At 44.6% G+C, this 127,770-nt stretch overlaps 1 protein-coding gene across 1 annotated transcript; it reads right to left on the reverse strand.

Moving 5' to 3' along the window:
• Positions 1–8,400: 8,400 nt before the first annotated feature.
• On the reverse strand, positions 8,401–87,623 carry LOC8031140 (BTB/POZ domain-containing protein 6). Its single transcript, XM_002404399.5, has 5 exons — positions 87,481–87,623; positions 67,697–67,846; positions 22,304–22,536; positions 17,965–18,108; positions 8,401–12,779 (listed from the first exon to the last, which is right to left on the reverse strand). The coding sequence occupies exons 3-5, from the start codon at positions 22,510–22,512 to the stop codon at positions 12,011–12,013; spliced, it is 1,122 nt and encodes a 373-aa protein (XP_002404443.3). The 5' UTR covers positions 22,513–22,536; positions 67,697–67,846; positions 87,481–87,623; the 3' UTR covers positions 8,401–12,010.
• Positions 87,624–127,770: the final 40,147 nt, after the last annotated feature.

Raw genomic sequence — 127,770 nt, forward strand, 5'->3', positions numbered from 1 at the left:
GCGTGTTGGTTTGCTTAGCTTGCACCGGCGTCGGGAGAACGCGGACTTACTATTTTTGCTTAAAACGCTGCATGGACTCATCAATTCTCCGAGCCTGTTATCTGAACTGTGCCTTAGGGTCCCACGTGTGCCTACTCGTCTTCTGTCATCTTTTTATGTTTCTAGAATGTTTAGTCCGGTAAACCCAATTGTGAGAATGGCTCAGCGTTTGAATCATTACTCTGAAAAACTTGATATTTTCAACCCTTGCTACAGGACGTTTGTCCTTTCTATTAAAAACTTGCCCGTGCAGGATGAGCATTGCTGAATTGCTTTGTTATGTCTGAATGTCGTCATCTCCATGTCGTGTTTTCTGGTGGTGCAGTTGTTGTCCTTCGGTCTTGTGTTCCGTCTCTACTGTTACTGCCTCGTTTTTATTTCATTGTACTAATTACTCGTGCACTGCCTAGTATTATGCTAAAAATGTATCTTATTTTCTGCGGAGATGTGTATAGTGTGTTTTTTTGTTTTTTGTTTTTTTTTTATCCACCAGTGTACCAGCACCAAGACCTCAGGGTTGTTCCTGGGCACTGTATAATAAAGATTGATTGATTGATTGATTGATTATTATTATTATTATTATTATCTCCAGCGATGGGAGGAGATGTTCCAAAACCAGGACCAGTGTCAGCCAATAGCAAGCGTAGTATCCTTACGCCTCCGACCGGTGCAACCGCGAAATATCTCGAATTCGCCCGGCTCATCGTTCATAGAGCCCGGATTACGATTCAACAAAGCGAGCGAGCGCTCGACTGCTGACACACGTCACTCCCACAGAAGAGAAGCCAAAAAAAAAAAAAAAAACATGGTGCGTTGTTTTTAGGCAATTTTTGTAGCAATATGTTCCCTTAGCGAGAAAAAAAAAACATTTTTTGACTACTTTTACATGCTTTTGTCACCTACAAAAGCATACACATTTTGTAATAACAGTGTGTCTAGACCCACTCCAGTTGCTTCTGGAGTTCCACAAGGTAGTGTGCTAGGACCGCTTTTATTTTTAATATTTATAGATGACATACGCTGTGGAATATCAGTTCCAATTAAGCTGTTTGCGGTTGATTGTATTTTGTACAATAAAATAGAAACCGAACAAGATCAACTAAAACTGCAAAATGAACTCCTCAAAATCAAACAATGGTGCGACGAGTGGCAAATGAAGTTAAACCCTCGAAAATCAGTCGTTATGTCTATAACAAGAAAAAAGCAGATCCTAATTTATGATTACTTTATAGATGACACCAACCAACCTCGTGTAGACGAAAATAGGTACTTAGGAGTGACCTTTACAAGCGACTTAAGATGGAATACACACATGGAAAAAGTGTCCAGAAAAGCTAACCATCACTATGGTAGCTCAGAAGAAATCTTGCAAGCGCTTCGCCAGAAATAAAAACATTGGCTTACAAAACACTGGTGAGACCTATCCTTGAATACGCAAAAGTAGTGTGGGATCCATGTACAGTAGCTAACTCGTCCAAACTTGATAAAGTCCAGCGGCTTGCTTCCAGGTTTATCTTTAATAAATATAATCGTAACCATTCCCCCACCGAAATTTGTCGACTTGCTGAACTTCCCTCTCTTGAATTAAGAACAAAGTGCAACCTGAAATTCATTTTTTTATTATTCATGGTTTAGTTAAGATAGACAAAAATAATTGCATGGACGTACGCGTCAGTGAATGTACGAGACATCGACATAGCATGCACATCAGGGAACCATCTGTCAAAAATGATTGTTTTAAATTTAGTTTCTTTCCTAGGGCAATAAAGGAATGGAACCAACTCCCGAATTCTCTCATCACTACGACAAATTTCTGTGATTTTGTTAAAAATCTAAAGAGTATAGTGTTTGATAACGTGCCGTGACTTTGTGTTTCGAATGTATCTTTCGCTTTTTTATCCTCCAGGTGAATCACTTTTTTGAAGTGTCAGTGCATGATCGTTCTTTTACATGTTGTATGTATTACCACTCCTGTAAAAAGGCCTTGTAAAGGGCCGACAGTATCAATAAATAATAACAGTGTTTTTAATCTCAACGAAATGTCGCGTTTTCATTGGTCTCATGTCGTCTCATGTCTCATGCCAGAACTATGATCATCCCATTGCGGGAGATGACCTCCGCATGTTCGATCTCTGATTGTATTTTAATAGGGAAATCCGCCGCGCATCGCTATGATTCTTTTTTTGTTTAATTTCTAGGATTTTTAGAGCCCGCAGAGTGAGTTATCACCATATTTAGACGATCTCAGAAACCACCTCGGAGCACCTTTACAAGGAAGCTGAAGAGGTTTTTAAAAAAAAACGAATTAGAGGTTCACTTTATATTATTTATATCCCGTGGAATATCACATTCATATTCCTTGAAGATGTAACTAAACGCGAGAAAACATGAAAACCTTCCGACCAGCCGTTACGTCATAAAATGATGTTTCGTCCGCCAAGCGCGTGTCGCTCGTGTGGGCAGCGCCTGCAATTGTAAGCTTGCCAGGTACAGACGTTTGCAAGCATGGCGTCCCGACTGGTGCCTCATGCGTGGAAGCACGTGCAGCATGCACGTGAAGATAGTTTGACAGGCCATATCTATAGGGAGTTTTCACTGGCGGCCATATCCGTGTGCGCTGCTGCTGAGCGCGTGCTGCCGGCGAGCTTCCGCAGTTCTTTTGAAGCGTGCATTTAGCACCATCAAGGTTGCCAGTCTTAGCAGGCTATTAATATGAGCTCGTTCTGAGGATGCGCTCTAAACATCGCCCTCAAATATGGCGTTCAGTGAATACCTCCTATACTTGCAAAGCCTGGCAGTTCGATTGCGGAGCCATAGGGAGTCCGGTCGCAGATTTGGAGCGCGAAGATCTGGTAGCATAGAGCGTTTCTCCAGGAACCTAGACGTCAGCGCACAGCTTTTGCAGCGGCGAGCACCCAAAACATGGTTTTTGAAACCCGACGAGGAAAGAAGCGGTAGCGCGAGGAACGCGAGGAGCACGAGCAGAGATTCCATCGCTCGGGAGAAGTGTGTTTCGGCGTCTCGTCGAGATGGCGAGACGCCCGCTACGGCGAGACGCCGCTACGCACGCTATCCGCGCTATGCACGTCAATGAGCGTCAATGAGCGTCAGTGAGCGTCAAAGCTATGCACGCTATGCGCGTGCATAGCTTTGATAGGCGCTGAAGATGCGCGAGGCCAAGATGTCGAAAACTCCTTTTGTGACATAACGACCCGGGAAGGAGGGGGTTCAGCGGAAATTTTAAAATTATTTCCTGCATCCTCCGGCCGTGTAGCAAACTGAAAAATAATCTCGATATTCGTGATTCTGGAGACCAAATGAATACGATTTAAGTGTTTCTACTCAAATACAGAACCGCCTCAGTTTCCCTTTAAGTATTCCTGTCGCCTGCCTGTTGGCACAAATGACGGTGCACGTTACAAAAAAAGTTGGCATGGGTAAAATGAATTTAAGGGAATTTACGAGCCACAACACAACCGGAATAAAACAAGAAAGTTGAAGCCTCTTGCATCCTGAAAACAAAACATGAAACGAACAAAAAATAGACAGAGAAAAGAATAGAAGTAGTGTCATGGATTTCTGATGCCATGTTTTGAGGTTAGTTACTCGTGTAATTATATTTTCATTTCATGTTTTATATATATTCAAACAATAATTACAAATTTTTATAACCAAACTCAACTTGAACTGTAAATATTTTAATTTATTAAAATAGAAACAAGCACACAAATGAATCGGCAGGACATAACAAATAATTCGGCAGCAACAGCCAGATTATTTTGTTCGGGTCAAAAATGCGTTTCGTTCATCTCATAAGCTTAAAATAATCATTCCTGCTTATTGCTTTAGGTTTCCCCAAAAACTTTTTTTTATATTTATTTAAGGACATTGTTTTTAATCAAACTATAGTCATTGGGATTTGAATAGTAACTGAATATGTTCCGACTCGAAGCTGTCTATATTTTTACAAATTTTAATTTGCGTGTCAGAATTATTCTTTCCGAAATCACATACCTTAAAAATGTCTTGAGTCCAGATGTGCCGCTGCCAGCGTAATTTAGAAGCACGCGAGGTGCCGAGAAAACTCCGACGTTCCCGATGAACGCGAAACCGCCATAGTTCTCGCGCTTCTGTCGCTCTGCTTTTCACCGCGTTGCTTGAAGTTGAGGCGTCTTTTGGAAGAAGACATCCAAGGCGTTGATCGCCCTTCTCTGAAGGAAAAATTAAAAAAACCGAAAGGTGGTGGCTGAGTTTTTAATGACGTGCGCAGCTGGAAATGAAACACCCGCGAAACAAAGTGTCATTTAAAGTAATCTTGCGCTGTCTCGGTAAATCTTGGTTTTTCTTCTTTTTTTTTCATTTTTCTTCGTGGTTTTGTTAACTAACTAAACACGTGAACGCAAGTGTGCTTTGAGAATGTGTCCCTCTTGATGGAATCACCGAGCGTAATTCTGGACTCGTATTCTTCTTCGGTCGTCTGGTGCTGAATATATTATTACCCGCAGAAACAAAGACCTCTTGGAGTGTCGTAAATTAGCGCAAAAATGTGAGCTCGTTGGGCTCGCGGGGGTCTAGTGTGTGAGGTGAATTAGATTATTCAATGAGTCAAGCTGTATCGCCGCTTTGCTTTCGAAATGTTTGTTTGCAGCCTCTTCAGTTCTTGAAGCAAGGCAGATTTGCGATGCAGTATAGATTAGAAGAAGAAGCGTTTATAACTTTTTTTCACCATGCAGCAGCAGAATTGTCTATTTTATGACGCTAATATCTCTATTTTATTATTAAATTAGTTCCATGGCATTTTTTGTTGACATCTTTCTTTCTTTTTTGGTGCGACCCTTGAGTCACCTGGTTGGGTACGAAAATAGTCCTAAACATCGACGTACCTGCCGAGTTTACAGCTCAAGAGATTCTGACACGTGGGCAGAGAGGGTGATCCCTGACAACGGCCTCTTTGTTTTCATCCCTTGTAAGAACTATAGAATGTCCAAGTTTAATCGCGCCAGTTGTTTGCTGCGGACTGGAATCTCCGCGACCGTAGGGTCTGTATACAAATGGCTGTAGGTTGCGGCATCCGGCCAGTCTCATTCGCGACTGTTCGATCCGGCTGCCATGCTGACTTTGACATCCCACTACATCTAGCTGCTAATGTACAAGGTGTATAGCAGAAAATCGAACCGTGATTATCTCATTTTAAAAATAATTGACACATCATCCAATGCTCAACCTACATCCAAATGTAGTGCCAGCGGTCCCCGCCTGATGCCACAGTTCGAGAAATTAACGTTATCTAAGTCGCAAGTTATGAGCGATTTACGGAAATTTGCAATATGGAAATTTTGACCAACGGAGCCCGCGATTACATGGAGATGAATGAAGAGCGCTACCGGGAGCGAGTCCTATTTTCTCATGGAAAATTTTCGGAAATCCCTTGTAGCGTTTGAATTAGATGATGGTAAGTTTTCAAACCTTGGCACTTAGTTCGAACCTCTAGTACTACATCTGTTTGCGTGTGTGTGCATGTTTGTGTGTGTGGGGGTGGGGGGGGAGAGAGGAAGGGCGGAGATTGATAGACTGGCAATGTGTGGTTTATTCTAGCGGTGAGAAAAACACGGTTCTCTTTTCCCCCAAACTTTGTGTATCTTGTTTTAAGATCAAAATCGTCTCATTAAGCGTTCATTATTTTTTTCTTCGGATATTTACCGCCTCGTCGTTTTTCCGACAGTATTAGCGGAAACCAGAAAGGTGTCCGAGGTGGGTTAGCACTTTTCCGAGGTAGTCATTCTGGTGAACTTCAGAAAAACAAGTGCATCCCACAAAAAAAAAAAAAGAAAAAAAAACTACATCATTAAAAAACTTCACGAATCTGTATTTGTTAGGAGCTTCTCGTAGTCACCTTAAATATGCAACTATACAGTTCATCGCAACTTATGGCTGCTTATTTCTCAATTGTGCATTTTCTCGAGCGATCGGTGTTTTGTTTATGGACAAATCACGCGCCTCAACGTTCGCGCGGAGCACGTGATAGCCAATCATCGCTAGTGATCGCTAGTGACAGAAGCAGAGCCTTTTATACAGAAAGGCTTCGGTAAACTTTTGAGGATGTCGACAGTCCAGCAACCATTGCTGAATATGTCTACCAACCGGAGAAATGGTGGGTTCTTTCCGCCATTTCGTTTTCGACGCATAACATATACCATGCTCTTTCTGAAGAGCATGGAATGAACCCATCAACATTCAAGTCAGAAATAACGACCGCATCCGAAGATGCTATATGCACATACCGCACTTTTCCGGAGAATGATTATGTCAATCTCGTTGTTCGATAGATTTAGTTTTAAATTTAGATCCAATGATTGGCTGGTGCTTTCTGAGAAAGAAGAACACACAATTAGTGCGTCGATTACGCGAAATTATACAGTACCGTGAGCATAGAAAGACTGAAGGAAACATTTTATTAAGGAGTACCTTTCAATAAAAAATCAGGACTAGAAAAAATATATGTTGCCCTGTCAAGTGGGTCTGCAGTTTTCGCAATAAACGCGAGCGTAATTCATGGGGTGACGTAGCTAAGATAAGCATTATCTTTTTTATTAATTTTTACATTTGAAATATTTGTTTGACGGCTGCGCTTCACAGAGAAGGAGCGTAAGGATACTTGAAAGCAAACTGCGATATTTCAGTGCTGCTATATAACGAACAGAGCTGAAAATTTTTAGAAATCAATCCTGAGCTATTTTAGGTGGTGTTTATGAGTGACTAATCCAAAAATATGTTTTTATTAATTCTTAACGCAATGAGGGTAAACTGCAGTGATAACGCCAGTATTGGCCGATTGTCATCTCAAGAGGCAGACTTATACCATAATTCATTGTGGCGATTCTACATGAAGTCATATAGGCTCGTTCAGGCAACCTCCAGGTAAAGTAGCTTTTTTTTAATTTTGTCAAGAAAATATATGCAGTTGACAATTGTATGTGTATAACTATAGGCTATGATAGACATAGCTGGCCCTTTTATTCGTAGTTCGACTATGAAATCAAGAACGACCGTGTAATGTTTCCCCACCCATCATTGATCTTCTGTCCCTCGGAATCTGGACCCATAAAACGTTTCACGGCAATTTACGTAAATGACAAGAGTATGAATAGAATAACATTTCTAAAAAAAAAAAAAGAAAACTACTATCTTTTTTTTTATCTCAATCTTTTCTTAAACTTTTGTTTTACGTTTTGATTGTGCGAGTAGATACGATATAAAATATCAGCTCTTTGCGCACTCGACGCATTTTACGTATATACGTAAAACTAGGACTGTACCCCTATGGATGTTCATAATATAACAGCATAAATTAAAACTGATGTATTGTATAGAATCTTTACAGCAATTTTCACTCCCTTATTCGGTCGTCAAAGCGGATTTTTATGACTTTATGATGCAAATCACAGATACTCAATAATGCCTTCCTGTTTACTCAAAATCTCCACTCATGACTAATCCCTCTACATCCACGAATTACGCAGAGTCCCTCCGTCGAAGCATAACTATGTAGCTAAACTTACCTGGTGTGTAGCAAGCGACTCTCCGAACGTCCCCCGACGTCGATCTCGTAGTGCTGAGAAGACAACTCCCCTTTACTTCTTTGACATTTCAGCTATTCTTATTCTTCAAGCTGAATCTCCGTAATCCAATAAAAAGTTATAATAACAAGTTTTTATTCAATGCTCATCTACTTTCTCCGAACAAAAAATTACATTCCGACGAGCTAACTTCATGATGTAAATTTTAAGTTTAGCCTAAAACCTCTAAGTTTGTGTAAGCGTTTCCAAAGCATAAAATATAGCCAATATAATTACCTACCCCTTTACACACAAAGTCGTCATTATATATGCTTTAAATTTGTTTTAGATCAGGTATCGTAAATACCAAAGCCATATGCGTCATTAACATCCTACACTCACTAGATATCCTATAGCGAAATTGGCAACATCAAATAACACAAAAGCATGTATGCACGAAATAAACCTAATATGTTATTAAAATATTCAGCAAGACCTTGGAAGGGATCGTATTGGCTCAATCTCATCCCACACTTTTTTTTCTCAAGGAATAATCTTTTTCTTTTTCTTATTTTTTCTTTCTTCTCAGGAAAGTTGAGTCAATTTTATTTCTTGAAATCTGACGTTATAGTAAAATAGTACGTGCCGTAGGCACAAAATATATCTTACATAAAAAATATATACGACAATAAAATCTTCCCGAGTTTTACCAAAATAAGCAGTCACCGTAAAAACGTTCACTTCCTTTATCAACGTGTTTACATGAGAGTAAGTAGATGACGTTGGTAAAATGCTTTAAAACAAACATTTGTACAAACATTTACTATATCTTAAAAATTCTCACAGACCTATACATCCAGCAATAAATATACAAGAGAAATGCGCGAGCAATATATTTGCGAGCATTTTGAAGCAAAATGCGAGACTAGACAAACAAATGTTTCTGAAATGCCACACACTCCCAAAAAAAAAATGAAATGAACTAAACAATTCAATCAAGTTTTGGCAGCATTCTACATGAAGTTTCCAGGACCTCTCGGTGACTTTTTCACCCATCGACGCTGTACACACAAACATAACAAAAACACAACAAAACAACAGCGCATAAATTGACTTGGATGCCGCTACGAGTACAATACACCATTGGCTAATTAGGGAGTTCTAGGGAACCGTTGTTGCACATCCGATACAACACGATAGACCCTCCGGTATGAACTGCGCATGCGCTAGCGGAGATGATCCGCGCATGCGCAGTTCGTACCGGAGGGCGCATCGTATCGTATCGGACGTGCAGAAACGGTTCCCTAAAACTCCCTATTAAGTGACTAGACAAGGTAAGGACGTTGGAACACCAAACATCACCGCATGTATGAAAACACCCTTAATTTAAGCAGTATGCCCCATTGTTTCATGCTCATTACATTTTAGAGATTCACGCGCAACCTAAGCTAAGATGTATTATTCTATGGCCACCAGCGTAATTGTTGAATTATCGCTTCATGCAAACATAACAGTTGCAAAATCGCACTTTAAGAATATATAATATTGAACATCGTGTGGTTTACTGTAAAGCCTGAGGAAACAGGAGATTTTAGTCGAGGCATATTAGTTATCCCGATAATCACAAATGCTTTAAAAACAGAGATGTTGTTTCTTCTTTTTTTTCAAACAGTCTAAAGTTGTTTTTCTAAAGAATTTACTTGCACCATTGTTAACGCCATCGCAATCACAATCTTGTGGACAAGGATAGTGAAAGGGGCCTCGCATCTCAGTCAGGTATTTTCTAAGAACAAAACAGTAACGAAACAACATCGAAAGACAAGGACTGAGCAGAAATCAAGATCAGCATTGCACAGCAATTCTCTAGAGATCATAGAGTTCCCGAGAAAATGCTATATTATTTCTGTCGACCTAACCAATCAGCCGCACGTTGGCTGAAATGATCACAACATATATTGAAGACAACTAACGAATGGCTATTGCAAATACCAGAACATTCGTTCATCGCCCAAAGTAGGTATTGTCTCACGTTCTTATATTTATGGAAGTAGACCGCCTGGCATTAAAAAGCTCTTTACTATCAAAATGTTATATTCTATATCAAAGCATAAAATAAGAGACACGCCGAGTTGCCTCCACTTTTGTTTTGTAGTATATATCTGCCTCATTTAAGCTTTATATCAGTTGGTAAGTTTCTTTTAGCTTCCAGCTGTTCATCCCTCAAAGTTGTTTTTTTTTTATGTTGTTTTTCTTGTACTTTTGTAAAAATTCAAAGCATTTATGGAGTGAATACAGACAATTAAAAAAAAACAATATGATTCAGGCTTGGCTACGCCCCTGTAATGTGAGGGTTTAATTTTGAGTCTTGTTTCAATGGGTTAAAAACGTGATACCAAACAAAATACGTTGGCTACGTGACAATAGAAAATTATAATCGACGCTGGAAATCAATATTTCTTCCGGAAACATGATTTTTCACTAAATCCAGAGATAGAGATACGTCGAGCAGCACGTGATATGCCAATTGTGGATGCAATTAATTGAAACGTATGAGCAGTGGACGTCATTCGCAATTCAATCGAACTAATATTTTTATAAGGCAGTTTCGTTCGATTAGTTCATACCAGGTAATAAGTAGGACACATGTAGTCCTGAGAGAAACAAATTTATCAAGATTACGATCCCGCATGAGAAGGTACAGCGCGTCCCCTTTCCTTCCCCCTCCCCCCCCCCCCCTTAAGAATTTACAGCGTCTTTTTACAGTAAAAGTAAACAACGCGCTGCTGAACGCTCATTCTACGCCCAAACGCAGAACCAGCGGTCCGAACCATATGCCAAAGTTTCTGAACTAACCGTTACACCATTCCAAAGTTATATCTGCTTTCCTCAAAATTTCACTGAGAAAGTGAAGCCCGTATTCGCCAGTTGTCCGTAACTGGCGTCATTCAGCTCCGTGTATTCCAGGCTCCGTCGGCCATCATTTTTCCATTGCAAATATGGGAACATCTCTTATAGCGTTTGAATTAGATAGTGGTTAGTTCGGAAACTTTGGTATTTCGTGTTCGCACCGCTAGGGCTACATTTGGGCGGAGAATCAGCGTTCGGCGATGTGTAGTTTATTTTTTGAGGGAAAACAAACTCTAAAATGTTTTAGGAAATCCTTGTAGATTTGTTACGACTAACCGAGCTCAGCAAGAAAAGAACGCTCGCAAAATTTTCAATTTTTTTTTTCATACATAAGATCATAAAGTTACGCCTAATTTCTACTGCGAAATACCAAAACAAACAAATGATAAACAAGCGCCACTGTACCTTCTATTGTGCGCACTCTGTTTTAAGGTACCAATGCGACTGTACTAATATACCCAAAAACGCCGGCATTCAGATTGCTTGAGTGGCAAGCAAAATAAATAAAGTCTCGGAAGCATTTTTCTGGAGTGTTGGATTATATAAACATTTTCAAGATCACACAAAGCTTTTGTGGTCATCACTGCGATACGTACGAACTTAAGGCTGGCTCACACACTTGCGTGAGTTCGACCGAGTGCGACGGCAACGACTTGCGGCGTTAAACTTTTTACTGATTGCTATGGCAACGGGGCGGTTGTAAGCGGCTTAAAACTCCCACGGGGTACGTTTTTTGTTCGGGATGTTCGGTTTAAATTTTTTTCCACAAAAAAAAATGAGAGCATGCGCTGCTCGCGGCATTAAATCCCAGGATGTGCACTGATACATGGGCATTATCGCAAAACAGCTTCTAAAACTAACCAATAGGTAACCGAATTGGCGCGCACTAGAAATAACCATGAGCAGCGGTCTTTATCACTGAGGACCGGGATGTCATCTAACATAACACAAATCATCCTACCCCCAGATCTAATTGCCTTCCAACTGAACTTACGAGCGAGCACCGCACACATTAAATATTCAAAACGAGTCATGTTTACAAGTTCAAACAGTGCTGCGGGTCGACACCAACTTCGTCCTTATCCCACGTGTCCTCCCATCCCAACGACATCACTGCATGCTGAGTTCGCAACTGATCGATGACTTACATCAAGCTGACCCATGTTTTTGCCTCTCATAATGCCGGCATTGCTTTATACAGGGAAGTGTATGACAAGTGCCCCTCGTTATTTGATCAATTACGGCACTATTCAATCAATAATAAGCACCATAAGCAATCGTCGATTGAAGTTGGGTAGACGATGTAGCGTTCATAAACCCGTAAATGCCTCCCCGTATCGTAGAACTATTTTTGCCGACACGCACAAAGGTTCAATGGAGGTCTCGATAAGGACCAAATACGTAATAGGCACGGTCACTCCTTCCGTGATGGCCTCATAGAGCTAACACGTTCGCGCTCACTGTTCATGGTCACCCAAGGCAGGCGTGAGTGTCTATTACAACGGTCATCAGTCAAGGAAGGCGATGACTGCCCATGCCACCGTTCCAAAGCCTTTCTTGAATCTCTGACAGACAGTCTTGCGCTGCCGTGGAGCTGCCACCTTAAGATGGTTTCCAGGTTTCGAGATTCCCTGCACGGGGCCCTTGAGGGCTGCAAGACGGCGCTCGGAGAGACCAAGGTTGTATCGTAGGTGTTGCGGCAGCTGCTCAGCCTTGAGTCGCTTGTTCATGTAGTCCAAGACTAACTTTAGGTCCCGCGTTTCCAGAAGACTTTGAGCCACCGGATCTCGAAGGAATTCCTCGTTTAACTGAAAGAATCTAACGTGGATAGCGTCGTCTCCGAGCAGAGCCCGCCTGTGCTCGGGTGTGGGATCGAGCCTCTGCTTGAGACATGCCTGGGTTGCCCAGCGGACCAGGGCGTTGGCCACCGAGATTTCGGATTTCACTCGTAGAGAACTCCTAGCCACCAGGTCGGTCACGAGGGGTTGAGGTAGGTCACAGAATTGGTCGCTAGATAGCAACCATTCGGCGTTGAGGTCTATCAGGTCTTTACAACGGTCCTTGACTTCATTTAGAAGGTTCTCCTGCGGCTCCACCTTGCCAGTGATGAGCGACAATTGAGTCAAGACCTCGAGAACGTTATCCGCGTCAACGTGTGTAAGTAAGTAGTTCAAGCACCAGGTAAAAAGTTCGGGCACCATGTACTCGTCGGCAGCGTGCACAAGGGCCAATGTTGATGCCACGCAGTCCAGGTACACCTCTTGTGAATACAAAAACCTGCGCAGACAACACAAACAGCTCTTAGAAACAAATAGCTTTCGAGATATGTGCATGGAAAATTTAACATTGTTGATATTTTTAGAATATGTCTCCTAGTTGTTCACCCGATAAATATGCGGGTTTTATTCCTTGCAACAAATTTTTAAATACGAAAAAGACAACAAAATTATCCGCAGAATTGAATTCCTCTAAGAGAGAGAGAGATATAGAGAGAAAGGGGGGGGGGGGGCATAAAGTAGAGTCAATATTAAAAATGTATAAACTAACTAATATTAAAAGATGCGCATTCAAGAATGAACACATCTATTGCATTCGTTCTGCCAGGAACAGCTTTCCCCCAAACGAGATCATTTTTATTTTACCTTTTTAGCTGCCTAATGTTCTACCCAGTAAACGTCCAAGATCACATCAGATAATATAAGCAAGCGAATGCCCCTTCTTACGACTTGTATATTTTAAACGGGACCCCGAATCCCAAAATTTTGTCTGCCCTTCCGTCCGGGTATTTAACGCTAAATTTAACGGGGAACGTGACGTCACGCGACCTAAACACCGATTCAGTTCCCCACTATATTTATCGGGAAAAAGGATTCCACGTGACCTGACATTATGAGATGTATACATCGATTTAGTTTTCCCGCTAAATTTAGCCGGAAAATTCACATCACATGACCGGACACGTTTCCTTACTAAATTTTGCTGGAAAATTGATGTCACGTTACTTCCTCACGAGAACTATCCACCAACTCAGTTTCTGGGCTAAATTTGCAGGGGAAATTTATGTCACGTGACCCGGCTTCAAGTGACCTGTACACCAATTCAGTTTCCCCGCTAAATTTGGCGGGGAAATGGATGTCCCCTGACCTGATGTCACGTGACCTATATGCCATCTTTGTTTGTTTGTTGGTTTGTTTGTTTCGCTAAATTTACCGGGACATTTGACGTCACAGAACATATCGTCGCGTGACCTATACTTTTATATGTACATACCGTATACAGACTGTTTTTACGTATTCTTTCAGATTTGTTTAAAAAAAGCCGTAAAGCTACACTTATGCGGTTTGTGCATGTGAGTTATACGGCCAAGAAGACATAGTATACGGAGATAGTCGCAACTATTAGTCGGCTAATTAAGTAAAATTTGTTAGCTAACTTTTTAATTAGTGCAAATAGACATATAGTTCCAATTAGAAACTTGCTGAGCATCATCGAAAACCACTAAATCAACTCTTTTTAGAAGGATATAATGCCGGGGCAGCATTTTCCGGCGTTCAGTAAAAACGCTCCATTTGGACGCGTTTCTAGATTTCGGCTCCATATCGGAGCGCATCTACGCGCCCGCAGTCCTGCTTCCCAGTGGCTGCGACGCGCAACACACATCCGCCCTACTTACTCCATTCTACGAGGGAGGCGAGGGGGTGGCTTCGCGCCGCGACCACCGGGGAGCAGGACCGCGGGCACGAAGATGCGCTCCGATAAGAAACCGAAATCTAGAAACGTGTCCAAATGGAGCGTTTTTACTGAAAGCCGTAAAACGCTGTCCCGGCATCATAACCTTTTAAAAATAGTTAATTTAGTGGTTTTCGGTGATGCTCAGCAAGTTTCTAATTGGAACTATATGTCTACTTGCATTAATTAAAAAACTAATTCACAGATTTTACTTAATTAGCCGACTAATAGTTGCGACTATCTCTCTAGACTATGAGCTCTTGGCCGTATAACTCACCTGCGCAAACCGCATAAGTGTAGCTTTCACGGCAGTTTTTAAACAAATCTGAAAGAATAAGTAAAAGCACCCTGTATACTGATGCCACGTGGCCTATACTAAACTATAGTGTATATTGTCTTCTAAAGAAATTAAAGCGATCGCTCCTTAAACACTGCATTTCATACGTTATAAAACTTTGGAGGTAAAGTTCGTTCTTAATTTTCATGCGTTATAGGCCTTTTCACCCAACCTCGCATAGGCGCTGCCATCTTAGAATCAGGTGATACGGCCGCCATTAGGTTGATTGAACTCGTCGCTCCGCTCTCCCCTCCGCGCCTTGCCGAAGGCGTTGAATGCATGTTTCGGTCGTGTTTCACCGCGTTTTCTTTCCTTAATCCGGAAAGTGTCATTCGGCACTCATTTTAAATACCTAATTGCATTACATTATTACGTTCCCAACTTCTGCAGTTACTTTAGTAGCATGTTTTGACTATTTTCACCGCCTGCCTACCGGATACCTGCAATGGCAATATATGATGCAGGCTGAATTAACGTTAGCACTGACGCACATTGAGTATATAGATTACTTTAAGATAGCCTCGAGGGTTAAAGATCAATTACTTATGACAACTCAAGTTTGTTTACTAATATCCGCGGAACATTTGCATTTACGCGAAGAAAGGTGGCAAAAACAATTAGCGCAAGGAGCCACTTTGTGTATATCCTTAAAGCATCGTTCATTATATTTATACCAAATCGAAAACAGTCTTTTTTAATTGTATGGGGGATCTCGTAGAGGAAATAGGCAGCGAACGTTTAACGTGCACTTTATATTATGCTAGGGTTCATGGTACATCAGCATCAGGCGGTTTGTTTGCTCACATTACACGTACATCTCTTTGGCGTTCTTAATCGTTTTTCGCGATATAAACGTTCGCTTCACGAATTAAAAAAAAATACTGCAAACGATTTAATTTTCGCGAATTTCGCCAATCGCCGACAATTCGCGAAAAATAGGTCCCGCGAACAATTCCCGTAAAACGTAAGCAGATACTGAGATTCCATCACGTTGCGAAAATGAGAACCCGCGAATTATTCAAAAACTTCTGCTTTGACCTAAATCGCGAGATATTGAGCCCGCGAAACATAATGCGTTTACAGTACACCATAATCAGTCCCTGTTCCCAGTGTTTAAAGTGCTTTAATGATTTGATTAAGATAAGCAGTTCAATAGAACTCATTTATATAAATGCAAATGTCGCGATTTTCAGCATGAGAAACTGTCAGAAGACAGCTGGAGAGTAGTTTGGGGTTAGCAATATATGACGCCGAGAAAAAGCCGTCTACATGAATATCACTCGAGCGCGGCGCTGTCGATGGTCAATAGAGATTTAATTTCAGTGCCTGGCGGCGCCAAAATATACATCATCTTTTGTGGGGACCCTCTCCCTGGCTCCTCCGCGCTCCGTGACCTTGCTGGTCCCCGCCGCCGTACCGGCCGTACTATCGGGCGCTCCTTCGTTCCCCGTGACCTTCCCGTTTACCGTCGCCGTCCTGTCGCGGAACGTCCGAGCTCTCCGGGAGGGACGGGGCAAGCGCCCCCTCACCCAGCGCTGACGTCGGAGGATCGGCTCGCAGCAAGGTTCCCGATTGGACGGTCGGCGGGACAAGGACTTGGGAAGGTCTCAAAAGGGGAACGGAGACAAAGGAAGAGGGTTTGGGCTGCCGACTTCACAAGGGACCGGTCATGGAGGCGAGCTCGGACGGCGCTGGACGCTGGCGCAGGGAGTGCGGGCACTACGTCGAGTGGCGGACTCGACAAACGGACCGGACAGCGACCCTGGACGACGACGTCCCCATGACGCGGTGTGGATGACCACCGCTGGGACTCGGAGCAGCTGCTGTGGCAGCGGACTCTCCCCCGGCCTCGCTGATGACCGTCCCCCGATCCCGAAACCCCCCAAGGCAATGAGTGAGTGAATAAACCCTTTTGCCGAGAGCGAAGTATTGCAGTGTCATATTCATCCGGAGACAGGGTCTGAGGGAACCGGAGTTAGAAGATGCCCGCACTTTTCAAACAAGCAATGATATATCTACACAGGTCCATGAAATTGCGCCTGATGTTCGATTTCAGTCATATATTGGCGGTTTCTTTTTTTTTTTTTGTTATTGATTTTATAAGGCAAATTTTACTGAAGCCAGATGTCTGGCTTAATTTGACGTGTCTGTCACTTGTGTAACACCTTGAGTAAACCAACATTCTGAAATACGGTTAATGAGTACTTTAGCAGGGCCGATAATGAAAGAATTGACCAACTCGGCCTAGGTCGGAGTATTAAAATAATCATTGAGTACTTAGTTTCTTTAAAGAAGTCAGGCCTATATATGAAATACCACTTCTTTTTTATAGATTATTTATGTCATAATGGCAGATTTTTCGGTTTGCGAAATTCAAAAGAAGTTGTTGTCCGCTAAAACCAAGCAGGGAGCAGTAAACTTGCGAGTTCATATGTCCTTCGCGATGCAGCATACGGTTAATCATGTTGGGGATCTGCTTCTTCCCTATGTGAGAATGCATTTGTCTCATCATTAGTTTATTTTTCTGCAATCTAGTTCCATCGGGTACGACCGTATACGACGCTAATTCTCCCCGTGCGTCAGTTCAGTCGTTTCGTCGCCGAATCTAGCTGAAATTAACTTAACAATGTACGCAATAAGATTCATCAAAGGTGCTTGTAAAAATACCCGTAGTTGATGCTCGAATTCCTTCTCAAAGTAGCTCAGTAGCACTGTTTCGTTGGTTGTAGGCTACAAGGGACACATTTGTTTTACAAAATTAAGCGAAAACGACATTAAACAACAAACACAGTCACGTGCGCTCTGAAACCGAAACCAACCAAATTGAAGTAACTTAATGGCGGCGAGTGCATCAGCGCCCCTTATCCGCAGGTCAGGCAGCTACTGAGATGAAAAGGTCTAGAGTATGGAGCAGATCGTATCAAATATTTCCTCTTTCCAATAAGCGGCTAGCACGTGCGTTTTTCATTTCCACCAAGGCGGTCTTGTCTTAGTGACATGTTGGAAGTGAAATCAGCGTCTCTGGCAAATGTTTCTGCGCCTACTCACCCGTAAAACGCCCAGACAGCGAATCACTGTGATCTAGGGAGCAAGCTCGAGAACAAAGTCGGAAAAACGTTTTCATTTGAAAATAAGACCGGATATGTAACATTAAGCCTAGTGTTTCAGGTGCTCATGTGATGCCCAATGTCGCGACGCCAACTTCACTTTTATCTTGAAAAAAAAAAAAGAAATACAAACTTAATTCACGGACCTCCCTCCTCATATCGAAGTGATTGATGTGCTTGATGTTTTACGAAGAGGTAGACGCACGGGTATTTTTGAAGCGAGAGCGAGTTTGAAGAATGTCAGCACAAGTGTGTAACACAAAGTATTCTTCCGAACAAGCAAACTCACGCAAGTAACTTAACAAAGACGTCCGGCTGCATCTTGGGAAGCCGCAACTCCGCTACCGCACAGCCGTCCCCGACTCGCTGGGCGTGACGAAGGAGGTTATCGAGCACCGGGCTCTTGCGTAGCTCCTTCTCGTGGGCCGGAAACCTGCGTCAAGTAACAAGCAGCAATTCGCAAGTTCGCCAAAAGACACCTTTATTTAGAAAACAAGCCAGGCTCAGCGTGCTTGCTTAAACTGACTAGAAACGTTGTTTTTTTTTGTGTTTTTTTTAAGCAGTCAAAATGTCCCAATTGCCGAATGGATTTAGCAGAGAAAAACTTAGAAAATAGTGTTTTCGTTAGCCTGTTAGGAAGTGTTAAGGTTTGACGTGGTAAGCACTCGAATTCATTCCCAACAATCATGGACATGGTCCACTTGCGCCATCTATCTTCAGGCGCAAATACCCTGCAAAAGTTTCGATGGAAAAAATCGTTTTCTCGTCCTAAAATAAGCACAATTTTCAAAGCGCCTTCTGACATGGATTCTTGATAGGCGTTGACATCGCCTACACACAAAAAGAGAGCCTAAGAAAGACTGGAAGGTTGTTCCAACTGCGATTGAAATTCTGCTTAGATGGCATGGGAAATCTCAAGAGAGAAACGAAGTTTGGGGTACTAAATTAATCTACGCATACCCCTAAAACAAGTATGCGTTGGTTAAGGAGGCCGGGAGTAAGGAAGTATGAGCGACTTCTTTAGAGACGATAATTCACGGTAATACCAATCAGAAAAGTTCCTAAACTCCTCTCCCGTCAAAAAAAAAACTTCACCTCGCTTCAGGTAGACTACAATTTCGTCCTACACTTAACATTTCTTTCCATTTTATTCAATTTAATTATGTTTTATTGCAGCATAAACAGCAACTTGCACCTTGGCAAGCATAAATACACTGACAGCATATTTATGCATGCTAAGCTTTTTATTTGTACATGACATATGAGAGCCCAACTACCCAGAAGACAATTTGCGGCACGAAATTCGTTTTTCTTTCCACGCGAAAACTGCCGATCGAGAACTGGCAGGTTTGAGTCACGCTCACTCTCTTCTTTGTGGTCACGTGCCGTTTTCTATGGTTTATACACAACCGTTCAAGATAATCACAACCGTGGGTTATCGAAGGAACGCACTTAATACTAAAAATGAACAAAAAATATGATACCCATTTTTTGTGGCTTCTAAAAAATTGCAAATACGTCAACCGAAAAAAAAAAAAAAGGTTGCACAGCCACGTGATTTTTGGTAACATTCTCCTCCTCTATATTTCTTCTTCCTCCACAGTAGAGTTTCTGTTTCGATTTCGAGCAGTTGCGTATTTTGTCTTTAATAAAAGTATACGTGACACTATAGCAAAATATTGATTGGGTAGTCTCCGCGTATTATATCAAATCGCGAGGCAAAAAATTAAAAAAAAACTTTGGAGGGGGTGGGGGGAGTGTGCCAGTGTCCCTTTAAGAAAAGGATTTCCGGGAAGAACTTTTATCTTATGATGCGGCTAAACAGAAGTTATTTTGTTGCGCATAACAGAACACAAAAGAATGCTGATGGCGTCTTTGTCAAAAATAGTTTTAAAGGCGACTACTGGAATCAGATCCAGGCGAGCAGGGCGAATGATCTCAGAGGAATTTTATTTCTTCATTTCTTTTGTGATCCTAAAATCATGTTCGTCGCCGTCGCTGGATTGGCTATAAAGGACGACAACTACAACACAAAGGGTGTTTCATGGCAGGCCGCCTCGGTGGCTCCGGGGCAAAGCGTCGGCTTGCTGATCCCGGCCGAGGTGCCCGCAATATGACGAGGGCATACTGCGGAAGGCGCCGTGTAACCGAGCTCTCAGTTACACGTCAAAAGATCCCCAGATGGTCGAAATTAATCCTCAGTCCTCCGCTGGGGCGTGCCAGATGCCCTTCGTTTGGTAGGCGTGTAAAACCCCCAAATTTGACTTTTTGTTTCGTGGCGAAAGATTCATACCAGAGTTGTTTCATCGCTACTTTCATTGTCTGTACAAAATAGCAAGCCAGCAAGCCGTGACTAACCCCTTAGGTTAACCTTCTCATCATTGTTTTCCATTTCTTTCTTACTTCATACTCGCACTATAGTTACCGAGTAGGGTCACACACTTGCGACTGGCTCAATAGATGTGCAGCACAAATAGAAACAAGAACCGATTTCGTCTGACCAATTTTGATAACTTGACAGGCAGCAATACCTGGATTACATATCAGTGGCACGTGCACTTCGAAAGTAGGGCCTTTTGATAACACTGTAGGCGATGCTAGTTTTTATTTTGTTATTACCAAGTTGTTCCAGAAGAAAGAAGCGCGATACACATAGGAAGCTGCTAGAGACAGTAGGCATATGCGTGAAGATTGAGTCTTTCCATGTCTGTGTCTTCTGTAATAATGCTAGGAGGGACTCGCGAAGTACACTGATTTGAAGTGAACGCCTTAATTCTTCAGCCAATTTCCTTCTTATTTCGGTACCAGTACTGGGCAATTCAGTTCGTTCAGAAATTACCAGCAAGGCCAATGTAAAACGAAACACTCAGAAACCCGCATCTGGTCAAGAAGGAATGAGACGAGTATTGTATTCTATTTAATTTTGATATTTTATAGCTTCGAGAGTCCCTTGCAACACATGAAAAAGACTATTTGCGAAAAAAGCATTCGTGCAAAGTTTAAACTTAGATTTGTTGTGTTTTAAGATATTAGTCTAAATATATTAATGTAAAACAATTATAAATATTTAGTTGTTATGTACAACAATATATTTGCCTTAGTTGAACAGCAAAGGTCCTGAATGTTCCGTAAATATCATATTTATATAGAATATATGGAATTTATTTTGTGTATTTGAACATCACAAGCCCTTTATGGGGGAATACATTAAAATATTTCAAATGCACCAAGGTGCTTTAAACACTTAAAAAATATAACCATATATAGTTAATTTTCACAAAACTGAAAGATAGTCCTACGGATGCACCGTACCCACAGTTCCTGTGTGCCAACGTTCATTCTTTAACTTTTGCAGCGTCAGCTGTCAGCCTCAAGCTCTCCGCAGATCGTTGTCGTATCCACAGAATACTTCGCTCTCTCCACGCCCCAAAATGTGGATTACCGGTCACATATGTAATGTAGCGTTTTTTTACTCAAACGCCTCTTCGTGCATTTTAGAAAACTATTATGCTTAAAGTGCGCCTTTTTTTTTTAGCATGGCTTTCAATGAGTAGCATGCCCACTCTATTTGTGACTCTCATTTTACCAAAGTTGTGATATGAATTTGCCATCGCAATCAATTATTTATGTAATTAAAAAAAATCATGGTCTACTATTCAACTTTCTCACATCCCAACAAGTTCTAGCCTTCACGACATGATGAAGGACAGACCATTTGACCAAAATGTAAATCGATTCGATGAAACGACTTTGGGTGAAGTGTGTGGCAAGCGGGCGTTAAGGTAGTGTAAAACATCAACCAGAAATGCCAAGTCGCCCACCCGGTTAGAATTAGAATGTTTCTGCCAAGCCGTCTTTTTATGGTGAAAACTGCGATCCTGCGATCTCTTTAAAAAAGATTTAAAAAAAAACAGCAAAACTCTCGCTGTGTTTATGTAGTACTGGACATCACCGGTAGTAAGCCTCTGTGTGCGACAAAACTGTTGAACACTTTTAATGCAGCAAGTGAATAACGGATAACGTACTTACGTTACTTATTTCGAGTAACGTGTAGCCGTAGTCACGTCACCCCTTACTTCTTTTTCCCAAAAACTTCCAAAGGAATCACACTTCAATTTTTCTTTGTGTTTCTAGGTGCCAAGTTATGAATTTTTGCACCCGTCCCGCATTTCGCTCGCAAGTATTCTGGTGGAACCGTAATAAATAGGAAAGGGTAATTACGCTAAGTTTCTGCATGGCCATAACGTTTCTTGACATTATGTCGATGCATCCTGAAAATGTTTTATTTTGACGTCACGTAGGTCTGAAACGCGTTCTTTTTATTTGCAAGTAACAAGTAACGTATTTCGTTACGTTTTTCGCCTATAACGCCTTCAAAAATGAATATGTGTATGTGGGGCGGGGGATCGTTATTGATAGCGTGCCGGGGGCCGCATATTATTGCCTTGTGGGGTGGCTCCAGCCCGCCCTCCGTGGATTCCGATAGTAGCAAACGCACAAAGACTATAATTACCGTGACAATGCACTGTTCACGCTCCTTAATTGTCTCCATTGGGTTATGGCGTCGACTGCGCCCGGACTTGGTGTGAAACATAGTCTATGCTCAACTCCTCGAACGAAGGACAGACCTGCGCTCCTCCGGGCCGACGAGGACCACGACGTCCCTGCGGTCGTCACAGAGGCTGATGTCCGGCGCCGACGGCAGTGCGCCCAGAGGCGGCAGCGAACAGCCCAAGCTGGTCTGCGTGTGTGGAGACCTCGGATGGGGCAGCGTGCTGATGGCTCTGCTAGAGGAGCCTCGGAAGCTCCGACGGCAGCACCGGCACCTGTCGCCCATAGCGCGTCGGCCACACGCTCCACACTGCACGAAAGAGTGTCCCATGATCAGTCTTTCTTGTCTTTAGAACATGATTTGGGCGCAGGTTACATCAACATTTCGCCATTTTTAAACAAAAAATATGAAAATATTAGCCACCTAGGTACAGGCTTGTAAGTGCAGCCATCTCTCCAAGATGTGGCACTCACTCAAAGCGACGTTGTTAGGCCCAGTACGCTTAGTACAAAAAACCGACGTGTTCTGTTTGGGAGACAATGTCGGAAACACCCAGTGTTGGGAAGTACTTGAGGTACGTTGTATTTAAAGTACTACTTTAAGTAGGTTTAGAAAGATTGTACTTTATTTGAAGTACATTCTCTAAGTATGTGCTTGTACTTTACTTAAAAGGAAGCTGAAAATAAAACGCGTTAGAGGTGAATTCTGGCGTGTTTTTATCCCGTGAATCTGAATATCACGTTCCCTTTCCCCGAAGATGTAACTAAACGCGAGAAAACACAAAAACCTCCCGCCAGTCGTGACCTATTACTAGGATTTTTGGGCTGCCAAGCGCGTGTCGCTCGTGTGGGCAGAGCGTGCAATTGCAAGCTTACCAGGTATATTTCCCCACACTGACACCAGTCGTGACGTCCTTTCTGACTTTCTGGAAAATAACAAGGGTGCGCGTGCATAGCTTTGATAGGCGCTGTAGATGAGCGAGAGCGGAGACTCCGAAATCGCCTAATATGACGTCACACCGCGGGGAGGAGGAGCTTCGGCCATGCATTGAAAATTATTTTCTGCCACCGCGTGCACCAAAGCGAAAACTAATCTCAGTATGTGTGATCCCGGAGGTCGAATGAAGGCGACTGAAGTGTTTTTCCCCAAATACAAAAATCCGCTTCAGTTTCCCTTTAAAATATATTTTCTGTTACTTTCTAAGGAAAGTACACCTTTAAACTTCAAAGTACAATTCCCGAATTACGTCAAACCTTTTTTCCATAGCGGGGTACAAGGCGGCTCCCTATAAAAAAACATGGTAGACGAAAGGCATAAAAAAAGCACAATTTCGGCAAGCCGGATTGTCTTGTGGTTTTCAATATCCACTGCACAATCTTATTTTATTTATGTTGGGGTGCAGATTTATGTCTTTTCATCAACTGGGTATACGCTGCTAGGTGCCCTCAGGAGCGAGCTTCCACAGAAGTCGTATCTATCGTCGCTCTCAGAAGGTAATAATAACTAGTGTAAAGCGCTGACAAAGGCACGTGGACGAGCGCGTTGCTTTGGGGAGTGAGTTTTTGCGCTCGGTGAAATTACGCTCGTTCAAGGACCACGCGCTCGCGCCCTTGGTTGCCCCAGCACTAGAGTATACAACACTTGAGGCCGAATATATGAGTTCACCAACATTTAAGAAAAAAATGTCTATCGTCTTTCGAGACGTCACCTTGTCATATCTCTGAATGAAGTAATGGCGACTAAAAGACCGACACCAATAAGTTGCTTAAAACTTATAAGTTGGCTGTGTTCTATAGTTCGTTTCAGCGAGAGTAAAACAACTACTCTGTGGCCACTTGACTTCATCCAAAGTTCGTCGCCATTTACACTGCATAGGATAATAAAAGAGAACCATGAAAGATTATGTTAAAAGGTGTTTATACTTTGCTTTGCAAGTGCATTGTATCTTTAGTAGATTACTGCAAGTACATTGCGTCCGGTGTATACTTACTACTTTACTGGAAGTACGTGACCTTTCATTTACTTTTTAGCTTAGTTCAATTACTCTTTAAATACACTTTACGCAACACTGGAAACACCTAATTGGGTGTTCATACCCACGTGTAGTGCGATCACGTCACAGCGCTAGAATACTGAAGAAGCAAACGAAATAATATTTGAGTGAAGTGTGCGAATCGGGGCGTGTTTACCACAGCGCTTGCACGGTCGCGTGCAGATATAGAGCTGTTTCTGTTGCATGTGTCGAGAGTTCATTCTATTTCCGTATACCTCGAAGGTAAGGTGAAGACACATGGCGAAGAGAACAGACACAGAGGGTTGTGTTTCTGGGAGAAGCACAAACGCGAAGATGTGCAATGAAGCCTATGGAAACACGCACAGTTACCAAGGGGGCGGTAAGCTAGTCGGCGTATTTAGAGATCTGGCCCGGCAATACTTTCCACCACGTAACGCTACTGCAACTAAACAAAAAGATTGAATGAAGCTATGATGATGACACAGGTTATCAGGGGAAAAGTGCGAATATCGATAAACCCGAAGCTGCTACTCACAGTGAGGAACCTCACAGAACCTAAAAGGGCACCGCAGCCTCCCAGGAAATGCCGAGGGATCAATGCTGTGCCGCCTATTGATACTATGCCCCTTTTTCTGGGGGCTTACATAGCTTTCGAATTTTAGCTCTTACTATTGGACAGGCACGTAGCCAGGGGAGGGGGGGGGGCATGGGGCCCGGGCCCCCCCCCCCTCCCCCCCCCCGAAATCTTTCATTTTGCTGGGACCTCCTCTCCCTGCTCCTCTCATACAGCATTTTGTCATGGGCGGGCTCCCCCGAAACAAAATCCTGGCTACGTGCTTGCAATGAGAACCGTATGGGCTCTCAAGATAGCGGCACTAGCTTTGTCAGGAGTATTTCTTGCGGCGCAACCTAGTGAGAGTGCCTAAATCGCCCCAGAGGTCTTAATCAGATTCGTTAATGTATTCCAGTACAAACCAAGTTCTGTTCTTACGAAATTCACAACTGCTTTCCCGAAGAGAACTCCAAAAACAAACCGCTGCTCTCCAAAACAATGTATGCGCTTTAAAAAAAGAAAACCAATGAAACCTCTACTGGGCACTTTCTATACCTAGAAAATAACGAATCCCGGAGAACATCTTAGTATAGAGCTATGAGATCTGCGCTTCTTATTTTCTGATTCGTTCTTTAGCTCTTTTGTAGATGAATTACGCAACCTCCTTGGCTTCCTGGCGATAATAACGTGCTCGAAACTCTCCGCGAACTCAAGTGACTAATAAATGACGTTAATTCAATTAATGCAAAGGTGCAAGCGAGCTTGACAAGAATGACGATAATGAGCCTTGGAGAAGGGGAACAAGGGGGACAAAGGACAAACAAACATCTCCAAGCATAGCTATATGTGACTAGTGCGCGATTGAAAAAAATCCGTCTTGTCCTGGTGTGAACCTAGGGACCTCTACATTTCTAGTGGAGCGCACCAGCACCAGCCACCTAGCTGTGTTCGGAGATTTCTGTGTGTCCTTTGTCCCTCTTGTTCCCCTTTTCCGGCGACTAACAGATACATTATGTTGTCTGAAAATTACGAGCTATCAGGGGTTTATGACGGCGGCTTATGGACTATCAGAGGTCTTTGACTGTAAGTGGAAAATTATGACGAGGTTTTTATTGTTGCTCACATGAACCATTCAAAATGTCTCATTTTGGATTCAACATGATGTAAAACATAGTATGTAAAAAACATTTTCAAATATAATCAAAAGTTATTTACTGCGCCCATTAGACCGCCAGGAAACTCTTATAGAAGGTAACAGATTACCTGACCCTACTAATATTCTTAAAGTGTGCATAAAGTGGCTCCACTGCTCTTGCGTCACTGGGCAAGTGACCATGTGTTGCAACAATTAGAAGTTTATCCCATTTCATAGAATATTTAGTCGAGGGTTATGGAAGTGGAAGCCTCATTCTAGCATACTGAAGAAATGACGTAGACAATTTGACAAAACTTAAGGCGCATTTCTCTAGCAACGGAGTAGTGTTTTCATGTGTTTCTCATTTCATCGATACGAGGCTTTGTTGTTGTGCAGTTTTGAGGGTTCAATCTCATTCATGTCTTCCAAGTACCATAAGATATGCAAGAAAACATACCGCGGGCGTTGAAACGCCAGCTTGATTTGATAAAACTTTATGCAATGGCAGATAAACGCCAGGGTGTTTTGCGAATACTTCCAAAACTCTCTACAAATAGAGTGATTAAAAAAAGACGGAAACCCTTTTTGGTAACAAACTGTCAGCCACCGGCGGGCGTCAGGAATAGCGAAAAGCACTCTAATCAGCAAAACAATTATGTAAAATTTCAAAATGAAATTTTAATGAGTAAAAATTAATATAACGTTATAATTAGAAAGTTACAAACATGGATGGTAAGAAAAGTCATCGCAAGTTTTCCGCCTGATGCGCGAGTGATAACTTTAGCACCCCCCCCCACACACACACACACATGCACCACGCTTAATACGCACTTTAAGTCTCCCTAAAATTAATTGGCTTAGGGGTTTTTGATGACGCCTGGAATCTTTCTAATTAGAACCATATGTTCATATTCACTCATTAAAAAGTTTATTCATAAAATATAGGTAATTATTTCGCTAATTAGTATCTTATGCAATGCCTAATGTCCGCTGTGGCTAGAAGTTTGTTTCGAAACGAAAATTTCTTTCTCTCCCATTATTTGTATGGATTTTTCGAAAGTATACGCAGAAACACCCACTGATGTGTGGTTATCGTGAACTTAGCTGACCGCATTTAAAACATTCAAAAGCTTGCAGTAATCATCAATTTGACGAAGGTTAAAACACTATTGCCTGTCTGACGCCAGTTTCATGAAGAGACGAGACCAAACATTTGGTGCGCCAAGGGACCAAGCCTGTGCAGATATAAAGTATTCTGATTTTCATTCATTACTTTTTAACACCTATTGGTTACGCTGAAATGTACAAATCTGTGATAAACAAAAATAGTTTAGGATATAAGTCCTTAGCTTCACGCTTTGAAAAGGATGAAAGAAACTTAATTCGTGCTTTTATCATACCCACAGGTCTTTTTGTAGATAACAGCTGCTGACTTCATGCGTTCTTCACATTTCGGTGAGCGCACAAAGTTTAGAGTGGGTGATATGCTGTTATATTGTTCAGCAGAAGCGCCGGACGGCGAAATCGAAAGTTTCGTAGCCCACGAGGATAACTTCAACCACGTGAAAAGGGTTTCTTCTAAGTATTCTGATAATTCGCACCACGAGTGTTCTGGGGGAAGTAGATGTGCGGACTACATTTTTGACCCGCAGTGTACACACTGCGGGTTGAGAGGGTCCCTCGACCATATAATCTGGGAATGCTCAAATTCTCCTGGGAGGGCGCTAAATATCGCTTCTAAAAAATCCTGGGAGACCCTGCTGCGCAGTTCAGACCCTGAGCTCCAGCTCCGCCTCGTCCGACTGGCTGAAGAAGCCGCCGGGACAAAAGACCTCCTGGCCAGCATCTAAAGCGGTGCCTCCTGCCTCCCCGGCCTGGTGCCAAGGGGGGAGGGAGAATGCCAATTCTGTCGGACAATAAATGTTCTTTCCTCCTCCTCCTCCTGTAGAACACGCAAGGTGCAACCACGGATAGCTTTCTTTTATGATAACGCAAAAAAGGGGGCCATAAGCTTCGAAAGTGTTTGATAATGATAACGCTCAACAAAATATTCTGACGCACAGATACGGTGTGTGCTTGGCCAATGAGAATCTCAAGCACCACCTTCGGTGTTTCAGAGCAGACCGATTTTTTTTTTTTTTTTAATCAGAAGAGTTGTAAGTTTTGTCCTTACCTAGATCTACTCTGATGCACCTTTGGCTGGCCCTCACAGTTTCGTGATGGGAAGTAAATGAAATTAATTTTTCCCCCGTGCGTATAATTCGCCAAATTGTGCTTCTATATACGCACTTTACTCACCAGTCACAAGTTCTTGTGACTGTGTTTTCATTTTCAGGTCATGTCCTTCGAACTGGTGGGAGCACGAAATCTCCTGTGAGACAAATCACCAAAAAAAAAAAAACAGCACAATTTTTTTTTTTTTTTTACAGCGGAGTTGTTAAGCGTTAGTTTTCCCAGGCTCGTGTCCCCTGCAAAAAAATGTAGACACAAAACTCTAGTTTTCGCCGTCGCTCATAAGTGGCGGTAGCTGTCCATAGTGTTGTGTTTGCCGGTTGCCCGCTTGCCGCCGTCGCTCATAGATTCCGCAGCCTTTCTAGCCTTTCCCCTCTGGCTCACCGACTTGCGGCCGGCCATTACTTCATTTCCACCATAGTACAGCTTCGCAAGTCTTCCTTCTTCACCAAAGTGGAAAGGCTAAAAGTTTTTTTTTTGCTTGTTTGTTTATTTGTAATTTTTTATAAGGACTTTTTTATTAACCGTTCTAGTAAAAGCTTCTGGCCAAGGTCATTTTCACCATTCGTACTTTTGTCCCACGCTTCGCTCGTTTTTCTCAAGCAAAGTACACGCGCGTGCTGCGCTGGAGATTTGCACACATTTGGATACTGCATTCACACACATATCAGTGATTCGCTCTCTACATTCAGCAGGGAGAGGTTGAAGCTCGTGTATTCTTTGTGCTTGGTCTGCGAAACGACAATTGCCAATCATGAAACCAAAACAACGTCGATATCACGCGATATGCGAGCTCATTCCGTTTTAAATGAGCCGACGTCATTTTATAGCCTTCTCTTTTTCTTTCCTCCAAAAAGTGACGCTCCAAGGGGACCAGACTGCAACGGCACAGATCTTAACAACAAAAACAAGGAAACCAAAAATTGTCATTGCGTGTCCAACTTTGACCTTCTCTCCTCTCGTACCTCGTCCTCACCCCTTTTCCTCCGCTATAGCAGTTGCCGGGAGACTTCCATAACGGACACGGCAAATTGAGTGGCGCTAGTCACGAAACACAATTAGAGTCGATGCCACCGGCTTTCCTACAACGACATTTAGTAGCGAGGCCCGCAGCCGTTGCCTAGATTGAGCGAACATCCGGAGCGGCTGTCCGTGGCTAGAGCACGGTCCCTTACAAAGTTCTTAAAGCCAAAAACAAAAGAATAACGGACAAAAAATAAGCATGATCAGACAAACAGAAGAATAAGCAGGCTTCATAAACGAGAGTCGGTCGCCATTGACCGCATGTTTTCTTAACGGAGCTGAATATCGGCGAGATTAAGGGGGTGGTGCAACTATATTCGCTTGGAATTTTTTCCACTTTACGCGAGTTTACTGGAACAAGTGGGACCCAAGTATACTCGCACGCAACGCCACTGACCAAGAAACTCCTTTGTTGCGGTGTGATTTCAAGAAAAAAAGGGAGCTTTTTTTTCTTTTTTTTTTTTTTATTTCTCCTTCGCAAAACTTGGTGACATATCTGGGGTGTCGCAGTACCCCCCAGTGGCAATATTTGAATGCGGCTGATAGGTTCGACCCGAGCATTGCGTGAGCCCTCGATTTAGGCTCGTGACAACCGATAGCTCGACAAGCATTCTTGTAGTGGCCCGTGTCCGATCGCTGCAATGACGACCATAGCCGAACCATAAGAATGTCTGGAACCGATTGCTTGTCCTGTGCTTTGCCCCCCCCCCCCCCCCCCGGGGGCGTGGTTATGATCAACAATGGCGGCATATAACCGGCTCAAGATCACGTGGCCGCTTATTCTGGCTGCGAGTTGAGGGATGGAATGCTGCTCGTTTTTCTTTAATTTTTTTTTACACTTCTTTTTTGTATTGTGAAAAACGAACCCGTGTTTTATAGGGCACTTCCGTCAGGGATTCGTTCTAAGCGGTATTTGCGCAAAGTAAAAAAATAGTTGCATCGCCCCTTTAAAAACACACTATGGCGTATTGTGGACACCGTGAATACACACGTACACGCATACGTGTGTATTTATATTAAAAAAAAAGAATAATTATTCATAAATGTACATCCTTAAAACAAATAAAACCCAGTTGACATTATACTGATTATTTTGCCGGGTTGTCGCTCTTCTTCTTCGATATATGATAAAATTAGTAAATAGTACACCGTTGGCTACTCAAAGTCACTGAGAGCTTATTAAGAATGCACGGAAGGCGTGATAAGTTCCGGAAATATTGCTCTGGCTTCACAGTCAACGAGACTTGAGCATTAATTAGCAGATGGGAAGGCCGAAAAAACGAATCACGAACCGGAAAGTGCGCGCATAATCACGTACGTCCTGCATTTCTGGAGCCGTCGGTGACCATGTATAAAAGGCGCATCTTCATTCTTAAAACGTCTTTGCGCCCACTTTCCCGAAGAGCACTCAAATAGACTGAGACGCGGGAACTCGGCAATTGACGAGGCCGCATTTTTTTTTTCATTCTTAAATATGAAGCACGGTATGTGACAGTCAACATGACATAAGCAGGTAAAACGTCATGCAGGATGTCACAACATGAAGCTTCTTTTTTTTTTTTTACTCTTAATCCTTTTTTTTTCTTTTTTTTTATTGGCTTGGTTTAATTCGTGTAGACCGCAGGGGTTGGTTCTACTGAGTGCTCTTCGAGAAAGTGGACGCGCAGGAATTTTCCACAAAGTACCAGTTAAATGACGAAACTCATCGTTCGGAGTACGACAATCGAACTCCCAGATTTCCGAATGCTGTATATGTGCCATTCTAACCGACGCTCGCTTTGTTTGGTACACGTTTATAAATCAAGTCTAGCAACACATTTCTACTGCGGTTGAACTCGAGCGGAGGACTCTGATGCACTTTGAGCAACGTTCGAGTCTACGTCCGCGCGAACATTTTTTTTAAGACAAATAGAATGCAGTTAATTCGCCTCTTATTTTACTCGCCTCATATTTATAACCATATTCGGTCAAGTATTGCTAATCAAAATATGTCCCGCCACACAAACGCCTGCGTGTATTTTATCCCACAGCGTCTTCAAAACACCAGTCATGTTCTTCCTATTTACGAAGTATATTCAGTTACACCCGAGGTTCATTGCGCTCCAAGGGTCGTTCAGTCTTAGTAATTGAAGGGGTGGATGGTTTTTTGTCACTGTTAGTGGATGACCACTAGAACTCGACATTTTCGACCACCCCACCGTTTAAGGTGAATGCTGGATGGAATTCACTTCAGCTCAGGATGCTGGTCACGCCAGGTCACGAAGCAGTATTCGCGCGTACACTTATGAAAATGTATAGACTCGTCACATACTATATATAGGCCATAACTTATAAGACGATAACTGGGAAACAGACAGTTTCAAGAACTCGATTTATACTTTAGTATAAATTGAGGACTTTAAACGCTCGGTTTCAAGTCAGAGGCTTTATACTGGTTCCTTGCCTGGAGAACGTATGTATTCTTACAGACTTTTCACTTGCTTATCTGTCAGATGGTGGTGTTCAGAGAAGTTGCTGTACATAGTCACTGCTAGTTGTCCATATTTTCATTCTAAATTAGGTCGCTATATTGACACGGTTCAACTTCGACTGCCACCTTTGGTTCACAGAGACCCCCCAAAAAATAGTTTGTTCATTCCAGGAGCGCCTCAGTAGCACACAGTAGAAAGGCTACCTATGCAAGCCCCTCATACGTCCACTTGGAGACCGAATGGTCCCCACATTGTCTGCTACGTGTAATAGAAACATTATTACTTACGGACACACATTAAGAACCCCTAAACGATGAATATGTGTCTTGCCTGACGCATCCGCCATACAAAATAATCATAGGAGTGCATGAGTATAGGGCCACCAAGAGCCCGTAGTTTTGCCGAAAACCGAAGCTTTGTGGAACCTCTGGCGCACAGCTGCTTCTGGTCACCCCACATGCGATGCAGTGGCGATCAATGACCCCGTCAAAGGCACCGGCTGCGAGAATTCCCTGCTGTTGCCAAAAGCTCAAGTCTCAACTAGGGCTTGGAGTTTTGGGTGTTTACTGAAACCCTACACTTGTCAAGTGCAGGTTTTGTAGTTCAAAAGAAGTTTTATAACAAGTAAGCATTTTAGGCCTGAGTGTGAAGACGGCAGGAAATAGGTTTGCTTTTGATTGAGGCTTGGCGGCGTAGGCTCACACTCTATAGATAAGAAATTTGGCCAGATCAGTACGAGTGATTGCATGGGGTCTTTCACCAAAATCACGTAGTAGTTATTACAAGAGTGCGCGCTGTTCCGGTGCTCACCAAGGGACGGCGGTAGAACCCGGATCCCTGGGTTCTGCATCGTAAGCTTTACTCCACGTACTCCGCGCTGCGGTGCGCTCTTATATTCTGTCAGCGGAAATTGTGCAATTTTTTTTTCTTTAAATTTGTTTATTTACAATCTAAAACATAATATAAGTATGAACTTAGATGAAGTATATAAATATTCTGAGATGGCATAAGTAAACCAATCATACAGTAACCGGCACAAAAAAGAATAAGTGACAATTCTAGATCGCCAACGTATTCGAAAACACTGATTAAGCTTTATATTACATGTGTAGTGCAATGATACAAAATATAAATGAAGTTAGGAGCGTATAAATACAACGGAAGAACTTCCAGAGTGCAAAACATACGGATTACTTTGCGACCCTTCTCAAAAACGCTTCTCAGTTAACTTTCTTTAGCTTGATTCTAAAGTGCCGACCTGCAGTTCAGACTCCAAACCCTCCCCGGTATTATTGTCATCTAGTTTGGGGAACAGCCACCCGCAACAATTTTAAAAAAAAACTCCTATTGCAAGAAAAAAAATATATATATATATATAGAGAGAGAGATATGGGGCCTCACTGAGAATTTTTCTTACGACACTAGCACTCAGGTTCTGTTTATAAAAAAATAATATACTTACTGTTTACAACCTGTACAAGTGTAGACTCACGATCAGTTTCAAGTTAGAAAATAATGGAAAGGAGAAAAGCTAAGTAAACCCGGCGGAGCTAAAAGAGCATGCAACTTCCTACCCAATTCGGTCGGTAGAATATTGGACTGAGCCGCTGTGTCACAACTATTCAATTCAATCACTCAACTACAGACTTACTACTATATTGAATACCCTAATATAAAATAACATTGATATTGTTTCTATTGCTATTCAGGAATTATGAACTGAGCTAATGTGGGACGAAAATGAATCAGTTTTTGATACCTGTTTTATATTTTGCTTTGTTATGTCGGTTTTCTGAGTGTTCTACGCTGTTACTTTGTTTTGACTTTTGTATATGCCACTACAAGAGAGCAAAGGGCTCTGTCAAGCTATTCTTTAGCTATTTTTTCTTGTTCTCTCCATTTATGTATCAAAATGGAAAATAAAGTTCCTTAATAATAATGATGTTGATACTAGACGGTGCGAAATTTGTAAGAAAGTTCATTGTGGAACTACAATAGATAAAACGTAGTGAAGGGTATACAGAAAGAATTTATGGCGGCAAGTCTGGCATTAGAATATGTCCTTAGTGTAGGAGGCCTGGGTGTAGTGAAAACTAGAGGTTTAACAACGCGGTGTATGTAAGTATGCCATAGGAGCCCACAGGAGCACCCCTTATCGAAACCGTTAAAGAAAGATGGGCTCAACTTCGTTCAAAACAAGAAAGTATAATAGCAAGATAAAACTTGAGGAACGCTCGTGAAAAATAAACGAATAAATCTGAGGGAGCAAATATTTACCCTCCTAAACATGAGCAACGTGGACATAAGATGGCGCAAAGAAACCCCAAGAATCGCGTCAAGGTACTTGAGAAATGCAGGAAAGGCCGTACAAAACAAAATGAGTAAAAGGTACCCTAAATAATATTTAAAAAACTGAATTTAGTTGACGAGAATAGAGGACAAAAAGCGTTTGAATTACAAACGACAATAAATACAAAAATTGAAACGAAGAGATTGGTTGATAAGTCACAATAAGGGTGCGCTATGCCTAGAACATGGATGCCGTAAACGAGGTCGTACAGAGTCAAATACCAGGAGTTCGACCAAACGTGCATTATATGGGGGGAGAAAAAAAAAAGTACCTGACCACGTGTTTATGGAATGTAAAGGTCCAGGCAAGCCAATTCCATCGCAAAAAGAGGGAATCTTTTTTTTTTTTTATCGCAGCACTACTGGGACTAACATTCGAGATTATATTTGGCTAGGGAGCTCAAGCCAGCGCCCGATTCAAAAAGAACAGCCGCCGGACATTCATTCATACGTCTCTTCATACTTCATTCATCAATCCATCCTGCAGGACTACGACACGTTCACCGGATTCTTAGTATAGTCGAACGTAGACCACTGTACTTATACTTCTGTAACAAACTTTCTTTCTAAACTTATGAATAGTGTCTCTTCGTTCCCTACCAATGATAGCTTAAGAACCACAGCGTTCATATCGGCTAATGTCGTAATTATATTGACTGCGGACCAATATCAAGCTCAAGACGTCACGATCAGCCTTTCTTAAGCTGTTAGTAACTAGAACAAGGGAAACACAGAAAAACCCAATTATCCGTAGCCTAACATTCCACAACAGGATGACTCTCTGTGCGGCAGTTCTCATGTGCAACCTGTCCGTTTATTTCTTCTACCTCTCACAAACACTTTCCGGGTGTCTACTTTCAAACAGAGGGGAGCGTCATGAGAGCGTAACCTTCCGTAAAATCTTGCGAAAATTGTGAAAACAATGTATACGCTCATTAGGCTTCGTTTTCTAGTTTCCGTTTTTTTTTTCGTTTTTTTTAATCACGGTGATTTTTTTTTTCTTGTACGGTAAACGAGCGACCTTTCTTTTGTAAGCGACCAGTCATGCGCTCTTCACAATGTTCCCTAATTTATACATTAAATGAACTTTGGGATATTACAAGATATCACGTAACAAAGAAAAAGGCTCAAAACAAACGCTTGCCGTCGGCTTTATCAAAGAATTTCGCTCTATTGATAGGAAGGTGTGTTATCCAAGGTCACAACGCGCGCTTCTGGGTACGGGCGACAGGTTATATATTGAGCGGGCCGTCGCACCAAGTTTTACGAGCTTCTGGAACAAAAAAAAACACTCTTCCCATCGAGGCGACCCGTTCGCATCTTGTCGCGAAGAAATGTTTCGAAACACCAAATTCAACAAACAAAAATCGCTCGCTGAGCCCTAATTCAGCTATGCTCTTTCACGCCCTGTGGGCGTCAGCTGTTTCGCGAACTATGTCGCCAATCTTCTGGAAACCATATTTTCGACCAGTCACCGGTTATAAAAATGATTTTGTATTACTATTATTACTATCGCTGTTATCAACGAATAGACTGGATATTTTACATGCTAGTCAGCACTAAATGTACAAAAAAATAAGACGACCTGCTCTAAGATATTCTAAAGAATTCTGTGCTCCAACATAATATTTTTTTTGTTGTATTTCTACTTTTCATTGCTATTTTTTGTGCACAATAAAACTTAAAAATCAAACTTTTTTTTTCGGGCACAAAAAGAAAACGTTTTACAGAAACTTGTCTTTATAATTAAACGTAAATGTACTAGAGGGTATATGCATGTTTCTACACACGTAATTTCTACTATTTAACAGTAGATTTAAGATCATTATTATATTCAGGCTATCTTCCTCGTGAAAAATTGTACTTTCTTTAAATAAAGAAAGTAAAACCTTTGTTAGTTATTTTGGTTCTCTTGAGTCATCTTACTTCATCCACACATAACAGGTTGCTGACTCGTAAAATCAACAATTTCACTCGCAATATTAATCACCTCGAGCGCTTATTTCCGCTCCGCTTGATTGCAAACCGCCGGCACGCCATCTTCATATTCTAGTCACCGGTCCTAAATGTTTACTGACGCAATGTCGCGCATCTGCCGGACTTTTTACCCTTCGGATGTAAGATAGTATGACCGCTGACTTACTCATCAGATATTATACGAATATAAAAATAACTAAACGCACGGCTGGGTTTCTTTTCGTCCTTGCGAAAATGGCGATTGGATTTGCTTGACTAATGGTCACTCGAATGGCACAAAATTCATCTTTAACATCTCTCGTCAGAACGTTGAAAAGAAGAGTCAGAAAGCAGGCCGACAAAAACGCGTAGTCAAGAACTACTCAAAAAAGCGAGTCTAGCCTAGTGATGTGTGACGCAAGGCAAAGGATATAAAATTTAAAGACGAATTATTGGACATCGAATTCTCCGAATTGAAAAATTTTATGAGGCGGACTTGATAGTCAAGTTACCTCTTTTTCTTTTCTTTCTGTTTTTCTTTTCTTTTTCTCCGCGGATGTGTCTGTGTTTATATATCAAGTGTTTTTCCATTCGACTTATTACGCCTAGAAAAATGCACGATATATGTGTCTATTGTTTAGTTTGCCAGCTCCACGCCCACGCCTTTCTCTAGCGTGCAGTTCTAATATGTTCTACTCTAGCCCGAGGAGTAGACTCACATGTCCCTCCGTGCAATCTTCCCAGATTTCGTCTGCAGCCCCTTTGTTACCGGGCAACACGTTTAGGCACGCGTAGGTTTTCCTAACAAGTGTAAACAGCATGGGCGGTGTTTACACTTGTTAGGAAAGGTTTGTTAACTACACAAAAATATACCCTAATACGTAATATCATTATGCAGATTTCCTGAGCTCATTTTCGTGCTTATTTGGATGAGAAGAGTTCTAAAGTCGACATTTTACGTTGTTTGCGCTGACATTTTATGAAAAATATATTCCTTATACAGCGAGGCATAATATAATTATGCCTTGGTACTTATGTAGTGTTTATGCATCATTCCCAAGGCATCACCTGTATATGAGCACAAAAAGATAAACAAATTAATTCGTTATTTATAAATTATAAACATATTGAAACCCTCGAGCCTCCCTTATGCTGTACTTGGAATTCGCTTCTTTTTTCAAAAACGCGAAATGGGATGCGATTTCTTCTTAGTTCTTAATCCTCCTTATTACTAGTGATTAAAGATGGCGGTAAATTCCACAGTAAGAGGGCATTCTGAATCGGCGCTTTGTGTAACGCTTTATTACAGTAATATTTCCCGTGTATTTTTTTTTTTTTTTTCGCTTTGGAAATGCTTTTGGCTTGTTTTTAACGCAGCTTAGTCTTTACGTTGGCAAAATTAAACATATGGTAGTGTCGTCTAAACCAAAATGAGGTGACCCCACTTCAGGAAACGGAAACCCGAGCACGTTGCTCAGTGCTTCTGTATGGGCTGCTTCCTAAGTAAATCGTACACCTCACAGGCCATAAACACCGTCTTTCGTTGCTCTGATAAAAGCAAGACAGGTAACATATAATGTATTGTTTTAATAGCTAAACCATGTTACTGGAGACATGCCTTGCTCTTCTCTTCAATTAGTATTTTATGTACGCCAAAAAAATCCACTTTTTTTTCCTTCACCTCAAAACAGAGAAAATGCACGGGATTGGACTTTTGTTTAAAAAAGATCTATCCGCGTTGGGGTTTCAAATATTTTCTAACCATTGGCCTTCATTTCTCAATAACTTCCCCAACAAGTACTCTACTGAAAAAAAAAAAAATTAAAAATAAACACGGGGCTATTTTATGTACGCATTCGCTCAGCAGTATTTATAAACAAAGCCATGCGTCTACCTTGCGCAAATCGTACTGATAAACGCGAAACGTTCCGCGAATAAGCAAATCGTTGAGCCTTAAACATGCCGTCAGCAATAAATGCGTACAATTTTCTGCTCAGTGTTTCACGACACATAGCATTTTGTGCGCAAAGTTATCGCTGCCTGGCCACTTGCAGGATTTCCTTAATCAGTACCATGGCACTCCGAATGCTCTAGAGCAGCAGCGCCTATAGCTTCATCGAGCGCAGCGATTATTAACGGAATAATAACGGGGTCTAATTGCAGCTTACGACTGAGCGACAAATATTTCAGGACATACAGATCCCCAGACAACCAAAAAAAAAAATCAGTCTCGAATTGTAACTCAACGCATCGCATAACATCTCAGGCATATCATATGCAAGAAACTGACGGAACTAGAACATTTATTAAAGTTCTGCCTCAAAATAAAACAAAAAAAAAACTTCGCAGTTCTGATTCTGCCCGAACTCTGGGTCACCGTGGATCGGCATAACAGCTTTGCGCTCATATAAGATATAGTCAACAATCACCCGTGCATCCATGATTTCAATCATTTCGAGCACTAGTTCGTCGCTTAACGTAAATGACACGTTGCTGCGCATGCAGTATTTTGGCCTCCTGTGCTCAGAGGCGCCACCAGGCCGCGCGTGGTTCTCTTACGGACGTCCTTGCTTACGGGCAGAAGAGACGCTCCGGTCATCCTGGTGCGAAGCATCCGGCCGCGCAGCCTCCGGGACGCCGGAACGGCGATCCAAGAAGCCGGCCCGACGGCCACGAGGGCCGGAGGGCACGCAGTCCACGCGGCCGCCATGTGCCCCATCGGAGCTCCGGCGATCACCCTCGGCGAGAGGGGGGAGAACAACGTTCAACCAGACTCCGTCCCCACGGTTCGGCACCCCGCACGACGCGACGCTCACGGTGGATCGGTAATCGCGAGGTCCCTCGCGAAGCCTGCCACAGCTGGCGGCTGCGTATCGCCGTCTGCCCGGGGCCACAGAACCGTTGGCACACCTTGCGGCGAGGAGGAGCACTCACCGTGTGGTGCAGGGCGAGGGCTCAGTTCCCCGCTGGTCTTCGTTGCGCGCTTCGTCGCCAGCCCTCTCCCTCGCACCAGCGCAGCTTTTCGTCGTGTTTTGAATCTCCGGAGGGCTCTTTGTAACAAACGGGAAAAGGAGACCGCGGGGGGTCCACGAGACAGGCGACGAGTCTACGGCTCCGTACCACGGGAGACCGTGTTAACGGGAAGCATGATGACGAACCCTCTCCGTCGTTTCAGCATCGGTGATGAGCAAGGAGCACGCGCGTCTTTGCCCGATATACCCCAGACTTGGGAGATAGTTGCGCGCTTTGCCGGCAACTTACGACTCCAAACAAATGGCATGTGCTCGTGATAAGAGGGGGGCTCGTCTGCCACCACACCTCCATGGAGGATAAGACCTCGTGCTTGGTCGATAGCCAAGAGCTCCCGGCGTCTTCCTACTTGAATGAGATATGTTTTCGTTGGCACAAATCGTCTTTATTTGCAAGCGCAAACGTACGTGCTATATTTATCTTTTTTCTTTTTTTTTTCCTACTTCCAAGCGCATGACTTTTTACAAGCGCCGTTAAGCTCTAGAATGCAATCTACTAATGGTATCAAAACTAGGATACATCACGTTGAACTCAAAATAAGTTCAAAGAACAGTTTATAGTTGCTCGCTAATAAGATATTTCAGGAATTTCCAAGTTTTGATTCACCGCCTCTAAATAGAATCGTAACCCGTTAGCAATCAAAGCGTCTCAGAAAAACCTTCATGCATACTGTCCCCCAGTGCCCTCAAAACGACAATCACCAAACTCACTTTTATCAGTTAAGACTTTGAGAAGGACGAATGAAACCGAACTCCAACAGATGAGCAGCCTCGATGAAAAAAAAAAAAAACATCAAAAGAAGCAATTCTCCTCGCCAATGAGACCGCGTCACCATAGTGCTCATCGCGCAATAGCGCTTGCCTAGCGTCCAGGCAAAACGTTCGTGAATCGCCGTCGCTGTCGCCGTCGGCGTCACCGCGCGGTGCATTATGGCCCATTTCCCATGATGCAACGCGCGGGGAGGAGGGTAAGGAGAACGAGGGAAGGGAGGAGGACGGGGAGGAGGAGGGGGGAAGAGGGGAGGAGGAGGGGAGCAGGAGAAGGGAAGAGGAGGAGGGATGAGGAGGAGGAGAGAAGGAGGGACGAGGAGAGGAGGGAAGGAGCTTGAAGGATGAGGGGTGGAGGAGGAGGTGAAGGAGGAAGAGGGGGAGGAAAAGACGGGAGGAGGGAAGGAGGAGTAACAGGGAGGATGAGGAAGTGAGGAGGAGGGGTATACCCTCCCCTCAGTACCCTTCCCTTCTCCTCCTCAGGAGCTGCGCTCTAATTCGGCGTGACAGGGAGTTGTAAACTTCTTTAATTTTTTACACGCGTACAAATCTTGTTTCCTTTTGTCCTTTGGAGCTATGTTCAATATAAAATTTCTACGATTCGGCAACACAAAGATTCCCAGCTTGTGGCCAAGGCATAAAGCGGGGTAAGTTGATCGTCGGAGAGTTCCGCTGGTTTCGACAATACGAGACACCGCAAACGCGACGCAGATTGTGAGATCACGCAGCCATGTCGAGTGTCTTTCCAGATATCAGTGGTTTCTTGTTTAACGATAATACATTCCTGGAGAACGGGAACAAGGGGGAGAAAAGGGGGGAGGGGGGGCAAATCTCCAGATACAACTAGGTGACTGGTGCGCGCTGAAAAAATTCGCCTGGTTCTCGTCAGAGTTCGAACCGGAACCGAACCGAACCATTATTTTAGGCAAACCGGAACTTAACCGAAACGAAATCTTCGCCGGCATCTTCAAACTGAACCAGAACTGAACCGGAAAAATATCACGGTAACCGGTTCAAAACGGTTCAACTTTTTTGTGTGTGTAATATCACGAACTTAATATTGAGAATAAAATTAATTGGCGGCTGTGTTTCGACGTATATTCATCAAATGGTCATTTGCAGAATTGCAATGTATTAGAAATTTTTTGTTTTCGGGGCGGGAGCTTCTGCATTGGCACTATGGTTAATCATGCGTCGTCACGTGTCACGTAGTCACGTGACGTCGCGGTGTCAATGCATGTTGTCTAGTAATGTGACGTAACATGGCCCCGTGACGTCACATGATCATTATTTTTACTTTTATTTAGAAATACTGCAGATTCATATTTTCGATCAAGCAGGACTGAACATTCAGTTTCCACAGTCAAAAGTACCACATAATATACACTGCGACACAAGAATAAAATAAAGGGGAACAGGTGAAGAAATCTATAAAATATGTTCATAAAAAAAAGGAAAAAAAGTTGCTATTATAACAAACAGATGTCACACACAGCGCAAAAAAAAAAAGAAGGGGAGGTGGAGGACATAAGCCAAACACAAAACAGAAGTTACACAACAAAAAAGACGTTCAATTGATTCCAGACATCAAGTCGGTTCAAACTGAGAACGTCACTAGATGTAGCAGCGTTGTTGAGACCGTGACGTCACAAGAGAGCGCGACTTCGCACCATGAGTCACGTAACACCGTGACGTACTCGGCTGTCATGAGCCCGAGTCGAACGCTCGGGTTCATGACAATCAGCCTCTGCAAACATTCTGGTAATGGCTCGTGTTCAATTAAAGATTAGATTAACCGACCTCTAACAATGTCTGAAGCTCAACCCATACTTGCAAACCCAAGCGCACGACCATGATGAACACTGACGGTATATACTTAGCGTCAAATCACAATGCCACTTCTTCTAATTGCGAGTTAAGGCGGGGGGGGGGGGGGGGGAGCTGTTTATTTCCTTTATTTTTCCTGCGTCTGCCATTGAGCGGACAGAAATACTAAAGGGTGTTTACGCAAGTTGTCAACGTCAAAAGATTAGAATCTAGTTCTTATAAGTATTAACTGAAAGTACAAACATTGTTGCACAACCTATTTACGTGTACTACACCACTGAGGCACCCAAACATGCTTTCGTTGTTACTGAACCGCCCCAGAAAGTCCCCCCGAGTACAGAAGCATTAGAAGGAATAAATGTGACTTATTAATCCGATGTTGCATTAAACTACAAGTGTGTACGAGAGCCAAACCTAAAAAGAAAGATACCGGTTCCGTCAGAAGGAGAGCCGAACGTTGGGAATTGCTCTAATGTCCCACAGGAGTGTTGTTCTCACGTTCTTCTACAAGCTTCCGCCACTTCCGTATTTTGTCTAAACTTCACCGTTATTGGGTGCATACCAAGAGCACTGAGGTATTACTGTTAACAGGTGACAAAAATATAATTGTAGAATTAACACCCCCAAACGGGGGAGGGTCAGGAGTCCCCCGGGAATAAAAAATATTCAATAAAAAAATCTACGGGAAAAAAAGGAGGGGTAGCTTTAAAAACATACCGTGTTGTAAAGGTTGATCGGCCCCGGCTCTACAACGCAGACCAGAGAGTGTGGCTCTGGAAACTACTTTGTTTGCGAACATATACTTGCCAGAAAGCGCGTTTATGTGGTGGCAGGCACTCGCCCCGTTCTTCACGACGCTGCACCAAACAATAACCATCTGTGTATTTCAAATATATGGTTTCCACTGACCTTACATTAACTGCTATTGTATCGGCCTTGCTGCAGCGCGTGCACTTTCTGCAGTGTGCATTTTGAACAACCAGAGTTAATTTTGTCAGCAAAAACCAATCCGAATGACCAACAGCTTATACTAGTGCAATGACATCAGTGGCAAACAATGTTAAACAGTTCAATTTCCTGGTGAAATGCGATGTTCGCAACACTAGCAAAAGTATCTGTCCAAATTATAAAGTTGTGCAGCATACATATATAGCAGTCTCGCGTTCGTATGCGGCTGTCAAATAAAATGTTAGTGCATGGCTGATGCAGCAAATAGTTGTTAAGTGAGGGCCCAAAGCAAGTGCACGTAAATCCGAATATAACTTTAGCTTTCCAAGACAGTATTTCGCGAAATTTCGAGCTCATGCAAGTCGATGCCCAAGCCCAAATGTGATTTGTATTTGAAAGATTTTGTATGCCTTTCCCTCTATTTATGTGTAATTAGGAATATTATTACATGTCTATGTATTTACTTTTGCAGCAAGGCGTTGTGTGTGGGATTATTTATCAGAAAGTTATTTATTATCGTTTTCTTTCTGTATATTTTGTGTGCTCGCATTCAGGCCTATCATGTGAGCACAAAATACTTTCTGTGAAACACCGCGACCCGGTGTTTCACACTGTCAAATAACGAACAAGAATGCACGTTTCCGCAGATCGCCTCAACAGTTGGCGTATTTTCCAGTATCGTTCTGCCGTGTCGGTCTCAAGCGTTATGTGAATTTCTTAAAATCAAATTTATTGATGACAATAAAAATATATTTAATTACTGAAAAGATTTGACAACATAAATGAAGGGCCGATCACTTTAAATACACGTATATATCATAAGCCAATGCTCCTTTCAATTATCTGCCAAAGGCTCTACAAATATTTACCGTCGCTTTTACCATCGATGGGCATGTGCATCAGTGATTTGAGGGTTAGGACACGACAAAAATAAAGTGAGATAACTACACCACTAGGACCCACTGTATGTTCCTATATTTTCTCTTAATTTGTTTTGCAGTTGGCGCGGTAGCTTCGTAGATAAATGGATTTATATGCGCGACCCTCGGATCCACCGTATTCAGGAAGGCCGTCATGTTTGGTGGGTCGGTGAAGTACCTCGCCAAACGCGCGGCGACCCCTTGCACGCGCTCCCAGGCAAGGCTTTCTGACGTCTCACGCCTCAGCTTCCTGGTTTTCCGAGTTTCAAGCACGCGGTGTCCAGTTATATGACGTGTACAGCATCGCTCGCTTTGTAGGAGTCTTCGACGCTGATCGCAGCAGCAATGAGAGTAGCAGTTATCAGGAGATGTTGGAAGTTGGTCGTTTTGACTTCGAGCCGCTGGCAACCAGCTCTGCGACGACGAGATCGTCGTCACGAACAAACTCGCCGTTGTCCGCGACGACCTCGCACGTGCATGAAGGTTGTGGGGTCTTGTCAGCCCCCCTCTCGTCGACAACCGGACGCCGGCGCCTGAGGACTCGTTTTCGGATGCCGCCTTGGCGAGGGCGGCGCCTTTGAAGCTTGGTGCCCGAGAACCTCCTGCCTCGGGACCCATCTGGAAGACGTTGGCGGCGTTGGCGGTGGACATCCAGGACCCCCCTCCCGGACAGCGTCGGCGCCCGAGGCCCTGCTCGTGCCGCGGCAGAGCCAGACGGGGAGCTCCAGCGAGAGACCGCCCACGATGGGGAACAAGAGGCCCCCGCTGGTCTGGTGCGCGGCGACGGCGGGAACGGGGGAAGCTGGGACGACGGTCGACGGGAGATTTGGAGGGAGACTCTTGCGCGGGAAACGGGCCACGACGGACGTTCGCGCTGGTGGCGACCGCGCCGCCGGCTCGGCGACGGCCCAGTGACATGGTCCGGACTTAGACCCCGGATTTGACCCTCGACGGCGACGTCCACGGGATGCGGTGTGGACTAGCACCGCACGGACGATCGGCATGCAGCATACAGTGGCGGCGCACCTCTTCCAGGCCTCCTCGATCACTCCTCCCGATCCCGAAACCCCCAGCAGAATGTGAGTGGAATAAACCCCTTCTGCCGAGAGCTATGCGTTTGCTGTGTCACGTTCATCCGGGGACAGGGGCCCGGGGAATCGGACGAGAACCCTACATAATTGGCGCCCAACGTGGGGCCTGATTTACATTCAGGCTAGAGTTCCGATTCCTGGCCTGTTTCCGGTTGGATGGGGGCATTGCTTCCGCACTCCTATTGGGGGCGATCCTCGTTGTAGCAACGCCGCACGAGATCCGACATGATCGTTTGCTTGATGAGGAAGCGCGGACCCAGACGTTGTCTTTCCTGACAATCCTTTGTCCCAATCAACCAGGAGTTTATCCCCTGTGGCGAGGAGCGCCTTAATCTACTGTTTAGCTGTGCCGTCGGATGCTGGCAGGTCTATCCTTCAGCTTCTTGATGCCGCGCAAGTGTTCAATGTGCGTGGATATTCCCGCCTTCTTTGAGGCCTCTGTGTCGGGTGTTCTGTCGCCCCAACTACGCCTCCGGCCGTCTACGTCCGATGGGTGAGATGTCAGCTCATTTATTAGGCGATTAGACGCGCGCGGCCGCCTTTGTTCGGGTGTCGTTGCAGTGCTTTGGATTGACTGTTTTCGACTGCACGCGTCAGAGAGGGTTCGCTGTGGGAGTATCTCAATACTACTTGCATTGCGGACGGCGGTTGCACGGACTGCATCGAGAAATTATTCCCGAACTGCATTTTGTCCGAGGGGAGCCTAGCGCTCGAGTTTTACTGCACGCTCGCTCTCAGCTGACCTTGTTTTGTGCTGTCGGCGCGGTTTTGAGTACCGTGCGTCCACAGCGTTTGGGTACAATATGTGCTCTTGTGGCTCCGACCGCACTGATGCAGTACCTTGCGGCCAGAGGTGATACCTTGGGACTAATCCCCCCAAGTGTTGCCAGATACGCGATGCCTGGTGTGAAGGCATCGGAATTCCGAGAGCCACCGAGTTTCCGTGCCCACCTCATAAGTGGCTGTGTGTAATGCTCCGTGGGGCCCAGGTTGACGCGATTGTCACGTTCCGTTTGTCCCTGTCTGTAGAGTCGTGAGGGTGATCCCGCTTAATTGCATGCAGTTTTTGCCGGACCCTCAGACCGCCATATCGGAGTTTGCGCTTCGGGCGGAGATTACTCTCGAGTTGTTGTCCCCATGCCCGGAGTGGGGACGGTAAAGTGCGTGCCCTGCGTTGCCGCTGGGCATGGTACCGGTTCTCCGCCGTGTTTGGAACGCGTTGGGACGCGAGGGCGTGCGGAGGGATAACGTGTTAGAGTAAAAGAGGGAAAGACGGTTAGGTGGGGAAAGAGCCGTTCTCGTGTAGTGAAGAGCCTCACGAAGGAGGTGACGGTCTTGCGATAATGAGACGAGTTGTTGATAGTTTATCCTGTACAGCTGCGCGGGAGGCCCGGAAAAACGTACGGTTCACGTCGGCGGGTGCCCGGGAAGCCTAGAAATTATGGCAGCGGCATGGCCGTCGGCGGCTTATAACTGTTGTGCGTTAGGTCAGCCCGTCGCTGTACAAACTGCAGCTTTTGCACGAACGACCAGCGGGTGTTGGAAGCCAGCGGTAAATGCGGTAAACACTTCGACGCTGGGGAAACAGTTTATGCGAAGCAAACATAGTTTATTAACTCGTCCATTTCCAAGATCGGCCGGTTAGATTATATGGCACTTCGGTGTCGCGCCTGTAGCGCGGAAGAGAAGATGCGCGTGTGGGGCGCTTACATTGTTCGAACCCGGTCAGTCTTTCCAGTCGCAAGAAGACTTTTGGGTTATGCGGTGTTTCGACTTGGTCTGGGGCGGGCTTTGTGCCTACCATGCTACGTTCATCCAAGGACTCGTTGCTTGGATTGAAAATAGAAGAGTTGCGAGACGCGTAAATGAGGCACCTCCATTGCTCGATCCTGGCAGACCTTGACAATCGCAAGAAGACTTTTCAGTCATGCGGTGTTGTGGCTTGGCTGGGAAGAACTTGAATGTGCATCAGTGCGTTGATCAAAACTCTCGAGCTTGTGCAGGGCCAGGACTCCATAGTGGTCACTCCACTACACTTCGGTGTGTACCCCCGTTGCACGCTCATCGCTCTTGTTTGGAGATTATCCCCGAACAGTGACGCGGCAACCTCTGGTACACGGCCAGACGTTGCGGACAGAGCCTTGTAAGAAGGACGTCCAATAGACTTGCTGGACGCACCATCCGGCATATCAAAATGTTGTCCCCTTGTGTTGGCCTCAATGGCCAGTACCGCTGGGCACGGGCCTCTCGGGGTGGTGGCTATCCAACCCGATAACGGCATGCCGCGTAGCGTAGTAGTAGCGTGCTTGTGGCTTAGAAGTCGCGAACGATGTCTACGTGAATATGCGTAATGTTAATTGGTGCTGTCAGCGGCAGGTTTTGTTTGTATGGTTATTGTGTATCGCACCTCGCGAATGGTGCAGGACTTGAAGCTGCTTGTGACGTGCAGACGGTTATATTTTGTGTTGATGTTTTGTGTTTTCATCACAAGTGATTTAGCTGTGTGGAAGGTGAATTCTGTTGTCGGAGAAGCGATTCTCTAGCGCTCCCGTAGATTATGTAACATTTTAGTAGAAAGCGATTGGGTTGCCTTGTATAAGAACAGTGGTTGTTTAATGACTATATATTTCGACAATAGTTTGGTGTTGTTGCATGCTTCCTGAGTTCATGGTACGTTTCATTTTTGGGTACATCTTTTGAACATGCGGCGTGGCAACCTTGATGAGTGTATGCTTAATAGTTTTAGAACGAAGAGCTTCGTTTGTATCTTGTGGCATGCACACTGAGCTGAAGATTTGGCTTCGTCACGCCGTACGATATTCAGTGCCGCGATTCGTTGGCGTTTGTTTTTCTGTCTCGAACGCTGGGGTGGAAGGGACTTTCAATTTTGGTGTATTGTGTGCGACTTAGTGCCCGTGCGCGCTGTGAGCGGTGGTGCTCTGGGCCCGCTTCTGGACTGTGCACTGCCTGGTCGAGCTTCCCGGCGAATGAGCTGTCCCCGCGGGCTTGCCTCGTTTGACACCCAGGCCGCGATCATCAAGGGTGATCGCCATTATCGGCGACACTCAGCTGAGCTCCCGTGCGGTATTTGGGTCATCTCCGCAACCTCCACTTCTGACCTTCATGACCCCCGGGCCTTGGTTTGAGGGGGGGGTGGTGTGGGGTCTTGTCAGCCCCCCTCTCGTCGACAACCGGACGCCGGCGCCTGAGGACTCGTTTTCGGATGCCGCCTTGGCGAGGGCGGCGCCTTTGAAGCTTGGTGCCCGAGAACCTCCTGCCTCGGGACCCATCTGGAAGACGTTGGCGGCGTTGGCGGTGGACATCCAGGACCCCCCTCCCGGACAGCGTCGGCGCCCGAGGCCCTGCTCGTGCCGCGGCAGAGCCAGACGGGGAGCTCCAGCGAGAGACCGCCCACGATGGGGAACAAGAGGCCCCCGCTGGTCTGGTGCGCGGCGACGGCGGGAACGGGGGAAGCTGGGACGACGGTCGACGGGAGATTTGGAGGGAGACTCTTGCGCGGGAAACGGGCCACGACGGACGTTCGCGCTGGTGGCGACCGCGCCGCCGGCTCGGCGACGGCCCAGTGACATGGTCCGGACTTAGACCCCGGATTTGACCCTCGACGGCGACGTCCACGGGATGCGGTGTGGACTAGCACCGCACGGACGATCGGCATGCAGCATACAGTGGCGGCGCACCTCTTCCAGGCCTCCTCGATCACTCCTCCCGATCCCGAAACCCCCAGCAGAATGTGAGTGGAATAAACCCCTTCTGCCGAGAGCTATGCGTTTGCTGTGTCACGTTCATCCGGGGACAGGGGCCCGGGGAATCGGACGAGAACCCTACAAGGTATGAAGGTCAAAGGGAAATGGGGTGAGAGCAAGAGTGGCGTTGGAGTAGCCTAGTAGCATGAGAGGTGTGATCGTACCGTGACGAGGCGAGGTTAGGCGAGCAGGGGGGCGCCTAGAATGAGAGAGCGTTCAAGTACAATCATGTTCATGTGGTTTATGCGTACCGCCTGGTCGCCAGATGAAAATGATTGGATATGTCGAATTCGAACGCTGAGCCCTCCCTATGCCAATGCGGGGTACAACTTCGTCTGCTCCTTTTGCAGGGGTGGTGGTGATGTCACAACTCCGAGCTCTGATGGGCTCTGATTCAAAGATAGTGAGTAGACCTCGAGGCAGCTTGCTTTGAGGTCTACCCACTATCCTTCAATCAGAGCCAATCAGAGCTCGGAGTTCCGACGTTACCATAACCCCTGCGAAAGAAGCAGTCGAACCTGTGCTCCCCATATGTTTTAAGCGTGTATATAGCGCCCATTTTATGTAAATAAAAAAGCCAAGTCGACAAAAAAAGAAGGCTCTGTTAGTAGAGCGCTCCACTAGAAATAATGAAGTCCCTGGTTCGATACGGGGACCAGGTGGATTTTTTCAGCGCGCACCAGTCACCTAGCTGTGTTTGGAGATTTGTTTTTGTCCTTTGCCCCCGTTGCTCTTTTTGTCCAGGGATGTATTCTCGTTGTTCTTGTCCTGCTCGCTTGCATTTTGCATTAATTGTATTATAATTGTTCCTTGCTTGTCTCTTTTGTGTTTGTGTGTGCGTGTGCGTGTGTCTGTGTGTGTGCATGTGTGTGCGTGTGCGTGTGTGTGTGTGTGTGTGTGCGTTTTCGCCTCCGGAACTAACGGAATGGCAGAAGTTAACGGAAATGTCCCCACCGAAAAGGACCATACTGTTTTGAAACACCTTTCAGCGCAACCTAGTGACCCGTTCTTAGTGCGCACTGCATGCGATATAGCTGTCCCTCTAAGCTCGTTCCGTTATCGTCGTATATTGTACTCGAGACATTTTCCATGAATCAGTTTTCGGAGGCTGGAAGAGTCACAATGTTTTTAACCAAGCTCAGGCGCGATGTTGGGATCAAATTAATTTTATATCAGAAGAAACGTGGTTCCGGGGAACTTTTAACATAAAAAGGGGTGTAAGCCGCAAATAGGCATTTTGGATTTCTGGTTTTCAAGTGATCACCTATTGAAGTGGCCGAGTCGGAAACAAAAGGTTCACCGCTGTCCGAGCTCACATGTTTGACGGAGTTTTTATGCACCGCTTTTCTTCTTTTTTTTTTTTAACTTCAGCAACGTGACTTTAGGACACTTTCAAACTGAGCTTCGTTATATGTGTATACATAAGTTTTGTAAGTCTAATTTCGCCTGAATTATTTTCAGAAATGTTGAAGCTGTACCCTTCAGAATACATGAAAACTTTCGATGAGTTAATATAGATTTATTAATAACCTTGATAACACTAGAAGTTTCGGGATTATCTCGTTTTATTGATTATAAATTCATTATTTCGTAAAAAAAAAGTCGTTACATAATTTTTGAGTAAACAAATATTATCATCAAAAACTTAAAATCAATTATATAAAAATATAATTGACATTTTTGTGTGTGTTCAGCTAGGTACTGACGTGGTTCATTATAAAAATTTAAACAACATAATTCATTTTATGATCTCTATTAACGCCTCTCTTTCTTTGTCTCTCATGTCAGTGCAATAGGAGACTTGCATAATTTTTTTCTTTCGAAATGATTACCTTCCACATCAAATTTTTATGGAATGCCTACGACTCGCTTGTTCGTGCAGAACTAATATTGATTACTAAGGAATGAGATCCAGATCACATATACTACTGACCAGTAAGGTACTAGCTTCCATAAGCGCGCATCTGGGCTCTATCGAGACTATAGAAATAGGATACTAGAGTTTTCTTTTTATGATTAATGTTACTGATATTATACTGCAGGAATACATAACTTAACATTTTAAAAACTCACATTAAAACTGGTTTTATAACATTCCCAATATTTCTGTATATTCGAAGTACTCCTTTTTTAATTACAAGAAGTGCTCCATATATTTGACATAAAATACAGAACATATCTTGATTATAACAAGCTCATTCTAAACTTTTCCCAGAGATCAAAATTAAACAAGAAATTCTGAGTATATCCCGTGACCAAGGTTTGCCAAATGTGGTCGATAAAGTATAGTTTGACATTTTCTTTAACAATAACACGTCTATAAACAGTGTATACACAATTATATATATATATAATGTTATGCCCTCCTGAAATAAGACCGCAGTATATTGCCGTTTGATGAAAACATGTTTTGTAGGCATTCTAAACCAAAATTATGTAAACTGCAAGTTCTTTTTTTTCGGGTTAAAGTAATATTTCAAATCTCAAGTATATGCCCAACCCGGCAGCGAAACTTTATTTCCGATATTTTATTTTTTTTTTCTTATTTTTTAACATTTTTGTATTGATAGGGAAATAATTTTATATTCATGACTTACCCGGTAAACATACCAGAGCTTGTATAAATTATATAGGTAGTATATATGTCGTCTATAAGTTCTTATATTATTCATGTCCTCATATTTTATTATACACATTCATACAACTTTTTTACTGCTTTAGTTTTGGGTATTCTCAGATTAAAAGATATTGCCAGTTCAACTGATGTTTAGTTTTGGGCTCTTGAGTATTAAAGTAGCCAGACGGAAATCGACTGTCCTCCGACAAATCGGTGGTCCCTGTTTGAACGCTTTCTTTTTCCCAACCCTTTAAACTATTACAATATGGCATTGTGAGAGAAATCTTAGAGTAGGATTTATTAGGCTGACAGTATTTTAATATGTTTTCTAGATTGCAAGATTTTTTAAGATATATCAAACTCTCAAAATTATCAGTTCGTTTTTCTTTTCTCTCTCTCTCTCCCTCTTTCTTTTTTTCTTTCTCTCTTTGTTTTCAACTTCTTGTTTCGGCTATACAGAACCACAAGGTTCTGTATTGTGTCCATTATTGCTTCTCATAAAAATCAATAATCTGCCATGTTTCATTCCTTATTCCATTAGTTTATTCGAGAATGATTGTTTTCTTTACCGGAACTTCAGAGGGTAAAAGCGCTAAAAAACAACGGACAAGTGAAAGAGACCAACACCACAGAGCGTTACTTGCAACTGAAGTTTACTCATGGTGTTGGTATCTTTCACTTGTCCGTTGTTTTTTAGCGCTTTTACCCTCTGAACTATGAATCACCAACTAGCCCCAGTGCATGCAATTTTACCGGGAGGTTACTAATGTAGATGGTTAAGCGTGTTGGTTTCTAATTTACGATAACGAAAGAGGGACATTGAGGAAGGACAGACAAGGCTACTAACACTTGGGATATTCTGAATTTACAAGACGATGTTAACTCCGCTTCTAAATGTTGTGATTTGTGAGGGTAGGGGGGGAATTAAGACGACCAAGTGCAAAGCCATGAGAGTATCGCGTATATTTAATGCTCCTCCCTCTTATTTTCTTCAAAACATCCCCTTACTTTCCGTGCCTTAATTGAAACACTTGGGCGTTCATATAGCTGCAGACATTGTTGGTTATGTGATTAACAACGCTAACCGCATGCTGAGTTATCTGAAACGGAATTTCTTCCTTGTTCCTTCATATCTGAAACTAACTCTGTATAAAACACTTGTACGCTCTAAATTACAATACGCTTCTTCTATCAGGGATTCGGTTATTGTAAACTGATCTATGCTCTAAAATCAGCACAAAATCGCTCCACTCGTTTTATGCTTAACTACTATCGTCGAATTACCAGAGTAACCTTCATGAAAGCCACCCTGTCATTGCCTAACCTTGCTTTACGTCAAAAAAAGCTCACTTGTGTCTCTTTTATAAGATATACTATACTAATCTATTACTTGACAACTAAGTGCTGAGTCATCTGTTATTTCATCACGCATAAATCATATATATATATATAAGGCAGGCATTCCAAAATGCAACACTAATGCATTGCAAGAGTCGTCCATGATGAAAACTTCTGTGGACTGGAACCACCTTCCACCACCAATAGCCACAATTGCTATTGATCATCTATTTAAAACTACCGTCAATAATCTATACTGTTTCCCCCTGATTATCAAGGTGTACTAACACCCACTTTCCTTTGTAATGTCGATGGCCCTGATGGTTGTTTAAATAAATAAATAAACTATCCGGCAAAGTTTCACAAGGACTCCCTTGTCACATATCCTAAATGTTATAATCATGATACCGCTGGAAATTTTAAGATCAGCTTTTAAAATTGATCATAAATTAAATATTTAACGTGAAACCATACAGGATGTTACATGCATTTAAAAAGCCAATATTTTAAAGATATAGCAGATTTTAGATTGATTTACTTAAAAACGTTATTTTATTTCTATCTTTCTTATCCCTCTCTGTCCAACTCTGCGTTTTAGTGGTCTATCGTGGAATATTAACAGAAAATATACTTCTTGTGTATGGTTTCTTTTCAAGCATGAATCCTGTCAAATGTGCGCTTCTGTGTGCGCCATTGCATAGGTACCCTGCTGATCAGTATGGTGTCCTGGGTACATTTAATTACTTAATATTGTAACGAATGACAGACGATGAGTCAGGAGAAAACGGAATGAACTAAAGGTTTAATGGGGCGAACTTGTGCCATAAACGAAAAAACAATAGACGTCGAAAAAGCAGCGGCAAGCGTCCACGGCGGCAGCAGCAAGCGATGGTGCGTGGGCGTGAGAGCTGGCTTCCGGGAGAAAGAATCAGCGAATGAATCGGCAATATGGCGTAAGGCTCTTTATCTATTATGCTCGTCATCTCGAATATTCGACCTAGAATGTTCGGGAAAGAGCAAAGGCGCAACTGACTAGACATCATTATGGACTCCTTGGCTGTGTTCCAAAATTTACTCGATCCGACTCTGGAGTAAATGTTTCGTACCCCGTGGCGTTTCAAAACTTACTCGTGGTTACTCGATGGCGTCAGAACTCGCGTTCCAGAAGCGGGTTGTTTACTCCGGAGTAATTACTCACGCTACCTCCTCGATCGGCGGGTAACGTCCGATCAAATCGAGTAAATACGTCAAGCGATCTGTTCGTCGTCTGCTTTCTGCGGCGACGGCCCTCAAAGCTCGCTTGCTCCTTGGCTTTGGTGGCGGACGTTCGAAATGGCAAAAGAATGAGGTGTGGCTATTGCGATTTGCTGTTTTCAACGCAGGCATTGATTGCATCACCTACTTGACCGTGCACCTTCCCCGGGAACGTATACCTGTTGTTATTATTAGAGTGCGAGCGTAAACAGGAGCTTCTCCGCATCTTCGTCCTCGTCTGTGAGTTCCTTATTCTCACGTCAAAGGCTGAAAATGTTCGAACGCAGTAAATGATGAGGTAGTATTTTTGTTTCCCCCAGAGTGTGTGTAATGAGAGGATAACGTTTGTAAAGCAGTGAAGGCTTCGAAGCTTTCATGTACATGATCAGTCAATAACTCCTCACCATCTCCCTCCCCAAACAATTACCTATAGCAGTTTGGAAGGTTTCTTTGTGATTTCGTAATCACATTCACGTCAAAGCGAAAGTAAGTTAAATATAACTGTTGACAAAGCCCACTGCGCTGTTCCGCTGCACCGTGTGCAAGCAATTTCTGGAAAACGTACTCGGTGAAAATTACGATGCGTGGGACATAAGCGTTTAGGGCATCTGTACTAGATTTATAGCGATCGCGCTGATTATAATAATAACAAATTTTTTATGTCTCACTGAAAGGAGTAAACAATTTTGACCGAAATATACAGCCCAGAAGGAAGGTGAGCAAAGGGAGCTGGTGGAGCCACCTCAGAAAACACCACGCCGCCATTATTATTATCGTCTCCTGAGTGTTTTCCCCATGATCAAAAGAGATCGTCTGCCATTTTCTGCCATCACTGCTGTGTTTCAGTTTTGCCGTAGCCCAAGACGAAGCCAATCCGTGTAGTATCCAGGTGATTATCCCGGCCGTTTCAAAATCGAGTCGCGGATCGTTTACTCGCGATGTCACGTGGTATTACTTGCTGACGTAGGAGACAGGTTACTCGAGTAAGATTTTGAACATAGCCCTTACCTTTTATGCTCGGAGTAAAAGTATACACGAATCTTCTAGATGAACGGAGAAGCTCCCTCCTCCATCATGCCCGCGGCAGTATTAGTACCGGCCAAATAAGCGAAACATCAGGTATTGCATAAAATACTAGGAGTGGTTTTATGTAACGCCTTCCTAGTGCAATGTCACACAAGTATATGCCAGCGAGGCTGACCACAACCTGAATAGGAGGATCAAGTTCGCCTGCGTGATGAGTGATGACCACTAGTGACTCGTTACGGCTTCTGATCATGGCTGGGCTAGAATGAAGATTTCTTACTGCCTTCGCATGTAGGCTTGTTTCTTACTGCCGCTGCGGCTCGATGGGATTGCCGTCACTGTTCCTTCAATTCGCTCCTTCTCGCGTGAGTTGAAACGTGGTGGCGCCAGTGTGCAAACAGCCCCCAACCACTTCCGGTTCTGGACTCGACTGCGAGTTTCGCAGTATTTTCGAAATCAAATATACACGCTGTCTTGTGGAAATGGCCACTTATAGCAGTGTCGGACTTTATTCACACTTACGATAAAGGAATGATGAGTAAAAAATTAGCAAATATACGTAAACCGGAAGTGTGCGAGGGATACCCAATATATGGCGCCATTGAGTTTGTTGCCAAACAAAAGGGGCGAATACCCTCTAGGGCAGAGGTCTCCAAACCCCGGCTCGCAGGCTAGATCCGACCCGCGCAAGTCTTCCGACCGCTTCACGGCAGGCCGCGGTCCTTCGAATGAAAAAAGCCGTCTAGCTGGGCTAGTCGGAGGTGCAAACTTGTTTGGCAGGAACAGCGGTAAAAGACGTAGGTCCAGGGCGAGGAATTACACAGAAAGGGCGCCCAGTTCGTGGCCTCTTTTCAGCAGACTCGTTGCTACCGACGCAAAAAGCGCGCATAAAGAAACGGCGCCGCGACGTTCTCCAAATGTGCAAACGCAGATGCCAGAAGGAAAAGAACAAACAGCAACGTAACGCGGGTTTTCTCGCCGTACTTTTAATTGAACACTGTGGTCACATTCTTAGAATCACAACCTCACCAGCATCACCCTTCTTATCCCACAGCTTAATGTCTTTGTAACTATATCTGTTAAAATTCCCTTGCGATCTCACGTGCATTGTACTTAGTATCCACTGTAACAAGGTTAACATATTCTCAGCATTCGTTGTTTTTTTTTTCATTTTCATTACTCGTGTTCACTACTCAAATATGCCAAAGTTCCCAAGCACTTCAATTTATGCCTGGTGACCTTTCTTGGTCACAATTGGCGTGCAATGCGATAATTAGCTAGATATTAAATTTCAAATTGAAGTGTATGTATACATCTGCCTTTGGTTTTTTGAATACTTAGTCTAACATCCGTTTCTGTGTTTAAATGCTCACCTAGATTGATTCACTTAGTCTTTCCTCTTTTATAAATACTATTTTTTTCCCGGCCCTCGAGGTTGTAACAAATCCCTAATCTGGCCCCTTGGCCAATATGTTTGGGGAGCCGTGCTCTAAAGCTGTCGGTTCTGAACCCCAAATGTGTCGGGGACCTCTTTTAAATCGATCGAAATGATGGGGCAGCCGGGTAAGGGGGCGGTATTGTACGATGGCAACGACAAAGAAGTAAATGAAGCAAACTAAATGCCTGCCAACCAAATTTGCAGCCCTGGAGCAGAGAATAACCAACCCTACTCACACAGTGCGCATGGCTTCATGTATTTAGGCTTGTTGGGCAGCCAGAATCAATAAAAAAAACGTTTTAGTGCTCGGCTCGATTGATGGTTTAAAGCTTCTGGGACTGCAAGAAGGCTTCCAGGAACCCCAAAGGGTTCGCAGACCCCTATTTAGAACCACTGCTCTGAGGAGGCACTCCAACTGCTTTTCCGTTTCTATCTTAGCTCCGCGATTGAGTTAAAACAACGTCAAACTAGTTTGCATCGGTTATAAGCCCGCTTGCCCGAAGACGCTTTTTGCGGAATACCACTCGCTCTTCGTGTTCTCAATGGACAAACATCTATAGACAACAGTTTATTCATAGTAAACAAGCCAACAGTTCAAAGGAGCACACTACAGTTAGCTCAGATAAGTACATTTACTCACATTTGCAATCACAGTGTTCGAAACGACTAGCTAGGGCAGCTCAAGCAGTTCCGCAATGGCTAGCGTGGTTCCAACAATGATAGACTACGAATCGTACGTGCTATTGGCAAAAACTGCCATTCGTTGCTTGTTGTTTTTTTCTGTTTTGCTTTTTGCGTGCTTCACTGATTATTATTACAAATGTTCGAAAATATCGTCTTTCGAATACTACTTAGTTCTGAAACATTCAAGTATATTACCCTATTATTTGCCACTTAGCTGCGCGTGTTTTGAGTGAGAAGAATCTTTACGGGAAAATTCTGTCCGGTGTCACGATTAGTGGTACTAATCTTCAATTCGGACATTCGTATTCTATTTAAAAAAAACAGCCCTCGCTATACTTTGTTTCAACTAACAATGGACCGCAAAGCACGCTGCGAGCCCCCCCCCCCCCCCCCCCCCCCCCCATCCCAGCCAATCCACCATTGTTAACGTATCACGCGTCGTGGCGCCCTGCGCCGTTCCGAAGGTCACGTGACACCCACCACCGCATGAGATTGTCTTAAAAAGGTTGCAGCGTTTTCTGCGGTCCAGGGTGAAATAGGCTATATAGCAAGAGGCGCACCCCCCCCCCCCCCTCCCAATCCTGCACCAGATACACACACATTTTCTGACAAGGATGGGGGTCTTCAGAAGCGCCTTCGTCACCTCGAACATACTTCTAAAGGCGACAATTAGTGTTCTCGCCCCGACGACACAAAAACACCACCACCCTCACCGCCGTTCCGCACGACTTCATACGGCGCCCCAAAACAAAAACACCAATTCTTCACACTTCCACGATTTGTTTTCGACAGCGAGGCGTCAAAAATAAATAGTAATAAATACGACGCTTTCGTCGCGCCACCCGATTGCACCACCGCACGTCTGAACGGAAAAAAAAAGGGCCACTCAAACAACCAAGTTCTAAAACAAAGAAACACTTTCCCACTTCGAAAACCTCGTCCGGTGGCTTGCGTCTTTGACGGGGCAACACAGCCCTCCCGAGATGAAGCATATACACCCGATGTTTTCCAGACGTGCGCTCTAGTCTGTAGTGTTTCTCTTGTTGTTTTCTTTTCCGCGGCACCCCGCAGATCGCGTGGCAGCTTTGGTGGCTCTATCTCCCTATCCGAGCCAAGGTTCGAGAGAGCGAATCCCCTCCCTACCCACCCGCCACCAGCCTGACTCACGCCGTGCTACACGTAATCTGTGACGCGCCGCCGCTCCAGGTGGCACGCTTTCACCCCTTAGCCTTTTTAGCCCCGTGGCGGTAAAGCGGAAACTCATTCGTTGCGGGACCCAACCAAACACTGGCATTGCAACATGTGACGTCACTCGGGACGTCATGTTTCATTTGCCCAACGAGGATTGGCCGTAGCCAATACCACCTAGAAGACAAGGCCTGCGCGTGACGTCATCATTAGTGGACCCTCGACCCGAGGGACGAACAGACCGAAGCTCGGAGAAAGACGCCGCAAGACCCCACACGCTTCCGCCTTGGCGTCGCCACGTGCGCTCGTTATGATACGCTGCACGACGCGTTGGTAGCGATCCTAACGCAACCTGTGCGGCAAAGGATGATGTCGGGGTGTTGCCCTAGTCAGCGGGGTAGTTTCCGCTCCGCTGTTGCTCGGGGAGAGAACGTATGGTTTTATATATAATGTAGTCCATGGTTCTTGGGCTCATGGACTCAAAACGCCAAATGCATGCGCCTCACTGATGGATGAGAGATATTTACTTTAGTGTTTTCTCCTGCCATTGTTGAGTCGCCATAGCCACGTCATAGAATGTCCTTCCCGACGCCATTGTGGGTTTCAACGACCTTCGGTAAAATATTTTTAACATCAGCGACGGCACCTTGCTTCGGAGCGTTTATCGCCTTACTAACATCGATCAGTACACAAGCACATTATTACCATGAGCAAGAAACTTATAGGAGCTCAAGACCGTATGAAACAACATCGAGATGTCAGTCCATGTGCAGCGCGAAAAGCATAACGCAGTAATTGTAAAACTGATTTTGCAAAAAAAAAAAACAGTTGGTATTGATGGGATCTTAGTTCCAAAAAAATTTGGAGAAGGTCAAAGTTCAAGAAAAAGAATTAAACGAACTAAGCAAGAAATCCGTCGAGCTTGAAAGGATAGTTTTCAAGAAAGATCTGAAAATTTAGGAGCTCAAAACCTTTTTAGATGCGTCTGAGCAGTACTCCAGAAGAAAGAACATTGAAATTCACGAAGTTTAGAAAACATAGATAACAAAAGCCTGTTGAAAGCAATCCAGATTCTTTCTGCTAAACTCCAACTACCCACCCCATGACCTGGCGGCATCGACATAGTACACAGATTGAGTTCAAAGGAGGAGAAAACATCGACCATCATTGTTCTGTCTAAGGACAGAGCAGTAAAAGACTTCTGGATCTTTAAAAAAAGGGCGTTAAAAATTAACAGATATTCCTCAATTAAAACTGTAATGAGTTGCTTCGACAACTAATGTGGAAAACTTAACAATGACCAAAAATAAATGGCACAGGAATTTTTGTGGGATGGTAACAGAAAATTTCTAGTCCGCGAAAGAGAGGGCTCTGCTATGTTCCACAAGCAGGCACACGAGCTCGACTCAGAGACGCGTCCGCTGAACGGTATCCTGTGACATCCTCTCGCCGAGTGCAAGTGAGGGGCATGTGGCACCTGGCCACCAATTGCTTAGGACCGGGCGTCGGGCTCGTCTCGCTTCACGGCGACGACTCCGCAACCCCCCCCCCCCCCCCCCCCCTCTTCCCACGCATATGAGATCGAGATTGTTTATCATGCATTCGCGGGAAGTGTTTTTCTACCTGCTTTGATTATTGCATGCGGGAATTCTTTAGTGCGGATTTGAAAGCGGAAGGAGGCAGAGTCTGCAGCAGCATCCTTTTAACCATGATCCAACAACAAGCGAGTCTATATATTTCACTACTTTATTCCTTTGTTACCTCGTTTAATTGGCAGTTGCTATTTTATTATAATAAATTAGTTTTTTATCTCCAGGAACGTCTGAGCAGCTTAGTGGTCAGTCAGCGAGGACACAGCTGCGAGTAAAATTACTGGACGTCCGGGGCTCCCCAACGAGCGACGCCCAGCGGCGACACATCGATCGTCAAGAAACATCGGAAGAACATTTACTATCTTTTAATCCGACTCGTTATTGACGTCGCAGCCAAAATAAAGACAGCCAGCCGCCACATTGCTACTAGCAGACCGCGCTGCACTGTACTGTTAGGTTCTGCCCATTGTTTAAAAGATCCAGATGTAGATGTGTATTACGTGATATTTCACACCTTGTATGGAAGGGAGCCCATAAACACACATTAAAAAATAATAGAAGTGTCAGGGGTGTGAGACCGATAAAGGAAGCGTGCGTTTCATTGTTGACTGACTCGAAGTGTGCAAGCAACGTCCAGTGCACTATTTGAGCTCAACGATGATTTCTGAGGATATAAACAGCCTTGCTCACAACCATGCAAGGAACTTGACGAGTTGACCTAGCAGATTACAAATCTTTATTGCAACCCCGATAGGACGGACCTTCGCAATGAGCGGGTAAGCTACGACTGCGTCTGTTGTGACCGAATAGACGGAAACGACCGCTCTGCGCCCCGTGCACGCGCTGCTGCAACCACTGCAACAGATGCAGCGCTTCTCCGCCGCCATCAGCTGTTCCCGCGGTGCCTCTTAACAGAAGGGAACGCGCTGTCATCCAATGGCGTAACAGAAAATGGACAGTTTTCTATAGCCTAAAGCTCTATTCACTTACATTTTTCCAGAAGAGCCACGCGGGGCTGAGTAAATGAAAAGTGAAAAAATATATAGTACGCGTCTTGGACGATCACGACTTTAACACACCTCACCAATAGTACAAAATTCGCCACACGCTTTTTCTGTGAATACAGAAAACGATGTAATTTTAGCAGTGTTATAGCAACGTATAGACATGATTTCGTGACCCCTAGACGTTGCAAGCATTCAGGAATGCTAACACTAATCACTTTTCTTCGGGTGATGACAACGCGTGAAAATTCGCGCCCCCCCATACACACCTTTTAATACGGTACGCACCTGTAGTACCTTGAATCTGAATACACGTGTGGGGTGCGGAAAAAAAAACCGGGCGATGTTCGAGGATAAAAATACTAAAACAGCACCATTGTAATCGAGGTAAACAAGCACGACGGCACGATCGTTTCTGCTGTCTTAAGGATGCCGCCACGACAGGCCGCCTCGGTGGCTACGAGGCAAAGCGCCGGCCCACGGATCCCCAGCTGGCAGGCTCGAATCTCGGCCGAGGTGTCCGCAATTTAACGAAGGCTTATTCCGGAGGAGGCGCCGCTTCACCGAGCTTTCGGTTGCACATCAAAAGATTCACAGGTGGTCGAAATTAATCCTTAGTCCTCCGCTCGGACGTGCCAGATGCCCGTCGTTGGTTTGGCCCGTAAAACCCCCAAATTTGACTTTTCTCTGCCACAACATCGCCGCACGAGTAGATGGATCTTCTCTTCTATGACATTCTGGTTTGTCTTCGCGACACAAGACGAGAATTCTCAGTCAAAGATAGCGCTCTACGCAAAACGATGAACTTCCACCACACCGACCACGCCGACAATCACCACCGGCACCATGTTATTCAGCAGATAGCAGAAACCACAACCTTGTGTGTGTTTGTGTGTGCGTGTGTGTGTGAGAAAGGAAATAGAGGCAATCATGGGTGTGGGCTCATAGGCCCGTCCCATCTGTTCCCGCCCCACCACGACCGGCAAGCAACGCGCGGACAATCTGCCCTAGTCCATGATTAGTATGTCGTTGTGGTCGCTCCGCTCGCGAGTGTGTGAACCGGTTGCATTCGTTCGCAGTCGTAGCGGTCGCTCTGACCGCGAGTGTGTGAACGGGCTTTTACGTTGCCCGCTTACGTGAGAGCGAAAAAAATGAAAGCCGTTTACAACTCCCTGTAACGCCGAATTGGAGCGCAGCTCTTGAGGAGGAGTAGGGAAGGGTACTGAGGGGAGGATATACCCCTCTTCCCACATCCTCCCTCGTGATCCTGCCTGCTACTCCTCCCCCCTCCTGCCCTCATCATCTTCCTCCTTCACCCCCTCCTTCTCCTTCACCTCCTCCTCATCCTTCAACCTCCCCAACCCTCAACCTCCTCATCCTTCAACCCCCGAGCCTGGGGGGGTCACGTGACATGGGGGGGTTACGTGACCTTACGGTTACGCCGACGGCGACGCCGACGCCGCTCAAGACGGAAACGGGCGCCTAAGAGCTGCGCTCTAAAACAAGCGATAACCATCGGGGAAGGAAATTTGGTTTGACGAGTGGCGCCATCTTATGGGGAATTTTCGCAGCTCTGAGACGACCCACGGCCTTGATCATTAAACATAAACTCGAGCTCTAATCTCCGAGCGCCGTTCCGAACTGGGACGCAGCGCTCGTGTCCAGTCGCTTTGTGACATGGCCTTCCCAAGGTTGCCCTCTTTGTCCACCAGCCGCGCTGACTAGCAGCCGACGAAAGCTTCACCTGTTCACTGCCCTGGGGCTGTATAGCGGCTCCTAGCTGTCTCTTGTAAACGATGAAGTAGTCCACTGATTGAGCCCTCTAAGACGCGAGAGACAACACTGCCAGACGTACCGATATACTTGTATTGACTTGCCCCTAAAAGTCTATAGGGATGTACGAATGCTGCTTCGGATTGTGAAGCACCGTGTCCTCACTGGGGTCAGAAGTGTTACGAGAGCTTCTACTACGTCCCGATTACCCATCACACTGTGAAGAGAGTAAATGACGTAGCGCTATTTTCTTATGTGCCTTATGTGTATATTAAATATTAGTGCCAACTAACGATGCCAGCTCACGACAGCCTGATAGATCTCAACTCAAAAGTTCTTTGGAGGAAATTGAGGGCCACTGCACGCTCAATATCCCTATTAAAATATTTTTACCTTACGCAAAATATTTTATCACCAAATATTGCACTTAGAAAATGTAATTTCGGTAGTTTGAACAGAATGTGCAAATCATTTGTGCTCGATACTGTATATTAATATGTTCCAAGAAAACATAACACCAAAATAAACATACGCTTTCAACTAGAACAAACAAAAAACAATAAAAACTATAAAGGCCCGGAAATGATACGATCGCTTTGTAATAAAAAGAAAGTTGGATATATTACTTTATCTTTTTAAGAGCGCAGCTCTTAGGCGCTCGTTTCCGGCTTGAGCGGCGTCGGCGTCGCCGTCGCTGTCGGCGTAACCGTGAGGTCACGTGACCCCCGTGAGGTCACAAGGGTCACGCGACGTCACGAGGGTCACGTGACCTCACGGTTACGCCGACGCCGCTCGGAGGGAAGAGCAGCACGCAGTTTGACGATGTGAACTGGGGGAGGGAGGACGGATATACGCTCCCCTCTGTACCCTTTCCCTTCTCCTTCTCAAGAGCTGCACTCTAATTCGGCGTTACAGGGAGTTGTAAACGGCTTTCATTTTCTTTTTTAGAGCGCAGCTCTTGGGGGCCCGTTTCCGGCTTGAGCGGCGTCGGCGTCGCCGTCGCCGTCGCCGTCGCCGTCGCCGTCGGCGTCGGCGTAACCGCGCGGTGCATCATGGGAAATGTCCCATAATGCACCGCGCGAGCCCCCCACCGGGGTCACGTGACCTCGTGGGGGGGCACGTGACCCCCCGAGGTCACGTGACCCCGGTGCATCATGGGAAATGTCCCATAATGCACCGCGCGAGCCCCCCACCGGGGTCACGTGACCTCGTGGGGGGCACGTGACCCCCCCCGAGGTCACGTGACCCCCCGAAGTCACGTGACTCCCCTGAGGTCACGTGACCCCCGCCGATGTCGCGTGACCCCCCAATGACGTCATCGTCACCGGCATCCACATCGTCATCGTCATCATCACTGATGACGTCACCGGCATCCGCTCGTCATCATCACTGATGACGTTACCGACATCCGCATCGTCATCATCACTGATGACGTCATCAGTGACGTCACTGATGTCGTCACCGGCATCCACATCGTCATCGTCATCGTCACTGATGACGTCACCGGCATCCGCATCGTCATCGTCATCATCACTGATGACGTCACCGGCATGCGCATCGTCATCGTCATCATCACTGATGACGTTACCGACATCCGCATCGTCATCGTAATCATCACTGATGACGTCATCAGCGACGTCACTGATGACGTCACCGACATTCGCATCGTCATCGCCATCATCACTGGTGAAGTCATCAGTGACGTCACTAATGACGTCATCGGTACCCGCATCGTCATCGTCACTGATGACGTCATCAGTAACGTCAGTGATGACATCATCGGCATTGGGGGTCACGTGACCCCCAAGGTCACGTGACCCCCCCTGGTTAGTTTAACCCCCCCCCCAGTGCCCTTCCCTCCTCCTCCTCAAGAGCTGCGCTCTAATTCGGCGTTACAGGGAGTTGTAAGCAGCTTTCACTTTTTTTATATACTATCTATCTTTAGCAGGTTACACCGTGAATAAAGTAAAAATCAAATCATATAAAGATGCCCCAATAAATTTCACGAGACTTTCTCTTTTTATCAACGCTACTGTTCCTTTTAAACCTCATATACTAATTGACTCGTAATTAAGCCCCTTTAACTTGCAATGAACTTGACTGATTTACCTCATCTACCTAAGGGCAGAGACGTAGTACCGGCAACGATAATCACCAGAGATAACCCTAGCATCATGTTATCTGTTCTTTTTCATTGTGCGTTTGCAAATACCTTGACGCAAGCACGTTCGTAGTAGCCAAAGTCCCCGTTTTGTTTTTCTCATATGCCCATACCATAAAGATAAGCCAGAAGCTTGATTTTCTACTGTGCAAGTAAAAAAATAGGGGCGGTCTTTTCTTTTTTTTTTTCTCTTTTCCCTCTTAGAAAGTTTATTGACTTTATGAAAATATTTTTGCGATTCCAGACAGCTACGTTTTCGACCCCAAGAAATTCGGACAAAATACAACCCATAGTTTAACGTAAGCTCTGCGTCATCACTCGGCTTCCGCTCGAGCACATGTAATGCAGAAGGCGAATTGGTGAATCGCAAACATAACTAAAACATGGGATCAAATGAACAAAAAAAAAAAGACGCATAAAAAAGACACACACGCACACGCCCAGGCGTGCAAGCGCAAACAGAGGCGCACAGAAATATTTTTTTTTTCCTTTGTTGTTGGTGTTTTTCGTAAGAGTTTTTCGCGAAGCGTAAAACAACCGCCCATTTTATAGTGAATCATGAACTCCAAATGTAAAGTCAAAAAAAAGTTTTGCACAACAAAAAGCAAAATGATCGCTCCTTAAAGGGGTATTCACACGTGGGAGAAATCCCGGGGATTTCTCCCCGGCGCGCGCACATCACGAGAAGAAAACGCGAGGCTTTTGCACATCGCAAAGCCTGACGTTTTCGTCGTGGGATGCGCGTGCCGGGGAGAAATCCCCGGGATTTCTCCCTCGTGTAAATACCCCTTAAAGGGACCATGAAGTGATTTTTCCTCTTCTTCCTCCTTAGCTTTAGTCCTCAACTCAAAAGTGAAATGAGAAATCACGTGGTCGTGACGTGCTTCGGCACCGGAAGCGATGACTCCAAACTTCCACCGTAAATTTTTTTTTTTTTTTTTTTTTTTTTTTACGCATTATAGATTTTGTTATTTCAAGTGATGATAAGTTCCCCGTCACGGCACTGATTGGCCACGAACGCGAATTCAAATATTCGTCGACGGCTTGATTGTTGACGAGCAAATACGTCCGAGTTATGCAGTACTCGTGTCCAATGTGTGAGATGTGGTAGGCAAACGTGCTTGAGCATTACGAGTGCATCACAGGGAAAAGGCGGAGAGTTTTCGAAGAAAGGGGGTACAAAAAAGTCCACTGTATTTTCAAACTTTCGTAACGAAAAGCAGGCTTTAGGCTTTCTACACTCGTGCACTAGTTAAATTTCTTTTTGCGCGCTTAACAATATGCGGTTGGTAAAATCCCGAATTATCCCAACATAAAATTAATTTCATGGTCCCTTTAAAGGCGTATTCACGCGACGGAGAAATCCGCGCTGGGATGCGCGTGACGTCGACAACAGGCGCAATTTCTTCCTCAGCTTCGTCGTTCACTCCGGCGAGGCACCGACTGAAAGGATGTCAGCGTCTGCAGTCCAATTTAACGCTTTCTACACTTGACACCAAACAGTTACGAGATATAATTGAAAACAAATTGATCGGGCTCCAAAGCAGACTTGTTTGTGCCGCCCGACCACCTTTCCCTCCCTTTGCCGCGTAGCTGACGTCATAGGGCCGGGTCGCAAAAGCCTGTCGTATTTGTCGCATGAAGCGCGCGTAGGGGAGAAATTTCCGTGATTCCCCCCTCGTGTGAATAACCCTTTAAAGCTGTTCTTCTGAAGGTGCTGGCAGACGAGTCACGCTTTGGAAGCCGGCCGGGGGGGGGGGGGGGGGGGGGGGGGCGGCAAATAGTAAAGTCTAGATATTGTTTATGTGTTTCTGTAACTCTAAGATTACTAGACTTAAATATTAGGGCTCAATATTTCTGTAGTTTTGTATAACCTCCAATATTCCTTCTATTTAGTCCAGAGTCATTTTCCTTCGATCTCCAGAGATGTGATGCGACGCGACTAGTGAATCACAGATCCATATTACGAGAATGTGTTAATTCTCAGAGCCACGAAAGATACACAAATAGACAAAAATTTAATTCTCAAAACGGCGAACTGCGAGCGTCAGCCTTGCGTCCAACCCCAAAACAAACACCGTCCGAAAATTTCTTCTCTTCAATCTAAAACGATCGGATGGAAGCAATCCCACCCCGTTTTGGGTGTTGGCGCTGTTGGGTGAAATGGAACTACCGAGGCACCGATATTTCCAAATAAAGAGTGAGCCGCGACAACTACGATAGTAGGCTGACAAGATTGTCGTCGAGATACAGGAAGTTGAATTTACGGCGCGCTCGGCCGCCACGCACGGGACAAACGTCTCGTGGTCAGGGTTGGAGAAGATAAACGCCGCTTACAAGAACAAGAAACACGCTCGCTATGAAGTGGGCGTACAAGATTCATTACTGCGTCATTTGGTTCGCATGCAAATGCCGTTGTAGCGCAAGAAATTAAGAAATTTTTCCCGAGACCGTATACATGCGAAAGTATTTAGAGAATCTTAGAATAGGGCGGCCCCAAACACATTTGGGTCCCCCCGAGCAGCTTGGGGTGTCGCAATGCGCATGCGCAAAAATTCTGCGGAGGCTCCTTATCTTAAAACAATTTATTGTTTGTACAGGGCGGCGTAGAAAATCTTAACGTAAAGGAGACAATGAGTGAGCGACCGTGCGTATTTCACGTTTTTGAACTGAACACTTGCTGGGAGCTGTATACGTTCGCACTCATGATAAACCTTGGGCGTGCTGCGAGATGAAGTAGCCTCACAGGCTTTTTAGAGTGTCACTTTCAAAAATACCCGCGCACCAAATTTCTCCCCAAACCACTCAGACGGTCTATTATGCACTATAATTTACAAACAAAAATCTTTTTTTTTTATATATTTGTTTTGCGCGACCCGATTACATTATGCAAAGTTGCTTTCTATATAGCCATAAAAGCAGTCCACAGACAAAGCTGACATGGTCGATATCTGTGGTTTGCTCATTTCATGTAATAGTGAAATGGCAAACACGTTTCTTTCTTTTCATGTTTGGCTCGTGGGCAACTTTCATAAATGTTTTTTTTTTAATGATCCCAAAAGCCGATATTACTATACTCATCTGTAAACAAATACATGCTTTTTTGTCGAAATAATGTAACCGAACTTTTGGACTTGCCACGTGTTCAAAGTCCCCAAATGACATCAAATATAAACGGCTAAAGAACGTACTCTTCTTAAAACTCTACAGAGTCAATGTTTTCGGCAAGCAGTGGCCATGCCACAGAATGCTTCCTTGCTTGTTCCGGCGTGGAGAAATGGGAAGAGAGACAAAATTGAGCATGAACACCATACCTTGGCGACAGATTATCCAAGAACGCTCCCGTTGTGTGCTGCAGCGGTCCAATCAGGGATCAAAGAAAAATAGTTTGGCTCCACCCAGACTGTTTAAGTGGTGTCACCCGGGCTATCTGAAGTTGAGCGGCGTCCAGTTTTGTTGTCCAGCTAAAAAGAATAAAAGAAAGAAGGCAGTTTCACTTTAGGGCTCCCCCAAGGGGTATGAATGGCATTTAAAAGAACACGCACACACAAATTGAGCTTTCGGAAAGCTGCTGTCAGCGATAGTCTGGTTGAAGCGAATATTGTCCTCGCAGCTTGTATCAAATCCTCGAGAACGTATAGCGATAAGGAGATCTAAAAGATTCATTCAGGTATGTAAAACCTTTTTGCAGTATGACTGATTCCACAATTATGTAGATAATTCTATGAACCTAAAAAACCTTCCAAATAGCTATTTTAACCTCCAATCAGAAATCCCAAATTTCTACGTATACTGAAGATGTAATTAAAGGAAAGCAACGCACGGAGCGGAGAAGTCTTTGTTCACGTCCTAATTAGCGAGATAGAAGATATCATCGTTGCCTTAAATTAAGATAGAATGCAATTTCAGGAGCATAGAAATTAGTTACCACAATTAGGATGTCTCTCTCTCATTGACCTTTAGAAAATAAACATGCTGTAGATGTAACAGCGCGGAATAGCGAAGACAAAGGATAGGAACACGAGCCATAAATTTATTTCCTTTGTTTTAGTTGTCACGCGTTGTTACGCCTACACCATGTTTAATTTCCATCAACTAGCCCAGCTCTCAACATTATCGTACTTCAGACAATAACCTGCATAAAAACATGTAAAAAAAATTAGGCTGGAATGTCAAGGATGACCGAATAACCTACTCGTGCTAGATTATTCGGTTATTCTGCATTCCAACGTCTGCCAGAAAGTGCTCCGTCCTCCATTTATGCGTTTATATCAAGCTTACCATTCACTCTAAGTGACGCATACGCGAGCCTTTTCTTTCGTAAGGTAGCGAACCAAAACATCAACGCAGGTTGACATTTTGTATATATATATTTTTTTATAAACTCAAAATATTGATGCCTACAATACACTTGAAACACTAATCACTGATCTTTCTTAAAAGGTTAAAACAGCGCAAAAAACGACAGACAGGGTAAAGAAGGACCCAGACAGGGCTCTGCGCAGCGCTCTGTCTTTCTTTACCCTGTCCGTCGTTTTTTGCGCTGTTTTAACCTTTTAAGTATGTCACACCAACTCGCCCAATCTTTAACTTTAGCACTGATCTTTCTATAACCAGTTATAGACTAATAAAAAAAAACGACTTGTATCGTGCTTTCATGACCATGTATTCTCGGAAGCAACGGGTGAGGGCGCATTTTTGAAACGGACTCAATGGTTTATGGAGCAAGATACAGATGACTCTTCTCGTAAGCTCATTGACTAAACAAAAGTACAATGACTGCTTTTTTTCAGTGTTTCGCGTGCTTCACAAGGCAGTGCACATGCAAAAACCGCTAAGAAAATTGTGTGTGTGAGAGAGAGAGAGGGTTGTGAAGCAAAGACAGATATGTTTACCTAGATGTCAGTTTTTGTTGACCTCTCTGCACAGACCAAACAAATAGGCTTTTTTTCGTTTGCTATCAAAAGTTATGATTTTGCTTCTGAAAGCGAAAAATAGCTAGGCAATTGAGCGTACGAGTTCTCAGTGCCTCTACTTGATGGCGATGCTGAAGTGAGACGGTGATGGGAGTATTGAAAAGTCACTGGAAAAAACGAATGACAATTAATATTATTTTGTAGAACGCTGAAGATATCAAAGTTTGAGCAGCATTGAGTGTACACAGCCAAAGATGCTTACATTAACGAGAAGCGCTGCCATTGTGATGACGTATCACCACGATCTTTGGGGTGGTCCATTCCGATAGGGTTCAAAATGCCGACCAGTTCATGGTTGCCACACTCTCATTGCCGCTGGCTAGATTGACGGCTCTAAGCCGCTTTATCGGCAACTCTCCCGCAGCGTAGACTTGTCTTTTGTGCACTGCCTTGTGCTGCAGTATGTTTAGAATGTTATTTCCCTATAACCACTGTTGATGTAGCGTTATTTGTTGTTTTTGTCCGCCATCCTGCTTGGACCTGTAAGGGTCTGCAGAATGAAGTAAATAAATAAATATACAATAAAGTTTCGTGACCAATAGCGTAATTGAAGGACTCTGGTATGGCTATGGAATAATATCAAGGGCGCGCATAGGGCAAATTCAACCAGGCAATTGTTCATTCAACTTCTCTAACAGGCAAAACAAAAGCGAGCATAATTAGAGAGCTGGCTGCGGGTATTCACACGGGGGTTGGGACTGATTCTCCTGCCGCTCGTGTCAGCCTTGTTTCTGACACTGTGTCGAGACACGAACCCTGGCGGTGAGTGATTTGCGTGCAGCCTCAGCTACCCGGTGTATTTTACATCGGCGACGGCAACGCGTGCCGTTTTCACAATCAGCGAGTGACTTGAAAAACGGGGGAGGTCGACGGAGACTGCAAGAATAAACATCCCACGCCGTGAACATTTTGGACGTGCGCCCAAGCACGAAAACGAAACTTAGCAACCAGTGTTTACGCCTTGCCTGCGTGGCGATCATGTACTCCGTTCACTCTAGTTCACCCCTTTAAGCTGACAGGCCGGTGGGAGCTGCGCCATCAACGGACGAGTCAATCGACGCCGCTTTCATCGCCTGATCCCGCTTTCTGCGTGTGGGCATGGGCCGGCGGGAGCGTGATCATGTGACGAAATATCGTATTGTGACTGGTCCAACTAGCACGTGGCTTAACCACCGTCCCGTCAGCTTAGCGGTGCACGGCGTAGAGCGAGATATCGGCTTCCATGCTCGTCTAATGACCTCGGGTGAAAAGGCGGGCACTGACCGTGCATCATCACCGGACCGCTTAAAACTCTGGAGTTAGCTGGTTACGTCAGAGATTCGTTATCATAGTCACCGACATCTTTACCGTTTTTGACCAAAGACTTCCACGTGTCATTTACGAGATTGGATCCTGGATCGAGCTGGCGTGGCAACAAGGTCCATGGAGATTAGAGCCCCGGGGAAGGAAACTTCACTCCGGTCTGTCTTCATCATAGTGCTTGCTAACAAATGCTTTCGTTTGATGCGGGTTTGTGACGTGGAAGAGTTATAAGTGCGGTCATCAATGAGTGTTCAACGTGGCGAAGCCAGGAGGGAGGGTTATCAGTGAAGCCCAGCCGACCCTATGTATACACATGCATTTTGACCCCCCCCCCTTTTTTTTTACCCAAGTCATGAACATCCCAGTCACCTCAACCCTCCTCCCCCCTCCGCCCCCCCCCCCCCCCCCCTAAATAATGTTTCGCTGCGCCTCTGGTTGAATGTTCAGCTGTAGAGTAACAACCGCCCAGCTGCCGATCAACAAAAAAATACACCAAAAAATCAGGGGACAAAAAAACTTCAAGAAGAACGATTAAAATGATATCTGCACTATTCTCCGTATACAAAGTGGTACAGAGTTCGTTCGCATGCACCTAGTCCTCCGCAGAGTTCGTTTAGTGACAACGATTCCGTTCTGCAGAATGAATATGCCACATAAAAGGGAAAAAATTGTTTTTTCTCGGAAATTTTATTAGCGATGCGTAATGGTATACGAATCGGGCGACTCAAGCTCACAAGATGGCATTCACTCGTGAAAACGTTATCTCTTCCCCATCAACCTTCGGGTTCCTTCCGTAGATCGTAACGATTGGATGTGCGACGCGGGACCGTAGACGTGCGAGTCTTGTTCACAAGCCGGGCGACAACTCTTCGAATATAAATACGAGACACGGGGGAGGCGACCCCACACCACCTGCCAACCTGACGATATTTCGAGCGCGAGTCTCCCCCACCAAAGCGCGCGCTGCCCTCGCGGTCACCGGGGGTCGTCTTGCCGTCAGCCCCCGCCGCCGCGTCCCCCGGGGGCTCCCCCCACTCGACGTCTTGCCCGCCGCGGTGCCCCCCTCCCGCCCTGCCCATTGTACGTGGCCGCGCTGCGCCAACTCCCCACCGGGCCGCCACCGAGGGAACCTTTTCCCAGAAGCTGCGCATTCCTGCGAGGGTCAAAAACCTCGGGGTCTGAATGGCCAGCTGGCCGCACATGCCCCGCGGTGTGTGTCAAACGCCGGCTTAGGTCTCCGGGTCACGCGAGAAGGAGAGTAGTACATCTCGGTGGTGGTGGTGGTCGCTGCTCCCGATGCGTCTATACCCGAGGCCGACGCGGCCGCGGAATCGGCACGCTGCGGCGTCGGTGTGTGGTTCCTGGCCCCGCAGGTGCGCCTTCCCGTTGCGTAACTGTTGTCTGTAATGAAGGCATTGCCAAATGCAGGCGTGGTTGGGTGCCAGGTTTTCGGTGCGGCTTCTGGCTCGCCGGCGCTCCGGCGGCAGGGAGGCTTTCCATCGGAGAGCATGGAGCGTCTTATGTACGCATTCTTGGCCATGATCGCTGCGGGAGGCACTCATTTGATCGAATGACGTTTTAGCGAACGCCCACGTTTCATCGAATGACACTTTAGCGAATAGTCGGACGCCGCGAAGCGGCGTTTTCGGGTGGGCCAATGAGTTCATATTTTACTAATGGGTTGCCGCAGACTGTCGCCGCGAAGCGGCGTAAAGCGCAGCGCGACGGATGGGTTAACGCGCGCCCCCGTTATTCGCTAAAACGACCATTCGCTCAAATGTCACCGTTCGCTAAAATGTCATTCGCTCTTGTGATATGGACCCGATCGCTGCATACGTTCGGGTCATCTGATCCTAGGAATGTGTGCTTTTTTTTGTTTTGTTTTTTTTTCCTTCGGACTGCCTAAAGGACACGCAAACGAGAGGTCGCGGAGTTAGCCATCGGCGTATCAGCCTGCGCTTCGAGGGTCACGAGTGAGAGAAGTGCGACTTTGAATAAGGTTGTCCGTGAGAACTCTGCATAAGACTCTAAGAAGACAAAGACAAACTCGTATTTGTTGTATTCTCTCAACAACGCGTTACACTGATGGTGCGATGAACAAACTAAGCTAACTAGCACGTAGTTATCAAATAATAAAAGCGCGTACTCAAAGCGACGGGGAGAGAGACAGAAAAAGAAGCTCGGCTTCACATGAAACTAAGCGCGCGCATTTTTCCAGAGTTAGCAATGAGGGAGAAATGTCGGCCAGCAAAGCATGTCAAATTCAGTAATGTAGAGATTATTTTACTGTTTACAAACACGAACCGCCGCTTGCGTCCCAAGCGACTTCCGGTCGCTCCGTCTTTGCAAGCCTGTCGAGCTTCCGTATGCCACCGGTGCTAGAAAGCATAAATGCTACACGGAAAACAAAGTTGGAGATTTAACGAGGGCCTTCGGTTCTACGGTTTAACGTCTTGGAGGAGGTCAGTTTCTTTACAAGAATAGTATTCCAAAATATTGAACAGATCTCGTGCTTCTTGGTTTTTTTTGCGCTCGCCTGGAGAATTAATGGTCAAACGTTTCATGGACGTTTCAAGCAGTGGTGCTAAAATGGGCTTTGTTCTTTCTTTTTTGTGAATCGGAAGTTCTATGGGACGTCAAAGACTAGAGCACCGCTTGGTGGCGCTTGCAAAGAAAGGAGTCTTAAATGGTCAAACAAAATGGCTAGGTGGCGTAAGCTACCGCCCGATCCAAAGGGCTCAGCCGTATTCATCCATCCATCCATCCGTCTATTGGCGACGTGCGCGATCGAAAGCGTCGCTGTGGTCGGCCTTCCACGATTGGCCGAATGCTGACTATGACGTCAGAAAAGGATTTATCATCGACGGAAATAAGAGAAATGTAAGAACTTTAATTTTTACGGTGTTGGCAGTGTTGTTTTGAGAGCGCAATGATTTCAAGCTTCCACCATGCTATTTACAAACACTAACTTGTTGTTCGCAAGTATAATGACGTCACGAGAGGGAACCACAGGAGGGCGCCACGAATACATCTCGCCATTAATAGAAGACTATCCCGCACACACGTTTATGGAAACAAAATGTATTACCGGATGCAACTACAGTTAGTTTCATAGTATGTTTATCTTTATAACCTTACGTATTTAACAAATAAACGTTCTTTCGGTTTCCTTCCCTTCGCTTAGTACTGATTTCACAAAAACTATGCATGTTCCCCCGAAAACGGGACATGAGGCTTTGTTAGATAAAAAGCCGAAACGGCAGAGATAAACCGCTTGGGAACAGAACTCTCCCGGAAAAAAAACGGAATAGGTAACAGGCGGATTTCACAAAACGTTTATGTCTCAAATATACTTTTTTTTTTTTTCTTTTTGATAAGGTGCGACGTAGTGTTGCTTTGGCACCAGACATTTGACACTTGGTGTAGATCCCCGCCATCAAAATCGCCAGATTGAGGAGGGGCCATGTGACCCCTTCCCCCGGTTCACATGACCCTTCCCTCAGTACCCTTCCCTCCTCCTCCTCAAGAGCTGCGCTCTAATTCGGCGTTACAAGGGGGTTGTAAACGGCTTTTACTTTTTTTAGAGGGGTTTTTAAGGAGCGTTTACAGGCAGCCACAATGAAAGTTAAACAGCGTCAACAACACACTAAAGCGTTTAGCAGTGGAGAGGGTTGAATAGTCCAAAATATGGCACCCTACAAATTTCTTTGTACACTATATAAAAAAAAAACTTGAGCTTTTCAGCGGACTACGCAGGCAATAAAAATATCCTACAAAATGACGAAGAGCAGAATACGATTAGATATGAAAACTTCGATATGGGCTGGGACACTGAGCAAGTGAAACGTAGTGCTCATTTTCCCTCCACGCGCGGCCTTTTAAAATCTATGTATTATGCGCTTCGTCATTCGATGGGATCCTTCTATCGCCCACCGTGATAGGTGGCCTAAATCCAGGATCACACTGCTTATGCATCATACAAAAGACAGTCTGCATATAGATTCGATCGCGAGTCACCGCGAGATCCGTGCTTTGAATGCCGCATAACAATGAGTTCAAAGAGAAAACCTGGGCACGTGGCATTCGAACCAGGGATATTGCGGTGACTCGCGTTTCCGGACTGTCTGTTCTGCCGGGCAGTGAGCTCACAGACCTATTATTTGGAGTGTATAGACCTTTCCAAAAAGAAGAGCGTGTGGCCGGTGCAATGTTTAATGTTCGTGCGCATGGCGCGTGCTTTTCTCGCTTTCCGAAGCGACGAACAAGCACGTGAAGATCGCACGCTGGACTGTGTGATTTTCTGAACATTGGAAAGGTCTATAGTGACTCCAGGCTGTGTCTTCCACGCGCCACGCGTCTAAAGACTGGTTCACACTAAAGTCAGTTCACACAGCACCGTTTTCTTATGGTAGGTCTAAGTCACCGAAAAGTTCGTATCTCGAAAGTCGCGTGTCAGGTATACCTCCTAGAAATCGGTAGCCACGCTTATATGAGGCACAGATATCCCGGTGGCTTGTACGTAAGCTTACATAACGTAGCGTAAGGAATCGGGGCTGTTGTAAACCAGCCTATAAAGGAGCCGTGATAAGCGTTGGTCGAAAGAACTGCCTATACTTAAAGACTCCTTTCTGGTATCAAAGGTAACAGAAACGAGTGCGGTTTTAGTGAAAAGCTTCACTAAGCCACGATCTAGTGTATCCGTGCCTCGTAAACGCAAGCATGCACAAGTGGGAGACACGCGCGTGAACTCCGCTGACAATCGTGTACAAAAAAAAATATTAACAAAAACAAAATAAATCTTTTTTTCTTTTTCTTTTTTTTTTTTTTTAAGTACGCAGCATGGCATTGGCAGAAGGTGATCTTCCTGACGGCCAGCGCCCTACAGAAAGTTACACTTGTGTGCAGCCAATCAGATCGTTGAGTATGAATCAAATTAAACGTCATGGGTGTTATGGGAGTATTAAAAAGATCGAGAATCGATTACTCCGGAAGTACCGCCCCTTGCATCGGAGTTGAGAGCAAGGTTGAGGAATCACGACTGTCACGGGCCTTCTTCGTGTTAGATACTGTTACCAACACGCTCGTTCTGTATTTAATATTATTTAGCTTTCTTTTTAAACTAGCACTATAGTTTCTAGAATACCATTTGGCGTGAATTACACGCTCGAGTAGGCTCCAGCTGGCGGCGATGGACGGATCGTCCGTTGTCGTATCGGAAACAAAAAAAAATGGAAGAGCGTTTCGGGTGCTGTATGGTGGCGCCATCTGTCGAAGGCTACTAAAATGACGGTCGCTTCACGTTGCCCGCCGGCCCATACCCATGGCTCGGCCACGCTCGGCCTAATCGTCAAACATAGGAGCGAAAGCTCGCGCTGCAGAAAATAGGATCCTGGGTTCAATCCCTGCCCCTGCCCGTTTCGCTCTGGATGAGCACCGTACCGGCGTGCGGTCGTGTATCACTAGGTGTACGTCAAAGACCCTAGGCTAAGCCAGTGACCAAGCGCCCGGTGCGCAACCACTATTGGCCCTCTCCTCCCCCCCCCCACCATCTTTCACAACGCTTAGAAGAAGAAGACCCTAGGCTAGCGGTTGTACTGCACTGGCTAAATTTCTCATCTACAGCTGGGAGACTCGTCGCCCGTTGTTAGGCAGACCAAGTTCTAGGCTGCATAAACATACACACAATCCAATTTTTTTTTTCGTCAAGAATAGGTTTGCTTGGCACTTGATTCTAGCTCACGGTTGTGCAAATACTGCAATCGTCGCGGGATCATAAAATATGCCTTAAAGTCGTTGATGTCTATATGTATATATACGGCTCTTGTGATGAGTATGCACACTTTGAGCCACTGTAATTTTTGGAAGAAACTGAGCCTACAGCCGTAACACCTTACTGTTCACACGGTCCTGTCTTAAAAATGACTGCGCAACTACTTACCCGCAAAACACTCGAAGAGCCAATCTCTGCAATCTACGAAATCAGTTCAGCAAATGATGAAACGGAACATCCGTATCGACCTAAAAATTAAGTCTGCGCTGTTACATTACGCGATGCAAGCATGACGCTTTGCATTGCGCAATGCCACAGCGCAGACTTTATTTTTAGGTGTCTACGGATGTTTTGCCTCATCATTCGCTCGGCTGATTTCGTAGTTCGCAGAGATTGGCTCTTCGAGTGTTTTGCGGGTAAGTAGACGCGCAGGCATTTTTAAAAGTGGTAGTGAAAAGTGGACGCCGTGAAAATATTGTACGGGGCAACACAATTGATTAGATTATTTTAAATGTTGTTATTTTCCACGACTATTTTAGTTTCAGATCGTTTGCGCCGAGAAATTGAGAGAGACGAGGAGACGAGAGCGCGCAAAGACACGAGAACGCCGAACCCTGGTTCGAACGATTCGTTGGCATTGTCGGTTTACTCTCCCACGTGCACGGCGACGTAGTCGCGCTACGCTCACTCGGCCTTCACCGGCGGTGTCAGGTTTCACGAGACCCCGGCTCGTTCGCGCCTTGTCCGAACACCGCTTCGACCCGTCTTCGCTTACTCGACCTTTGCCTGCGCTCTCTGCCAAGACTCTACCCCGCTCACATTTCACCCGAGCAACGCTTCGTATACCTCGTTCGCGTCACGCTGCCTACGTGACCCGAGACACGTAGTTCGTCCTTGTTTTGTTTAAATGGGCTTTATAAAAGCCCGTATGCTTTTATTGCGAAAGGAAATGAAGATTTACGTGTGAAAGCACGCGGTCGTGTCTTCTTTGGCTCCAGCGTCGGCCCGTCTGTCATACGAGAAAGGTTGACATTAGATCTAAAGCTCACTGCCTTTTTCTCAACTGCGCTCATCGAATTCGTGTCCGAATGCGGGAGCCGAACGCCGGAAGCGGGCGTTCCACGTTCTAACGTGTTCGACGAATGCAGTGGAAACAAAAGCAGCTAGCTTTACGTTTACCCACCAACCGGAGCTCGGCATTCTGATGTCCCCGCGCTCTCGTCTCCTTCTTTTCCTTATAGTCTCTCGCCATTTCTAACGTAAAAGACTAAAAAGAGCGATTCACACGCAGCATTGCTTCGCCTCGTAAACTATACTTAATCCTCAATTTGATAATCATCAGGGCATTATAAATGACGAACGACTTCTAAAAATGCTGCTGATTTAAACGCCTCTCACAGATTTTTTTCTTCGTGAGCGTCAGAGGTGGCTCCCAGACGCCCGCGAATTTGATTATAATAAGCACCAAATAACGTGGATGGCAGTCAAAAACGTTCGGTGCATTCTTAAAACATGGAAGTGAGTTTCTCTGAGAAATGCCCGCGCGTCTGCGTGCCCGCAAAGCACTCAAAGACCAAATCATTCCGATCTCGGAAATCAGCTCAGCGAATGATGAGACGGAACATCCTTTTAGACTTAACATATGAAGTTTTCGCTGTTGTGGTATTACACAATGCAAAGCGACATGCCTGCATTGCGTAATGCAAAAGCGCAGACTTCATTTCAAGGTCTAAACAGATGTTCCGCCTTATCATTCGCTGAACTGATTTCCCAGATCGCAATGATTGGCTCTTTGAGTGTTCTGCCGGTAAGTAGACGCGCAGGCATTCCTTAGCGTGTACCTTCTGGAGCAGAATGCTGCCGAATAAACACCAATGATAAACTGGAAAACTTCCCTCGAAGAATTGCCAAGTCAGAACTTAGGAAATTCTAGGTAGTCGTGACAAGAAGATAGGGCCAACCTGTAAACAAAGACAGCTTAAAAAAACGCAAAATGCGTTGACGCTTCTTGCTTTCTGAGTCTCTCTTGTGTGGTCTTATCGACTATTACCGCAATCTCATTCACCGCGGAGAGATAATAAGATGTACGTAACTAAAAACTCCCAGTACAAAAAAAAAAAAAAAACTTTTCTTTGCAGAAAACGTAGGCAGCCAGTCAGAGCGAACGATAGAAAGATCCCAGCGAATAACAAAGCGCAGAATACGATTAGACCAAACACCTGCGATGCGCGTAGGGACAAGGGGAGTGACGTTTGACTTCCTCATTGTTAGTCTGATTACAAAGGCAACCAAAGTGTGAGGAACGCGATCAAAGAAAGCGCGGTAATGTATGCGTATAAATGCAAAGCGTACGAGCGTATACACGCGGTTTTATCAACTTAAATGTATTAAACATTAAAAAGGCGCAGCTTTTGACGGAGGGACGTGCCCAAATTCTTACCGGTAGGACGAAACCTGTGGAACTTCAAACTTGTGATCCCTCGCAGACATTGAAGTTGCATTTTAAGCACTGGATTTAGCGTAAGAGGGTCATTATTTACGAAGGGAGGTGATGATTATCTTCGTAGATGCCTTGCCCGTATCTGCACACGGGCCGTTTGTTCACCCTCCACCGAAAGCTCGCTTTACTGACTGAGAAGTTAGAGCGCAACAACCCCGTGTCGATTGTTGTGGCACAATCTGAACTCTGCTTCGATTTGTCACCAAGCCGAAGTATAGTCTCAGTCAGCTCTTTAGGATTGCCACCGGAAACTTCCGACATTCGTATCAAATGCATCCGTTTCCGCTGTTTCCATTTTCAAACATAACAAGTCTATACTGCTGCCGTATTATAGCCCCGTTGTTGTTGTTGTTGTTGTTTTTTTTTTTTTTTTACATTTAAGGAATTGTTTTTGGATTGTTCGAGCACGACCTGGATCTTTATCTTCGTTGTATATTCGCGCGCGTTATGATTTAGTTAATATGTATATGTATACTACCCGTGGTTTTTGTACATACAATTAACTCGATGAACATCTCCACTTATGCGGGAGATTAACTGTCCAAGTGTCCTAAATTCTCGAATGGGAAATTAAATTGAATATGCTGTTCAAGGACTTCGGTGGAAAGTTTATTTCGTCGGTCCAAATTTTGCACGTGCAATAAATCAGAGGAGAAAACGAAAAGCAAGAAGTTTTTAGCGCGGGTGTACACTAGAACCACTCCATATGGCAGCGCAGCTGCCAGAGTAGCGACACGACGCAAAATTATCTAGATGCACGACGTCAGAAGCGCCGATAGTGATCTCCATTTTGGGCCTGGGAGGTTGCCATGGTAACCGTGCCGCTAGCGACGCCGGACGGTAACTTTGTGTCTAGTTGGTATCGCCATTCGTTTATTGAAAAGGGGTAAAAGACGCTCGGCATAGCGGTACGGCACGGGCCTCTGGACGAACGGTGCCTCTTTCTTCTGTGAAGTGAGACGATTTGCAGCCCGGGGACCGTCGAGCGACAAGAGCTGCTAAGTATCGTAGGTGCACGGACGAGGCGGGTGGTTTGCCACGCCGCCGAGAAGGCGGCCGCTTTGTGGGACGTACGTACCGTCGTTGTACTTTCGGACTTCCTATGGAACAAAATCCGATTACGCCGGCCACGACAGGACGATTGCCTCGGGACATGACTGCTGCCCGACTGCCCCATAGTCAGCGAATGTGTGCTTAACATCATATTTCTTCAAGACCCAATTATCCATTCGAGATGAGATTGTCTCACCAACTGGCGAGGAACGACGTCGACGACAGTCTCACCCTCGTTTGGGCGATGAACAATCGACGGGGTTAAACCAAGAAGGACAGCATGGTGGTCTCCAAAGGATTCTTAACGCCATCAAAAGAGACGGACGCCGGATATGAGGTGTTCTTGCCGACAGGTCAAGTGGTCGTCCGGTAGTTTACCGGCATGCAAAAAGTCAATATTTTTGTCTGTTGTAGCACACATATCCGTGTTAAAGGGGCCATGAAATGATTTTGTAACTTCTTCTTCGTTAGCTGTAATCCTCAACTCAAAAGTGAACTGTGAAATCACGCGGTCGTGACATGCTAGGGCTCCAGTGCGCTGACCCCAGGCTTCCCCCGTGCTTTTTAAGCACTCCATAGAAGTTGGCATCCGCAAGTGATGATAAGTTCCGTCAGTCCACTCATTAGCCACGAATTCGAATTCAAATATTCGTCGACGAATTGATTATTGACGAGCGCATACGTCCGAGTGACGCCATTTTCGCATCCAATGCGTGGGCTGGGGTCGTCTGACGTCGTTTTGGTCTTTGTAGGCATTTCAAACAGAATATTTAAAACCATACATACGTGATGATAACATTATAGCACACTGACGTTAATGCGCACAAAACGGGCCCAGCTGCAGAAAATAAATATCACACGCGTAAAACATAATTGTCTGTAACTTGTGACTTACAGAGACAAACACACCTCTGAGCATCTAAGCTTAATAGTATGTGTTGATGAATAGTTATATAGCACGTCACTTCAATACGTCATTTGAGCAGACGCCAGCTTGTCACTTGAAAAAGCAAACCAAAAAACACTGCGATCAAATGCAAGCTATTGCAAAGAAAGCACGTTATACCAAAAGCTTTAGAAATGCCAGTTCGTAAAATCGTCGATTAGTACCGAAGGTTAAAGATCGCACGAGCTTCTTCGCTAAAAGTTTCTGTGATTATGCGGTTACCTGGGGACTGAAAAACCTTCCCCAAGACCCAACATGCGACGCATACATTTCGCATTGATTCTCAGACACTCCAACGCTAAAACAAAGTCAAGAGTATGCCAAAATTGCATGCTAAAAGTATTATCGATCCTCGAACACATCCTGGAATCCGAGCACCGCTACGGCGATATGACTGAGGCTGTCGCACGCGTGCTAATATCCAGAGCGATCTTCCACAGAAATGGTATAAAGTCTCATTCTTTCAGATATTCACGTTGCACCTGCGTCAGAGAGCACCAAGTCCGAAATCGTCGGCAAGCAGCGGAACATTACGACTACCGCGCACCGAACAAACTCGTATCCACCAGTTCTGGGCGCTGCCATCTTACCGGTGACATCGCGGCTCTTGCGAGGTCACGTGACGAGTAGTCACTCGGTTGCTATGGGCACGGTGCCAGCTCGGCTCGTTGCTATGGTACCTGGTGTGACCAACCGCGGTGAGAGGCGGCACACAGAAAAGCGTGGCGCGACTCTGGCAGCTACGCTGCCATATAGAGTGGCTCTAGTGTACGCAGGGGCTTTACGAAGAAGCGTGCTACATTTCTCAAATCCAAGAGAGGCTAAACAAATAACGGGACCCCCGAATGTACGCCCCGATCTTAATGCAGACCACATGCTTCGAGAAAGTACGCAAAAATCTTCTAATGCCCAAACAGTTCGTGGTCTCTGTAAACTAAACAGCCCGCGTCCGGGAAAGAAAGATACAAGTTTAAACGTCTGGCCGATATTCAAGACGCATCTTGTTGTATCGTTCGTGTATTTGTATCGTGAGGCTCAGGCTGACCTCATAGTACGATAAACGATACCCCATACGACAATTGAAACAAGTTAATTAACGAATCTTAGGGAATTAGCCGACTGATCGTTATGATTAGTTCCATATACTATACTCCCCTGGTCGTGTAACTCACCTGAACAAACCGAATAAGCGTAGCTTTGACAACTTTTTTAAACAAATTTGTTAAGTTTTTTTTTAGAGAAAAGGAAACCGGTATATATACGCGCCGTATTTTTTCCTGAAAAGCGACTTCCGAATGGCGTATGAATTCGACCTATATACAACAAATTTGAAGTTTCGAAATGACTCGCCACGCTTCACGCGACTTCATGTCTCATTCACACGCATCCACAGACACGGACAATAAGGATATACGTATATGTATCGAGGCAGATACAAGTCGCTGAAAGTTATCTCCCCATTGGTGCGAATAAAACAAAAAATAAATATTAACACAAACCGATAAAAAAAAAAAAAAGAGTCCCGAGCATATCTATTATTATCTCTACGAAGCCCCTATGATTCCCCCATGGACCGATTATAGAACGCCGTAGGACAAATCACGAAGCAAGAATCACGAACGCGATAAAAGCCACGCCCTCCGTTGGGAGAGGAGGAAATCAGAGCGCCCACGGGGACGCCAGAATGCCCAGCTCTGACTGGAAGGATTAATGGACACGCGGAGAGCAAGTTCGTCTGCTTCCTGCACAGGGGTTGCGACGATGTCAGAACGCCGAGCTCTTATTGGCTGAATGAAAACAAAAGAATGGGTAGACCTCGAGGCATCCAGCCATTGCGGTCTACCAAAGCCAATCAGAGCTCAGCGTCGTTCTGACATCACCGCAAACCCCGCGCAAGACGCAGACGACTTGCTCGCCGCATAGGCGCGGAGCTACGACTGCCCTTTGTCTATAGAACTCAATCTTCGAACGCGTTTGAACAGGCGAAGATTTGTTGCCACAGGACGCGGTCCTTCGAGGATGCGTAAAAATCACAACTAGCACTGCACCTTGTAACAAAAAAAGAAATATCGTAAATGAACGTTGGGGCACAAGGGTCGTTTGAGCTAAAGAGAAAAGAGAATATATCATAACGGGCTCCTGACTAATCAAGAGTGGTAAAGGTAAAGTCACATTCACCAGTATGCTTGCTTTTCACCGTGGCCATCTTAAATATAGCTGACCTGCCCTTTTTAAAAAAGATAAGCGAGTTCATCATCCTGGAGAACGCCAAACAAACAAATGACGGCGGACCAGACAAAGGTCCCCAGCGAATGACGAAGTTCACAATACGAACAAAAGGACACACAAATGCATATGTTGAGTAAACTCGGACTACTTTCAGAGGGCAATGCTTAATTCCAGGGTCTCATTAAATAAGGTTTAAGTTGGTGTGTTAAACAAAATAAAAAAAAAAACATTGGTTGTTACACATGATTCTAAACCTGAGACGAATGAACGACAAAGGGATAAACATAACCCCTTTTTGTCCGCTCGTCTCCTGTTTAGATTCACGTGTAACGTTAACCAGCTCGCCTGTTTAATAACTTCGCCTTCTAACTTGATTGTAGTTTATTTGCATGGTCTCCAATACCTAGGGATGTCACAGTTATTTTCTTTCGAGTAATACGGGGATTTAGCAGGAACACTTTTTTTCAGAAAAGCACCAAAATACGTCCGATCCCTTCCTTCTCCCTTCTAAATATAGAGTTGCAAAAGGCGGGTATCCAAATCATGATGTTCAAGCTCAACTTCTATCGGTTTCAATATATAGCGTGAAGCAATGGGACCGATGGCTGTTTGAAGAACCCTCATAAATCGGTTTGTGAACGTAGTGAGATTAAATTTTGTACATAGGTGACCGAAGAGGTTGCATAAAATTTCACTGAACAAACTTAGCTGGGTAAAAAGTTAGAAATGAAAAACTTGAAATCCCTACCTGCGAGGCCCGTCTGCTAACGAAGGGCGGTCTAATTGGCGCAACGGCAGACAGATGGCGGCACCTAAGATCGCAGGCGGCCACCCCGACGGGCGCTTCCCTAGACCGCGGCAGTAGCAGACGACGCTTCTAAGCCAAAAACGATTAGCTCTTTTTTTTTTTTTTTTTTTGTACAAATTGTTAGACTCAGTATACATGATTGCTTTATTCTAGCAGTAAAACATAGAAAATGAAGATAAAACTAGAATAACAAAAAAAAAGTGTTGTCTTCTTTTTTTTTTTTTTTTTTTACTGTATTTTTGTTAAATGTCTTTGTGTTCTTTGCAATCCCTGGTTGTTATCGTGTATCTTTTTTTGCTCGCAACTTTCATCAGTGCTGTTTTGAGGTGTCAGTCAACTCCGTGGTGCGCTTAGCACCCAACGACAGCGTGAAGGTACGGGGAGTGCCAGAAGACGAAAAGAGGTTCAACGACGCTTCCGAGCGAAGTTTCGGCGGTGACCTCCTGGCTCTCATACAATTCTACGCTGGGTGGGGCTTGCATCAACGAAGAGGAAAACCTCCAAAACAAGCCACGGTCAACAGTGGTGTCATCGCAGAAACTGACGATGAAAAGCGCGGTACTCGGTGCCTTCATCCGACACCCACTTGTCGACTGTTGCGCCATTCAGACGACATGGTTAGCACACAGTTACCGTAAATAACAATTTTTAGTGTTTTTTTTTTCATTCTTAACTTTTATTTAGCTATGTTTGTCAAGTGAATTTTTTGTACCCTCAAACGGGCGATGCAAAGATTTATGTACTTTTGCGCAAATATCGCTTGGAACGAATTTCTGATGTTAATGACCTATGAAACACGCGTGCGTTTTGAACCACACGCAATAAAAGTTGAAGAAAAAAACTAAAGAAAAACGAGCAGCGTTCACCCGCTCAACTCACAGCCAGAACAAGTGGCCATGATCTGGAGCCGATTATATACCGACAATGTTGATCTTAGCCAGGCGCTGGGGTGGCAAGACACAGGACACGCGTTGAGTTGCAGACATTGTTATCGTTCGGCTATGGTCGTTATTGCAGCAACTGGACACGGGCCACTACCCAAATTATTGTTGAGCTATCGATTTTCACTACCCAAATCTAGTGCTCACGCAATGATCGGGTCTAATCAATGAGACGCATTCAAGTATCGTCACTGGGGAGTACTGCGACCCCCCAGCTACGTCATCAAGTTTTGCGAAAGAGAGATTAAAAGAAAACGCTCGTTTTTTTACTCGAAATTACGCCTTAACAAAAAATGTTTCTTGGCCAGTGGCGTAGCGCGGTCCCACTAATGCCAGTAAGCTCGAATGAAGTGAAAAATATTCCATTGGAATATCGTTGCACCGCCCCTTTAAAGCAAGTTCTTCGGCCACTTCTGTGCAAAATCTTTGCTCGATACTTCCAGTAACCAATTTATACGGTCCTTTCAAAGTTCAAACAGCCATCGATCCCTTTGCTTCCCAGTGTAGATATCGACACAGCAAAACATACGATCATGCTTGCTTCTCGTGTCCTAAGAATTCAAAGAATTCCGTCAAAACTGTTCACTTTATGCAGACCGCGAAGCTAGCTAATTATTCCGAGCAATAAAAGGAACCAGGCAAATGATGACGCTCAGACGTGTACATGTAGATATGTGATGTGCGCAGGGTATTATGCTCTGACCTTCGTCGTCGCCGAGATCCTTCCGTTGTTCGCAGTGCATGATTGGCTGTCACCGTGTTCTACAACAATGTAAACAAAGTATTTTTTTAGAGTTGGCGCTTATAGGGCACTAAGATACGCATCAAAAATCGAAGCCCATCAATACGCTCCTGAGGTAAAATGCGAGAAAGGGCCGATGTCGTGTTCACACTAAATCGCTCGCTCGGTGTACGTCAAAGCAGCTCCTTTTCAACGGAAACACCAGAATCCTTCCCATTGTCTGATTCTTTCTTAAGCTTTTTTTTTTATTATTATTCTTTTCCTTGTTTTTTAATGTCACGATCAAGTAACCGCTCGGCTTCATAGTACACTTACGCAAACGTCGAATTTGACCACGGTCGTTTGGTCGCCTTTACTACGAGTTAAAACCTCCTTTAAAACTGCGCCCCTACAAATATGGCGCCTCACCGACCATTAGTATCTAAAACGCTTTATACGTTCCACGTTCATACCAGAAGGGTCAGAACTATTGAAAAACTGATTGCAGTCATGCAAAAAAAAAAAATAACTTACAACGCGCTAGGGATTGAAAAGCAATACACGACTGCAAGATGGCATCTGGTCGCCGCCGTATTTCCGCTCCCGCGAAGAGGCTTTCGTAAGCCTGCCAAAGTTACTTTCATCCGCACGTTGCGCGTACCTGCACGCGTGCACAGGAACCAGCCTGGATACCATGCTTATAATTGCGTATAGAGTAATTTCGGTTTACTTTTGAAACAAAACAAACCCCAGTTCATTCTCAATGAAGAATTTTTTTTTTTTTTTTTTCTATTTTGTGTATCAGCGGAAGAACGTGATGGATTGCACGGCTGACGGTAAAACGGCGGCTCCGACTTGGAGCACATGAGTGGGCGCGTAGCAGCAGTTGAACTCATCGTCCCTGTTAAAAATCGTCTACTTCCTGCCTAAAAGAAAAGGAAAATAACTCGATCGAGAACATGTTGAAAACTGAGCTAACTTTTGCCCTTCGAGGTTAAAAAAGCTAGGGTTTCATGAGCTCTTATCTCGTGTACCGGCGTTTAACCGTGTACTCCCTTCATTTTTATTTATCTTCAACTGAGGTACAGACTCCCCGAGGTGAGTCATTATTGTGAGCCGAAGTGAGTCGTCACAATTGTTACGTAGTCCTCTTAAGCTGTCAGTTATTATAGACTCGTCCAAACTCCACAGGCGTCACTTCATATCCGCAATTCTTCCTTCGCTAGTTTGGACTCATGGTTCTTCGTCTGTGCGAGCTCTGGCGCGAACTAACTCTCGTTACCTTAAGTTTACCTGATATAAAACTTAAACTAATGCGAATGTTCACGATGCAAAGTGTTGTCGCTCCCTGTTCAACATGCTGCGCAGACGCCCCACTGAACGCGACTTAGCAAACGCGCCGCCATTACACCGTTCTGACAGGCACGTAGACACCGTGACCACTTCAGCACGGCAAACGCGCTCGCCAGCTTACTATTCCTACCGGAAACGCTCTTCAGGAGCATCCAGAGTCATCGCACCACGAAGTCAAGCGGATCTCTTGTTTATAAACATAGCTCCCGTCGGTGAAAAGCTGGCTCCTCGCGTCGCTGTTTGATTGCAAGTGGTAAGCGCAACACACCGAAGTCGCCTTCCAGACGACCGGCGTAAAACTGGCAGCAGCTGCTGCCGAGATCAGGCCCCACTGTTAGCCGTAATATGTGGAAACACACGACTTTCCTGGTAACATACATCTTCGACCAAACACTATGGGGTCCCTCTGAGCCGTGCACGACCGCGATCTAAACACGCGCCATCTTCCTCTTCACTTTTTTTTGTTCTCTTTAGAGCACGTATATCTCCGCCACCCTACCTGTATGATTCGGAAGAAGTCCGTGGCCGTCGTTTCGCCGTCTGTAACCCACGGGGCAGTAGTTCGATCAGGTGGAGTCCTCGGGCAACACTGGAGGCGTGCGGAGCGGGGAGCCGCGGGCCGCGCAACGGGTCTCTCGAAATAAAAACAGGCGTGAATTCTTTAGAAGGTTTATTTCTGGCGACCCGCGCCCGAGGCCAGCGTGAGTCAAACGCGCGCCCGCTGCCTGTTGACGTGCGAGCGGGAACTCTGTGGCTGCGCGCTGTGGCTGCGCTGTGGAACGCTGTGCTGAGGTCGCTGCTGCTGCTGCTGCTGCTGCTGCTCCAGCCCGCGAGCTCAGGAAAAAAATAAAAACAGCGCTCGCACGTTGGCGCCGGTGAGCTGCAGTTGCGCCGCCGCCACAGTCTCCAGCAGCAGCCACAGTTGTATATACAAAGGCCAAGGACGGCGTAGAAAACACGTCATTTCTGGCGCTTGGCTTTTCGAAATTTGAAATTGCGCCCCCGTGACGATCGTGCCTGCCAAAGAAGGCGTTCGTCTTAAGCCACGGTCACGCCGTTGATACGTCATCCAAAACAAAAAAACAAAAAAGGCAGTCCTTAGAGGCATTGTCTGAGGCATATGCCTTACTTGTATGATATGGTCACATCGATCATATGAAACTGTCTATGTTCGAAGCATGTTTGAAGCAATGTCATGCTTCTGAGATGCTTGAGGCCTGTCAGCGAATCCCGGACAAAAGCTCACCGGTCAAAAGCTCACCGGACAGAAGCTCACCGGACAAAAGCTCACCGGACAAAAGCTCACCCATTTTTTCACAGACCCGGACAAAAGCTCAACAGGAGAAAATTTCATGCTGGTCTTAACACGTGTGCGGACAACTTAGGTGCATGCGTACGACACTAAAATACAACGATAACTTAAATTAAAGAAAACCCATGCATTCGTAATGAAGATACATTGTGCCTAATCTTTATGTGCGTGTTTAGCGTGACATAAGCGCAATGAAAAAGCGAGGTCAAGAAAGGGTGACTTCGTTTCTTCGGTCACTCTTCGGGTTCAAAAACTTCGGTTCACGAAGTTTCTTGGGCGTGGCACACGGGTGCTCCGACATACCTTGAGTCAAGCAAGCTTGATCTTATCAGCTCCATTCAGTTTCAGTAACCCAAATGTTGGTCCCAAATCGTTGCTTCTCAGCCTGTAATGGCTTATCGTCGACACCTCTGCATGGGATGGGATGCCAGTTCTCATAAAAATGGTGGAATGTCCATCGCGTCCGTACTTTATCCCAGCCCGTGTTTTACCCGGGGTAGCAAAAAAAAAATGAAGTGAGCTTTTGTCCGGGTCAATGAAAAAACGGGTGAGCTTTTGTCCGGTGAGCTTTTGTCCGGTGAGCTTCTGTCCGGTGAGCTTTTGTCCGGCAAGCTTTTGTCCGGTAAGCTTTTGTCCGGTTACCCCTGTCAACAGGTACTTATGTAATCATGTTTGCAGCGTAACACTCTATTTTTTTGTACGACGTATTGAGTAGTATTTGACCGAGGCTTTAGAGTAACCCACCGCGGCGTCTTAGTGCGAACGGTCGCAGATCTTTGTTGATGACAAGCTGTTGTATATCCTGCGGCGAAACGGGGGCCGTATTTACGCGATAAATCGAAAGGAAAGGTTGGTATCTCAAACCAACGAAAGCGATATGTAGGACAGTAGCCAAGCGGAATGTTCAGAATTCGTTTTTGGAAGAGCGGGAGGATTCATCTTTATCCCGTAACCCATATCTGAGCGGCACGCGGCGTCTCTTCATACGCCCGCGTTCAGCCGCGACCACCGTCAATTGGGATTTAATATAGTACCTAAACAAAGACCAACGTCGTGCGTAAACATTTCTACGACAAAGTTTAATTGGCGCGTTATATTATCATATTATAGTCGGGGTGATTCCAGCGAGATTCGCAAAAGGCGTTCTGCAAAGTAATCATCCGGTTTGTTACTAGTAAAAGTGGCCGTTATACGGAAGTGTAGATAGTCGCTTCGATACGCGTGCATGCTTGACTTAATATAATCTAGGTGCGCTTTCCTTCTTTTGTTTTGAAAGGCTGTCCTGTTCGCTACTTTTTTTTTTGTATTATTTTTTTCTAAGTTCTAGTTGTGTAGCATGTAGCACATCTTTTCTTTTTATCGGACCGTTTTCAATTATATATTTTATCGATAAACTTATCAGGGTATATCAGTTCATGATGCCTGGTGGGATAGGTTGCCGGCTAAACAAAAGGCGTTGCATTCGCCTATTTTCAATTAGCAAAGCCAACGCTTCCGTTCGGAACCGACCATGTGTGATTCGACGGTAATGTACAAAAAAAAAAAGTACCTCCTTAATACGTGCTGCCACTGATGTGTGTCCTTATCCCACAGTACCCGACGCAAGTAATCTCGAGTAAACATTGTCAAATAAATTACGCCAACGCGTTTTCATTTCCAGAACCGGCTCCACCAAGCTCCGACGTCGAGATACACTATCGCGCAATCCCCGAAGTTGCGGAGCTGTTCCGCTCCCCCATCCATACCGAGTCAGACAGGGTCTAGAATGTTGTGCTTCAGCGGTCAGATACCACGTGAAGAGCGGTATCTTGAAAGTGATGGGCGGGTATGTCAGCACATAAGACGAGTCTTGTTTTTTCTCGCAAAAATGTCACACTACCAGAGCATACTGAAATCTCCGACTGCTTAAGAGATACAGAGCCGGGCCTACTACGTTCACGCGCTATATGCTCGGTGATTCGTTCTTCGGCGTCCTAATCGGCGAATGACGCAATATCGTTAGCTGTGGAGCGATAATTAGATGCATGTAACTCTCTACGCTCTGAAGGTTCCTCGTTTGTCAGTGACCATAACGTACGCATGTACATTACATCGCAAGAAGACATTACAGATGCATGTAATGTCTTTCGTTTCTCGTACGTCCTGTCTCCGCGAGTTTGGATAAGCGCCACTAAAGATACTTCCGGCCTTGCGAGGAAGCTGGCACACGAGCGCTCTTGACGTGTTGAAGCGAACTTTTGACAGAGTGGCACATCGATCGCTCCGTTTGCCTGGCGAATGTTTTTACATCGGAGCTGTTAAGGGCTAGTTTCCCCAGTATCGTGTCCGCCAGCAAGCAAATGATGGCACAAAACTATGGACAGCTACCGCCATCTATGAGCGACGGCGGTAACTAGATAACCGGCTTGCCGGTTTTCTGGTTGCCGCCGTCACTCATAGATGGCGGCAACCTTTCCAACTTCTCCACTCTAACTTATCGACATGCGGCCGGCCATTACTTCATTTCCACCATAGTACAGCTTCGCTGGTCTTCCTTCTTCACCAAAGTGAAAAGGTTGAAAGTTTTTTTCTTCGTCAATGAATACCACACAAGAAGGGGCAGGAGTCTATGTCCAACGACTGAGGCTGCTACTGAAATTCCTTCAACCGACCGACACGAGAACGCCTTCTACGAGACAGACTTTTGTTAGCCGTGACCTTAGTAAATGTACTACTCACGTGTTCCTTCGAAGCGCTGGCGTGAAGAAACCTTTGCAACCTCCGTACGACGGTCTGTACCTAATACTGCGTCTAGACAACGACCAATTGACGCTGATAATCAACGGCCGTAAAAAGGTATAGTCTCTTTAAACAGATGCAAGCCGGGTCACGTGGTACCTTCATGTCCGGACTCGCAAGCCTTCGAAAACCATCTGGTGTCAGGTTCAAGACGAACACCAGCCTGAGCACGCACTCTTTCAAAATACCGCTTCAACACGTCAAGAGCGCTCGTCAGTCAGCTTCCTCGCTAGGCGGGGAGCACCTGCATACTCCGTTTGCCCTTAAAGGGGCGATGCAACGATTTTTGTACTTTGCGCGAGCACCGCTTAGAACGAATACCTGACGTTTATAACCAATGGAACGCGTTCGTTTTCCTCCACGCTAAATAAACGTCGCAAAACAAAAAAGATAAAGAAAAGCGAGCAACGTTTACCCCTCAACTCGCAGCCAGAGCAAGCGGCCACGTAATCTGAAGCCGATTATATGCAACACCACCTAGACAGAAGGCCCCTACACGCGTCATCACAATCAGATCGATCGAGGCTTGAGATTGGGCCCGAGTGCTGTGTCAGGTGTTCGACTGGGGCATGAGTCCAATCAGCGCGTCTAAGGTCGGGCTCGGGCCCAATAGCCGTGTTAGCGCGATCCGACTCTGATGATGTTTCATAGAGGGATAGGGGACCATGCGGAGGCCTTCTGTCTATAGGTGCTGTTGTGTCTACCCACCGTCCTTTCAATCGAAGCCAATCTGAGCTCGGCGTTCTGACGTCACCGCAACCCCTGCTCCAGAAGCGGACGGACTGGCGCTCCGCATAGTCGAGTGTCGAACCTAATTTGTATCGGTTCGGTTTCGGTTCGGGTTCACCGGTTGAAACTGCCAAATTGAGAATATATTTTTAGCGTTCCTTTGGCAATAGGCACTATTTCAACAGTGAAACGAGTAACTATATAGCTTTTTATCATTCGTAGAATGCAACTTTATTTTCAGGTACCAAATATAAATTGCATTATTTAATTTCAATGAAACAGTAAATGAAGAGCTGGATTAACATATATAACTCGATATCTATTTTTTTTTACCTCAGTCGTAAATATTTTACCTGAATCTAGAAGTTATCAGTCTGGTGAGTCGCCTTAAATACCCGTTATTGGGACAACTTTGAGTCTCAGTATTAAAAGTCGAATCCTGCTGTGCTCTTGAACTTAGAAATTAATTACAGCGCATACAATAATGAAATGGGCACCGCCCTCGCCATATCCTGAAATATCTTTTATAAAATATGTTTCACAGTACATATGATGACGACGTTACTGAGCTAAAAGCAATAATATCTTCAAAATGTCAGGAAAGTTTAAGGACAAACCCTTCCAGTCTACCCTTTATAGAGACACCGAGCGGCAAGCACAACGCTTGCTTTCCTGACCAATATTGTTTACACTCAGCACCGTGATGTAGGCGAATAATCATGCGGAAAAGAATTACCTTCGTACTCAGATCGGGTCTGGCCTAAAATAACGCGTACCGAAGTGAACATTTTCGACATAGCTTGGCGTTTTAGATTTTTTTTTTTTTTGACGAGATGCCGGTCAATTAAATTTGAAAATAAGCATCACCCTTCCTATTTTGTTTTGTTAAATAGCCTCAAAGTTGTATTTTATGATCTGCTCGACATTACAGCTACTTAATTGGTCACTTTCTGACAGTATGCGTGCGCAACCGACATAGTTCCGCCGTCATTGCGTACCTTGTTGTCATCCAGCCCACAGACACATAAAATTGTTGTTCATCAAATAAAAACGTAATAGACTTCTATATATTTGAGAAGTTTAATATGCGTCAGGAACATATATAATATCTAAATCAGCTTAAAAAAATTATTTAAGGTTCTCCCAGATCACTTATAGACGTGCCTATCGAGGATAAAAACGCCGGAAAAGATTTGCAGAGCATGTTTCAGATAATTTGGGGGTGCATTTATTCATGATGTATATCTTTAGGATGATCGGCCTTTTGTTTAAGTTGTCAAACCTTCAGGCAGTATTTCTTATTGTCATTAATAAATTTGACTGCATAAAGTTAACATAACCACTAGAGACCGGCATGGGAGGATGATACTCGAAAATACGCCATCTGTTGAGCTTGCGGAACGTGATTTTTTGTTCACTGTTTGGCAGTGTGAAACACCGGGTCGCGGGGTATGCCAAAAAGAACTGTGTGCTCACATTATATATCTGAAGGCAAATACCCGAAATGTGCATAAAGAGTGATTATAGATGGTATTCTTCTAAATAATCCCATACACGACGCCAAACTGCAAAAAGAAATGTATAGATATGCATGTTTTAAACGTACACATGTTTGACGGATCTGTACCTCGTTCGGTCAAAGATTTGAGAAATACAGACCTTCACAAACCAAGTCCTAAATATTTAGTGTCCAGACGTTTCAATAAGTCTGGCTCAATAAGCCGACAGCCACTTAAAGGGGCACTGACACCCCAAAGGTCGTATTTATTTTTATTGTCTAAAACGATGCAAGTTGCAGTCATAAACAGGCAAAAAAAAAAAAAACGCATCGCGAAAAAAAAAATTTTCGCGCGCGCGCGCGCGCGCCTTTTTATTTTTGGCGTTTGATTTTCCCGCCTTTCGCCTCCTCGCTTCTTTTGATCGGTGACGTCAAGAATCATGAAATTTAGAAGCTTTGTAGGCGACATCTCTATAACATTTAATTACGGCAATCCTAAAACATGTTTTTTTAACACAATTGCGAACGCACTACGGCCCTTCTTTTTGAAATACCAAAAATCGGGAGTTCGTTGTGGTGCCGTCTCCTGGATTTGTATCCTCCAACGGAAAACAGGCGACACCGCTCAAAACCGGTCCGCCGCAACGCCGGCGCCCGCTCCTTTCCTCCTCGCTTTGGGTCGCCATGGCAACAACAGGGAGTGGTGAAAGAAAGTGAACTCTCAGGAATCCGCAATTTTTGACGTCAAGGCACCGGCGCCGATCGCGCGGGAACTTCGAATTCGGCATTTGGAAATTGTTTTTTTACTTCACAAATACTGAATTCCCAAATTTCAATTTTTGAGGGTAATGTCCCGGCATCGTTTTCAATCGTTTCGGATAATAAAAAAAAATATATGATTTTGATGTGTCAGTGCCCCTTTAACCATCGGCGTGTGTCAACGGACAAGAGCACATTAAGAAGAAAAAGTGAGTGAAGCAAACGACACTCCGTAAACACTGGGAAGCTGCTTCTCTCCATGTGCAAATACTCGCCCCTGATGAAAAAAAAAATCAAATCGGTTTTGAAACGTCGGACTCCTAACTGTTCAGGACTTGGTTGGTTATGTTTTGTATTTCTTGAATAGAGATGCGTGCAATGACGTTCCTAATTACACATAAATATCGCGAAGAACAGACAATATATTTCTAATTTAAATCATGTTTGGACATCAGATTGCATGAGCTCGAAGCTTCGCAGAAGACTGTTTCGGGAGGCTAAAGTTATATTCTGTTTTACGTGCACTTGTTTTGGGGCCTAACTTTACAACTCTGTCCTCTATAAATAATGCGGGCTCTAACATTTTGTTAGGCTGCCGCATATCCTCTCGAGACTGATATATATGCTGCACAACTTTACAATTTGGACATCCCCTTTTGCTATACTTCGTTTCAGCGTAAAGTGGCATTGCAAAGGGACGAAGAAAACCAGATGCTGCTTCGAACGGCGTGCGTATCAGTGTCAAACACCTGCGTCCAGTTACGACATTGGTCTAGAACGTCAGATAATGATGACATAGGATTCTAAAGGTAGGACTGACTGAATACTTTCAAGCACGTGACTATCACTCAAATATTTGCTTGGAACACCCGTAAATTGGTGGGGCGTTCACATCTTCATAACTGGATGTTAATTTCTAACACTTAGGAAGATCCTGCATGGATGTTGCACGCTTTTATCATTTCGGTTCTCTATTGGTTCAAACCAAAAACGTCATCAACAAAAAAACAATGTGCTTAAAATTTCTAACCTTTTTCACATACTATGTTCAATATACACCAGATTTCTTGTTCATTTTATGTTTAATGTGTTGCTAGAATCCCAGTCTCTAGTTCGAGTGAACGCGATGCAAATTAAAAAAATGGCCAAAAACGCTTTGCATGGCCCCTTCAAGTCCAGATGCGCTACAAGCGGGAGCATGTGGTCCTGAACAGGACCACTTGCACTGCATGCAGGAGCGCGCGTGCTTGGACGCTGAAAGCCCAGAGCTCGCTCTTTTAGGTTCTGCTACGCTCATACCTAAAGTGAAACCGAGTATTGTGTTGACAACATCACATTTCACCAGAAAAGGGAACTGTTTAACCTGGTTTGCACGTGACATCATCGCACTATATGCTAGTGGTAAGATAATTGCTTTTGCTGAGAAAATCAAATACCGAGGTGTACAATGCACGCTGCAGAATATTCGCACTCAGCGTAACCCATGTATTCAGAAACAAAAAATTATTCTTGCTTGGTGCAGCGTCGTGCGGCGTGAGCGTCTTGCACCCCGAAGACGCGCTGTCTCGCAGGAGCGACTTTGCAAACGAAGTAGTTTTGCAGGATCACGCTGTCTGGTTTGTGCCGAAGATGCGGTGCAGAGGAACCTTTAAAACACAGTATGTTTTTAAAACTCCCTCCCGGCCCCCCCCCCCCCCCCCCCTCTTTTCATTCGACGATGCTTCTCCAGAGAATACTTTTTATTTCTAAACTCCCCTCCCTCCTCCATTTGGGGGTGCCGATTCGACAATTATATTTGTGTCATTTGTTAACAGTAATCCTCCATTTCTTTTATTTTGCATTCAAAAACTGTGAAGTTTAAACAAAACTGCGAGAATTTGAGCGACTGCCAACGTTCGGCTGTCCTTCAAAGGCCACTATGATCTTTCTTTTCGGGTATCCTCTTTTTTTTGTACTTCCAGTAAATACCACTAAGAGCTAATCCCTGACAAATGGCAGACGCAGAGAAATAAAGGAAAGTTATATCTTTCCTTTCCTCAACTCAAAGTTAGAAAAGGCGGCGATGTGATCTGACGCTAATTATATACGGCCATTGTTCATCAAAGTCATGCGCTGGGGTTGGCAAAGAATAAAGCATGGGTTCGGGTTTAGACATTGTTAGAGGTCAGCTATTCATATTTTTGATTGAACACGAGCCAACACGAATGTTTAGCGATGCTGATTATCAAGAACCCGAGCACTCGACTCGGGATCATGACAATCGAGTACGCCACGGTGTCACGTGACTGGCGGTGAGAAGTCGTGATGGCATGTGACGTCACAGTGTCAACAACGCTAATACATCTATAGTCCGTTGCGACTCCAGAAGGTAGGCCGAGGGAAGCGAAGGCCGGGGAGGAAGAAGCAGACGGAACGCTGGAGAAGAGAGGGGGAAACCTTCTCCTCTTTCCAACGTTCTGCCTGCCTCCTCCTCCCCGGCCTTCCTTTCCTTCGCCCTACCTTCTGGAGTTGCAACGGACTAGTGACGTTCCGAATTTAAGTCGATTTGCCGCGGTGAGTCACGCGACTATGCCACGGGGCCACGTGACGCGACATGATTTGACAGCATGTCTTGACACCATGACGTCACGTGACCACGTGACACATGATTAATCGTAGTGCCAATACAATAGCCACCACGAAAAGCCACAATTTTTCATACATTGCAATTCGGTATATGGCAATTTGATCACTTTATAGACATACAGCAGCCAATTTTTACTTCACCAACACGCATTTTGCTAAAATAAAGAAATACCCTGAGCAGTTTGGGACTGCTAACCGCTATATTTTTTTCCCCGGTTCAGTTCCTGTTCAGTTTTAAGATTGCAGCGAAGATTTCGGTTCTGTTCTGTTCCGGTTCGGCTAAAAATAACGGTTCGGTTCCGGTTCGACACCCTGCCGCATAGGCCATGCCGCAACCAGGGCTGCACTATATAATCACTGACAACTTATAAGAAGCGCAGGGCGGGGCCGATCCTGAGCCTGTGGTTAATTCGCAACCAATGATATCGCGGCATCTGCTAATAAGAACGCCAAAAAAGTAATCACAAAGCACGATTCATGAAAATAATAAGCCACGCCGGTGACTCTATAGAGAGTCACCATACATAAATAAGTTACCATACGAGTATATCGATATTTCCCCGATTTATTTTAGGGTGCCGTCATGTTGTTGTAAATATTACGATCGGAGATATAGTTTTGCTTTCTTGCGGACCGTTTTAACGTTTCTTGTATATGACGGAAGAACCCTTCAGACGATTGCAGATAGAGCTTTAGATAACCATCGGCAGGATGGCAAGCGAGTCGGTATACTCTGTAGTGTATAGCTTATTCAGGGGTCTCTATAGGCAGCACCAGCTAGGGCCGTTCCTCTTACTTGCGCAAGACTTCGGCTTGGTCGAAATTGGGGTCAGACAAGGTCGTGGGAGGCTGCCGAGGGCAGGCGCCGCCCTCCGCCATGACACATGCCCGTTTTCACCCGCAACACTTTAATTAAAAGAGGGTACGACCTACGTTTTCAAAACGCTAGAACTAGTAAAAAGAAAACGCTACGCAAACTTTGCGCGCTTGTGCACCAACGCAAATGGACTAAAAAAAACGACGAACGTTTTGCTCGCGCTAGCAGATCCGTTTCCGAAGTGTAGGAGTTTAGAGTGTGCAACAGGACCGACCTTTAACGTCTGATTTTAAGTTACGTTTGATACAGAACTATGCTGGGTACAAAAAACACTATTTGAAAATTATTCAAAGCCATATAGATGCGAAACCCTGTTATATCTGAAGGAGTTGCGGTGTAAGCTGGAATATATCCGGCATGAGGCCACCCACGATATTTACATCTCTTCTATGAACCTTCCAGAACTTTAAATTAAATCGACCTAGCCACCGCGTTGCTTATATCAAACCTATATTTCGGAACGCCGCTGTATATGTTGTATATCCGCTTCTAACGAGGGCGCCACGACCGGCTGCTATAATTCTCGTACTTGTACCCTGTCTACCTGAATATAGCGCGACCGTTTGGCGAACAAAATATCCAGATGTGCATTTCCGCTGAGAATGCGGACAGCCAATCACAGAGTTGTACGGAATGAGGAGAACGAATGAGGGGAGCAGATGTCACACTTTCACCTAAGTAATTATTATCTGCACTGAGTCTCGCACTGGTCCGAAAACATGGTTCTCAGAATTCCAGTGTAAGCCGTTCTCCCACCGTCTTCAAAACAAACTGAAAGAAATCGTCCGAAACGTAGCAACGCTGCGGCACGACCACTGAATCACAATGACCGAGTCGAGTGTTTTCGTTCGCTATACTACTCCTTCCCTAACCTGAACAACTTTTTCATCCTTTTTTTTTCTTTTTTTCTTTTACATTAAATTAGGTAAGATTTTTGTTTACAAAGTTTCGAGTAACCTCGTTGGGAATCTATATTTATTATCTAGTCGATATTTAATTTTTTTTTTCGTTGGTATATGCTTCAAGATATTCCTACAAAAGGCTGTGGCTTGTACATAGAAAGTCACGTTAGGGTACTTCAGAATAAGAAATTAAATTAACACAAAGAGAAACGCAACATTAACTTTTCACATGTAGCACTCAAGCGCAAACATAAATTCGCCAAAACATTAAAAATTAAGATAATACATTTCTAGTATCGACGTGAAAAGCCGTAATTTGAAAGTATTGGAATAGTGAATTTTCAGATTGAATCCAAATGAAATTGAATAGCGCCGAATGGTGGCAAAAAAGTCGAATGTCTAATCGAATATCGAGCGCGAAAAAATTTGTATTTCCAATGCACAGGAAAGAAATAACAAAAAACGTTTATGTTAAAAGAACGCAAGGTGCGCCTTGCATTTCCTAAATTAATCACTCAGTCCCTCAAAAAATAAAAAAGTATAAAGATTGTTGCGAAAAAAAGGATCGCTCTCCGCGTGCTAAGCAAAACAGCAAATGCACCTGTGAAGAAAAGTAGAAAACACAAGTGAGCTGGTGAATGACATCCATAGTAACCCTGAGACGTAGGAACAATAAAAAAAAACGGACAGAACAACGAATTCGCTAACACAGCTTGAAATTTAGAGGTCGTGTATAATATTCCTCTGGGGTGCGGTTTTTATGGGGGTTAAAAATAATGTACCAAACTCTGAAATTGCAAAACATGTAAACGAATGCAACTGTGCACTCGAGTGGGAGGGCGCTGAAGTCTTAAATAGAAAGAAAATAGCAATAGGCGAGTGTTACGAGTAACTATGCGTATTTTGAGCTTCGGGAATTGTATCACTCAACTTTTCTTACCCCTCCATAGGGGAACGAAAAAGTTTCTAGGCTTGTAGTGGTGCCGGGTTCACAGTATGATTTTGCCAAGTGCTAAGATTTCTCGCAATCTTCTTTTCTTTTCTTTTTTTTTCCCCTTTTGTGTTTGGGTTTCTCCTTTTGTGATTCGGGCTTGTATGCTCTTGTGATCTGGGGGTGTGTGCTGTTGTTGGTATAGGTTGAAAGTTAGTGTACACTATATAGTGGGCGAAGAGGTCGTTTGAATTGCGAAAGCGGTCTGGGACGACGGTTGTTCAATGAATTTCAAGCTGTATTAAAAACTTCATTGTTCAGTGCGTTTTTTTTTTTTTTTTTTCATATAATATTGTTCCTGCGTTTAAGGGCAAACTTACCTGTTTCTTTTTTCTATTTTCTGGGGTTAAAAGATGGCGAGAACTTAAAAGAACTAAAAAAGTTTGTCGCAATCTGGTAAAATGGAGCATGTAACCATTTGAAACGTCGAGGCATTATCGTCACACGAATTAGGTTAGCGGTCTACAAAGCGATTCGGAGGTTTATATGAAGGTTTCATAGCATTCAGGTCACTACCTTGAATATAGGTGTAAAGGGGTAACTGTGCGTTTGATTTACGTATATTCTTCCTGCACCAGAGTATATTCAAGTACACAGCCCTAAAACGGAGCTTGCGCTTTCTGTCGTAGCAGGGCGTGCAGATGCAGGGAATCTATTTCGACTATTAAATATCTCGGTTTCTCCACTGTGGAGAATTCGTTAGTAGATTCGCTGTGGTTCACTGGGAAACATGCGGACACGCTCTCTAGAAAAATAACCTCATGTTTTGTTGTTGTTGTTGTTGTTGTTGTTGTTGTTGTTGTTGTTGTTGTTGTTGTTGTTGCTCTTCTTCTTCTTCTTCTTCTTCTTCTTCTTCTTCTTCTTCTTCTTCTTCTTCTTCTTCTTCTTCTTGAGATTATTCGGAGAGCATATTGAATCACAAGAAAGAGATAAACTTCAGAATCCGATCTCAATTGGGGCGATTAGAAGCGTGAAGAGGTAACGCATGGAATACTATACACGTGGGGACAACGCTCCTTGACATCCAAGTCAACCTATCGCGCACCTTGACTGTCGACCAAAGCAACGAACGCGCACTGTTTACTCGAAATTCCACAGAAAGCTGTCTCCGGCTCTAGCCACGACGAAATTTCAACTCAGCTTTATTTCGCGATCTCTCATAGCCTTGTTTGTTGATAGTAAGAATAAAGGAAGCAAAAGTCCGCTTTAAATCACCAAAAAATAATTTTTGGCCGCGCTTCTATTGAGGCAAACCACCAAAACTAATGAAGTTAAAAAAAAGAAAGAAATCTTCACTGCAGCCACTGTTAAAAACACCACGCATCAGTGCCTAAGAGAGGGAAAGGCCGGAATGGCTTAAATATATGTCCGCACTTTTTTCCCCGTAATTTTTTTTATTACTATTATTTGCTAATGCTGCGATATTATTGGTTGCGAAGTGGTGATAAGATGCTCGGACACGCCCTGCTTTTCTTTGGCTTTCATTGAACATAGTTACTTTTTATTTTTAGTTTTATCATCTCCCACCCATCCAGAGACATGCTTGTGATTACGCAATGCAGGCCGACATTGCTAGATTGCTTAGGCCAATACGAGCATGATTTTATTGTCTGTCCGCCGAGCAAAATTGGCGTTGGTAACTCTGAGAGGAAATCCTAATAAAATTTCTTCCTACTTTTGTTTTTTTCGCGAGAGCAAGTACTTTTAGGTCATGTTCAAGTAGTAAAAAGCTATCATCAATCACTGGGCTTGTTTAGCAGGTCACATGCGATTTACCGAGCACGTAATCGAGAGAAATGTAAGCGCACACACACGTCGTGAGCGCACACGCAAACACACTAAAAAAAGTGCTCACTTTCCTTTACAAAAGGCGGGTATACAATCACGACGCATATCGCTCCTTTAGGCTCTAAGAGTATACTATGTGCTCCGGCGTTTCCCACACAGTAAGTAATCCAGTGCGTCTACTTTCCCGTATAGAACGCGCGAGAGCCATTTGCTACGATCAAGCAAGGTTAAACTCGGCGCATGACGAGTTTGAAAGTATATTTAGGGTGAAAGATATAGACCCCTTTCAAAAAATCTGGCAACAGCGAAAATCCGCTGAACGAGTCCAACAACATTGGGCGGCCGGCGCCATTGGGAAGGACCCTGTTGCGGCCGGCATGGTTGTTTTGACTGTAGCGTTCTTGTTTCGTCGATCCCTTCGCCTCTGTATGGCTGCAGGTAGCGTTTTCCCGATCACGGGTTGGGTAAACGACCTTTCCCAGCTCCCAGCCGTTAAAGGTGATGAGGTATATCGCTTCTTCAAGAGCCGATCGGACTCGGAACGACAATTCGACAGAAGTTACAACTTTCACGTTGAGGGGTTCGTGGTCGCCGCATCTATAAAGGCCAACTACGCACGAAAAAGGTAATTACTAAGATCTTTGTAGTTACGACATCAAACATGTCATCAAAAAATGATAGGAACCGGTTATAATTTACGGGCTGTAGTTAGAAGTCGCCAGTACTCTCCGGATGTGCGACAAAACAGGCGCAGGGGTCCCGCTTCGCTGCCGCTCGGACAGTCGCGCGATGAAGCACACCGCATAAAAGCGACGAGCGAGCGACCAAGGCGATGAGCGTCGTTTTCTAGAAATCCCAAACCAAGCGACGCGACAAGCGACAGTGAAACATTTTCGTTGCTCGTAGCCGACTTTCGTCGCTTGACTCGTCGCTCGTCAAATCGCGTTTTTTTTCTTGGAATTAAGACCTAAAATTTCAATGCGCAAGTTAACCAGTAAAGGACGTATTTGACACAAGTTCCTACTTGATACGTCGAGTACCTTTTTTTTTGAGCGGGATTTTAGAGTTGGGAAATGTAGAGCAGCAAATTTTGCAGTGAAGCAGAAGTTGCAAGAGCGTGCATGTTGCTTTGCATAAAGCACGCGCTGCACAGATGTCTGCGCTACAGGCAGGTTAAAGCGTCAGGTCGTATGGCTTCATGCGTACCTAACATACAACTTACACGCGCAAGTTTGAAGCACCGCGAGCTCGTGCATACCTGAAGCTAGGCGCTCGCGAAGCTGTCACGTCCACAAGCGATACCACGAGCAACATTATATTTGTATTTGACGCCTTGATTTCTTCAAGCTATACTTCGTTTCAGCTTCGGTCCAGACGCAGCCGAAGCTACAAGCGCGAGCTCCGGGCTTTCAGCATCCCTGCCAAGCACGCGTGCTCGTGCAGTGCAAGCACTGTTCTGGGCCACATACTCGCGCTAGTAGCATCGGCTGCGTCTGGACCGAAGCAGAAACGAAGTATAGCTGAAACTTGAAAACTCTACCTCCAAACGCAACAAAGTGAGATTAAAAACACCTGACTCAAACACCCAAGGAAGCGTAGCGTGAGAACGGTTCGTGTTCCGTTTTTGCACTTCAGCAGGGAAACGTTTGCGCGGCTACGCCGCCGTCAACCGATAACGAGTACATTTCCGAATACGTGCCTTAATGCCAGACTTGTCCAGATACCCACTCTGCTTACAGAGGGGTACGCAGCAGTACGTTGGCATCGTGGGCAGGAATTGACTAGCGTCTACGGCCAACGCAGCGTATGCAGCGGCGCGCGCTATCCTGCAGCATGGCGGCTGCCACTAGTTGCTGTTGCCTACGACAGGTGGCGCTTTTTTCTCTGATGGGTCTATACAGTCAGCCGTGGCACTGTACATGACATAAGTGAAACCCTATGCACGCTGCCACGTCGCAGACTCTACATTTATGTCTAAACATACGTTCAGTCTGGTCATTCGCCGAGTTCCTTCCGTTCATTACAGAAATTGGCTCTCCATTGCGCTTTGCGGTAAAGAAGACACATGGACTTCGTAATGTGCTGGCTCTTGTTTGTAGTGACTGGCCACCTGCTTGTACTCACAAAAGTGAGCACACATACATTTTTTTTTTCCTTTAGACTCCAGGTTTGGCAAGAGCTTCACGGACGCTCCAAAATAAACGAGCGACGTTTTTCGACCACACCCCTCAACTGATCATCAGAGCCCAGAAAGGCCGATCACACTTCGCTCAATACCGATAACGTCGTGGTACGTGGTGTGGGACGGCGTTGCGTCCTCCGCGGTTTATTCGATAGCTGGGCACGCACTCACCGGCTGGAGCCGCTTTCTTAAAGCTGCGAGGGCCGGTCAACGCGCGCGTGAGTCGAGTGCAGTCGCACAATGGCTGGCCCTGCAGTATGCAGCGCGCAGTCGTAGCAATGCGAGTAGAGAACGAAACACATGTGCGCTTTCGTTCGGCTCGCGTGCAGCTGCACGCTCGCCGTGTTCCCCCGGTAAGACACCGACGGCGAGCGACGCTCTTCCGCGGGATCCAGCTTCGCTGCGATTCCCGTGGAGCCGCTCTCACGGCCATTGCCAGGTTTACACCGGAAGACGCTGAAACCGCAACGATGATCGTGTTTATGCGGAGCGAAAGTTCGTCTGCTTTTCGCACAGGGGTGACGATGATGTCAGAACGCCCAGCTCTTATTGGCTGATTGAGAAAAAAAAAATAGTGGATAGGTCTTGAGGAATCTAGCATTCAAGGTCTACCCACTATCCTTACAATCAAAGCCAATCAAAAAGCGGCGTCGTTCTGGCGTCACCGCAACTCCTGCGCAAGGAGCAGACGACTTGCTCTCCGCATATCAATGTGTAAGGACGCGAAATTCCGTTCGTGCCTTAACTTATCACTTGCATCTGAAACATTTCCTACCGCTTGGAAGCGCTCTGTTGTTGTTCCATTACATAAATCGGGAGATCGATCCATGGTTAACAACTATAGGCCAGTCTCCCTCCTTTGTAGTTTTTCTAAAGTTTATGAAATTGTTTTGCACACCCGCCTTTACGCATATTTTTGTCGGAAAATTATTCCTGAGCAACATGGTTTCATGAAAGGCCGCTCCACAGAAACAAACCTGTGTTCCTTCCTACATCAGATTGTACCACCTGTCCATAGCGGAGGACAAGCGGATGTAGTCTACTTTGATATGAGCAAAGCTTTTGACAAAGTTAATCACCGATTACTGTTGAGTAAACTCTGTAGTTACGGTCTGTCCCTTAAGTACTGTCGTCTCCTCGATAGTTACTTATCTCATCGGCTTAACTTTGTGCGAGTATCCGGCCGATTATCTGCTCCTTTTTTATCTACTTCTGGGGTTCCTCAAGGCAGTTACCTCGGTCCTCTGCTGTTTTTGGCTTTTGTAAATGATCTAACTTCCTGCATCAAACACACGCGGTTTTTGTTATTTGCTGATGATATTAAGTTGTTTACAGCGGTTAAAACGGTTGACGATTGTAAATGTCTTCAGCGCGATATAGATTCTATTTCGGCGTGGTGTTCTTCAAATGACCTACTCTTAAATGAGTCAAAGACGAAAGTTATGTCCTTTTCTAGGAAGCGTGAAATTCTGAGTTTTCCCTATGTATTAGATTCCACCAATATAACTCGCGTTGAGGTCATTCGTGATCTAGGCGTTTTTATGGATCCTGCAATTAATTTCAACCATCACGTGACCACAATGACGAATGCTTCCTTTCGAGTGCTGGGAGCCATTACACGAGTGACACGCGATTTTTCTAAACCACTTTGTATTTTACGTTTGTTCTCTTCACTGGTGCGTAGTCGTGTTGAATATGCCTCAGTTGTCTGGAACTGTATTGGAGTGACAAATTCAGGTTTAATTGAGAGTGTTCAACGTAGGTTTGTTCGTGTTTTGTTTGATCGTTATTTTCAACCGAATTATTTCTATAGTCATGAGAGGATTTGTGAACTCGTGAAGTTAGACTCGTTGCACAACAGGAGAACAATTCGTGAACTGACATACTTGTACAAGATTGTAAATGGTATAATTGACTCCCCAGAGCTACTCGGCCACATCTATTTGCACGTTCCTCGTCAGTCTTGTAGACTTTATACTTTGTTTTATCCTATAGACTTTTATCATGCTGCACCCATAACACGCCTACAATTGACTTATAACCATTTAGAATAAATTTGTGCGAATGCTAGCCTTGATATATTTGATGAAAAGCGTAAATTTCGACAGTGTGTTGAGGCTATTGTTCTTTCCTAACGTTTCGCTTTTATCCTGTTTAGCGTTGTATTTCTGAAGGAATAAGTGCACCACTAAGGAGGCGTCAAGCTGTTGGTGGGTCACTGAAAATAAGAATAAACATAAACATAAACATACTCCGTTTTGCGTCAAGTTTGACCCCAGCCAACGCTGTACGACCCGACGGAGCCAATCGAGCAACACCACAAGTGCACCGTCACGGCGCTAGTCGTCTTTGTGCGTTCACTATCGCCGACTAAACAAACTACGCAAGAAAAAAAAAAAAAGAAAGAATAACGGCGCATTTTTTGTTCCCGATTGGTTCAGCCGGGAATAGCAGGCGCTCAAAAGAGGACCAGTGACAACGCGCTTTGGCGCTTGGCTCCATGGGATCAGAGCGCTGGTTCCGGTCGTACTTCCTGTGAAACTGAGTATAATAGAAATTTTCTCGATTTGCTCGTACTCGCCTACATGGGGAAGTATCTCCATAAACTGCATGCTAGAGCTGTGGTTCTCAAATAATGGTCCGCGGACCCTTTGGTGTCCCTGAAGGTCTTCTTAGGGTCCCCGAAGCCTTGGAGTGTAAATCTAACCAAGCAATGAAACTTTTATTATACTTATTATTATTATTGCTATCCCACAAATACACTTTAAGGAATGTCTCCGCGTCTACTTACCTGCAAAGCACTCAAAGAGCCAATCATTGCGATCTATGAAATCAGCTCAGCGAATGATGAGGCGGAGCATCTGTTTAGACCTAAAAATAAAGTCTGCGCTGTGGCATTACGCAATGCACAACGTCATGCTTGCATTGCGTAATGCCACAGCGCAGACTTAACTTTGAGGTCTAAACAGATGTTCCGCCTCATCATTCGCTGAGCTGATTTTGTAGATCATCGAGATTGGCTCTACAAGTGTTTTGCGGGTAAGTAGACGTGGAGTCTTTCTTAGAGTGTATATACAGACCAAACCATGCGTGCCAACTGACGAGGGCTGATTATTCTGTTTCAGAGCTTCCAAGCTGCTTCAATGTTTACTTTTGTCCTTGTAATCGTCTAAAAGCTCCCAATACACTGCGAATGTGGCTCCCTCACTACGAGCGATACACGAGGGGTTCCCGAAACACTAGTGGTTGAAAACCACTGCACTGCTTTGGAGACATCATTTTCTAAATATTCCCTTTAAAACGAAGGGTATGTTGTTCAGCAAAACCCTTATACACAGTTGTTCTTTTTTTAAGCTTTACAGATTTGTTTAAAAAAAGCCGTGAAAGTTACACCTAAGCGGCTTGTGCAGGTGAGTTATATACATGGCCAGGGGTACATTATATGGGTGGATAATGTTTGCGATAAGTCGGCTAATTAATTAAAATTCTTTATTTAACTTATAATTAGTGAAAATAGACACATGGTTTCAATTAGAAGCTTACTGAGCGTCATCAAAAACCAAAAGATCACCTCTTTTTAGAACGACTTGAAGCTCGTGGGGAAACTCGGGGGCGCGCCAAAGTTCCCACTCGTAAACCAGGCGCAAAGCTAGCTGTGACAGAACGCGATGATAATCTAATCATTCGCGTTTGGCCATTGCTAGCTTTGCGCCTGCTTCACGAGTGGTAACTTTGGCGCGTCCCCGAATTTCACACGAGCTTCAAGTCGTTCTAAAAAAAGTTGATTTTGTGGTTTTCGATGACGCTCAGTAAGTTTCTCATTGGACCCATGTCTATTTTCACTAATTAAAGAATTGATTAACGTATTTTAATTAATTAGCCGACTTATCGCAAAGATTAGCCACCCACACAATGTGCCCCTGGCCATATAACTCACCTGTACAAGCCGCTTAAGGCGTAACTTTCACGGCTTTTCTTAAACAAATCTGTAAGGCTTAAAACAAACACAGCCTAGATATATATATACTGCTGATTTCAAGCAAAAGTTTGTTGCACTTATTTATTTATTTATTTATTTTGCTTTTGAGTGTTTTGTTGTAAACTTCGAGAGATCAAAAAGTGGCCAACTAAAAAGGCCGGCGCGTCCGCCTGGCAGCCGCGTGTGCTTCGCACTCGGCCACGCAAGTGGGATTATTGTGATAAGATAACCTCTTGTGCCGTTTTCTATCTAAAAAAAAAAAAAGCCGCTTTACTCACATTGGCACGCTGTTGTTCTTTACCTAGGCAATTCATGCTGAATATTAGAACAAAAATTTAAAATTTCTGCGCAGTAAAGCAAGGCCTTGTAAAAACTAAAAGTCTGGGTGAAAAACATAAACTCCGAAAATCACCCGCTTCATATTAATATATATATTGACCAACCCTATTTATAACATTGCTTTTGCGCGTGATGAATCGCGCGTCCGAGAGTGCGAACATTTCAAACTTCAAAATCAGTGTCCTATAGCTTATAGCTGCTGACAGCCTGAGAAACGTTCGGCGTGTTATGTTTTCTTCGTGATTCTTGCTTCGGGATTCATTCTTAAGCATTTTTATCGGCCTAATCCCACAATCTCGTTGTTTGCAGAGCTGCGATAAGATAACCGAGACCCACCACGTCCTGCGTTTCTTATGATGTTACTGACTATCCAGATGGTGTTCCTGATGCGAGATTGTGTTGTTGTTGTTGTTGTTGTTGTTGTTTTAGTTCTCGTCATTTGCTGCATTTCTCTTCTTCCTTATTTTGGTGAAAAGAGTCGTGCAACAATGTTTGGTGCGTACGTTTTCCACTATGCACAAGCTCGCTGGCACAAGTGAGCTAGAAGCCCCCTTGTCGCTCTCTAATGGACATTTTCTGAGAAGCGTTCCGCGCACACACGAGCGCCCGATGCCAAGCGGCGGAAGTCGGCGCGAAAAATAGAGGAAATTCGGAAAGGGGCTGTGGATGAGCGAGTAGAACACGTAATTGCAGCATACATATAATTGTGTTACACAAAAAAAGATTGTGGGCGGAAAGAAAAACACGACAACACGACGTTTGGGTGGACGCTACGGATGCCCCTCTTTAAAGTCGCGTTGGGCACGCGCCGCAGCTCAGAGAGCGAAGCTTAGCTCCCATTATCGATTGGTAGCGCAAGTAGGTCACTTCCTCGATTTTTAGTTCGTGCAGCCACCGCCTGGTGCCGTCGGCACGTGAAAAAGGTCAATTGAAACAGTAAGAAGGGACTATTTCTTCAGTGTCTCTTTCGCAAAACATGATAATATACTAGTGGCGAGGATCGCCATGTTGACGTGGTCGCGGGGGTTCTTCCTTGGGGACGGTAGTCGAATGCGGCCCATATGTCGGACCCGAGCACTGTGCGAGCACTCAACTTGCCCTCGTGACATTCAATGTCCCGGCTAACATTAGGGAAATAGCTAGTGTCCAATCGCTCTATTGACAAAAATAGCCGAACGCTCACAATGTTTGAAGCTTGGCGCATTCCCTGTGCGTCGCTAAACCCGGAGTATGGCTGTGATCGACATTAGCGGCACGTAATCGCCACTAGATCACCTGACCAGTTGTTCTGACAGAGAATTGAGGGGGTGAACTTCACTCGTTTTCCTCTGACTTTTGCTGCGACTGACATTTCCTAGAGAGAAAACCTAATGCGTGTTTCGTACGTTATTATGAACGTCAAAAATTAAACTAGCAATTAATTAACTTACAAAGAAATATCCCTTTTTTTCCCAATTATTTGAAAGAAGTGGACTGATACTTTGTTGTCACGAAGAATAACTACCCTGCTGAAAAAGAAAATAATATCGAGAATTAATCACTGGCGAGACTTCTCCTTTTTTTATCACACCATATTCTAAAGTATTAAGCGGGGAAGGTTGTGTGTTCATGTACAAAAATAATATAAACAAAACTTATCTAATAGCTATACTGTATTTGTTGTTAATGTTTTTATTGCTGGAGAATATTTCTTCTTGTTGGTACTGTTTTTCGTTCTTCACGTTGCTACCTCTCACACTCGGGCTTCTTTTTTTATTTTTTTTTATTTTATTATTAAGTCTACTCTTTCACATGTCGATGAAATAAATATTTCTGGGAAAACAACACATTTACACTTTTCAATTATTTCTACAATAGTTGCTAAACATCTGACATCAATCAAAAGATATATCTACATTGCTTTCTGCATGGTCCCTTATTTGACGTGCGAATATATTTAAATATATCAAATAAATAAATTAAAATACACTGCCTCAACGCGTGCTGTTCTACGTTACTAAGCCGTTGAAAATCCTAACGAATGTGTCCCTCGAAAGTACAACGTTATACATTTGTGATGCTTTAAAAAGTCAGCCTGCCCTTGTACCTATTAAAGCGATAAACAAAACCATTAATGGAACAAAAACTCTCCGATAAAATGATTAAAATTGGTGCAAAGCTGTAGTATTTATCGAAAGGAAAAAAATCATTGCACGATCCGTTCAATAATTTCGCCTGGAAAATCATACTTTCTTTGCATCAAATAAATTCAAACTTACAAAAACTCCGGTCGATCGCGATTCCTCAGCGGTCAACCACGGAATGTGGAATTTCGTTTTTAAAACATGGTGTGTATTTTTTTAAGCACACTTTTAAAAAAAGGAAAAAATTCCACAAGGCGACCTGGCGCAAAATATAAATCACGTCATGAATGTATTCATTGAAATTTTGGCCATCACGACGTTGTTGGATATTAATGAACTTAACTGACAAAACAGTTCCAGTTACTTTTTTTTCTAACCTCCTTTGTTCCTTCATGAGTATCAGACTAAATAGTAATAATGCCCTAAAAACAGTTCTAATAGTGATTGAGAGCTATTCGTGAACGTGTCTGTAATTTTCCTTAAAAGCATAACTCTACATTAAAAGGATGTCCGCACAACACCGATCAGGTACTCACAAAGATTAATTATTCTTTCCCGTGACTTCGCACGAATGGCCGGATAACGTGGACGTCTGTTGATTCGCTTCTTATATTACATCATATTCGCGTGATCTTCTTGGCGCTGCCAATACTCAGCGGTGTCCGGACAACAGTTTCCAGACGCAACGAGGCTACGAGCTAATGGGTCCAATCAAACAGCGTCAAAAGCTCAAGTCATCAGGCCTTTTTTGTTTATTATTGGTTGAGCGATGATGGAACACGTACAGAAACATGGCGAACACCATGATGGTGCGCTTTTGATGCTGTCTGATGGCTACCATCAACTCGTAGCGTCGGCTTCGTCAGAACTTAAAACGAAGTATGAACGACGTTCCGTGCTGTGGAGAGGGAACAGCGCAAAGTGTGGTAGTGGGTAGTGGTGATCCGCGAGAATTCCAAATATGAGTCGAGGAACCATGTTCGGGGATGATGGCACCCTGCGGATCCGGCGGAGCACGAGCCTCAAGTATTGGCCAAACGAACTCCGGGACGATGGCTACTGGTGGCACACAAAACTAAGGCCAAGCTAAATATTGACACACACCGACAGACGGCGCAGCCGTTGCTTCAGTTCCAGAGTTCAGTTCTCGTCTTCTTATCGTCCTCATTGTTGGGGACACGCTTTCGGACGTTCGTCAGATGGCGCTGATAGCGCGACGCGCAACGGTCGGCTGCGCTCGCGTGGCCGCGAAGGAACTTACGATACGCTCGTACAAACAGACACTTCGAGTGCGCGTGGAAATAGGTAAAAGGGGTTTATGAGCCGCGAAAAAGAAGGATCGAATGAGCCCGCTGGTTCTCCATAAAAAATGGAAGAAGAAAAAAATAGAATTTATAATGGCGTTCACGAAATACTCGCCACTTTAAGAACTCTGTTGCGTCTACCTTCTCGAAAAGCACTTGGGAGAGTCAGTCACTGAAGTCTACGGATATGGAGGCTCGGTGAAATGTTGAAACTGAAGATACATTTAGCTCTAAAAACAAGATGTGCGGTATGACTCTGAGTGTGGCGTTTCATGCCCTCATGGCATGCGCAGCGCCACAGTGCAGACAGGTTTCTTTTTAGGTTTAGACATATGATCAGGCTCGTCATTCGCCATAGGTTGCAGCGATTACCTCTCCCACGAGCTTCGCCGGAAAGTAGACTCAACGGATTTTTTTTTCTTTTATTTTTAACATAAAAAGCTTTATGCTGATCTGATGGGATAAGACACAATGCCACAATCTAGTTTACTACGAAGCGACGATAAAATGTTCGAGACTTACCACGCGCCGTGTTTCTTAAGGTGACAGTAACTTCAAAAATAATGTATGCGCACCTAGGTTCCCGCAGGGCACTCGGAGAGCGAATCGTTGCAATCTACCGGTGAAGTCTGCGATGGGAACCTGACCAGTATGGAAGGTTGTGCTGCGGTGTCCCAGCCACGTCGCAAACTTCAGTTTTAGCTCTAAAGAATTCATCGGCCTGCTCATTTGCCAAACTTCCTTCGTAGATTGCGATTATAGGGCTCTACGTGACTATTGTACGGAAAAGGAATTGCACGGGCATTCTTTTTTCGAGCGCATGTTTATCAAGGAGCGCGTGATATCTTCTTACCTTTTAGCTCAGTATTTGCCTTCAAAGGCCAGTTCTTTTCGTATTAACGCTAGCGCGGAGACAGAAACGCGACCTTATAAAACCCTTTTAAAAAATGTTCCATTAAAACCAGACGTGAATTCCAAAACGCGCAGCTATGTACAGATCATTCCCGCAGTGCTGCCTCGTCCCCCCGCGGCAGCGCAGCGCAATCAATGCGACCCTGCAGAGCCCCTATCGTCGGCGGCGCCAAGCTGCCGTCTCATCCATGGTCTGTCCTCGGCAGAGGAACGTCATCGCTGCCCATCGATCGACACTCCGACACGTGCCAACGCTGCGCCCCGTGTGGCCGACGCGTGTATACTCACCTCTGCTGGCACGCACGTGCGGACGATTCCCGACTGTTAGATCCACCGCCGGAAAGCACGGGCCGAGCACGTGCACGACAAGGTCACGGGGTCCGTCGCCGGTCCGAGCCCTCTGGGCCGCCGCTGGGGTGGAAGGGTTGGGAGCCCCGAGCGGCGGCAGCAGGTACGACCACGACACTGGGCCGCCTGGCCGCCTCTGGCCCGAGCCCCGGCGTCCGCGCACGGCGGAGAACCGGTCGATGGCGCCGTCGCGCAAGGACGCTTTCTGGGCGGCGTCTCCTCTTTCCAGGGGACTCCCCTACGTCACAAAGGGATTGCGGACCAACATTGTGCGCCCTATCTCGCTTTTTCGCGTGTGTGCGCAGCACTTAGGGGACCCACTGTGGCCTCGTCGTGGCTTCTTTTATTATGGGTATTTATTTTGATGTAAACATCGCTTCATATTGTAAGTACGGTAGGATAGGCGAGATCGAGACCTGCATTGCTTGCTACAGACAAAAAGGAAAAATAATCGAAATAGTTTTCTTATACAGGCCACGTAATGGTTTTCGTGTCGAAAACCTTCAGGCTGCGATTTGGCATTAATCACTGCAATTTATAAGAATTCGTTTTTATTATTTCTATGTAATATACGATTAATTTATATAGAACGTATTTAAAAACAAACGCGTAAGCAAGTGGCCTTATACAGCAGCGATGTTATTCGAGTCAAAGAAAAATATGTTTTCTAAAAAGTGGATAATTGAGCGTTCGGTGTCAACGCGGACAGACTGAAGGTATAAATATAATTTTTCATTTGAGCCGCTTCGTGACCACATACCGACAAGTTCACGAACATATTCATATTAATAAAATATATCTATATTTTAGTTAATTAATTTCATCCGTGCAATCAAAAACGAATCCCCCATATTGAAAATGGTCGCTCCCTACACCTCCTCAGCAATCGACAAACCAATGTGTTCTGCCTGGACCGCGTCTATGCAAATATATGTGCTTGAGCTGATTCACGTATCTTTCGTCTACACGCTAAGAAACTCCTCCGCGTCTACTCACCCGCAATACACTCAAAGAGCCAATCTCTGCTATCTACGAATTCAGCTCGGCGAATGACGAGGTGGAACATCCGTTTAGACCTAAAAAATAAAGTCTGCGCTGTGGCATTAACCAGTGCAAAGCGTCAAGCTTGCATAGCGTAATGCCACAGCGCAGACTTTATTTTTAGGTCTAAACAGATACTCCGTCTCATCATTCGCCCAGCTGATTTCGTAGTTCGCATAGATTGGCTCTTTGAGTGTTTTGCGGCTAAGTAGACGCGCAGGCATTTCTTAGGGTGTACCTTTGATGAAAAGGTGTTTTAACTTTCTCTGCGAGATAAACGCTACATCCCCCCCCCCCCCCCCCCCAAAAAAAAAAAAAATAAAGACGCCATAAAGATGCTGCAGAAGAGGGAATAAGTGCTTCTTTGTTTAGTTTTTTTTTTTTTTTTTTTTTTGCCATGAGTGCAGGGATGCCACCCTCGCTGGTTTTAAGATGAACTTTCGCGGCAGCAAGCACCCCAGGAACGTTTCTATCGATCTACCACATTCTAGATATGATTGCCAATAAACTGTTCATATGTTCAAATCCTACACGCATAAGTAAGTGAATAGGATGAACTGATACGTGCTAATGAGATTGAGTTAGGTGAATTTTTGAGAAGAAATAGAGATTAAGCAATTCCTTTTCTAGAGCGAAAAAATGCTTGAATGGAGTAGTAAATACAATATATCGAGAAAATTGCGGCGTCTCACACCTAAACATGCGGGCCTTTTATAAGCCTTATACGTCCGCAGCTCGCGCGGGCGTCGTACACCCTCTCTTAAGGCGCGTTCACACCGGCAATCTGCAGTAAAAGCGCGATAACTTTCATCGCAAAAGCGACCATCGCGGGAAAAAAAGCGACAAGCAACTCGCTCATTCATCGCGCGCGCCAGTTTAACCATCTGTTTCATTTCTTTTTTATTATTATTTTTTTATGCGATTTAGTCGCATTGCGCGAGTGCTCACCATCGCCGGTGCGAGCGCTCCTTTAGAAATAAACGACAGTCGGTACAAGCTCCTCTGCCTGGAGGGTATGCTCCCCCTCTTGCGCAAGTGTGTCGAGGAGAAGCGGCATAGGGAGCTGTAGCATTCGCTGCGCTTGGGACCAGATTGTTGTTGGTGGTGACAGGTGCCTTAGAACGTTCGCCGGCTCCGCGTCTATCCTACAGGACACAACTCTGCACAGTCCCAGCCCTTAAACCTGAATCTCGATCGAGGGGTTGGCAATCGGACTGATCAACAACTCGGTCTTGAATGTTCTCAGGTGGTCCGAATGAATCTTCAGTCCTTCCCTGGGAACCTGCCAGATGCCCCTCGTGTCTTTGGATTAAAGCACTTTCAATATGTTCTTCTTCTTGTTTTTTTTTTTTTACCGGAGCAGGCAAAGGATATTATAAATATAAAATATCGCGCATATTTACCTTCGTAGTACGCTAATTAGTGCAATCCGTGCGTATCGGTACAATTTATCGAAGTTGTTTACCGAATAAACGACGAAGCTTAGAAACGTTTTGTCCCTCGCTTGTTATCAACTTGGAAAGACACACCCTGGGGACCTTCATAATCACAACCCACGTTTCGCTGAGAGATGGAACTCTTTCAGTAGCTCCTCCGGTATTCTTTGCTGCTTGCCAAGAGTACCATTTGTTGTGCAGATATTTACACAGAGGGAAGATACTTTGAAATGACGCCATGGCCTCTCCACTTTATGTGGGCAAATTATCGAGTGCGGCACGACTGCTAACTTTGCGCCTAAAACGCACATAGCGCAGTTGTTGCTACGCAATCGCACTCCGCCCGACTACTTTTTATTCCCTTTTTGTTTTTGTTGTTTTGTTTTTTCGAGCCGATTTAGTGAATTTTAACGACGATTTAGAAAGTCAGCCATACTGATTTTTGGTAGCGTCCAGCGACAAAAGACCCATTTGCTAGAAAGTCACATCGGTTTATGGAAAGCCAGAGGAAATGTCGAAACGAGTTCAAATATTCATGCCGTTTCTATTTCTGTTGGTGCATCTCTGCGTGTGTGTAAAGAGGGGCGGGGGGTTATAAATTATACTTTTCCGCGAATATGAGTAGTCTATCGTTCAATTTCAATTATCGTAAAACTGTTGCAGCGCTTCAAAAAGAATGCAGCTCTTGATGGTCACGACTTTGTTACGAACATGTAAGATGTGCTCTGAGAAAACAAAAACGGGCACTGTCATAACATGAGCAGATCCTTTCTTATAATATGACGCGTGCTACGATTGCGTTTTCTTTTTTTTTTTTTTTTTTTTTGGGGGGGGGGGGGGGGGGGGGAGAGGGGGGAGTTGACGGGTCGGGTGGCGAGGAGGGGCGATCTGTTTGTTCGGGCTTTGCGATGTCAGCTATAGACTATACTAGGAGTGGCCGAGCTACGGCTCGCGAGCCGCATGCGGCTCTTTCTGAATTAAAGTGTGGCTCGCGGCTCCCTCCCCTACCCCCCCCCCCCCCCCCCCGCCTTCCTCCTGCTCACCGAGCGCTTCCCCAAAAAGAGAAATGAAACGTGTTTTAAATCGAAAGACAGGTTGCGATTTGGGGTCTTGTGCTACTGCTACCTTATGTACAGTTGAACTGATTTTGACTAGGGTAGGTTGAAAGTAGTTCGAGTTCCGTTTATTGCTCTGGACAAAAGTTTGCAACCCCCACCCCCTTCCCCCGTAGCTCTTAGAAGTTTCGTGGTTTTGTTTGCGGCTCTTAAACCTGGTCAAGTTGGCCACCCCTGGACCATACAGTAGTGATGGGCCGAACCTTTGCCGAATTGAAAATTCGGTGTCGAATTTTGGCCGAACTTTTCCAGATTCGACAAAGGTTCAGCAAAAAAATACTGCCGCCAGACCTAAAAGTTTATATATATATATATATATTTTTTAAAGGATTTCTTTTTAAATTTATATTGAAACAGTTATTACTAAATAAGGTGATACTCTGCAAGATAATTGTATCGGTGTCATTTTTGTGTGGTTACTGTTAATTTTAAAGTGGCTTTTTGCAGAAGTGGTATGGCAACGGGGTTGCGTGATAGCGAGCGCAGTCAGCGCACTCACGATATGCGAGTTTCGGTTTTAAGGCCTCATCAGCGCATGCCTGCTAGCGTGTTCTTATTTTTTCTGAGAGCCACCGTTTTGTGCGCGAATACGGATGCAATGATTGCTGAGCCTCCACCGGAAGAGATAACTATATTATTGTAAATATGCATGGTTTTCGATTTGAGTCATCGACGTCAGCTTTGCATGAAAGTGTTAGTCCTATATTTGCAACGTCTCGTTTTTAACCTTTAAAATGACGGTGTCTGATGCTAGGACACACAAGGACGTTTAGGAACGTGGGAAGAGTTCCGGATGTTCAACGTCAAGCATGATAGTCCTGTGTTCAGCTTTAGGCGGATAGGTGAAAACCGCGAAATTACGCTAACTAAAAAGCACTATTATTTTGTTTTGCTACAAACTACTCGTGAGCCGAAAAAGGATTGCTGTAATGGCGAGAAGCGCTTTAAAATACTTGTCAGTCAATGCTGCAACTACCTCGTTGCATCACAGGAAAGATCGAATGAAAATCACGTCATCCCGAATGCACCGCATCATTTGTCACTTGCGCAGTGGACTGCGTCGTTTCTGCGTTAATTTCTGGTCTATCTTCTGTTCTTGAAGCAGGACGTATTGAAGAGAACCACACTGACAAAGGCTGACAAACACACGGTTTCCATGTCGCCTATACTCCGCACCTCGCCCTAACCGCTGGTAGTACTACACTGCACAATGCGAACCGCATGACCGCAAGACATCCCTTTGTAAAATATGGCCCCGTCGCGTTCTTGCGCGTGCGCAGACGTTTGTCGAATTTTTGCCGAATCTGCCGAACTTTGCCGAACTTTGCCGAAATTTGCCGAATCTGAAATTCGGCAGATTCGGTTCTCTACGAATTCCAGGGGTCACTCATCTTGCTAAAACGCTTAAATAAAAAAAAAAAAAAAAAAAAAAAACACGCTCCTTTTTTTTTTTTTTTTTTATCCCTGACAATTGTGTTGAACAAAGACGTAATAAAATAACCATCTTATTTTTTTGTCATCAATTTGAAAAAACCCGCACCAGAAGATATTTTTCTCACTGTCTCACTTGGCTCTGAGGTAAAATTGCCTGCGCAGTGCGCACCAATGGCTTGGTCTCATCAAGCGAACGTGCAACGTGTGACTGTCTCTAGTCTACCGACATAAGATAAGCAGATAAATATAAGATATTGGCAGCACACGGAGAGGGAAACGCTGATGGCATAATTGCATACGCCGGAAACTTGAGCTCCGACTCAGTTTCCGGTGACGCGACAAAATACGGTGGGAAAGAAATGTTTCCAGCTGAAGGAACGCTGGTCGTAATGGCAAACGCGATTACTGAAAACGGTCGAGCAGAATACACTGTAACAACTTAACATTGTAATCAAGTGTTTAACTATTTCAAACGCTTATAAACAAGTAATGCACTCATTACACTCCATTAACTTCCTTTTCGATAGCTTCTTGCATGGGCGACAAGCCCTCCAAATCTCAGAAATGTGGTAGTTACGCGGTCTCGTTTTCCCGAGCGTCTAAATGCAGGTAATCGTCACAACCATAGACCATGGCGCGAAGCTGCTTATCTGCTTTAGTTTTGCGTTGATGAGATGCCGTACACCTGCGCGCTGTGAAAAAATAAAACTTCGAAGGGAACGCGCATATCCTTCTACCGGAAAGTACGCAGCGGATTAAGCCGTCGGGGAAGTCTTTATGCAGAGTAAAAAAATTAAATACAGTCGAATCTCGTTAATTCAAACTCTCTTAATTCAAGCTTCTTGATAATTCAAACTAACATGCAGGCCCCATCCTATGCGTCTCCATGAAAGAAAACTCCCAGTAATTCAAACTTTGCTTTATTCAAACAAATTTTGGGTCCCCCTCGAGTTTAAATTAACGAGATTCGTTAAGTTAAACTCCATCGTTCTGAGTTCTGACAAATTTCAATGCTGCAATGGTTCTCATGAAGATCGTCAAATCTAGCGAATAAAACGTAAAACTAGTTGGCTGAACATAGAGTAGATAGGCGAGCTGGTTTATGTTTTTTTTTTTTTTTTTTTTTTTTTTTTTTTAACCGGAGACGACGAACAAAAAAGGAGACAAACAGAAAACGTTGTGTGTTTGTCTCCTTTTTCGCCCGTCGTCTTCGGTTTTGCAAAAATGTGAATCAAGATGCTAACCATCAGTGGAACTCTAAAAGTCTGTAGGGTCTGGCTCCATGCTCCGCCGCTTGAGGCAGCCGGAATGCAAGGGAAAATGGCGGACCTTTTTCTTCAGAGTTAGTATATTAACTTTACGCCTGACGGTACCTGTGAGGACAAACGTTGTGCCGACGTTCGTTCGTGCAGTCGCTTTTGTAATGCGCGTCAAAAACTCCAAGCGATGAGTCGCCCAGATTTCCCTGCGAAGACACGTGTCGCCACATTGCTAGGGAGACTGACTTCTCACTGTCTAAAAATTCGTGCGACTAATTTGACTTCTTTCTGACAGCCCGAACGTCTTCCTCGTTCCAGAAATAACAGGCCGGGTAGCACGCGCTCCATCGCGTGGGGCGTCTATAGGGGGCTGAACTGTTCGAGTGGCGTCGCTGAAACATGCACGTTTACTTCTCCCGTACTTTTACCCTCGTGGAGCTTGGATTCACTTGACTAGATCGTCCCAATACATGTGACTGGAGTTCCACTTACCCTCCTCAATAATAAAGGGAGCTTGTGCGCGCGTGTCTAACAAATATTGAATTGTCGCTTTACAAAAGAGTTTTTTTTTTTTTTTTTTTTATATTCCCGGGTACGAATTTATCGCGAAATATGCGGGGCTTATAGTTTTGGTGTAAATAGAAAAAGCATATATGAGCTATAGAATATGACCGTCATGCGTATTTCTGCCAGTTTAATTCAAAACAACCGTTCGTAGAACTCATAAAATGTAGAGGAAGAGTGTTCATCGGCTGTTCATTTCGTACGAATCCTGTTCTTGTTGTTCTTCTCCTTGTTGTCTTTCTTTTTAGTCATTGAAGTCGGAGGTTCTTTTATTTAAGAAACTCGTGGCGTGCCTTATTATGTTTAGGCATTTCGCCTCGTGATTGGTTCTTCGTAGTTGATATCTGCTAATGCCGCGAACCCCTTTGGCTGCGGAGTGATAATGAGGTGATACGGAAGTCGCCACACCACGCACTTCTTTGTCTGTCCGCAACTGTAATTGTTTTTGTTTTTTCCGACTAAGAAACGAGGAATTCGCGAGATTCTTACCGACATCTTGCGGAAATGGCAAAATAATCGATTACGATTTCAAATGCTGTTCGTTGAAAAAAAGTATTCCATTAGATTACTTGTGTTCGTTAGAAAAAAAAAGTAATTGGCCGTTACTTAAAAAAATAGTCGTCACTTTTCCGGTAACTTGAGATTTTTGAACCGACCGATCTCTCTGCCGGTTTTAAAATGGGTCTTTCGTACTGCCCATTATTTGATTAGAAGCATCGAATTACAACCTGCTCATCTTCTCAATCCACCAATTTCGATATACCATTTTCCTGTGGGAGACTTGATTCGAGGATTCCTTCCTAGGAAACTCGTAGAAACGAAGGGTGCCATTAAAAAAGGAAGGGAAAAATAGTAACGGTTACAAGTAATTTTAGTACTCCAAAGGTAATCGTATTACTAAAAGGTACGTTTGGGCCATTTGGTTCATGAGCATCTTGGTTTAAAACAGCGCGACAAGACAAGGACAAAGTAAGGACGAGACAGACAGCGTTGTCGTATGTCGCGTCTTTGTCCTTGTCTTGTCACGCTGTTTTAAACCAAGGTAATCAAATTACTCGTTTGCTTACTCTGTAATAAATGTAGTCAAATGATTAAAAAACTGCTCCAAAGAGGAATCGATTACAAGTAATCTGATTACTTGTAATGAGTTCCTACAAGTATGCTGGGATGACCATGACTTGGTGCGCGGAAGTAAGGGGCGGGGGGGGGGGGGGGGGGGGGGGGTTAAAAAGTATTTCCCTTGGCTACGCCACTGCACCGAAGTTACGCCCATAGGTGGGTGTCTTGCTGGAGCATGAATGTCGCAGATTGCGCACTATATGCTGATGTGGCAAAGTAGAAATCTGACAATTTTTTCCTTCACTTCCGTAACACTTTGTATTCGCGGTAAGAAAATCGCCAAGGGCGCTTTTGTTTTCCTCGCTATGGGTAGTGCAAGTGCTACCCACGTGGTTATGTTTTAATTTTCATAGTGGATATAGAAGTTTGGCATTGCACGAGCTTGCACTAGAAGAGGAAGTTGAAGTAATAGTCTCGATGCCTATAATATGCAAATAAAACCAGCCAAATTTGTTCTAGATATTCTAGCGCCATATTTAACCCATATTTTCAACCTCGCATTTGAGACTGGTGAGTTCCCTGCCAAAATGCAGCTAGCCAAAGTGAGCGTTTTACATAAAGGAGGAGAGTTAGGCAATATTAATAATTTTAGACCCATTTCTATACTTCCAGTGTTTTCCAAACCGCTTGAAAAACTAATTTCAGTGAGAATTACCTCGCATCTTGAAAAATACAGTTTAATAACTGAGTCTCAATTTGGTTTCCGTCAAAATCGTTCTACCGAATTTGCTTTATTAAAACAGAAGGAATTGATATTAAAAGCACTAGACAATCGCTTATTAACAATTGGAATTTTTCTAGACTTTTCTAAAGCTTTCGACACAATAAATCATGACATACTTCTTGCAAAATTAACATGTTTTGGAATTCGAGGTAACACGTTAAAGTTATTAAAATCATATTTGCAGCATAGAACTCAATTTGTAGTTATATCTAACTTTAAGTCGCATATTTTAAATATAACCAGTGGCGTTCCCCAAGGTAGTATATTAGGCCCATTACTTTTTACTATTTATATAAATGACATTGTTAACGTAAATCGCGACCCTGACATCGAGTTTATTATCTATGCCGATGATACTAGTATTTTTTTTCCTGGGCGAGATATTAATACACTTGTAGCCTAATGTAACAACTTGTTTGATAAAATCAATAGATGGACGACGAGCAATCTGCTTAAACTAAATTCACAAAAAACCAAGGCCATCATATTCAGCAGTTCCAATATTCCAGTTGTGATCTCAAGCCCCGTGGTTTTAAACAACGAAGAAATTGAATTTGTAGATAAAATTAAAACTTTGGGTATCTGGTTTACTAAAACTATGTCCTGGACCGCACATGTTGATTTTATTCTATCCAAATTATCAAAAACAGTTGGATTACTCATAAAATTTAAGTCGTTGTTACCTCAATCTGTAAAGCTTTTACTTTATAACTCATTGGTATATTCGCAGTTTAATTATTGTCACCTTGTGTGGGGCAATACGACAAAAGCAAACATGAAGAAGCTGTCTATTTTACAAAAGAAAGCTGTGCGCGCTATCGCTAATTGTTCATATTATCACCATACCGAACATTTGTTTTCTTCGTTAAAAATTAAACCTATTCAAAATATCTACGAATATAAGCTTTTAGTCACGTATAAGAAATCATTGCTGATTACAGATAGCTTTTTTATGCGTCTATGTAGTCTTGTCCCATTCACTTCACCATATCAACTTAGACCAAAAGAAAAATGGTTTTTTGCACCATCACGCACGTTGTATTTTAATCAAACATTAAATTACCAGTTAACTACTCTATTAAATTACTTATTCACCAAAGAAATTGATATCGATGGGATGACACTGACTGAGGTACGAAAATGTTTTTGATTTTCTTTTTCTTTGTATTGAAAAGTCCCGTATGTGTATAATTATATTTATATCTATTTTTCTTAGCCATATGTGTGTAATTATATCTATATGTATTTTTCTTCGCCTGCTGTAAGAGGGGGCTCGGACCTTCGTCAAGCTGCAGTTGCAGCTTTTTGTCCATGTCCCCTGTTTTCGTCTCCGAAACGAAATAAAGAGATTTATTATTATATTATTATAAGTAGAGTCATTCTGGGTTGTGGAAAAGATCAGTGTCAGGTAAAGTACACCTAAAAGGCACTTGAAGTAAAATACAAGGTATATGAGAAGTTGTGTACTTCAAATACAGTAGTAAGTACACAGGGCACAACGTACTTTAAGTAAAGTACTATAAGTGCAATGTGCTTTCAAAGTTAAGTACAAGTACTTTTTAACACAATCTTTCATGATGTCCTTCCAAGCCACTATATATTTTTTAAACTGATATGTAAAGTTTTGCGCGGAAAGGAACTTGATCATCCGCATCTGATCCGTATCTGCATCCACAAAGTTTTTAAATAATTGTATCCGTATCTGATCCTCATCCGCAGACTTTGTGTCTGCATCTGAACCGCATCCGCAAAATTCAGAGCAACATTTGACCCTTAATCCGCATATTCATTTTATATCACAAAATTCAGCATAAATCAAAATGAAAAAAAAACATTCAACTTTTTCACTTTGGTGAAGAGGGAAGACCAGCGAAACTGTACTATGGTGGGAATAAAGTAATGGCCGGCCGCAAGTCGATGAGCCAGAGTGGAAAGGCTAGAAAGGTTGCGCAATCTATCAGCGACGGTGGCAACCAGACAACCGGCAAGCCGCAGTGATGAAAGCAGCATTTCAACCTTTTGTAGCAGGTTCTGTGGCATTCAAAATATTGGTATCGAGCAGCAGCTGACGCTTTTGGAGCGGATGAAAATTAAAAAAAAAAAAAAGTGATCGCATATCTAAATGAGTTTGTGGTAATGATTACCAGCTCCCCTTTGTTACTCGAGCATATTACTTATCACACATCGTGCTAAAAATAAATTGGATGCAAAAGAACAGATAGCATCTCTTTTTGTTAAATAAGGCTCTGGTCAGAGCAGGGTCATTTAAACTGTGTACTAAAAATGGTTGAAAAATAAATCATAGCCCAACTCTCTTCAGTTGCGATAAAGCCTCCCTCCCATCCCCGTTCCACAGTCGGTAGTTTAATTGGCCTGTAAATATGATTTCTGAAAAATGACAGCAAAAACCAGCATATCCACTACACCAATAAAAACGCGTCCCCCAAGTTGTATGAACCTGCCAAATTCAAAACTCTAATATCATAAACTACGCAAACAACCACTGACAAATATTATGAAAGCCTAAACTTGTGCTTTAAATGTGACACTGCTCTTCAGCGGCGTTGGAACTAGAATTAAATCAAAGTTGGCTGCTCGTTCATTCGACAGCAGCACATGAACTACCGGATATATTCAAAAATAGAGTCCCGTGTTTTTCTAGGTTTTTTTCTTATATATTTTTCGGCTGTTTCTTTTATGTATTATTAGAGATTAATTTGCAGTAAAGACAAAGAAGGTCGATCTGTAATAATCCCGAGAATGAATTGCATGCATATTGGGCTAACCCTCCAACACAGTCAGCCGCTGCTCCTAGCACTCCGGTGAAAAGCGGTGAAGCTTGACACATGCACGCTCATGTGTAGTGAGATGTAGTGAAGGTTGACGGGAGCGGCACAAGTGCCACGCTACTCTGCAGTCACGGCACGAATAGGCATGTGGCAGACACGATAATAGATTGATTTCACCAGAAGCACAAGATCCTGGTTCTGTCTTATCACGGTACATACCACCATCCTAGTATTTTGCAAAGTTTTCTCGGGACGTTTAGTCCTGACCTCGCATCGTTTGGTAATTTAGACGATGTCGACAATCAACTGGCCAGCGCATCAACCAGCCAGAGTCATTAACGAAATGTCCCCATACTTCGTTTCACCTGAAGTCGACACTACAGCCGACTCTACGAGCCAATGGAACCAATCAAACAGCGTAAAAACGCGACATCATGGTATTCATCTTTCTGCACGTGTTTTTTCATCGGCTAAACCAATCGGGTGCAGTGAATGCCCCGTGACTCGCGCTTTGAGTATGTAAGTCCGAGGTTGTATGCATTCAAGCTTTCGATTGTGCTGAGACCTAAGATGAAACCAATTATAGGGCGAGTAGAGACACCGTGAAATATACTCGTACCATTTTTTTTTTCTTTCTACTTTTCTAAATATTAGGGCCGACCAATAATAAATTACTTTCATATTTTGCTTTAAGACATCCTAGCACGGTTATGGCGCTATATTGAGCGAAAATGACGCTTTGGCACGAGATGTAGCACACTTTCGTTCATGGCGCAATTAGGCGCAAATGGCGCAGCACTACCATCACTGAAGTTGATTCTCTGGTTGTCGCCGTCGCTTATAGATGGCGGTAGCTGTCCAGAGTTCTGTGTCATCAGGTCATTTGAGGACGGACACGATCCTGGGGAAACTAACCCTTAACAACTCCGCTGTAAAAAAAAAAAAAAAAAAAAAAGAGGTTTGAGGTACAGTTGTAAATATGAAAGCATGAATGTCGTTCTTGCGCGCGTCCTCATGAAGTTGCCGCGCCTCGCTGACATCGGCGCATGATTCCGTGCCGCCGCGCAGAAGCCCCTGAGGCTTCAGCAGGCTCGTTGTTGTACTATAGACTTATTCACACGATGCATCTTTTCAACGCGCCACAGTTGAGCGAAACCGAGATTTCGCGAAATCGGCCCGTTCCCAGTGGAGCTTGACGCGCGAAACCTGTGACGTATTTACTCGCGAGAATTTCGCCAAACATTGTCATCTGCACCGGGAATGCAAAGCGTTTCGCATCAAAATGATATAAAGTACGTACAGTGTGAAGAGACAGTCTATTTTATTAATGCCACCCAATAAACTTCGTCAGATTCGGCTCACCAGGTTTACAAGTCCTGCCAAATCCGGTAAAGACCGCAAACGCCAAAGAACAAGCCGGTAATCTCGAAGCGTTTCGGACATTTTTGCACCACTAATAAAGAAAGTTATCTCCAGCCATCGTGTTTATATGCTGTGCTTGCACTCGTCGCGACTGCTGATGAATCTGCACTGCGCCACCAACCCGTACTAAAGCGCCGTTCACACACCCGCAACCGAGTAGGAACAAGACTCCTCGCCCGTACGCACGCTTCTCCGCTTGTCGGTCGCCATGTTTGCTTTTTTTTTTTCTTTCGGCTTTGGCCCTTTGGCTCGGATACGGAATCGGGCAAAAATCAAACCCCTCCAAAAGCTCGCTCCTCCTCGAAAGTCCGACGTCATAGCGAAGTCGAGCGGCCATTGGCAGCGTCTGCGTTTCTCCTTTGGGTGATTGACAGGCCTCGGTGAAGTTTCAGCGAAAAATTGCTCCAGAAGCGAGGAACACGCGCCACTTTTTTCGCAGGCGCGCCACTTTTTCGGTCGCGTTCAGACGGGGAATCTGTTTCCCGAAACCTAGTTTCGCGACAAAAGATTTGCCAACAAGATGCATCGTGTGAATAGACCTTATGTTGTTAAATCTGTGTGTAATTTACAAATAACGTTTTTAAATCGTGTTCTATTTTATTCTATTTTAGTCTATTCTATTTGCTTTCTTTTTCCGAGTTCACGCTCTTCTCTTAACTTCACTGCACTTGTTCCGGTCAGACACTCGACCCCCGGTTGCATGTAACTCAAATAAAAGAATTGGAAGTACGAAGGCTGGATCACGCAGCAACATTTTACGTTACGAAGCTTACGTACGCTTGCGTCTAGATACGACCGGAAGTCACCAACACGTCCGTGCTTCGTGCGAACCGTTGCGACCAGTTCAAAAAGCAGCTTAGCACGCTCAATACTTCGTACTTAAATGAAGTAACGATTTGGAACTAAACATGACGCGTACGAAATATTATGGTACATATGTCACATCACATGCTTCATTTTTTAGTGAAAGCATTCTGGATCTCTTCATGGCTTCTGGCGAAGTACACACGTTTTTTAGTATGATCAATTTAATAAATTCTGAATTTGTGTTGTTGTTCGTTCCCTTCTGTGTTCTCGAGTCTCGGGTTTTTATTACCATGAACCTTTGCATCACCAGAAAGCTAGAACTTATTATAGTCGGTTGCAAGCTAAGAAAAAACCGGAAATGCCTCTCAGAGGAAAATGTAATCCCACACCGAGAAACGCCAGCCAATCGTTTTCATGACGTCACGATTCCGTGGACCAATCGCGATCCTTTTGAAAAAAAAAAGAAGCTCAACATGGCTGCTGGCCTTAGCAATGCGACGCTAGTTTCTCGTGACAATTATTCTGCTTTTTTGCGCCGTGTTTACGTGCCCGAGGTTACGCCACGAAATCTTAATGGTATCGGCTTGCGTTTGCAGCGGTTTTTGCGCGACAACGTGAGAATCCAGCGACGCTATCGCCAACGAAAATTATGAAGCGGGCGCGAGGCTTAGCACTGCTGAGAGGAGAAGCTACGCCGGACGTCGTCTGCTTCGTTGGATTTCTGTCGCCTCTGCCCCACGTTGACACTCAACATAGTACCGGCACCGCTGCTTCAATTCGCTGTGGTTTCCGCGGGGTGAGCTGAGATTGCCGTGCTTATCAGTCGCAGGCAAAGAGACAAAGACAAGGAGGACAAAGACGAAGAGAGCGGGGCGCGGTGGTGGTGTCGATGACTTGGGAGGGTGCCGATTTGTCAAAACCCGAAAAGTATAATTATTCTTGTTTTTATTCATCCAACAAAATAAAGGCACACATTTCGTGCGCAAAGCCCAAAAAACTAAGTAAATCACTAAATATTTATTATTTGCAGGAACTATAAGTGCTTCGCTTTCCCTCAATCGAAGGCGCTGGAAGACGTTATGTTAGACAGTATCTTGGACAGAAAATGAATTGGGAAGACGGTACATTGGACATGACTTTCTTTCTTTACTAAACAGCTATTTCGTTGACAAAAACGTATTCTAACTTATTTAAATGTCCTGAATGAATTAAATAAATATTGTAGTAGTTTAAAGCAACGTTGCTAGCGAACTACTTTCTCGGCGGCGGAGGCACTTCAGATGGGCGCAATGCGCTTGTGGGTGGAGCTAAAAGATTGTTCTCAGGTTGGACAATTGCAAGCATGGCGCCACAAGTGGTGCCCCATGCGTGCAAGCGCGTGCAACGCGCGGGTGAACGTAACTTTGGCAAGCTCGTAATCGCACGGGCGTGCCTGCTCGAGCAGAGACATGGCGGCGGCCAGTCACCCAGCTTGCAATCGTCTATAATGCGAAAGCATTAGCTGTCTCATGGAGTGAGCTGACGTCATCAGTTTGAAGCGCGAAAACGGCTCCTAGATTCCGCGATCCCAATAGGAGCCATTAAAATTTGTTCTATTGGCTGTCGCGCGTTGACGGGGCTCCCATTAGCCGCT

This window comes from Ixodes scapularis, unplaced genomic scaffold, assembly GCF_016920785.2.
Source record: "Ixodes scapularis isolate PalLabHiFi unplaced genomic scaffold, ASM1692078v2 PGA_scaffold0__279_contigs__length_252992795, whole genome shotgun sequence".
Classification (NCBI taxonomy): Eukaryota; Metazoa; Arthropoda; class Arachnida; order Ixodida; family Ixodidae; genus Ixodes; species Ixodes scapularis.

Coding starts and splice junctions, on each gene's coding strand:
- LOC8031140 (XM_002404399.5), bottom strand. CDS start 22,512: ATGGGCGACAGGTGCCGGTGCTGCCGTCGGAGCTTCCGAGGCTCCTCT. Junction 18,109..22,303: donor GTCGGCCCGGAGGAGCGCAG/GTCTGTCCTTCG, acceptor TACTTGACGCAG/GTTTCCGGCCCACGAGAAGG. Junction 12,780..17,964: donor GTCTTTGTTAAGTTACTTGC/GTGAGTTTGCTT, acceptor TTGTCTGCGCAG/GTTTTTGTATTCACAAGAGG.